The sequence below is a fragment of the Notamacropus eugenii genome, chromosome 5 (genome assembly GCF_028372415.1).
Source record: "Notamacropus eugenii isolate mMacEug1 chromosome 5, mMacEug1.pri_v2, whole genome shotgun sequence".
NCBI lineage: Eukaryota > Metazoa > Chordata > Mammalia > Diprotodontia > Macropodidae > Notamacropus > Notamacropus eugenii.
The window spans coordinates 130,463,724-130,607,902 of NC_092876.1; the positions used below are offsets into that span (position 1 = coordinate 130,463,724).

General features: G+C 41.7%; 1 protein-coding gene and 1 pseudogene across 4 annotated transcripts; both read left to right on the forward strand.

Moving 5' to 3' along the window:
• The first annotated feature begins 7,721 nt into the window (after positions 1-7,721).
• Positions 7,722-89,759, forward strand: CHRDL2 (chordin like 2). 4 transcript variants are annotated; one of them, XM_072610847.1, is made up of 12 exons: positions 7,726-8,656; positions 24,439-24,551; positions 35,206-35,299; positions 37,536-37,678; positions 52,663-52,756; positions 62,791-62,846; positions 69,995-70,163; positions 71,746-71,940; positions 77,749-77,919; positions 86,475-86,567; positions 88,140-88,255; positions 89,079-89,542. In XM_072610847.1, exons 1-12 carry the CDS (start codon positions 8,575-8,577, stop codon positions 89,130-89,132), a joined length of 1,380 nt encoding a protein of 459 aa, XP_072466948.1. In that variant the 5' UTR covers positions 7,726-8,574; the 3' UTR covers positions 89,133-89,542. The 4 variants fall into 4 exon arrangements, with proteins under 4 accessions (XP_072466952.1, XP_072466948.1, XP_072466949.1 ...); XM_072610848.1 differs by lacking the exon at positions 89,079-89,542 and adding an exon at positions 89,605-89,759 and having other exon boundaries at positions 7,729-8,656; XM_072610850.1 differs by lacking the exons at positions 88,140-88,255; positions 89,079-89,542 and adding an exon at positions 89,605-89,759 and having other exon boundaries at positions 7,733-8,656.
• LOC140505166 (ATP synthase F(0) complex subunit C2, mitochondrial pseudogene) lies at positions 41,352-41,928 on the forward strand (annotated as a pseudogene).
• Positions 89,760-144,179: the final 54,420 nt, after the last annotated feature.

A 144,179-nucleotide genomic window follows, 5' to 3' on the forward strand; every position in this document is an offset into this window, starting at 1 on the left:
TGGGACACCAGCCAAAAGAAAAGCCAGGGGCCTGAGTGGGATAGAGTGAGAGGAGGTAGTGGTGGTGACAGCTTTATAACTCTGTCCTGGATCACTGTTTCTAGGTCCCACAGTGGGCTGGTTCTCTTACAATGAGATTTTGAACTGGGGAAAACCCCTCAGAGATCATCTGGTCCAAGTCCTTCATGATAAAGATGAGAAAACTGAAGACATGAGAGTCTGTGACTTGTCTAAAGTTACACAAAAGTGGCAGAGTCAAGATTTAAACCTGGGTCCCTGGACTCCAAAGGTTATGTTACTCTTTGTCAGACATATAGCTTCTAGACCTCCCACAACTCTATCAGGAAATATGTAGCATATCTCTGTCTGGTCCTAAGATATTGTGTTTGGTGAAAACTGTGAAGTAGAAATTCAACTCATTTTAACAAGATTATACAAGATTTGTATAAATCTTATATGCTCTAGATTACATCTCCCAAAAGACTGTACCCGTGGTGTGAGTGAGTCAACAGGTGAAGGGTCTGTTTAGTGAGAAGCATTGTAGAAGATGGGAAGTTTAAAAAGTCACATACAAGGTAGCTGAAAAACTTTTAATGACAGAAAACTGAACTAAGATTTTTGGGACACTGTGTGTGTTATCAATATTATAGGAATCTTTGAATCTAGTTTATATTGGAGTTCATCTAATCTAGAGGTGTCAAACTCCCAGCCAGTGGGCTGCATGCCTCCCTCCTCCCAACACTCCAGAGTGTGGCCTGAACCTGATTAAAATGTAATTGGGAAATGTTTCACAAAATAAATAAAAATACAGTAAAACCCAGATAATGTTAATTTGTGGTTTTCTAAATCAACAAGCCACAGCAGGCATCTATTTCTATTTGAGGTTGCTACCACTAGGTGGCCTAGTCCACCTAGTTCAGGAATTTCCTCTTCAAGTGCCTATCCAGCTTTTATTTAAACTCTTCCAGGGACAAGAGAGCCCACTCCCTCCTAGGGTATTTGCACTTATGGTATCTGGAGAAATAGGTAATATCTAAGTCTCTGAAGTCAGGAATTTTAAGTTATTCCTTCCTCCTTCATAGGGTTAGGTTATAAGCATAGTGAAACCCTACCTGTAGTGAGGTCCCATATGTGACATGTAGCACAGGGATGTCATTGTGTGGCTCATAGGGAGGCAGAATTGACATCTCTAGCCTCTCCTCCAAGAGAGACTTTAACTCCTGATAGAAAGGAAAGCAGGAGGTTGAAGTTGGATGCCACTCTGCTTTCCTCAGAGAGAGGGGATACTGAACTAGGATTATATCTATATGCTCCCTTAAATATTATTAGTCTAAGGGATATGATCAGATTCAATCTGACTTCTGATTGCTGAATCATTATTGGGAGGAAGCAGGACCCCTAGCTTTATATCCAAAGCTTACCTTTCCTACCAAATACCAGTTCCACTTAGCCAAGAGAACTCATTTATCCAAATCATAGCAAGACAGAAATCAGAGAAGGTATATGTAGGAGAATATATTCCAGACAATAGAGAGTGAAGAAACTCTCCCATTAGGATAGAGGTAACTCATCTCTACCAAGAGAATCCTTGATCTCATCCAAGAGGAAATTCCCCAAAGCCTCTCCTGTAGCAAGCCAGGGAGAGGGACATGAAGGAGACTGCCGCTCCTTACATGTGTTCTTGCAGTCTTCTCCTTCAGCAACCTGAAGCATGGCTGGTCTCTTCCATCTTCCCTCTTGAAGATAGAAGCCAGAAGTGCCCAAAGTGATTCAAAGTTTGAAGAGTCCTGAAGCCCAGAGTGGAGTGATGAAGGCTGAAGTTCTCATCAGTTCTGCCCTGCTCCTTACACAGGGCAGGGAATTCATCTCCACCATGAAGGGGAAAGTCTCACATCAATTGGCTTTGGGACAGAGATATAAGAATGTGATGAAAAAAGTACTTTGTTCACTGCAATGCATTACGTAGCTATAAAGGGATTATTATTTTTCTTTGCATCCCCTACAGTGTTTAATTCAGGATGAGCAAGCACATAGCAGATACTCATTACAGAGCTGAGGATTCCAGGTCTCCTTATTCTCCATTCAATGATCTTTATTTTTTTCTTTCTTCTAAAAATATTACTATCACTTCCCAATGATTATCCTCCAACCTTTAAAAGAACTCTCTTTTATAACAAAGAAATATAGTCAAGCAAAACAAATTAACCCATTGACCTTGTCTGAAAATGGATGCCTCATTCTCAATCCATAGTTCACCCTTTCTCTGCCAAGAGAATAGAATCCTCCTTCACTATTAGCCCTCTGACATCATGATTGGTTGTTGCTTTCATTAGACTTTGAAGTCTTTCAATACTGTTTTCCTTTATATTATTGTGGTCATTGAGTAAATGGTTTTGCTGGTTCTACTTTCTCTATATCAGTTCAAACAACTCTTTCTCAATATCAGTTCAAACAACTCTTTTGAAGTTTCTCTTAATTCCTCATTTCCATCCTTTCCTACAGTGATGATTCCACATCATGGTTGTTCAGTAATACCAAAGTCCCAGCACACCCACAACTTCCAGTTCTATGCAACCACAAAAGTGTTACTATAACTCTTTTGTATATATGGCCTCTTGCCTTGACCTCTATGGTGCCTAGTAGTAATATCTCCAGGTCAAAGGGGCATGTATAATTTAGTGACTTTTCAAGAGTCAATTCAAATTGTTTTGCAGAAAGGTTGAATCAATTCATGGCTCTGTTAACAATATATTAATGTGCCTATCAATAGCCCCTCAAACATTTAACCACGGGATCTTTCCACTAGTCCAAAGGGTCACAGATTGCCAGTTTATATCCATTTCCAAGGTAGGATTCTATCTCCCAACATGAACTAGGAAAGGGGAAATGTTTGGAGTAGAGGAAGCCATTGGATTGCCTTTCAACTCTAGCCCTGGGCAAAGTGCCTTTATTATTTGGTTGTAAGTATCATAAATCCTCAGACATCAGACATGCTCAAGTTGGAACAGAAATACTAAAACACATTTCAATGCCAAGCAGAAAATTGTGTATTACTTAATTCAAAACAACTCCATTCAAGGAACATTTTTCTGAACAGCATATTTGGAGCCAGAGGATCTAAGTTTGAATATTGGTTCTCCAAGACCCTCCTTGGTCAAGATATATAACCTTCCTGGATCTCAATTTCCTTACTGGTAAAATGAGGAAATTGGACTAGTGTGTTTTCCTGGGCATCGATAAATTGTGCTTGGTTCTGGGGAAAATATAAAATTTAGAAAAAATACAGTTCTTGCTCTCATTCAACTGATAGTTTTATAAGGGATGATGACAAATAATATGAAATAATACATTTTTAGTGATTTGAGAGATGTCACCAAAGTGCTATGTGTGGACTGAAGGAGAAGATTTTTGAGATTTTTCACTGGGGGAATTGAAAAAGGCTTCCTGCAAGAGATGGTTTTTAAGATGGGCTTTAAAGAATTGATTGAGTATTAAGTACATGCTATGTTCAAGGCACTGTATTAGGTGCTGGAGTGGGGGGAGGCATAAATCTATTAATCATATCTTTAAGGAGGGAAAGACATCCAGCTATGGGCACAAAGGAAGACCTCTAGGAGAAGGGGACATTAGATCCAAGTCTTGAAAACCTTTGGAATGTTGACATATGCAAATGAAAGGCAAGACATTCCAGGCAAAGGAAATAGAATGAACAAAGAACCCTGAGGCTGGAAGGTGTGAGGCATGCTAGGGAAACAGTTAATAATATTGGGGGTGATACAAAGATGAAAAATGATACTGCACTCTCAGGCAACTTTTGATCTAATAATAAATGGGATAAGATATGGACACAAATAAATAAAATGCAAATTGCAATATTAAAAGCAATCATTAAGGATATGTATAACCAAAAAAGATGGTGGACCTATCATGAAAGTAAAGGATCACAGATATGGAGACCAAATACTACTCTAGCATCTGTAAAATATGAAAAGATCTGGGGTTGCCGCACCTTAAAGGGCTATACTACAGTGGATTTATGGGACACAGGAATGAGAGGGTATGGGTGGGTTTGCATATGTGGAAGAATATAAAGAATACAATAGTCTCTGATGAACTAAAAATGAGAATTACACCAAGGGCAACAGAGAGAAACATAGAATATTAGCCAGAATGCAACACATACCAATGAGAAACTCCAAAGAAGAACAGGAGCAAAAGATGTTATCAGAACAATGTATGATAGAAAACAGAAGATAGAAAAGGGACTGGTCATATGGGAAGGACAAAGCATGACAGACAGACAATCCAATAGTGTGGTGTCCTCACAATTTCAAGAAAAACTGAGAATAGCCTCCAGCACTTTGGGTAGACCAGATCAAGAACAAAATTCACACAGAATGGGTCCCAATCAACATCGTTAGAGGGGATATCCAATTTGATGAGAGGATTCATTCATTTGAGTATTTGAAAATGAAATATATTCAGATAGGCAGCCCCCTGGGTTAGTCTATTGGTATAAACACACACACACACACACACACACACACACACACACACGCACACACACACACACACCCCTTGGGCCAGAATTACAGAATGAACTTGACTCAAAATTGAACAAGAGAAAGGAAATGAGTTGTATCAGATTTGATAAACAGCTTTTTCAATGCTGTTCCTGACTATAAAAAGCCATCTTTCTAATACCAATATATTTCCAATGATGCCATATGACTTTGGGCAATGGGATTCTATACAGTATGTACTGGTGAATGTATTTTGGGGGTGGGTCACTGAACACACCTCAAGGGCATTGAATATTTATTGACTATTGGCTGACTGAAGACATTGGATGCCTGGAGTTGGGTGATGAGAGGGAAGTAACACAGAAAAAGGAATGAAGTATGTCAGAGACAGATTTTGCCAACTTCACTTTTACCCAGGACCAACTTGTTCATCTGTATCGCATACCTAATAAGAAGCAGTGTGGAATTGTGGGTAGAATACTGAACTTGGAATCATGAAGACTTGAGTTCAAATTTTAGCTCAGGTACATATGAGCTGCATGCAAGTCAATTAACCACTTTGATCCCCAGTTTTTTTATGTGTAAAAAGATGTTAGATCTGATGACCTCTAAGGTCTCCTCCAGCTCTAAATCTATCATCTATGAAAGACTGCCAAAAGAAGGAGACTGGTCATGTAAGGGGAAACATGGAAGGGATGAGAGGAAGCCCATTGGGTAGATTCTCCGTATATGAGTATATGTATATGTAAAGATACAAATAAATAATCCCAAATTTACAATCTAACACTTATAGAGTACTGTTAGGTTTGCAAAAGACTTTCCATACCTTAGCTCTGTGGGGCTTTGAAACTTCCAGAGAGTAAATTCTCCTATGCTCTGAATTTTATATTCTTACAGACTCTATCTGTTGCCTGGGACACTAAGAGAATAAACGATTTTTCCAGGGACATATAGCCAGTATGTGTCATATGTGCGACTTAAATCCAGGACTTTCTGACTCTGTGACTGTGCCATATTGGCACTCTACAGAAATTATTTTCTCCATTTTATAGATAGGAAAACGGAGGCTCCAAGTTAAATCTGAGCCTGTGGTCACATAGTTAGTGCCAGAGCCAAGATAAGAACCAGGTTTTCCATCTAAGTTCTCAATCCAAGCCCAGCACTCTATCCATTACACTACACTGCCTCTCAGTTCACACTTTGCTTATAAATAGAAAATGTCCCAAGCTGGATTTGAATCCAGTTCTCCAAACTCCAAATCTGGCCCTCTTTCACCAGGTGCCTCTCTTTGGTAGGTTTTTAATAAATATTTGTTGAATAAAATTGAATGGAATGATTTGCATTTTCACTGGAATAAAGGAAATAGTCCCTCTAAATGTATGACTTCAGAGAGTTAGGAAGGTTGGTATTGAGAAAAGTAGTTGGTAGCAGCAACAACCTTTCTGTGTCCTTGGGATAGGTCCTTTTTTGAGTAAGACAGGCCCTTATGATGAGATTCCTTCAGCATAGGTCTTCGCTATATGTTCTCTAATTTCCCAGGCTCAACAAGACCATAGAAACAGAACTCAGAATGTTAGAGCTGGAAGGGGTCTTAGAATAAAGAAAAGAAATTGTCAATATAAAGAGAGACCTTAGAGACCACACAGTCCACTCCTTTATTCTACCAAGACAATTTGTTTGTTTTGTTTTTTAAAGAGTTTTGGTCTTAGAGTTGGGACACTTGGATTTCTATCCCTGGCCCCAAGACTTAAGAATTTCCTATTATCGCAGACAATCCATTTAGTTGCCATGTGACTCAGTTTCCTCATCTGTAAACTAGGAATAACAATACTCACACTACTTGCCTCATATGAGTGAAAGCAAATCTTATGAGGAAAGCAAATCTTAAAATACCATAGAAATGTGAGGTAGATTAGAGCACTGGATGTAGACTAAAAGGACCTGGTGCTTAGTATGGGTATGACTTTCCACAAGTTACTTCAACTCTGGGCCTTAGTTTTCCCATCTGTCAAATAAGGGTGTTAAGTAAGATTGCTCCTAAGATCCCTTTTAGTTCTCCATCTATGACACTGTTTTTACAGAGAAGAAACTTAGACCCAGAGAGTGACTAGCCTATTGTTCTCATTTTCTCTCCTTAGCTTCCTATTCACCCAAAGCTTAAAAAAAAGAATAACTCACTTATGTAGACTACCCCTTTCCTCCTAGTTAGAGATAGACTGGAGACAACTGATGAATATCAGGTCACTGGACCCAGATGGTTCAGCAAAAAACAGTGAGTTTGGTGACCTTCCACAGCCCTCCTTCGCTCAAATCAAAGTCGACTGCAAGTCATGTCGTCATCTTGATGTCATGGTCCTCTTCCAGAACGAAGGACAAACACAACAGTTAGAACAGCCAGCTTTGTCCTGTAGCCAGAAATCTCTCCTCCTCTTGCCTCAAGTGGATTCCCCAGTCCTAGATACCTCTCCTCCTTTTCTTCTGCACAGCTAGTGATTCTGTGTAATAATGATTTCAAGAGAGACATGAGTAGAAAAGCTCATTATCCTGCGTATTTTCTGGTATTGTCTAATCTGTAGAATTAATATACATACACCCATTTTATATATATACATATACAGTGAGAGAGAAAAATTAGAAAAAGAGGAAACGAGATAAGGAGGAAAAGAAAGGCAAGAAAAAGAGAAGGGAAGAGATGAAAAAAAGGAAGGAAAAAGAAAGGAAAGAAAAGGGGTGATAGAAAGAAAAATATAATCGAGAGAAAGGAAGCAAAGAAAGAGGGAATGGGAAAAAGAGAGGGAAAGAAAGAGAAAAGAAAAAGAAAATGAGTGAGAAAGGAAGGAAGGGGAAAAGAAAAGGGGAGAGATAAAGGGAGAAGGAGAAGAAAGATAGAAAGAAAGACCTTCATTTCAGTCAAACTAACCAACCCATCAACCGTGGCCCGAAGACATCTCCCCTACTGGGAAGTTCTACTCGCTGTCTAACTGGGGGTCACTTCCCTCGAGGTCCTTCCTTACTCCACTCTCATCCGAGTGTGGGTAGGAAAGGGTTAGCCTCGGTGGGGCTGGGGCGCCCCGCTGTCACCACACACACACACACACACACACACACACACACACTCGCGCACACACACTCACTCACTCGCACGCCCAGGGGGCCGGGTTTGTGGGCGACCAGTCCCCAGACTTTCTTCGCTTTCCCTGAAGGAGGCGCCTGAGCTGAGATCGCGCCAGGCGGCCGGGAGGGAGCTCCCCGCGGCAAGGTACAAATGAGGCCGAGCCCCGCGCCGGCCGCCCTTGGCAGGCGGACTCCGTGCGCGCTCCGAGCTCCCGCTGCAGCCGCCGCCGCCGCCGCCGCTCTGCCCGGCTCGCGAAGAGCTCCCCTGCCTGGGACAGTCTCCTCCTCCTCCTCTCTCCTCTGCCTCTGTGCCCCTTCTCCCTCTCTTTTGCTCGCTCTCCTCTCCGCCTTCTTCTCTCTTCCCTCCTCTCCCCATCTCTCCTTCCTCCATCTCTCCCCTTATCCTTCCATCTCTTCCCCCAAGAGCTCCCCCGTGCCCCCTCCCCCCGTCTCCCCTGTCACTCTCTCTCCCTGGCTCCAAGCTAAAAGAGACCTCAGAGACCATCTAAGTCTCACTCTTAAGAGCTAGAACGGACCTGAGAGATCGACTTAGTCTCTCTCCTTTCTTTCTCACTCCCTCTCGTGTCCCTTTTTTTCTTTCTCCTCTTTTCACCGTCTCTCCTTCCCTGAATATCTCTTGCTTTTTCTTTTATCTGTCCCCCTTTAGTCCTCTCCCACGCTTCTTAGATCTCCCCTGTCTTGCTCTCCCGTCTCCCTCCTTTCTGTATCACAGAACTTAAGAACTACAAGGGTCCTCAGAGATCCTCTAAGTCTCTCTCTCTCTCTCTCTCTCTCTCTCTCTCTCTCTCTCTCTCTCTCTCTCTCTCTCTCTCTCTCTCTCTCTCTCCCCCCCCCCCCCCTCACCTCCTCGTGTTCCTGGCCAGCTCTTGCTCTTTCCTCCTTTTTTCAACTCTGCCTAAGGTCTAGAGGTGGAAGAATGGTTCCTGAAGTCAGAGTCCTCTCCTCCTTGCTGGGATTTGTCCTTCTCTGGTTTCCCTCGGACACTCATCCCCGGACCCGTGAGTAGGGTTGGGGGGGGGGGGGGGGCGCATAGCACGAAGAGAAGAGGTTTGGAGACTGGGAGAGTAGACTGGGCTGGGGGCAACTCCATCAAGCCAGATACTTTCAAGGACAAGGGATGGAAAGACACCAGAATTCACTGTCTGATCTCTATTCTGTCATCTGGGCTTGGGAGGACAAGGGGGATGTAATTGTTGACAGGAGTGCGTGTGTGTGTGTGTGTGTGTGTGTGTGAGAGAGAGAGAGAGAGAGAGAGAGAGAGAGAGAGAGAGAGAGAGAGAGAGAGAGAGAGAGAGAGACAGAGACAGAGACAGAGACAGAGAGAGAGAGAGAAATACAGGGGGAGGAGAGACCATTCACTGAGAGAGAGGACCACTCCATAGCTCAGAAGCAGGGGGATAGCCTGAAAGTCCTGGACAGGAATAAGGGAAGTACTCTAGGAATTTTGTAAAAAGAAAGTCCACCATAGGCTTAGTTGATCAAGAAAGGCTTCCTGGAAGATAGACAGACACAAGTTAGATGTAGTAACGGTAATAGTTCCTATTTATTTAGCGTGTATGTTTCCAAAACACTTTTCTCAAAACAGCATATGAGATAGATAATAATAGCCATTATTAGCCACATTTTACAGATGAGGAGAAAAGACAGTGACTTGTCCAATGTCACACAGGTAGGTCGTAGCAGAGCTGACACTTACTTCAAGTCCTCTGTCTGCACATGCAGACGTCTTTCCTCTCCACAGCCCTGGCCCCTTCCTTGAGAGCAGGTACCATTCCTGGTGCAGAGAGTACAAAAGAGGGGCATTCTGCACATACAAAAGTAAGACTGAGAAATTAGTTTGGAGGTACTGGGGACATTAGTAGAGAGGAGAGTTTGTGTTGGAGAAGAGAAAAAGAGACATACCACTGTCTCTAGTAAGAGCAAAGGCACGAAATGTTGAGTCATAGGATCTGTGTTCAAGGATTGGCTCTGCTATTTACCATTTCTGTGATTGTGGGCAAGCTTTTGCCTCCCTGTGCCTCAGTTTCCACACCTGTAAGGTGAAGAAGACTTAGATAACATGATCTCTAAGGCCCTTTCCAATGCTCTAAATGTTAGGATCCTAGGGAAATTAAACTGGATCGGGTAGAGGCGCTGCTTGCTCTGGATCTCAGGTTCCCCAAATCCATCCAAGGCAGACAGTTAACCCCCTGGGTCAAAAAGGAAAAAAAAAAAAGTCCATACCTCAATGAGATGTATGAGAAAAAAGGATCTACGCTAGACCTAAAGAAAGACTTCCTGACTTTCTGAGGCAGGGCAAAGAGGCCAGTCCTGGAAAAGTTGAGGAAGAAGGCTGAAGACTCTGGTTGGGACTTCAGAAACCCCAAACCACCTATCTTAGATAAGCGCTCCCCCTTTTTCTAAACTTCTTTTTAGCCCTTCTAGTCAACAAGACTTAGATAGTGATTTACATGTATTGGTCAACCAACATTTATTCTACTCCTATTGTGTGCCAGGAACAGTGCTTGGCACTGGAGATGCAAAGACAAAAATGAAAGTCTTCGCCAACACCCCCAATCCCACTGGGAGCTTATTGATATTTATAGGAACAAAGTTTAGGCTCTTCCACTAGATTGTCAGCTCCCTGAGGACAGAGGACAGAACTTATCTTTGTACTTATGCTCCATATGGCACTTAAGGTTAGCTCTGTAACTGACTCACTTGGGCAACTTCTCTAGACTTCAGTCTGTAAAAGGAGAGGGTTTCTCCTAGGTCCCTTCCCACCTTAAGCTTCCAGCTGCTAATGCCTACCTGGGTAATATGACCTGTGTGACCTCAGACATGCTGGAAAGCCAGTGTGGCTTTGTGAGTAGTGCTTTGGACTTGAAGTTAGGAGGGATTGGGTTGGACTCCTGCCCAGCATACTTACTTAGCACTATGACTTTGGGCAAGTCTTTAGATATCTCTGAGCCTTACTTCATCTGTAAAAAACAGGGAAAACTTTGACTTGGTAGAGTTCTAAAAACTCAATGAGCGAGATTAAAACATAAAGCTTTTTAGCTACATAATTGGCAGTTATTCAGTCATATCACCTCTCTAAGTCTCTTACCTGAAAAAAATGAAGGAACTGGAGACTGAGAGACACTTTCATTGGAAAATGAAGGAACTGTACAGTGGAAAAGAGAGGATTTGCAGAGGGCTTGGGTTCAAATCCATTATCTAATATTTACATATCTGTATGACTTTGGGCAAGTCAGTTAATCTCCTAAGGGCTCAGTTTCCTCATCTTTAAAACGTGGGGTTGGACCTTAGACGTCTCTTCCAGATCCAAATCTATGATTCTATGATTTTTATGGTGATTGGCCTAGAAGCAGGGGGATGGTCCAGGTAACTTTTCCAAACCCTGTGGCCTTTCTCTTGCTTTGTGTTCTTTGTTCTTTAAAAGAGTCTTGTCAGAGAGAGAGAGAGAGAGAGAGAGAGAGAGAGAGAGAGAGAGAGAGAGAGAGAGAGAGAGAGAGAGAGAGAGAGAGAGAGATAATGATGACTGAGAGAGACACAGAGACAGAGAAAATGAAAGACAGAGACTGAGACAGATACAGAGAGACCGAGAGACCAAGAGAGAAAGATGAAAAAAGAGACTGAGAGACACAGAGACACAGAGACAGAGACAGAGACAGAGAGAGATCTTTGTTGTGGGCTGGTTATAGTGGCCCATCTTTCTTTCATAAAGGCATTTTTCAAGACAGTTTTGCCACAAGTCTTGTGACAAGCTGGGTACTAGCCCTGAGATGTGCCCTGGCTTGGCCTTACAGGGTGTATATACATCCCTCAGGAAGTTCCCATCATGAGATACCCCCCTCCTCTCGGCCTACCCAAGGGTGACAGAGCTGGTGCTTAGAATGTTTGAACTGAAAAGGATCTTTGGGATCAGTCCTCTTATTTTGCATCTGGAGAATGAGAGAGTGATTTGCCTAAATTTATTAGTCAGATTAATGACAGGATCTGACCAAAAAACAAGATTTGAGTCACGCTGCACCAGGCTTCCTTCCCTTCAAAGCTCAGCTCAAGTCTTACCTCTTCTATGACGCCTTCCCTGGCTACCTTTCTATACTATAATTTAGGACCTCCTCTTTCTTGTCACCTCAATTCAGAGAACTGTAGCATTCACTTACAATTTCATTATCTATATCTGGCAATGTGGCAGTGGAGAGAGCCTTGAACTAGGAATCAGGGGACCTGAGTTTTAATCCTGGCTCTTATACAGACTGTCTGTGTGATCTTGGGCAAGTCACCTTCTCTCTTTGGATTTTGGATCACCCAACTGTTTAATGAGAGGTCCCGTCTAGCTCTTGCCTTAATTATTCTAACATTCATATTGTACAGTCTCTTGTTGTTTTAACACTGTACTACAAGAGTCCTCTCAGTTCTTACATTCTATATTCTAAAATTCCCCCTAGCTCTGACGTTCATTCTATCTTCTAAGGTCCTCCAAGACCTGTAAGTCTAATAAAATTCAAATAAGTGAAACCTTAATGGGAAATTTCAGACATTGTTTGATAGGCGGTTGTGGAAATAATTTTAGGCGGGAAGGCTTTTCCTTTTCCCTTTAAGATCCCATGACTTTGGCTGCCAACTACTTTACATTAGCATATTGGTCTTTGTCTGATTGTACAAAGTGCATTGTCCCAGGATGCCAATGGTACAAGAGGCTGAGAACAACTCCCTTCATAGAGAAACTGAGTCTCAGAGAGGCTTTGGCCCGAGTCCCACAGCAGAGCTCTGGGACTAAAACTGGGACTAAAATCCATGCTTCTTAGTCTTAGGTTCACTTGAGTGAGGAGGATTGAATCACCTTGAGAGAATCAGTCTTTCCATTTGTGACATGGGTACAAGGAATGGAGTGAGGTTGCAAGATAGATCACAGATGGAATTCAACTCCAGTTCAATTCAATTTCACATAAATCTATGAAGTGCCCATTGTGTTCAGAACCCAGGAGAGGCATGAAGTATAGGTAAGATAAAGTCTCTGTTCTCATGGAAAGACAATCTGGCAGTACAGGGGAGAACCTCTTTAGAAGTCAAAGAATTATTTTTATTCATTGGTCTTGGTTAAAAACCCTCAACACTCTTAACACATGGTTCTTACCAAATAGTAATGGAAAGAATTTTTGACTTGGAATGAGCCCAGGCTCTGAAACCAACTTGTAAGTGTTCGTGGGCTAGTCCTTTTCCTCAGTTTTCTTATCTGTAAAATGAAAATTGTGAGCATGATGTTCTCCAAGGGTCCCTCTAGCTCTCATGGAAAACCACTTACTAACACTTCATGTATAGGTCCCCCTAACCTTCAAATATTATAGCAATGTATGGTCAGGAATGTTGTGCTGTGGGGTGTGATACTTCCAGCAGGTAGGGTGTAGGTTAGATTTTTCTTGAGTTCTCTTTCAGCCCCTGATTAGGTTGGTGGTGAGTATAGCACCTGTCTCTGCCATTTCACAGACAAACCCTTACCCCAATCCCAGCCCAAGCACTGATGCTGGACCTACATGAAACACTGACTCCCTGCCTCCTCCCCTCCCCACCCCAGGATCCCCTTTCCTCCAAGACTGAGGCCAATGCCCTAATCACACCAGGGGTCCTACCAACATGTACACTTGGTCACATTAGGGAACCAGACAGAAGGAGATTATTAATGTTTTTTTCCTCATTTGAATATGCGCTTCTTGAGGACAGGGACCTTTCTCCCTTTGCCTTTCTTTGTATCTCCAACATTGAACATAGTGCCTGGTATATGGTAAGTACGCTTGTTGATTAACTGAATAGGTTGATGCAGTCCTTCCATGCTGCTGGAGAGACTGTTTAGAGCATGAGTATTACTGAGGAGGGAGGTGGGAGTCATCTTTCCGTATCGTTTTTTATTAGAATTCTCTTTCCCTTGAGCATAGGGAAGGAAGCTTTACCCTGTGGAGGGAGACATAGCTGGAGAGGAGACCTCAGTTGCTCCATTTAGGAATGGGTCCCTCCTTTCAAAATGTGTAAAAGATTCACTGATTCTTGGGTGGCTCATCTTGGTGGCTGTTCCTTGAAGGAAGAGGAAATGTTTAACCTGGAGAATGAAACGTTTAGGAGATTGCCTCAGGAGGGCTTTAAGTGGTCTTTGTCACACATGCTATAGATGCCTTCTCATTTAGATATGGATTGGACCAGATGACTGCTGAGGCCCCTTCCAGTTCTGAGATTCTATCTATGATTATCAGGCAGAGGGTGGACATTATGACTTCCTAAAGGCTCTGTGAGAAGAGGGCAAACTCAAGTGATAGTAAGCTTTCCTAGCATCTAGCCTAAAGTCCCCACCCCCAGTCATGTGTCTCTCACTCATTTCCCCACCTTAGCAAGGACGTTGTGCCTTTGCTCTCTATCCTGGTGTCTTTTCTCCCCACCCCCCACTTCCACAAGGAACCCAGTGTTTCTTGCCTAGAGATCCCATGTCCCTTTTGGACACTGTGGTATGAATGTCATTCACTGGTTTCCCTCTCTAGGGAGCTCAGATATTTAAATCCTAACTCTCACTGTGAAATAAAAGCTTTTGTCTTTTTAACCAATAGTGAGGTACTTGGGGAAATGTATTTGTGGGCTGAATTGGAGTGGGGCACCAAATCAAGGATAGGTAGCTGCAGTGGCAGGACCCAAATTTCAGAGTCTAGAGACCTAAATTCCAGCTTGTTGCTCTGCCACTAACCAGATGTGAGACCTGAGATGCCTCTTCCCTTCTCTGGGCCTCAGTTTCCTTCTTTTGTAAATCAAGTGATCCCATTTTTTTTTAGCATCAGCATTTTTCTGGATATGTCACTAGGCTTCAAGTCATAGAATATACCAAGGGGATTCCCAAAGGACAGTGGAGAGTTCCAAAATAACTGAGCAGGGAATTAAACAGAAATTGAACCTTTGCTCAATTGTCAGAGAAATGTGTGACTGGCAAAACATGATAGATAGTAATGAAGGACAATGGATGGACAGTCCATATGTCCCAGTGATACACCTGAGAATGTGAGGAAGACCTCAGCATCTTGAGTATATCCTATGGTAAACTTACAGGAGGCAATAGCCAAGAGTCTCACAGAACAGATGATAGTGATCTGTACTGGTAGAGGAAGTACTCACATTGATGAGATGACAGATCCATAGCAATACTGGATAGGATTGGTGGCAGGCAGGTTGGGGGAGGGGGGGAGGGGGTTGGGAGTTGGGAGAGGAAGACCAGGCTGCCAGCTAGTGGGCTGAATCTCATAGAGGGAAAGAACAGACAGAGGTTGGGATACAAACCTGAGGATGGGAAGCAAGAGAGCAGGAGAAGCCTCTGTGTAGAGAAGGAGGCAGAGAAGCCGATTCCTGTCCTGTTGGCCCTCTCCCCCAGACCTTCTGAGGCTAGTATTAGTGGCTGACCCACCTCAGTTCCCAGATGTATTCGTGAAGCCATTCGTGAAGCAGGGTAGTGCTAACTGAGTCTTAGAAATCTTTTCACTCTAAGCCTGACTTCCCCAGATGTCCTTCCCAGGCCCAGCATCGGCCTCTCTTTCTCTGGCCAGTAGAGGTCTCCGTTACACACTCTCCAAAATGTGCAGAGCAGGCGCCAGCTGTTCCAGCTGTTGCACCTGTTCCCAGCTGCCTAGGCTCTCAAGTTCCCCTAGCCAGCCGCACTGGCGCCCGCCTGGGCTAGCTGGAGAAGGACTGCCGCTTTGAGGGGGGTGGGGTGCAGCTCGGGAAGAGGCGGGGGGAGGGGGCTGCCACCCAGAGGGCAGAGGACTTGAGATCAGAGATCACCTCACCAGGAAAACCCCACCCAAATCAGTCGCCACAACTGAAAAAGTGCCCCATATCCAAAACTTCCCACAAAGAGGTACTCTATGGACTTTCCTTTTCCATGTGCTAGTAAGGTAATGTTCCCCTCAGATTTACCTGAATCTTTAAACTGATTTCATGCCCTCCTGTCCTCAGAGAATGAGAGGAGAGGCTTCCAGCTAAGAGGCCCCCGCAGACTTAAAGGCTAGCATTAGAGCTCAGCCCTGTGTTCGTGGGAAGTTATGCATTTGGGTAGATCTAAGACCTAGGGCAAGTTTCTTTCGGTCTCCCGGTCTCAGTTTACATAATAAAATAAGAGAGTTGGCCAAATGGTCTCTAAGATTCCTTTTCAGTTCTGAAATTCTGTGTTCTATTAAAAGTCCTCTTTCCAGCCCTGACATTTAATGTTCTCAGGTCCCTGAGTGGAATTCTACTGTGAGTTTCTAGGAAGACATTTGTGTGTGTCTGCTTTTGCATCTTTGTTAGGGAAAGGTAGAAAAAAAGAGAGAGAGAGAAGGAGGAGCAGTGAGGAGAGGGGCGAGATCATCCTCCGGGGGGCTGAACTACTACTAGGAGAATTCTTGCTCAGGTGTAAGTGGAACTAGGTGATCTCTAACTATAAGGTTCTATGAAGTGGAGTGAAGGGAGGGAGAAAAGGAATGGGGAAATAAATAGAGGAAAAGAGAAGAGAGAAATGGGAAGAGAAGTAAGGAAAGAGAAGAAAGGAATAGGAGAGGGGGATTAGAATGAGGGTTGGGAAGGGAAGAGAGAAATGGAGGAGTGAAAATGAGAGTGAGAGAAGGAATGAGGATAGAAAAGAAGAAAGAAGTGAAGACAGAGAAGTGGGAAGGAGACAAGGGAGAGAAGTAGGGGACAGAAGGGGAAGAAAGAAAGATGAAAGGAAATAAGGAGTAGGGAGAGAAGGGAAGAGAATTGGGAAAAGGGAAATGGGTAAAAGGATAAGAGCACTGGGGAGAAGAAGGGTAAGAAGGAGGAATAAGAATGGGGAGAAAAGATGAGGGGAACAGAAAGTGAGCAGAGATTCAGGAAAAGGGATAGAGGAGATGCTGGAGAAGTGAAGAAAAGAGGAGGCCAAGAGAGGATACTGGGTGACAATGGAAGACAAATGGAAGAAATGGCATAGAGAGAAATAACAGGGGAATGGGATCGTGGGAGTTTGGGGGGACCCTAGAAGACAGAAGGTACACAGTCTTTCCTATGTAATCTGGTTCTGCTTAGGACCTTGGCTGAGTGGGAATGAGTTTCCTTCATAAACTGAATCTTTCTACCCCATTTCTGTCCTTAGCCTGGACTTCTGTCAGTGAAACCAGTTTCCCTACTAACTGCAGGCTATGGGGCAGCCAGGAAAAGGAGGAGAGTGTGCCTTTGCCTTCAGAGAGCTTCCTCCCAGTCTGGCTGGGGAGGCAGGAGAGTATAGTGCATGAGACTGGGTTAATTACACAGGAAAAACTCAAGAGCCTCAGAAAAGGGAAGGACTGGCAGCTGGGTTTTCAGGGTGAGTTTCTACAGTAGGTAAGCTAAGACTGAAGCTTGAAGGTATGGGTATGAGGACATGGGCACGAAGAATACTAGCTTTTGAGCCAGATGACCAGGCTAGTTATATTACCCTGTTTGAAGGTGAGTCACTTCACCTTTCTAGGATTCCATGTTCTCACCTGTAAAATGAATGTTGATCCATCACATTAGATGGCCTCTAAGGCCCTTTCAGCTTTAAATTGTTTGATCCAGTTGTGAAGGACTTTGGGGAAGAATCACCAAACCATACTGGTTGGACTCTCAGTGGAGACAGTAGGACTATGTGGAAGGTTACAACTTTGGTCAGCAGAGAGTGGGGGAGTGAAACTTTTGGGTGAGGTCATCATAAATAAGTAACTTGTTGGATGTAAAAATATGAATACCATTTTCACTACCCTCACAGGACTTTTTTGAGGAAAGTGCTTCATACAGGTACAAGTGCTTTAGAAATGGGGAATGTTATCACTATTAAATTGATTCACCCAAAATCCTCCTTGGCTTAGGAGAAGAAGAGGAGGAGGAAGAGGGAGATAAGGTGAGGATAAAGGAAGTGGAAGGAGGTGAAAAAAGAGGCGAGGGAGCTAGAGAAGGAAGAAGAGAAAATGGAGAAAACAAAGGAAGAAAAGATGGAGGAGGAAAGGGAGATGATAGAATAGGAGATGAAGGAAAAAGAGAATGCGTAGGGGAGATAGAGGAACAAAAAGAAGGAAGAAGAGTGGAGGGGCAGAAAAGAAAGAGGAGGCAAAAGAGGAGAATGAGTCTTGTGTGCTCTGGAAAAAGGAGAGAAATAGTTTTCAGGTTAGGTTTGGGGATGGAGAAAAGGTTCTGAGTATCTATCTTGTAATACTTTGTTGTTCAGTTGTTTTGATTGTGTCCAATTCTTCATGACTCTATTTGGGGTTTTCTTGGCAAAGGTACTGGAGTATTTGCCATTTTCTTCTGCAGCTCATTTTACAGATGAAGAAACTGAGGCAAAGAGGGTTAAGTCACTTGTCCAGGGCCACACAGCTAGTAACTGTCTGAGGCCAGATTTGACTTCAGGCCTGGCAGAATCTTTTCTCCCTCTACCCTAGTGTCTTTTATAGATGAACATGACCCAATCCTTGTCCTCAGGATAAGGCAACCATCTATTAGGGACACACTCATAACTGAACCCCTCCCTACAATCTATTAATCTATTCTATAAATTCTAAGCAAACTAGACTGTTCCTACTTCCATTTCTTTGCTAGTTCTGTTCCCTATGCCTGAACCTGCCTCATTCTCACCCTTTGATTGGTTAATTATTATCCTGCAATGAAAGTCTTATTCAAATGCTAGGTCTTCTAGAAAACCTTTCCTGATCCTCTAATGGTGACTACAGTCTTCACACACACACACACACACACACACACACACACACCCCAGGAACTCATTTAGCTCACACTTCTCTAATGTACTTATTACGATCATGTGATTATTGTGTTTTATACATATGTGTTCTGTGATAAACCCATAAGAGAAGTTCCAGTGTGTTAATCTCAATACCAGGGGAACTTCGAAGATGTCATGCCCACTCAGTTAACTTTCCTCTCCCCCTCCCAGCCCTGGCACTAACTTGGGTCACTGGCCTCTTTGAGAAGAGAGGTAGCCCTGGATAAATCTTCCCTCCCCCACCTCCTCCCTTCCCCCTCCCCCCCAGCCCCACCTCCACCTCAGTGCTTTCCGGATTAGATAGCTTGGGGAGGGGAGGGGAGGGAAACAAAGATTGTGGCAGTGTAGAGGCATCCCAGGGGCTAGATTCCGCCCCCCCCCCCCCCAGTCCCACCCCCTTCCTCTGTTTCTACTAGTTCCTTCCCTTCTCCCCACCCTGGGGGTGGGGGTGGACTGGCTTGGGCTTTGACTGAGGCACTCCCTCTGTCTTCACTTTTATGAAGAAGAAGTTGGGGGAGGGGGGTCCGGTCAAGAGGGCCATGCCAGTTGGCACCAGGGGCAGAAGCCTTGGGCCGAATAGGGGCCGTCCCAGACGAAGGTGGGACTGTGTTCTTTCAGGCCCAGGCTGAGTCCTCTGCTGTGTTGCAACAGCTCCCTTCTCCACCCCCCGCCCAAAGGGGGGAAGGCACAGAGAAATAAAGACATTATTCACTCCTTAGAGAGTTAGTCTGGCTTTAAACATGTGAACCTCAGGCCCAGCAGGCGGCCCCTTCCCTGCCAGCAGCCGGGCAGAGATAAACACAGCAAATTTGATACAGCCTCACTGGAAACAGGATCCACTGCCTCTGCCTGGGCCTCCTCCCATGGGCCAAAGGGGTGAACCTGCAAGTCCCTTCAGTTGCCCAGAAGAAAACAGAATCAAGGGTGGGCAAATTACAATGTCTCCACATCTGCAAGTGGTCTTCCTGGGGCAACCATGGGCTAGTCAGTGGAAAGAACACTGGACTTAGAATTAGCAGGAGTTTGAGTCCTAGCTCCTCAGCTTCCAAGAATGTGTGACCTTGGGCAAGTCATGTCATTTTCCTATTCAATTTAATAACTATATATTAAGGGCCCAATAAGTACAAGGTGCTAGGAATACAAAGATGAAAAAGCCCTCAAGGGCTCTACTGAAGAGGGAACAGATGATACGTACAGAAATAAGTATAATACAAGGTAAGGAATATTGGAGGCAAAGGAGAGACTCAGACAAAATGATTTAGAAAAATTTAAGGAACAAAGGGAAACGTCACTTTCCTAGTTTATAGATAATATTTGTAAAGTGCTTAGCATAGTTCTTGATGCATAGTAGACACTGAATATTTGTTTGTTACCTGGCCCCAAACACAAATGAGGGATCATGGATTTAGAGGTGGATAGCTCCATACATATTGTCTAGTGTAACCCACTCACTTTAGAGATGAGAAAATGGACCTCTGAAGAGGGTAAGGGATTTGCCCAGTGAGGCATAAGGGGCAGAATCAAGATGTGAACCCAGGCCTTCTATCTCCAAATCCAGCATTCTTTCTGTGGAAACATGTCTGCTAGTTGAGAGGAAGGATGGGGAAGATGAGATGAGTTCCTAGGACCCTGCTCATTTGAGTCTTCTGTGGTTCAGAGTTGGGAATCAGGAAACCACAAATTTCCTATGCTATATGGCCTTGAACAAATCACTTTCCCTCCTTTTAGGCTTCATTTTTCCTATCTATAAAATAAGGGGATTGGATTAGATGACCTCTAAAATCTCTCCCCTTATTGACATTCTGTAATGTAGTTTATGATGCAGTTCTAGGGCAGAACTGGGACCCATTAAAAGGGAATATTAAAAAGAATCCAATGTGAACTCTGTATAAGGAAGTTCTCCATTGATATCTGTGCAATGTCAAGAGGTCTGGAGGAATGCCCACCCACCCCAACGCCACTGGAATTTTTATAGGAGGATCCAGATTAGACTCATATAGAATGAGGGCACATGGACGGGCTATAATCAGTATCACTTGAGGGAACTGATAAAAGAAGGGGAGCACAGATCCCTTAAGGTGTCTAAATATAAGGAAGGACTTCCTAGCTATGAGAGAGACAGACTGACAGACACACAGAGACAGAAAGACAGAAGGAGTTATCTCACAGAATAATGTTCTGTTTAAAGAGGGAATGAGATCCCCATTACTTGGGATGTTCAAGTGAAGGCCATCCTCTCTTCCAGAATACTATAGCTATGATGTCTGTATCAGAAGGGAAAGCTGGATTCTTTCTCCTAGTCAAGTGGTATTTGTCTATACCTGGGTTGGAGAGTGGAAAGCTCATTGGATTAGGAGTTAGTAAACCTATGCTCAGCCATCTGCTGGTAAATGTTTAACAACTGGCACTCCACCCCCCTAAAAAAGTACATGCTATATTCTTTAATTTTAATCTGCATTACGCACATTTTCTCCATCCACTTTCCTAAGTCTAGACAACTAACAAACCAATAAAGCAGCCCAGACTCACAGTGAGGTGTAGCTATTCACACTAAAAATTTAACAATCAGATCTCGAGAGCCTGCTGGAGCCAGCTCCTGCATGCCCTTGTTCATCTCACTTGTGAAGAATGACTGTTTTAAATGAGGATCAAGAGAAGCTCAGAGAATCTCCAAGTTGAAGGAACCTTGGGAGATCATCTTTTCCAACTCGTATCTAAACAGAAATCTTCTCTCCAATTCCCCAACAAGCTGCCAGAGCTCCCCACTTCCAAGGCAGTTCAGTCCACTTTGGAGTCACTTTAATTGTTGAGATCAGATCTCCTTCCTTATTTCTGGCTGAAATCTGCCTCTCTGTGCCTTCCACTAAATTCTCCTCATTCTGCCAGAGCGGGGCAGGTAGAATATGTTAAATCCCTTTTCCACAAGATAGCCTTTGGAATCCATGGTCTCCTCTCTTTCCCTTCTGAGGCTGACACTTTAAGCCAGACCTCCCCAGAGTCTTCCATCCTAAGGTATGGTCTCCAGTCCCATTACCATTCTGATCTCTCTCCTATGAGCAATAATGATAGCTAATATTTATATATAAAGTTCTTACTATGTGCCAGACATTGCGCTAAGCTAGAATATAGAATGTCAAAACTGGAAAGGATAAAAGAATATAATAATCCTTAGATAAATATTAGTTGATTTACTGACCTTAGTATACACAATGTCAGAGCTAGAAGGGAACTTAGAATTCAATTCAGCAAACTTTTATTAAGTACTTGCTGTGTACAAGGTACCAGATTCAGGGGATACAAAGATACAAAGATATGACAGTTGCCCTGCTCTCAAGGAATTTACCTTCTTATGATAAAAGAACAAGTACACAATTAACTATGAAAAAAGGGAGAACAATGAACTTTAAAAGGAGATACCCAAAGAACTCCTCATTTTTGCTTCTTCAAATCCTTGGCTTCCATCAGGGTGCTCAGGGACTAACTCCTTCTTGAAGCTTTTCCTGATCTCCTCTATGTAAGTTTCTTATGTCTCTGTGTCTATCTTTCCCTCTCCTCAAGTTACCTAGAATTGATAAAAGAGCATTTAAAATGTAAATCTTTTTTCTTTTAAAAATATTTTTCATCTGTTTACATTCATTGTCATGTCCCCTCCCACAGGAGACCATGAGATCCTTGTCATTTTGACTTTGTATCCTTAAAACCCTGTAAGGGATTGGTTGTGTGACCCTGAACAAGTTACTTAATCTCTCAGTGTTCTAGGCAACTCACTAAGACTCTTAAATTGTAAAGAACATGTCAATCTGCATCGATGGAGGCATTTTCCTTTCCCTGAAGTTCCCTATACCAATGAAATTATAGGTCCAGTTCCTTTTCCTCTTTCCAGAGTCTAGCACAGTGTCTGGCATATAGATGGAAACTCAGATATTTTTTTTTGTTTAATGGAATCAGGAAGATCAGATAAAAGGCTGTTATAATCAAAGAATCTACTGATCTGAATCAGAATTCCATCTGTAACATGCCTTACATGTCATCATCCAATATGAGCAGATATGAAGGCCCCAGTGGTGATGGTTACAAAAACACTGATGGATTTAGAGTCAGAAAACCTGGGTTTGAATTCCAATTCTGCTACTTACTATGTGATCTTGGGAATATCACTTAACCCCTCTGAGCCTCAGTTTCCTTGTCTGTAAAATGAAGGGATTTGACTAAATTGACCCAAAGGTCTCCTCCAGTTCTGAATTTATGATCCCATGAACTTCCCTAAATTCACCAAATATCTAAATGCTTTCAATCTACATTAAAAGCAGACAGTTCCCAATAAGAACAAGGAGACAGGTCATCTCCTTACATGTGGAATGATAAGTGATTGCACCAGGAGATACATGATCTATATTTGAAAGACCAAGCAAGCTCCAGGAACAGACAGAAAGGGCTGTGGGAGTTCCAAGTATGAGAGAGCTCTGGCCTTGGAGCCTGGAGACTTGGATTTGAGTCAGGACTCAGCGAATGACTTCAGCTGAGGGGCTTTGAGAAAGTCATTTCCCCTCTCACCCGGATCCATCTCAGAAACAGATGGATCTTCACATAAAGTAGGAGCAGCTTTCTTCTGCTTTGTCCCAGAGAGCAGAACTCAGAGCCAAAGCCAGAAGCTTTAGAGAGGTATTTTTAGGCTTAGTTTAAAGGGAAAATCTTCTAGCAGAGATATCCACCAGTGAAAAAGACTACCCTGAGAGACAGTGAACTACCTGTCTCTGGGAGGTCTTCTGTTGGACACCAAATGACTAATTGTCCAAGAGATTTAGAGTAAGAAAGGGCTCCAACGAGAACGCAGAATGTTAGACCTGGAAAAAGCTTTAGAGAGGATCTATTCCAACCCTCTTCTATTGCCAGTGAGTAAAGTCAGTCTCAAAAACAACTTGCCTGTGTCCTCTCGCCTCTAATTCAGAGCTTCCTCTCCTTTGAAATGACTTTGTATTTACTTTTCATATTCTTTTATGGGTACACATTGTCTCTCCTGATAGAGGGAAGATACTGTTTTATTTTCATCTCTGTAGCCCTGGAATAGTGACAAGCACATAATAGGTGAAGGGAAGGGGAAAGAAGCAAACATTTATTAAGTGCCTACTATGTGCCAGGCACTGGGCTAAGCACTTGACAAATCTAATCTTATTTGATTATGGAAACTATGCCCATTTTACAATTGTGGAAACTAAGGCATTTAATAAGTGCTTCTTAGTTAAAATCACACGCTATTAGAGAATTTTATTCAAGTATTTTTATTCAAGTACCAGAATTAGCTGATCTCTGAGGTCCTTTCCAACTCTGGGATTCTAGGATTTTATTATTTCTAAGGGTCCCTGCAATGAAATGCAGGGTGGTGAAGTGGATAAAGAATGGACCTTGAAGCCAGGAAGGCTTGGATCTGAGTCCTACCCTATTGGCTAAGTGACCCTGGGCAAGTCACTTAACCATTCACTACTCTAAAACAACTCTCTAAGATTATAGGCTGCAGAAGAGGTGCTTACTTGCATTAAAAAAGAGTCTTCCCTGAGCAGTTCCTTATGCCAATGAAATTAAGGATCTCTAGCTCCTATCCCTAAATGCCCTTCCAGGAGCACCTAAGTTTTGTGATAAAGATCACTATAGACTGTACCAATCAGGAAGGGCTCCCCAGAAGAGATGAGTCTCAAGCTGGGGACCTCAGGCATCAACAAGCATTTATTAAGTGCCTACTTAAGTGCTAGGCCCTAGGTATACAAAGTCACAAATAAACCAATCCCTGCCTTCATGCAGTTTACATTCTAACTAGGGAGACATGTACAAAGAAATAAATGTGAAACATACAATATATAGAGATGCAAAGTGCTTTTTTTCCTTGGGAGGGAGAGAATCAGGAAAGGCTTCATATAGAAGACTGAATTTTAACGGAGTTTTGAAGTAAATTAAGAATTCCAAGAGGAAGGGTGAAGACACCATCCTGAGGACTACTAACGTTTGCCTGGTTGGTCTTTCCAGGCCCTGATATGTTCTGTCTTTTCCACGGGAAGCGATATGCCCTGGGGGAGAGCTGGCATCCCTACCTGGAGCCACAGGGGCTGATGTACTGTCTTCGCTGCACGTGTTCTGAGGTAGGTTGGTCCATCCTCCTTCACTAGGCCTGGAAACATGACCATGGAGACCTACCTAAAGATCCCCACAAAGCAGGGACCTCTAGAGAGCCTGAGGTCCTGTGCACTCCCCAGCTATGCCCATCCTCACAGTAGACGCTCTTGTTCTTCTTACCCTTGGAAGTTTGCAAAGTGGTTTCTTCCAGTGGGCCACAGGAGGTTGCTAGCTGAAATGAATATAATTTACAAAGTGCTTCATTTATATGACTTTGATGATAGGCAGTGTGCTATAGTGGAAAGAGTCCTGTCCTTTGTCACTTAGTATTTGGGTGCCCTTGAAAGTCATTTCCCCCACTCTGGGACTGAATTTCCTCATCTGCATGATAAGGGGCCTGCAGCTCTAAATCAGGACAGCTCCATGGTATAATGGTAGAACACAGAGCTGGGAGTCTGAAGATCTGAGTTCAAATCTAACCTCAGATACTTACCAGTTGTGTGATCATGGGCAAGTCCCTTAACCCTGTTTGCCCCAGTTTCCTCATCTGTAAAATGAAATGGCAAACGACTCTAATATCTTTGTGAAGAAAACCCCGAATGGGCTCATGAAGAGTCAGACTGAACACCAACAAACAGCGTATAAGTGCTGGAGTTAGCTCTAGAATCCAGGATTTTTCACTTCAAATGTTGTTTGTTATTGTTGCGGTGTCATTGTTGCTACTGATACCAGACCTAAAACTTCATCAGTCTAGGGAGCTTCCAATAAGGAAATTTCTTCTCTCAATGCAGGCTGGAACCTTCTCTGCAACTGGTACTCTTAGAGTTTGGCCTGCGGTACAGAGAGATTAAGAGACTTGCCCAGGCAATATGTGTCACACTGCCAATACATGTTAAAGGCAGGACTCTAACCCAAGACTTTCTGACTCTAAGGCCAGGTCCCTGGTCATAACATACTATCTTCCTTCAAGTATTATTATCACCATTTTGCAGATTCATTCAATTTAGTGTGACACAGTATAAAATGTGTTAAAGATGGTCACATCCCACTTCCAACATTATCAACTGGAGCGATGTGCTTTGTAAACCTTAGGGTGTTATATGAATGTTAGACATTACTACTACATTCATTCAAAATATTTTAAATGTTAAAATTTCATATTTTATTTTTTAAATTACATTGTAAAAAATAATTTTTTTAACATTTGCTTTTTCAAATTTTGAGTTCCAAATTCTTTTCTTCCCTCCCTCTCTCCTGATAGTTTGGAAATATAATCAAGGGCTTGGGTAAAACTGGAGATTTCTCTTCTGTGACTGAAGTGAAAGGAGAGAGTGGAAGTAGTGAGGTGACAGATGTTGAGAATATTTGAGGAATGGAGGAGGGGAAGTAATCTAGCTCAAGTTAGATGGTGGTGACGTAGCAGTCTAACATTAACAATAATAAAAACTGACATGCACATAGCACTTTAAATTTTGCAAAGTTGTTTGTATACATTATCCCATTTGATGTTTACATACATCATCCCATCATCTCATCCCCCTAACCCCCCCAGGGAGGAAGTACAGGTATTACCCTCTTTTTGTAGATAGAGAAACTGAGTGTTGGGGATGTTAAATGACTTGCTTGTGGTCACAGCTAATAAGTATTTACGATGAGTGGGTGAGGGAAGAAAGGATAGGGATGAGTAAAGAGATTGGTAAAGAAAGGAAAAAAGAAAAAATTTGAAACAGCCACTATGGGGAATGCGATGAGCCAGATATCCAGGATAGGGATAGGAAAATTTTTGTGCATTATTTAGAACCAGCTGAAATTATGAAGCAAAAATTTACAGTGGGCAAAATCAGCTTGATTTCATTATTTTTTGCAGGGACACTCAATGGATCCTAGAGCAAAAACTAGGTAAATCAGATAGTGAGAGTTATCCAAGGATGACAATTGACCATTGGAGATTGGTTGACTGTCAGGGGAGCAGGAAATTTGAGACTTATAACTAGGAAAACACTAAATCAACCTATTGTGGGGAACAAGGCTGGTTATGGAAGCAGGTGAAGCCAAAGTGGGGAAGATGGATTGGGAGAATAGGAATGCTGGGTCTGGAAGATGAAGGCTATGATAAAAGCCCAAATAGTTCTTTTTGTGAATGAATGAGAGAATGGGAGAGTGAAAGAGTGGGAAGTTGTGGATGGAGATGGACATTTCAAAGGGTGTAATTTTAAGAGATGGTGAGGTGACAGGTGTGACAGTGTTGGTGTGTGGCTATAATGGGAGGTGGAGAAGGAGGTTGAGAGATCTGAGGAATTGTGGATATGAATATCGAAGTCTCTGGTTATATTGTAAAGTATGATCATGAGTCAGGTATGGAAGTTGAGAGAACTAGGAGAATAACCTGAAAACCAGGATATGACAGCAACAAGGATGGAGAGCATATTACAAAGAGATTATATGAATTTCAAAAGAGGAAAGGTTATTGAAAGCTGAAAGTAGAGGAATGATCCCAAAGGGGAGTACCAGCAGGGAACAAGGCACATGAGAAATGCCCAGAGAGTTATAAGTGCCTTGGTTAAAAATATTCACCTGGCAAGTCTCAGAGCCAAGACATGATCCATGTCTCCTGCTGTCAGGTTCAGCACTCTTTCTATTCTGCCAGGTGCTTCCAATGCCTACATGTCACACCTGATGGTGATAATGCTGTTTAGATAGCCAGGTGGCACAGTGGGGAAAGTCTTGGACTTGGAATTAGGAAGAATTGAGTTCAAATCCAGCCTCAGACACTACTCAGGGCTAGTCACTTACCCACTCTTAAGTTTTCCCACTTTTAAAATAGAGATAATAGTATCTACTTCTCAGGGTTGTTCTAAGGGTAAAATGAGCTAATATTTGTAAAGTGCTTTGCATACTTTAAAGTGTGATATAAATACTAGTTGTTATGATGACAGTGGTGATGATAATTAATACTGGTTATTCTCTGTTCTACTTGTGTAGTAACTTGGTACTTTCAAGAGTATTTATTCATTCGTTGAGTTCCACAGTAACCCTGTGAGGGAGGCAGGACAGGGATTATTCATCTCATTTTTATAAATAAATCTCATAATCTGAGGTTGTTGAGCCTGGATTCCCATTGAGAGGCAGCATGGTACAATGGAAAGATCACTTACTCACAGGACCTGGGTTCAAATCCTTTGCTTACTACTGGATCTGCCTGACCTTAAGCAAATCAATGCTCTGATCACTACTATTGTACCTTTATGACCTTGGACAGAGGTTCCTTCTAGCTTTTTTCAGGATCCTATGAGTTAACCGAGAGATTAAGTGAGTTGCCTGAGGACACATGGTCAATCAATAAGCATTTATTAAGACTTTACTATGTGCCAGGTCCAGCTTTAAACACGGAGGATACACAAACACAGTTCCTGACCTTTAGGAGCTCACACAGCTCATTAGTGACAGAGCCCCTAGCTTCAGATGTAGGCGTTCTCTTGTTAAAGAATTTTGTAGAAAGTCAAATCAAATCAAATCACACCATACTTTAACCTTTAACTGGATCTTTTAAGCTCATCAATGTGGACACCCCCTCCAAATGTACAAATCACAACTCTTCCACACCTACTCATCTGGCACCACTCTTGTCCATTTGTTCTTACTCAGTCATGTCCAACTCCAAATCTTTGTGACCCCATTTGGGGTTTTCTTGGCACAGATATTAGAGTGGTTTGCCATTTTCTTCTCCAGCTCATTTTATACATGAGGAAACTGAGGCAAACAGGGTTAAGTGACTTGCCCCAGGGTCACATAGCTAGTAAGCATCTGAGTTCAGATTTGAGCTCGAGTACTTCTGACTCCAGGTCTGGTGTTCTATCCACTGCACCACCTGGCTGCCCACTTTTGTCCATATCTTACCCCAAGTCCACCAGAGGGGGTCCATCCAGTGTGCTGGGGTCGGAGTGGAAAGTAGCGTTCTTCTTTTAGTTCATAGTTCATAGATTTTAGAGCTGGGAGGGATCTCAGAGGCCACTGAATCCAATTCCCCTATTTTACAAATGAGGAAACTGAGGTCCAGGGAAGTTAAGAGTTTTGTCCAAGGTCACACACAAGTATCAGAGGCCAGATTAATTTGAACTCAGATCCTTGACTCTAGAACCAATATTCTTGGTTGGTAATCATGTACGAGGATTGTCTAACAGTTATTCATTTGCCTCATGAAATGGCCAGTTCGCTTCTTTTGCTGATTACATCTTTATATTTTTCTCTCTTCCTTTCTAATTATAGCTCATCTTTATATAGCCTTTTAAGGTTTGCAAAGCATTTCACATGTGTTATCTCATTTGATCCTCACAACAACCCTGTAAAGTAGGTATAATTATTATATCCATTTTATAGACAAGGAAACTGAAACTAAGAATCAAGTGAGCTAGCAAGAAGAGTCTGGGGCAGGATTTGAAATCAGGGCTTCCTGACTCCCAGATACAGTACTCTAGTACATGTAGTTACCTTGTATCATAGACACAACATGGTCTGGACAGTAAACATTTGTCCACTTTTTTTTTATGGATAGTCAAGCCAATCCAGGCCAATCCAGCAAGCATTAAGCTCCTACTTCATGCTAGGCACTGGGGAGAATTCTGGGGAGTGGTTAACTATTTCAATTTGGAGACTGTGATCTTTTGAAACATCAGAACGATGTTCAAATGAGAATGTCTGAAAGCTTTCCTTCCTTTTTCTTTTGGACTCCATGTTACCTACATGAACCACTTTTGGCTCCCATGTGTCTCCCTATGATATTTCTTCCTTGATATTAATAGGGAATTATCAAACAAAACTGTCTCCTTTTTTACTGTTTCAAAGAATTTGGGGGGAATAAATGGGGGACTTCAGATTTCAAAGGTATAGGAAAATCCCAGGGAGGAAATGTCCTCTACTACTAATGCAGATCTACAATTCCTGTACAGCTTATAGTCTTAGAGAGTTGCCTAGGGCACTAAGTTAAGGGATTTGTCCAAGGTCACTCAGTCACTACATGTCAAAGGTGGGATTTGACTCCAGGCCTTCCTGATTAGAAGACTGACTCTCCATCCATTATGTCAAGCTGTCTCTCTCTCTCTCTCTCTCTCTCTCTCTCTCTCTCTCTCTCTCTCTCTCTCAAGGATTATTTCTGATCTCATAAACACGTCCATCCTTCACAGATGGAAAAGAGTTTTTAAGGTTATATCTTGCTCTCCTGATCAAATGTTTGGCTTTTTTTTTTTTTTATAGTCCCCAAACAATAAGCACAGTGGGACCTTGCATTCTCAGTGCCTCCTTGTCAGGAGCATATGACAGTAATGATACAGTTGCTCTAGAGGATCAACAAGCATTAATTAAGGACTTCAAATGTTCAAGGCAAATAATAGCTGACATTTATATAATGCATTGAAATTGGCCAAGTACATCATCTCGTTTCATCCTCCCAACAACCCCATGAGGACATTACTTAGATGTTATCCTCGTTTTCTCATTTTAAAGATGAAGACCCTTTAGGTTGGAGAGGCTCAGTGAACTTAACCCATGGTCACCCAGCTTCTAAGTGTCAGAAGCAAGGTCTGCAGCCTGGTACAGGCTATCTCTACTCTGCCTTGAAGCCACGATGGCAGGGTTCAGGGGAGATGACAATGAAAATAACAAGGTCCCTGCATCCAAGGAACCTGGGACATCTTGCATGCTGTGGCAGCACAAAATCTTAGGAATTAGACCTAGATAGCCTTATCAGTTATCGTGTCTACCCCCTCATTTGACTTGATTTTTTCATATTTCTACTTTCACTTTTTATGGATGGGTTTTGTTTTTGCATTACAAACATTTACAGATTACACTAGCTTCACACAGGATCTCTTGAACTAAGTAAAACAGTTAAGTAAAATTAAAAATATAGTGACCTCATCTGAAAGTTCATGTAGCATTTCACATCTGTAGTACCCTCTTGCTCTCTATTTAAAAAAAAAAACCAGAAATCTGCTTTCTGTCCTTCCCATCCCCTACCTTAGATGATCAAGGATGGAATGTACTATCATTCATTATGTAGAGGAATGTATTTAGAGTGTGTGAGAGGTGTGTCCGTGTGTGTGTGTGTGTGTGACACTCACTGGCTAGAGCACTAGGCCTGGAGACAGGAACACCTGAGTTCAAATTCTGTCTCTGACACTGACAAGCTATGTGAGCACAGGCAAGTCACTTAACCCTGTTTGCCTCAGTTTCCTCATCTGTAAAATGGGTTGGAGAAGGAAATGGCAAACCACCCCGGTATCTTTGCCAAGAAAACCCCAAATGGAGTCACAAAGAACAACATCTATGTGCAGCCATTGAGAAAATTTGTTTTGATTGACATCCCCTCATTTTACAGAAGAGGAAACTTACTATAACAAACATTTAGAATTGGAAGATGGGAGTTCAAATTCTGGCCTTGCTATTTACTGCCTGTGGGATTATGGGCAAATCTCTTCCCCTTATCTTGTCCTCAGTTTTTTGTTTATCAAATGAGGGGACTGGACCAGAGGTCCATCCTCTTAGGTGCCAGATCTGATGGCCACTTCTCAGTCCTCATCGTTCTCAACCTCTCTTTAGCCTCTGACAATTTCAATCATCCTCTTCTCCTGGATACTCTCTCCTGTTTCTCCTCCCACCTAATGATGGTCTCAGAGGTCCCTTCCAGCTCTAAATCTATGATTCTGTGAAATGCCCTGATCTTGCCACAGTGATGACTTGCTGAGAGAGAGCAGGGATGGATGTGATGACCTAACGAGACTGCCCCCCCACCTTGCAGCCAGAGTTCTTTGGCCCCCTGCAAGAGGGCTGCTGCACCAAAGCTTGAAATGTCTCTTGGCCGTAAGCCAAACCCATTTGTGACATAATTCCTGATGGTGTAATAGGCCCTGCTGTCTCTGTTCTCAGGGAGGAGGGAGTGGGTGGATGGATGGGTGGGTGAGTGGAGGGTGGGGGGTGCTTACGTCATCTCTTGAGACAAACAGCAGGTGTTCCTTAGCTTCAGACATCTGGGGCTGTGTCTCAGCTGGAGCTGGTCCCCTGAGGCACACCCCCCTCTTCCTCTTGGTGCAGCTTTCTCTTTAATTTGCATAAGAGACAGAATCTGGGAGATTCCCACTTATCTCCCACTCTATTTTTGTCAGGCCAAGAAGTAAAATATTCCAGAAACACCGTCACCACCTCCCCCTTTTCCTTAGTCTAGTTGGGGAAATGGTAAGGTCTGGAAGTCACCCTGCCCAAACTTGCTCAGGATGAATCCTCCCCATCATCTTGAGCCAGTCAGTTGGTCAATAAGCATTTATTAAATGCTTAGTATGTGCCAGGCATAGTGGGAAGTGCTGAGGATATAAAGAAATACAAAAATAGAGTTGCTGCCCTCAAGGAGTTCATATTCTAATGAGAGAGCTCATGCAAGGTCAACTATGTAGATACTATATCTAAACAAGATGGAGGGATGGAAGGTAATCTCAGAACATAGGCATGGGGGTAGGGGTGCGGGAGAACTGGTGAAGGACTCAAGCTAAAAGTAGAGTTTGAGGTGATTCTTGAGGGAGGCCAGGGGAGCTATAAGGCAGCAGTGAGGAGAGAGAGCTTTCTAAGTATAGGAGACAGTGGCCAGTGAAGAAGCACTGAGTCAGGAGCTGGAGTGTCCTACTCTGTGAGTTACATACTGCAAGACCAGTGCCATTGAAAATGGGGGAGGGGAGTAAAGGGTAAGGAGAAGGGAAAGGAAGAAGAGGCCAGTTGGAAAAGGGCTTTAGATGTCAAATAGGAAACTCTATATTTGAAACTAGAGATGATAGGGAGGAGTTTATTGAATAAGGAGGTGATATGATCTGACCTATACTTCTAGAAGATCACTTTGGCAGCTGAGTGGATGATGGATTGGAGGGAGGAGAGATATGAGGCAGGGAAACAAATTAGAAAGCACTGAAACCGCCCAGGTGTGCATCAGAGACATGGCTCTGTGAGTGGAGATGAGAGGACATATATAAGAGATATTGTAAAATAGAAATAAGACTTGGCAAAAAATTGACTATGTGGAATGAATGGAAGAGAGGAGCTGAGGATGATTCCAAGGATGTATACCTGGAGAATTGGAAAGATGGTGGCAATAATAGGGGAATTTGGAAAAGGAGAGGGTTTTGGAGAAGTTTTGAGTTCTGTTTTGGACATGTTGAATTTGAGATGCTCATAGGACACACAATTTGAGATGCCCAAGAAATAGTTGGAGATGCATGACTATAACTGAGAAGAGAGATACGAGCTAGAAACATAGATGTGGAAATCATCTATATAGACCTAGATGGTACAGTGGATAGCTAGGTGGCACAGTGGATAGAGTACCAGGCTTGAAGTCAGGAAGAGTCACCTTCCTGAGTTCAAATCTCAGACACTTACTACCTTGGTGACCCTGGGCAAATCACTTAACCCTGTGTGCCTCAATTCTTCATTTGTAAAATGAACTGGAGAAGGAAATGGCATTCCAGTATCTTTGCCAAGAAAGCCCCAAATGGGGTCTTGGAGAGTCAGACATGACTGAGATGACTAAACAATAAACAACAACAAAAGAGGTGATAATTGAGCCTATGGAAACTGGTGAGATTACCAGGTGAGGCAGCATAGAGAAAGAAGAGACAGACCCGTGAGGGTCATTGACAGCTAGTTGGCATGACTTGGATGAAGCAACAGCCAAAGAGACTAAGAAGGAGTGGTCAGTCAGACTGGGAGAGAACCAGGAGAAAGCAATGTCACAAAAACCAAGAGAGAAGAGAGTGATTGACAGTGTAGAGGAGTCAAGAAGGATAAAGACTGAGAAAAGGCCATCAGATTTGGCAACTTAAAGATCTCTGGTGACTTTGGAGAAATTATTGGGAAGTAGGCTTAAGTGTCTTGTGTCTCGCTTCTCCTAGGTTTTTCCAGTGCTTTGGACATAGTTCCCAGCCCCCTCTACCTCCCCACCAAACAGGGCAGGTAGATCAGAGAATTAACCTAAAAATGCTTTCTGAGAAAGGGCAAATTTTAAGATGAAACTGAAGGCCCAAGTGGGGTCCAGCTGTGGGATCTACGCCTTCATCAGGGGAGTTGATGAAAATATTGAGCAACATATAGCTTCTCTCATTGTTTCTAATTCTTCTTTACATGTTACATGCCATCTTGTGGTGGGGGGGAAGGGAGAGATGGCGAGAAAAATTTGAACTCATAATCTTATAGAAGTGAATGTTTATTTTAATCAGGAGTTTATTTTTATTTTTTATTAGTTAATTTATTTATTTTTAGTTTTCAACATTCACTTCAATAAGTTTTAAATTTTCTCTCCTTCCCTCTCCCTTCCCTCCCCAAGATGGTATGCAATCTGATATGGACTATAGAAATGAATGTTGAAAACAACAAAATAATAAAATAATAAATTTTTTAAAAAAGAAAATATTGAGCAGCAGCATAGTGCTGAGATCAGAGCCCTGTGGCATTCTGCTAAAGAGGATTTGGATAAATTAATGGATCAATGTCTTTGAATCTAATCATTTTGAATCAATTCAGAATTTGCTTCAAGTGTCCTGTCATCTAACTCTGTTCTTGCATCTTATCTACCAGCATATCATAAGACATTTTCTAAAACAATCTGTCTTTAGTCTGTTGTTATTGAGTCATTTCCATCATGTCTGACTCTTTGGGATCCCATTTTGGGGGTTTTCTTGGCAAAGATACTAGATTGGTTTGCCATTTCCTTCTCTAGCTCATTTGATGAGGAAACTGAGGCAAACAGGGTTAAATGACTTACCCAGGGTCACACAGCTAGTAAGTGTCTGAGGTCACATTCGAACTCCAGTCTTCTTGACTCCAGGTTCAGTGCTCTATCCACTGAGCTGCCTCTTTCTAGGGAATCAATTAGGAAAGAATGAAAGGACAGCAGTGCTATTGTGAGGGCCTAGTTGAAACTGAATGACATTGTGAATGAATTTGCACTTCTATTCATGTGAATGAACAGGGATCCCAGAAGCCTTAGAACGTAGAGTACCAGAGTGTCAGTTGAAATTCTACACAGAATGTAGAAAAAAAAGTCTGCGTCCCAAGATTTCCTCTCACTTCTGACATTCTGTGTTCTAAGGTTCCCTCCCAGCTCTGACATTTGGTGTTCTAAGGGTTCTCCCAGCTCTGACATTCTATGTTCTAAGGTCCTTTCTAGTACTTATATCCTATGTTCTATGTTTCAATGTCCCTCTCAGCTCTGACACCATCTCTTCTATCTGTTCCAAACCTCACATTTATAAGACTTGAAATTCTAAGCTTTCTCTCAGTTGAGGTCTCTTCTAGCTCCAACACATTACATTCTACATGGTTCTGAGGTCTTTTCCCACTCTCACACTCTGTATTCTCTGGTCCAAGGCTGCTTCCAGCTCTGACATTGTACATCCCGTGGTCATTCTCAATGCTGACATTCCGTGTACCAAGGTCCCTCCTAGCTCTGATCTTCTAACGCTCTGATTCCTTGAGTCTTCTTAACCTTAAGGTTTTCTGCCACCATTTTTAACACAGTTTCCAGGTCCTCTTTTGGTCCCAGGCCAATCCTTCCCAACCCAAACTGAGACAGATACATCTCTCTCCTGCCCTTTCCAGGGCTCTGTGAGGTACCAACCTCCTGAGCCTGCTCTCTCCCCTCCATAGAGTGCCCACGTGAACTGTTATCGCCTCCACTGCCCACCGGTGCACTGTCCTCAGCCTGTGACGGAGCCTCAGCAATGCTGCCCCCGGTGTGTGGGTAAGTAACACCACGTTTTCCCTTCCCTGCTGGCTCTAGGCTTTCCCTCTCCCAGATCCACCTGCCTCCTTTCCCTCTCTTTGTCTCCCCTGGCTCTCACTCATCTCCTTTCCCTCTAATCCCATGCTTTTTACCCTAGTCTGTGCCTTTCCCTTTCTCTATTATAATTCCCTTTCTCCTCAACTCCATAGTCTCCTCTTCCAAATTCCTACAATCTCACCTTTCTCCTAACTTCACTTCTCCACTCCCTCTCTCTTCTATGTCTCTTTCCTCCTAATTCCCCAACTCCTTTCTCTTTCTCTAATGAACTTCTCCCCATGTGACCCCAGAGGGCAGAACTAAGCACAGCCGGGCTGGGAGCAGTTTCAGGGAGGGCAATTTCAGTCTACCATAAGGTAAAATATCCTGACAATCACCTGTCCAACAATGGAATGGTCTCCTTCAACAAGGAGGGAGATCCCTGTCATCAAAAATATTAAAACTCAGACTGGATGCCTCTCTGCTTGGAGGGCTAAAGAGGGGATCCCTATGTTAGGGGAATATGTATATTTATTTTCTCAAGGTCCTTCTGGACATAGATTTCTAATAGAGATGGTGGGGGGGAATCAGAGAGGGGGAGAGACCAAAATCCAGCTTGTAGATTCACTTAATTCCCTGTCCTAGTATTGGATAGTTGGGGTTGTAATTGAAGAGCAATTCCTATGAAAAAGATATGGAATGATATAGTGGACAACAAGCCCAATGTGAGTCAATAACATGATGTGGCAGCCCCCTCCCCCCACTCCAAATTGACATGCCCTTTGGCTCCATCAATTAAGTGTCATAGCGTTTAGAACAGAGAGTGGTCTTGCTATGCTGTGCCATGGTCAGACCACATTGAGAGTTCATTTCTAGACCCATTTTAGGAATGATATAAGTAATATGAAGCATACTGAAAGCAGGTCACATAAGATGAAATGGAGACTGGAGACTAGGTCATATGAGGCTTCATTGGGGAACTGGGAAAGTTTAGCCACTAGAAAAAAAGATTGATCATATGAGAGATATTTTCAAGTATTTTAAGGGCATGGGGAAGAATGAAAAGAAATTTGTGCGTGGTCTCAGACATCAGCCACCTCAGGGTGGCTACTTTTTGTAGCAGTTGTGTGTTAGTTTTCATAGAAAGGGTGATGGACTTGGACCCTGGACAAACCTGGGTCCAAATCATGGCTCTGGCATAGACAAGTCATATGCCTCCCTCGCATACACCTCAGTTTCCTTATCTGTAAAATGGGGGGGTGATAATATATACAATACCTCCCTCTCAAGATTGTGTTGAGAAAAGTATTTTGTAAATGTTAAAGTTATATAGAATTGTGAGCCACTGATACAGTGGAAAGGTAGCTGGGTTTGGAAAGGTCAGGGGAGCTGAGTTCAAATCCTGGCCTGTGGGATACTGGAAAAGTCATTTGACCTATCTGTGACTTAGTCTATCATCTATAAAATAAGGGTAGAACCTGGTAATCACTAAGGTCTCCCACGGCTCTAAATCTGTGACCTCTGTCAGGCCTAAACACAGGAGTAAAATAAACACTGATTTCCTTTTAAAGACCAGGAGGCAGGACTAGAGCCTCCCTCGGGCGGGGTTTCTGCAGGCTGCCTAGGTGGAAGAATAAGAAAGTATAGATTTGAGGTCTCCCTTTCCCATCACTGTTACCAGAAAGCTTTAGGAAGGATCTAATTGAGCTCCCACTCCCTGAAAGACAGGACCTTGGAACATGGAACATCCCATCTTCCCTCAGATCAGTGCTCTAATTATTCAAACTTATTTTATTCAACAAACATTTATTAAGTGCTTCCTGTATGCAGAACACTTTGCTTGGTCCTAAAGGCAATAGAAGGTTTCAGTAAAACACTGTTCCCATCCTCATGGAGCTTTCTGTCTAGTTCTGAAAAATAAGATATATACGCACATATCAGCATCATGGGGGAAACATTCTTTTCTGGGAGGAAGAAAGTACAGCCAGATTGGCTCTGAAGGAAAGCAAGGTGGGACAGGGAAAGGCCAATCCTGGTAAATCTAGGCCTCCTGGAAGATGTGGGACTGTAGAAGCTTACTTAGAAGAACATTGGGAAGGAAGGAGATTCTAGCTAGCAAAAGCTGTGGGCTCTCTTGGATGACTCTGGCTAATGTCTCAAATTGGAAGGAATCTTCATTTTTCTTTTCTTTCCCTTCTTTTCTGTAATCTTTCTGAAGAACCTCACACACCATCGGGGCTCCGGGCCCCCCTGAAGTCATGCCAATACAATGGGACCACCTACCAGCAAGGGGATACATTCACCACCCAAGAGCTCTTTCCCTCCCGTCAGACCAACCAGTGTGTCTTTTGCAGCTGCTCAGTAAGTTTTGACTTGATCCTTTCCAATCAATCAGTGAACATTTATAAAGTACCTACTATGTGTCAAGTACTGTGCTTGGCACTGGTGATGCAGAAAGAGGCAAAAGACAGTCCCTGTCCTCAGGTAGCTTATAATATAATGGGGTGAGACAGCAATCTTCCAGCATGGGCAAGTGGGGGGTGGGATGAAGGGGATAGGATTGGCCAGGGGTGATGTAGAAGGAAGAGGATGCTGAGGCCAGAGAAGAGGGGCAACTAGGCAATAGCACCCCTAAGCTTCAATCTGGCCCTAATTTCTCTCAGCCTCAGTTTCCTCATTTGTAAAATGGGACTGATAATAGCACCTTTCTCCCAGGATTGTTGTGAGGAGCAAATGAGAAAGCCAATTTACAGAACTTTAAAGACCTAAAGCACTATGTAAGTGCTAGTTATTATTATTCATTGGGAAAGCAGAATGGTATATATTTTTTCATTTTTCCCCACTTAATAGTATTTTATTTTTTTCCAATTACATGTAAAGATAGTTTTCAGCATTCATTTTCTATAACATTTTGAGTTCCAAATTTTTCTCCCTTGCTCCCTTCCCTTAACCCTCCCCAAGACAAGTGGAAGCAAACAATCTGTTATGGACCGAATATATTTCCACATTAATGTTGTGAAAAAGGAATCAGAACAAAAGGAAAAACCATGAGAAAGAAAAAAACAAAAAAAGTGAAAATAGTAAGCTTTAATCTGCATTCAGGCTCCATAGTTCTTTCAATGGCTATGGATAGTATTTTCCATCATGAGTCTTTAGGAATTGTCTTGGATCATTGTATTGCTGAGAAGAGCTAAGTCTGTCATAGCTGATCATCGCACAGTGCTGCTGTTACTGTGTACAATGTTCTCCCGGTTCTGCTCACTTCACTCAGCATCAGTTCATGTAAGTCCTGCCAGGTTTTTCTGAAATCTTCCTGCTCATCATTTCTTATAGCACAATAGTACTCCATTACATTCATATACCACAAATCGTTCAGCCATTCCCCAACTGAAGAGCATCCCTTTAATTTCTAATTCTTTGCCACCACAAAAAGAGCTGCTATAAATATTTTTGTACATATGGTCCTTTCCTCTTTTTTATGATCTCTTTGGAATATAGACCTACTAGTGGTATTACTGGATCAAAGGGTATGCACAATTTTATAGCCCTTTGGGCACAGTTCCAAACTCTCTGGAATGGCTGGGTCAGTTCACAACTCCACCAGCAGTGCCTTAGTGTTCCAGTTTTCCCACATCTTTTCCAACATTTATCTATTTCTTTTTCTATCATATTAGTTAATCTGATAGGTGTGATGTGTTTTAATTTGCATTTCTCTAATCAATAGTGATTTAGAGCATTTTTATATGACTATAGATAACTTTAATTTTTTCATCTAAAAACTTCCTGTTCATATCCTTTTATCATTTATCAATTGGGAAATGACTTGAATTCTTATAAATTAGACTCAGTTCTCTATATATTTGATAAAGGAGACTATTACCAGAAATACTGGCTATAAAAATTGTTTCCCAGCTTTCTACTTTCCTTCTAATCTTGGTTGCATTGGTTTTGTTTGTGCAAAAATGTTTTAACTTAATGTAATCAAAATTATCCATTTTGCGTTTCATAATGTTCTCTGTCTCTTGTTTGTCATAAATTCTTCCCTTCTTCATAGATCTGACAGGTAAACTATTCCTTGCTCTTCTAATTTACTTATGTTATCACCCTTTATGTCTAAATCATGTACCCATTTTGACCTTGTCTTGGCATATGGTGTGAGATGTTGGTCTATGCCTAGTTTCTGCCATACTATGCCATACTATTTTCCACTTTTCCCAGCAGGTTTTGTCAAATAGTGAGTTCTTATCCCAGAAACTGGAGTCTTTGCGTTTCTCAGATTACTATAATCATATACTACTGTGTTTTATGTACCTAATGTATTCCATTGATCCACCACTCTGCTTCTTAGCCAATACAAAATAGTTTTGATGATTGTCACTTTATAATTTTATAGTTTTAGATTTGGTACAACTAGCCACCTTCCTCTGCATTTTTAGAATTAATTTCCTTGATATTCTTGATCTTTTGTTTTTCCAGATGAATTCTGTTATCATTTTTTCTAGCTCTAAATGTTTTTTGGTTTTGATTAGCATGGCACCGAGTAAGTAACTTAATTTAGGTAGGATTATCATTTTTATTATATTAGCTCAGACTACCCATGAGCTATTGATAATTTTCCTATTGTTTAGCTTTGATTTTATTTGTGTGAAAAACGTTTTGTAATTGGGTTCATATAGCTCCTGAGTTTGTCTTGGCAGGTAGACTGCCAAATATTTTATGTTGTCTACAATTATTTTAAATGGAATTTCTCTTTCTATCTCTTGCTGCCAGGCTTTGTTGGTAATATATAGAAATGATGATGATTTATGTGGATTTATTTTATGTCCTGCAACTTTGTTAAAGTTGTTCAAGTAGTTTTTAGTTGATTCTCTAGGATTCTTTAAGTATAACATGGTATCATCTGCAAAGAGTGATAGTTTTTTTTCTCATTGCTTGTTCTAATTACTTCAATTTCTTTTTCTTCTCTTATTGCTATAGCTAACATTGCTAGTACTGTATTGAATAGCAGTGGTGAAACAGACATTCTTGTTTCACCTCCTCCCCCAATCTTAATGAAAATGCTTTTAACTTATCCTCATTACATATAATGCTTGCTGATGGTTTTAGATAGATACTACTTATCATTTTAAGGAAAACTCCGTTTATTCCTATGCTCTCTAGTGTTTTTAATAGGAATGGGTATTGTATTTTGTCAAAAGCTTTTTCTACGTCTATTGAGATAATCATAATTTCTGTTAGTTTTGTTATTGATGTGGTCAATTGTGCTGATAGTTTTCCTAATATTGAACCAGCCTTGCATTTCCTGGTATTAATTCTGCCTGGTCATAGTGTATTATCCTTATGACAAATTGCTGTAATCTCTTTGCTAAAACTTTATTTAAATTTTTTGCATCATTATTCCCTAGGGAAATTGGTCTATAATTTTCTTTATTTTGACTCTTCCTGGTTTAAGTGTCAGCACCATATTTGTGTCATAAAAGGAATTTGGTAGGACTCCTTCTTTGCCTATTTTCCCAAATAGTTTATATAGTATTGGAATTAATTGTTCTTTAAATGTTTGGTAGAATTCACTTATAAATCCATCAGACCCTGAAGGTTTTTTCTTAGGTAGTTCATTGATAGCTTGTTCAATTTCTTTTTCTCAAATGGGGTTATTTAAGTATTTTATTTCCTCTTCTGCTAATCTGGGCAGTTTATATTTTGTAAATATTCATCCATTTCATTTAGATTGTCAGATTTATTGACATAGTTGGGCAAAATAGCTCCTAATTATTGCTTTAATTTCTTCTCATTGGTACTGAAGTCTTCCTTTTAATTTTTGATACTGGTAATTTGATTTTCTTCTTTCTTTTTTTAAAATCAAATTAACCATAAGTTTTGTCTCTTATTTTTTTCATAAAACCAGCTCTTAGTTTTATTTATTAGTTCAATAATTTTCTTTTTTTTGATATTACTAATCTCTCTTTTGATTTTCAGAATTTCTAATTTGGCATTTAATTAGGAATTTTTAATTTGTTCTTTTTCTAGTTTTTTTAGTTGCATGCCCAACTCATTGATCTCCTCTTTCTATATTTTATTCGTGTATGAATTTAGAGATATAAAATTTCCCCTAAGAGTCCCTCTCTGTCTCCTCTGCTCTGCTGGCAGCTCTTCAGCTTTGCCCCTTAGCCCTTGAGAATGTATGCCTGCACCAAGTTCATCTCTACCCCTGCCCTTGTGAGGAGCAGCTCTCAACTGCTGAGTAGACCATTATCTGCAGTGGTGCTAAAATGGCCAGAGGTTCTAGACAGATAAGTACCTCAGCATTTTGGCAGCATCAGGTCCTTTGACCTCACTTGTCCCCAGATGTAGATTCCAAACTAGCACTATCTCAAGGGACATTGACACAGCAGCCAAGTTCATTGGGGCTGGGGCTGCTACTATGGGGGTGGCTGACTCTGGAGCTGGTATTAGGACTGTGTTTTTAAAGTCTCATTATTGGTTATGCCAGGAACCCTTCCTTGAAGCAGCTGCTCTTTTCCTATGCCATCCTGGGCTTTGCCCTGTCTGAGGCCATGGGGCCCTTTTGCCTAATGGTGGCCTTCTTCATACTCTTCACCATGTGATGGAGCCATTCTATCCCCCCTTGTTTCTGAATGTTCCTCCTTGTCCTCTTGATCCTTCCATGTCTCTTGCAGCCTGTGCATACCTCCCCCTCCATTTTACCAGGTGGCCCTGGGGAAAGCCATAGATTCAGGGTTTGATAAAGGGAAGACAAGTAAATACTGTATTAATAAGCTGAAAAAAATTTCCCCTAAGAACTTCTTTGGCTGAATCCTTTAAATGTTGGTACATTGTCTCATTATTGTCATTCTCTTTGATGAAATTATAACTTGTTTTTATGATTTTTTGTTTGACCCACTCATTCTTTAGAATTAAATTATTTAGTTTCCAATTAATTTTTAGTCTATTTTTCCATGGCCCTTTATCACATGTGATTTTTATTGCATCATGATCTGAAAAGGATGCATTTAATATTTTTGCCTTTTTGCATTGTATTGTGAAGTTTTTATGCCCTAATGCATGGCCAACTTTTGTGTAGGTACAATGTACTCTGAGAAAAAGGTATATTCCTTCCTATTGTAATTCAATTTTTTTGCAGAAGTCTATCACATCTAAAGTTTCTAAAATTCTATTCACCTCCTTAACTTCTTTCTTATCTATTTTGTGCTTAGATTTATCCAGTTCTCAGAGGGGGAGGTTGAGGTCTGCTACTAGTATTGTTTTCTTACGTATTTCTTCCTGTAATTCACTTAACTTCTCCAAGAATTTGGATGCTATACCACTTTTCAGTGGTACCTTTTAGCAAGATGTAGTTTCCTTCCTTATCTCTTTTAATTAAATCTCTTTTTGGTTTTGCTTTGTCTAAGATCAGGATTGCTACACCTACTTTTTTTTTTTACTTCAGCTAAAGCATAATATATTCTGCTCCAGCTTTTTACCTTTACTCCATGTGTATCTTTCTGCTTCAAATGTGTTTCTTGTAAACAACATGTTGTAGGACTCTGGTACTTAATCCACTTTGCTACCTACTTCTGTTTTATGGGAGAATTCATTCCATTCACATTCATTGTTATGATTAATAGCTGTGTATTTCCCTCCACCCTATTTTTCCCTGTTTATGCTTTTCTCTCTCCTTTCACCCTGTCCCTTCTCACCAGTGTTTTGCTTCTGACCACTACCTCACTCAGTCTACCCTTATTTCTATCAGGCTCCCCCTTCCCTTTTGTTTCCCCTTTTCTTTTTCTACTTCCCTGTAGGGTAAGCTAAGTTTCTATACCCAACTGAGTGTATATGCTATTCCCTCTTTGAGCCAAATCTGATGAGAGTAAGATTCAAACAATGTTCACTCCCGCCCTTCTCTCCCTCTACTGCAGGAGATCTTTTATTCTTCTTCATGTGATGTAATTTATCCTATTCTGCCTCCCCCTTTCCTCTTCTCCCAGTACAATCCTTTATTTCACCCCTTTTTTTTTATATTAACACATCAAAGTCAACTTTTACCCAAATCCTCTATGTATACTCCTTCTAACTGCCCATGTAGGGATGGAAACAGTTTAACTTTATTGAATAATGTGGTTTTTTCTTTCCTGTTTACCTGTTTATGCTTCTCTTGAGTCTTGTATTTGATGATCAAATTTTCTGTTCAGCTTTTGTCTTTTCACCAGGAAAATTTGAAAGTCCTCTATTTCATTGAATGTCATCCTTTCCCTGAAAGATTATGCTCAATTTTGCTAGGTAGTTGATTCTTGGTTGTAATCCAAGCTCCTTTGCCTTCCAGAATATCATATTCCAAGTCCTCTGATTCTTTCATGTAGAGCTGCTAAGCCCTGTGTAATCCTGACTGTGGCTCCTTGATATTTGAATTGTTTCTTTATGGTTGCTTACAGTACTTTCTCCTTGACCTGATAATGCTGGGACTTGGCTACAATATTCCTTGGAGTTTTCATTTTGGAATCTTTTTCAGGAGGTGATTAGTGAATTCAATAACTGTTTTACCCTCTGGTTCTAGAATATCAGGGCAGTTTTCCTTGATAATTTCTTGAAAGATGCCATCCAGGCTCTTTTTCTATCATAGCTTTCAAGTAGTCCAATAATTCTTAAATTATCTCTTCTGGATCTATTTTCCAGGTGGGTTGTTTTTCCAATGAGGTATTTTACATTTTCTTCTATTTTTCATTCTTTTGTTTGACTGCTTCTTAACATCTCATAGAATCATCAGCTTCTACTTGCCTAATTCTAGTTTTTAAAAAATTATTTTCTTCCAGTTAGCTTTTGTGCCTCCTTTTCTATTTGGCCAGTTCTACTTTTTAAGGAGTTGCTTTCTTCAGTGGGTTTTTTTTTTCCCATCTGGCCCATTGTATTTTTTAAGAAATTGTTTTCTTCAGTCAGTTTTCATCCTTCCTTTTCCAAGCTGCTGTCTCTTCTATAATTCTCTTTTTTTTTTCACAATTTTTCTTCTACTTCTCTTATTTGATTTTTAAAATACATTTTAAACTCTTCCAAGAGGGCTTTTTGGGCTTGAGACCAATTCATATTTGCCTTTGAGGCTTTACCTGTAGGCATTTTGACATTGTTGTCCTCTTCTGAGTTTGTGTTTTGATCTTTCTTGTTACCATAGTAACTTTTTATGGGCAAGGCACAGACAGCACTGTCCCAAGCTTCTCGTGCTAGGGTTAGGGGCCTGGTCACTGGTTTTCTGTGCTGGGGTCTCAAGTGCTAACAGTTTGCCCACTGTACTGGGGTGGCTTGGCCTAGTAATGTCCATTGTGTATTATGTTCCAGGGCTGGCAGTTTGCCTTCTTCAATGGAGCTAGAGGCCATACAGCTGATCTACTGAGCACGGATTATGGGGCCTCAGTCACTGATCTATGCTGTGGTTAAGAGCCTCCTGCTAGCTTGCCTGGACATGGTCTGTGCTGGGCTGATCTCCTTTTTTAACCCAAGTGAGACAGACCTTTCCTGAAATCCTTTTAAGTTATCTTAAGCTAGAAAATTGTTTGACTGCATCTTATTGTAAGTTCTGTTGCTCTAGAATCCATTTAGAGGCTTGATTTAACTTTGCTTCTGAGTAAAACTGGGGAGTGCTCAAGCAACTTCCTGGCTTCTCTCCACCATCTTAGCTCTGTCCCCATCAGCATGGCATTAAAGAGAACACTAGACCTAGGTTTGACATTTGTAAGCTGTGTGACCCTAGGCAAATCACTTAATCTCTCTGGGCCTTGGTTTCCTCCTTTACAGAAAGGAAATAATGACCCTGATACCACCTAGTCCACAGAAATGATAAAAGAAGATAATTTTGTATTGTAAAGTGCTCTAGAAGGAGGAGTGCTTATTCTTGTCTTGCCCCACCCATTCTCACCAAATGAACTCTGGACTGGAAGGTAGACAGAAGGGAGAGAATTATACAGCACAGACTCTTCCCTCCCACGGGCTGTGCAGCCCTAGTATCAAGGACCATGCAAAGAGAGGACCAGAAACAGGCATTGATGAAAATTAAGGCAACAAGGTGGCTCAGTGGATAGATCATTAGGCCTGCCCTCAGGAAGCCCTAAATTCAAATCCAGTCTTACTCTCTTGCTTCAGTTTCTTTCACTTGTGTCCAGCTCTTCATGACCTTATTTGAAGTTTTCTCAGCAAAGACATTGGAGTGGTTTGTCATTTCCTTCTCCAGATTCATTTTACACATAAGGAAACTTAGGCAAATAGGGTTAAATGACTTGCCCAGGGACACACAGTTGAGGCAGAACTTGAACTCAAGTCTTTCTGACTCCAGACCCTGCACTCTATCCACTGTGCCACCTAACTACCCCAATCATTTGTGACCATGGGCAAGTCACTAAGTGTTATATTCCTCAACTGCAAAATGTAGATAATCATAGCACCTAAGTACAAGAGCTGTTGTGAGAATAAAGTGGAATAATATTTGTAAAGCACTTAGCACAGTGCCTGGCACACAGTAGGTGCTTCATAAATTATTAATATTCAACATTAATTATTCATGAATTATTGGCTACACAGTCATCAGGGTTGTTGTGGCCAGGCTAGAGCCTCAGAGTAGGAGCCCTGGAGCTTGAGCTTGAATCCTATCTTTGCCTCCCACTGCTTTGATGACTTTGAACCCATCACTTAACTGCTGTGAGCCTCCATTTCCTCTTCTGGGGAAATGAAGAGGCTGCTCCCACTTCTGGCATATTTATGTTCCAGCACTGAATCCCAACTATGCTGCTTGCCTGACTGTATGACCCTAAGCAAGTCACGTCCCCCCTCTGACCCACAGTTCCTTCATCAGTAAAACAGGAGTGATAATGCTGACGCCACCCACCTCAGAAGGGCTGTTGTGAGGATCAAAAAGGGATGAGGGATGAAAAGTACTTGGTGAACATGAAAGCGCTGTAGAAATGTCAGCTATGATCATCATCATCATTATTAGTCTCCATTGTTTAGTTGGCCCCAGCAAGCCCTTCGTCCTCTGCTGCCCACCCACCCCCTCTTCCCTTGCCAGCCAAGCCCTTTGGATCCTGCCTTCCCTACATGCATCAATGCTCAACATTTTCTTCCAGTCCTTGTAGCATACACAGAAATAGCCATTCACAGGCATCCTCAGCTGAGAGCCCAGAGCCAAGGGATGGATGAGAACCTTTCAGGCCAGAGCCCAACCCAGCATGCTTCTCTGCAGTCTGGATTCTGGCTCTCATTCTTCCGAGGGCATGTAGGCATTTAGGATCTTTCTCAGCTGAACAGAAGTGAACACCCAAAATGTCAGCCAAGCAATCAGTCACTGGGGACTGAGCACAAGTAGTTACAGAGACACAGCTCTTCTCTTCAGAGATCCCCCAGTTTGAAGTGGAGATGTGGTCTCTGCCCTTAAGGAGCACCTTTTCTGAGCAAAGAATAGTCCCTGCCCCTCCTATCTTTCTACTCTTACACTGTTGTTCAGTTGTTTTTCAATCACATCTAACTCTTTGTGATCCCATTTGGGGTTTTCTTGGCAAAAATACTGGAGTGGTTTGCCATTTCCTTCTCCAGCTCATTTTATACATGAGGAAACTGAGGCAAACAGGGTTAAGTGATTTGCCTAGATCATACAGCAAGTAAGTATCTGAGGTTGAATTTGAACTTAGGTCTTCATGACTCCAGGCCCCACACTCTACTGCATCACCTAGCTGCCCCTCTTTCCTCTCTAATCTCATTCATATCCTCTTCTAATCCAGTTCCCCTGGTCTTCTGGCTGTTCTTTAAACACAATACTCCATGTACCCATTGCAACACTTAGCACCCACTCAGCCCCAGGCCTGGAAAGCTCTCCCTCCCCACCTGTACTTACTGACATCCCGAGCTTCACCTCAGGTCTTAGGAGGGCTTTCCCAATTCCCCCATCTCCACCCCCATATTCTAAAATTGCCTTCCATTTATTCTGTATGTATATTATATGCAGTTATTTTTTGCATGTTGTCTCTTCCATTAAAATATAAGCTCCTTGAGGGAAGAGACCATGTTTACCCTTTCTTTGTATCCCTACTGCTTAGGCTAGGGCCAAGGCACATGATGAGTGCTTCAAAGTATGCTGACTAGCAGAGAGACCCACCTCCTCTCAGCGAGCCCCAGATGACTGTAGGGAAGACAGGGGTCTTTTCTTACCCAAATAACCCTTCCTCTTGAAGACAGAACAGAAATTTATAGACCATGGATTGGCTGTGGATTTTCCTCAGACATCCCTCTAACTATAATTTAGTTCCAAACCAATGGGATCCCCCACCCATCCCCAGCTCTGCCCCATTCTTAACAAAAGCGTCTAGGGAAGATGATGCCACAATACACCTTGTTCATTCATTCTAATCACATGCTCCAATCACATGTATTTACTAAGTACCATTTATATGCCAGGCCCCATGCTCGGTCCTGGAGATTCAAAGACAAAAATGAAACAATTCCTTTCCACAAGATGCTTCTAGTCTCAAGAGCAGGGGTTCTGAACCTAGGATCCATGAAGAGATATTTAAGGGAGATCATTTTAAATTGCACTCACCTCTAACTGAAATTCAGCATTTCCTTCAGTTATTTGAAATATGATTCTAAGGAGGAGTCATTAGGCTTTCTTAGACTACTAAAGATGGCCAGGACACCCAAAATTAAGTACTGTTAAATGAAGAGGTTAGGAAGTTCTGTTTTCTATCTATCCACGGTACCTTATGGTATAATTTAAAGCATGTCTCAGGAGACTGAGAACAGTGGTCAGTCAGAATGTCAGAAAGACTCGCACCATCCCTGAATACCAGAGATCAGCCTCTCCTCCTTCCACTTTTCTCTTCTTCAGATAAAGGACCTCGACTTTCATCTATTCTAATTTATCTTTATATATCCTATATATCTTTTATACATATACATATACATATATATATAAAATTTATCTTCAAAATAACCATAAGTGGTAGGTAGTGCAGATATTAATATCTGAGATTTACCAATGAGGGAAACTGAGGTACTAAGTTCAGTGACTTATCCATGGCCCTATATGTCTAATAACTGTTGGAACTGGTTGTCAGATCTGGGATTTTCTACTCTTAGTTCATCATTTTCTCCACAAAAATTCTTAACTTTTGTGTATGTGTGTGTGCATCATGTCCCTCTGTCAGTCTGGAGAAGACTATGGATCCCTTCTCAGAAGAATATTTTTAAATGCCTAAAATAAACTACCTGGGATGACAAAGGAAACCAATTACATTGAAATGCAGTTATTAAACTATTTTTTTAAAAAACAAATTCACAGACTCCAGGTTAGGAACCCCTATATCAGCCCATGGAGTGCATGTGTGTACTTGCACGCGCACACACACACACACACACACACACACACACACACACACACACACATATACATACACAGTTGTGCCCAAATGTGAGGCTGAAGCCCACATCCTTGAGGTTGACTTTCACACTGCACTGAATGAGGTAGTGAAGCCACAGTGGAGCCTTAGAGAGGTAAGGTCTCCTGCCCACAGTAACTCAATTAAGTATCTGAGGCAGCACTCAAACCCAGTGCTTCTGACATGCTAGCACCCAGCACAGAGCCTTACATACACACAGTAGGTGATTTCTGAATGTTTAATTCAAAGGATCATGGATTTGAAGCTGAAAGGGACCTTTGAGCCTATCTAGTCCAACCCAGTCATTTTTCAGTTGAGGAACTGTGGCCCACCAAGGTTAAGGGACTTGCTCGGTCACCTCAATAGTAAGTAGCCTTCCACATACTTAACAATAGCTGTCATCTCCACTTGGCCTCCCCTTAGGTACAGTTGGGTAGAACAGTGAATAGAGCCACTGAGCCTGGAACCAGGAAGACCTGAATTCAGATCCAGTTACTTGTGACAACAAGTCACTCAACTGCTATCTGCCTCAGTTTTCTCAACTGAAAATAGAGATGATAATAATTAACCTATCTCCCAGTGGTATAGGGAGGATTAACTGAGGTATGATTTGTAAAGTATTTAGCCCAGTACCTAGCACATGGTAGGCACTTAATAAATATTCCCTTCCTTCCTTCTTGCCTTCCTTACTGCCTCCCTCTTTCCCTCCTTCTGTCCCTTCCTTCCTTCCTGCCTTCCTTCCTTCCTATCCCCTAGTAAGTATTCCTCTCAAAAGGAAGGGCACACAAAAAGTCAGTGATGAAGTAGACAATAAGCCGCCCCGCCCCCCCCTCCCCCCCCCCCCCCACCCAGGTGTCAGAACTCATAGACTAAGGCTTTTTCTGCTTCAGGACTTTGGTCCTTCTCTTTGGCTTAGCTGTTTCCTCGGGTTGGTTGGAGTGGGGAGAGGAGGCAGGCAGGCCCTGGGATTCCAACCCAGCTCTTCTGACTCCCAATCCAGCGATCCACTGTACCCCTCTATCTCTTCTCTCAAGATGTCCCAAAGTTCCCACTGAGCTGGGAACAGGGGCACTCTGGGGGCACTCTAGGAGTGACCTACTTTCAGACCCCTTGACTCCACCAGAGCCCAAGGGCCGAGCCGTGCCACAGTTCTGCCCTTCCAGAATGGGCAGCTGACTGGCATACACACAGCTTACCGTTGTGCTGAGTCTCCCCAGATCTGGAGGGTCTGTGGGTGCCAGGAAGGCGGCCGGTTGAGGAGACTGTGGTGGCTTTGCTTAGAGAACTATTCCAGAGTCTTGGGAAAGGAGAGAGGTGAAAACTGCTGAGTATGGCCTCTCCTGGCCTCGGAAACTTTACCAATCTAAATATTCCCTGGTTCTGCCCTCTCAGCACGTCCCAGGCTGGTGAAATAGATCACTCTGTATACACACAGCTCATGCCTGCACACCCCATGATTTCACACCTGTAAGCTGCCCCTTGGATGGAGAAGAAACCACAGATTTGGATAGGGGCACTTGGTGGTTTTTTTACTTAGACCATAGAATATCAGAACTGAAAGGAACCTTCAAATGTAGAACATAAAATGTCTGCTTGAAGGAACCTTAGAATAGAAAATAGCAGAGTTAGAAAGATCCTTAGAACATAGAACACAGGATGTCAGAGCTGGGAGGGACCTTAGAACACAGAATGTCAGAGCTGAGAGGAACCTCAGAACACAGAATGTCAGAGCTGGAAGAGACCTTAGAACATAAAATGTTAGAGCTGGGAAGGGCCTTAGAACACAGGATGTCAGAGCTGGAAGAGGCCTTAGAACACAGAATGTCAGAGCTGGGAAGGACCTTAGAACAAGGAATATCAAACCTAGGAGGGATCTTAGAATTAGAACACAGAATGTCAGAGCTGAGGAGAACCTCAGAACACAGAATGTCAGAGCTGGAAAAGGCCTTAGAACACAGAATGTCAGAGCTGAGAGGAACCTTAGAACACAGAATGTCAGAGCTGGGAAGGACCTTTAACTTCATCTAGCCCTTTATTTTCCCTCAAGTAAAGGCAGAAGGGTGGTGGAAGGACCAGGAGCAAGTATCTAATATACGAGTGGAGTTCTAGTGTAATGTAAGTCATTTATGCAATGTGAGATGGGAATGAGGAGCTAGCAGCCTTGGAAGGCAGCCCATTGTAAGACAAAGAAGAGACCAAGAAGACGAGGAAGAGACTGGCTTTGAGCCGCGGATCTGAGTTTTATAAAATGAGTTCATAAAACAGGAATCAAAATCCACACCCTGTTATCTTTTATAAGAATCAAAACAATAATGCATAACTAGACTATACCATATAAATGAAAGTTACTTTTATTTTCCAGTGAAATGGAGCTTATTCTTGAGATAACATAGTGCAGTGAAAAGCAGGTCGGGCATGCAGTCACAAGACGTGGGTTCGAATCCTGCCTCTGACATTTACTAGCTCTGTGACCATGAGCAGACCACGTAACTTCTCTGAACCTCAGCTTTCTCATCTGAAAATAATCAGACTTTCTACCCCACAGGGCCACTGGGAAGTCAGAGCTTTCCAAGCCTTAAAGTACTGTGGAAATAGGAGTTACCATTCTTACTCCTAAGGGCAGGGCCAAAATTTCTTAATAACTTTGACAGAAATATCAAGTCACTGAAGCTTTTAGGCACCATGGAGGTCATTAAGTCCAATCCCCTCCTTTTACAGAGCAGGAGTCTAAGGTCCCTAGAAGGGAAATGGCTTGTCTAATTCATAAAACAAATTGGTGGAAAAAAACAATATGAGAACCTAAGTCTCAGATTCCTGATGTGATGATGTCCTTCCCACCCGATTCAATGAGATGCCTCTCTCTAAAGGGCAGTCAACGCATCCTTGACTTTTTACATGGAGGTCACTGAATCCAAACAGGGCTGAAATTTTTCTGTAAATCTCAAACTCGGTCTTCCTAATAACTGACCCATGTAGTCCTTTGTACCCATGATCCTCATTGGATAGCTGATGGATGATAAGGATATATGAGGCAGCTAGATGGCGATGTGGATAGAATGTTGGACTTAGAATCAGGAAGCCTTGAATTTGAATCCTGAGTCAGTCAATGGACTAATAAAAACTAATAATAATCAGCTAATAAATTAAGCACCTACTATGTGCCAGGCACCATGCTAAACCCTGAGCATACAGAAAGAGGCAAAAGGCAGTCCCTGACTTCAAGGAGCTTACAATCCAATGGGGAAGATGGCAAGCAAACAAATATGTACAAACAAGCTGAAGACAAGACAGAGGACTGAGACACTTACTACGTGGGTGATTCTGAGCAACTCACTTCACTGTGCCCAGGTTAAGACAAATCAATAATCATTAATTAAGCACTGACTCTGTGCCAGCTACTTGGCTAAGTGCTGGGGATAGAAATAAAGGCACTTTTCTCATCTGTTAAATGGGGACGATAATGACACTTTCCTCCCAGGGCTGTTGTGAATTGTATTAACATATATATGTTTCAGACCTCAAAATACTATATAAATGCTACCTATTATTAATTTGAGTTTCACAAATCCCTGTAAGGTAGGAAGGTGTCCATCCTCACATTTTACAGACAAGGAAACTAAGCCTCAGGCTGTGACTTGCTTGACCAAACAGTGAAAAATGTCAGAGTAGAACCTGACCTTGGATTTTTCCGACCTTCAGTTTAGCCCTCTGGCCACTTACACCTTCTGTACCTCCCACTAGCTTCCTCAACATTCTAGAGGATCTTATGGGCCCTTTCCTAAGCTGATATTTTGTATTCTCTGTGCTAAGATCCTTTCCAGCATGGTAGAACATTCTGTGTTCTACAATCTCAAATCCATTCCAGCTTTGATATTCTATGTCTAGTCTCCAAGAGCAACAGGCCCATTCACTGAACTTGTTTGCTGTTCTCTTTCCCAGGAAGGCCAAATCTACTGTGGCCTCATGACATGTCCTGAAACCAGCTGCCCTACACCTGTCCCAGTGCCTGACTCCTGCTGTCACACCTGTAAAGGTAAGTCAAAGCTTGCCAATGTGATTGACCTAGATCATCTGTGCTAGAAGGGACCTCAGAACATGGAATGAAAGTGCTGGAGGGAGCTTAGAACATAGAATGTCAGAGATGAAAGGAGCCTTAGAATACAGAATGTTAGAACTTGGAGAGACTATAGGTCAGAGAATGTCAGAACTGGAAGGGATCTAGCTAGAGCTAGAAAGGATTTTAGAACATAGGATGTTCGAGTAGGAAGGAACTTTAAAACATAAAATGCCAGAGTTAGAAGGGATCTTAGAATATAAAATGTTGCAGAATCGCAGAGTTAGAAATAGTCTCAGAGAACATCTATTCCAACCTTTTCTTAAACACAAATTCCTTCTCTAACATACCCAAAAGGTATATCTGCCCTTTCCCTGAAGCTCTCTAGTGAGAGCCAGTCCACTAACCCACACGGCTACTTCTGGACAGAGTTAACTTCAGGAAGTTTTTTTTTTTCTCATGTCAAACCTAAATTTTCCCTTTTTCTAACTTCTGCCCTTTGGTCTTAATTCTGTCTTCTGGGTTCAAGCTGAACAGGTCCAATTCCTCTTCTAAGTGGTGGTTCTTTAAATACAAGTAGACAGCTATCGTGTCTCCTCTAAAGCTTTTCTTCAAGCAAAACATCCCCAGGTTCTTGAACCAGTCTTCATATGGTAAGATCTCAAGGCCTCACATCATCCTGTTTAACGGATACTCTCCAGCTCATCAACCTCCTTCTTTAAATATGGAACACAGAACTGAACATTCTCCAGCATTCTCCAGCTGTGGTCTGATGAGGACAGAACACAGCGTCACTCTTACCTTCCTAGTCCCAGACACTAGGTCTCTCTAAATAGAGCAAGAAATACTTCTGCTGCCTTTCCTTTCTTGGCTCTTGTAGTATTCTGTCAATACATCCAGATTTTGCAGTTTACTAAGAACCTAAGACTTTTAAAAATTTGTCATTGATACCTTCTATTTTTATACTAAAGTACTTCCCTGATATACTCCTTCCATTAATCTACCCCATCCCCCATAACAAAGAATAAGTTGGACAAAGCCAACTGACAAATCTACCACATCTGGCAGCCTATCCAGCATTCTGTCCCCATACCTATCCATCTCTCTAATAAGAACAAGTTTTCTAGGATGGAGATTCAGTCATCACAGATCGTAGGGTTTGGCCACTCTTTAGTGTTGTTTTCACTTTTGCTTCTTTACCTCCTTGCTCAGTAGTGAGATCACTGGGTCAAAGGGTATGAACAATTTAAGCAGGTAGGTGATACAGTGCGTTAAGTGTTGACTTGGAGTTAGGAAGACCTTGAAATCTTACTTGAGATATTTACTTAGTTATGTGACATCAAGCAAGTCACTTAATCTTTTTTCCAGCCTGGGGTAAAATGGGGATAATAAAAACATTCACAGAGTTATTATGAAGATCAAAAGAGGTAAGCCATGTAAAGCACTTTGCAAACCATCAAGTAACACATACATGCTTGCTATTATTAACATAGTGCCTTCTTGCTCCCTAGATCTCTTTCAAATGAACTGATATTTATCTATGCCTCTTCCATCTTATACTTGAGAAGTTGGGTTTTTTGAGCCCAACTGTACAACTTTGCCTTTATTGCCATTCTATTTTATCTTCACCCTGTTAAGTTCAGCCTGATGTTCCAGCCCATCTAAGTGTGTTTGGACGCTTACCCTTGATATCCAATGTGTCATCTCTACCCCTCATTTTGGTATCATTTGCAGTTTTGATAAGCAAGCCTCCTAATATTTTATCCAGGTCATTGATAAAATTGTTAAACAGGACAGGGCCAGCCATAGATCCATAGCAGACACTTTACTAGCAATCTTTTTTTTCTCCAAATTTATTAATTTATTTGTTTTCAGTTTTCAACAATCACTTCCATAAGTTCCAAATTTTCTCCTCCTCCCTCTCTCCTCCCTCCCCAAGATGGCATGCAATCTTACATAAGTTCTACAAATACATTCCTATTAAACACATTTTCACATTAGTCATGTTCACTAGCAACTGTCTTCCAAGCTGACATTTGACCCTCAGTGACCTCTCTTTGGGTCTGTCCATTCAACCAATTGCAAGCCCAATATTTGTACTATCATCTGGTCCATGCCTCTCCATCTTTTCTACAAAAATACAAGAGACTTTTTCAATTGCATTGATAAAATCTAAGGTAACCTATGTCTACAGCTGACCCCTGATCTATCAGCCAGTTGAGTTGTCCAGTCAAGAAAAGAAAGGAGGTTAGTCTGGCATGATCTGTTCTAGGTTAAGCCATACTGGCTCATGCTACTCATCATCCCATTCATCCATGTTGCCAAGAATTAAAGTCAAGCTCACAGGTCTATTAATTGTAGAATTCCAATCGATCCTCAAGTGACATCATGTCCAGTCTCCTTCCTATCCTGATCCCCCTCCTCTGGATGTGCTCTGGTTTTAGAGTCATTCCTAAAGCATGGCTCTAGAACTGGACACAGAACTCCAGATATGTGTTTGGATCAGAGCATCTGAAGGCTTGATTCTCTTCCCCTTTTTGGGGGGGACAGGGAAGAATATAGAAAAACCAGAGATGGAAGACCCCTTAGACGTCACCTAGTCCAAATTCCTCATTTTATAGAAGCATTTTATAGAGGCTTATGTTGTAGTGGAAACTGGGATTTCATTGAATTTGGAGCCAGTGTACCTAAGAATGGGTCTACAACTCTGTGACCTTGAGCAAGTAATTTATCTTCGCTGACCCTCAGTTTCCACATCTATAAAATAATCATACTAATATATACCTCAGAGTTTACCAAGTGTAAAGGACTATAGAAGTAGAAATGATCAATTTAATAACCAAAATTCAATTAATCAGTGGCAGAACCAAGATTAGAACCCAGGTCCCCTGTTGTCCCCATGCTCCCCAGCCTAGGGATGTTTCTACTATACCATACACTTACTTACCCTTACTCTATTGCCTTTGGTGGCCTTTGATCATCAACTTGAAACACATAGAGAGTTAGTGCTCTGTCATTAAGATCAGGATACAACAACCTAGAAGGGTAACTAGTATACATATCATCCCCATTTTACAGATGAGGAAGTGGAGGCCTAATGATGTGAATGGACTTGCCAGAGTCCCTATTTCCCAGTCTAGCCTCAGAGACCAGACTTATCATGCTACACCGAAGCAATTCACTCTTTCTTGCATCCACTCTTACTCTTACACACACACACACGCGCACACACACACACACACACAGTTTTTTCTCATATAATCTCTCTGACTCTTTCACACATATAGATCCTGACATCCTGAATAGTTAGAGAATAATTAACTGAACTGTTTGACCTAGACCAGGGTTAAGTAGAGATGGTCAGAGAAGACTTCTTGGAGGAGGTGACTCATGAGCAAGGCCTCAGTGGATGCTTTTATTTAAGCTATGTACGGCTTAGGTTTAGGGTCACATTAGCCATGGAATAAGAAGCTTCCTCACATCCTTCACAACTATGGATTCAAGAAATGGCCTGGGAGGGAGGGTCTGAAGTAGGAGTTTGTAGTACATGGGGCTACCACTAGAGGATGGTGTGGAGCTGTTATCTAACACGTGCTCAAGAGAGACTTTTTCACCATTTTTGCCCTTGAGACTTTGTTTGTCATTGGGATTATTAGGGTAGGACCTTAGAATGTGCGAGGGGGGTAGGACGGTGCAGAACCTTAAAATATAGAACGTCAAGACTGGCAAGGACCTTAAAATATAGGCTTTTAAAGCTAAAAGGAGCCCCAGAACATAAAAGGTCAGAGCTGGGAGGCACAGTGTGACAAGCTAACTTTGCCTCTGATTTGGTAATATAAACTTGCCCCTGGCCCTGATTCTAATGGCATGGCCAGCTTGAGACGGTAGACACAACTTTTAAGCATTTTGCTGTACTCCTCACACTCTGCTGAGTGAGAGTCACAAACCCTCAGAGTCAGACGAGCAGGCCACCAATCCACTGTACCCAAGCAGGGATCCCCTCTGCACTATGCCCACAGGTAGCTGTGGATTCCCTGGGTCTAACCCTCCAGGGAAGGGGCACTTACACTGTTAGACAGGCCTAATTGTTACAGAGCTTTGTCAAATACTGAGCCAAAATCGGTGCCCTGCACAGAAGACTCGGTCTTCTTCCACTGCATGAAGACAGCTACCATGGCTCTTTCAGCTGATCCTCATATAACAGTCTCTGTTCCTGTCCCCATTCTGATCTTCTTCCCCTGAATGTGCTTTAACTTATCAAACTCATCCCTAAAACATGGTCCCAGAACACAGTGATCTAAATGTGTGTTCTGATGAGAAGAGATGATAAGTTCCCTCTAGTCAATATTCAGTTAGCATACGTTGATATCACCAAGCTTGGGGTCAGCTAAGACCTTCATATGAACTTGTGTTTTCTAATCAACCCTATAAATACGTGCATTTCATTCAGCCCATTTTTCAAGCTTTCTAAGGTATTTTAGGTCATAATTCTGTCATCCAGTTTAGCTAACCTTCTCAGCTTCCTGTTCAATAAGATAAAGTAAATGCTTATTCTCTCTCCCTTCTCTTTCTCTTCCCCTATCATACTCAAATTTGGCAAGTATATTATTTGGCCTTTAAGCAAGTTACTGATAAAAAATGTCAGTTAGAACAAAGACAAGGACAGAACCTTTGGGATCTGATCAGGAGAGACCTCCCTCCATGGTCTCTCATGATCCATGATCCATGGATCAACGTTGATCCATAAACCTATTGATCTGGTCATTCATTCAATCACTTTTCAATGTACCCAACCTTGCCCACATTTCTGTATCATACTCACAGTAGGAGAGAGTTTATCAAATGTCTTGATGAAATCTAGATAGACCATGATTATTCCCTATTGCACTTTTACATAAATTGTCCCCCATGTTTGAATGTTCTCTCCTCACTTTCACTTGCAGGATTTTTTGTTCTGTTCCAAACTTGGCATAGGTGCCAACTTCTACCATGAGGCCTTTCCTCATCCCCCAAAACTATCACTATTCTCCCCCTCTTAAAAATACTCCATACTCACATTGTATTTATTTACTTGCATGCTTGTATCATGGGGCACCATCACCCCTCTCCTATCCCCAGCAGAATGGAAGCTCCTAAGTCTTTGCATCCTCAGTACCAAGGACAGGCACTTAAATGCATATAGAATTGAATTGGTTAGCATTCCCCTCATCTACCAATCTAGTAGCTAAAATGTGATAAGTCTGGTAGGATTTTTTAAAAAAATAAACTCATGCTGGATCATAGGGATCACCACTTCCTTTTCCAAATGCTCACAGACCTTCCTTTTAATAATACATTATGAAATTCTGTCAAGAATGATAGTCAAATTTACTGGCCCACACATGAAGGAATCTACCTTCTTCCTATTTGTGAAACCTCCATGCTCATGTGTGACGAATCTAGTCTTCTCACATTCTTCATGATTTTTCAGAGATTATCAAAAGCAGCTCCTGAGGGCTTGATCAGTTTGATATTCTCTTAGCATCTACTGGCTTACCCTGGGTTTCAGCTCCCCAGTAACCACTTTCATTTTATCTTTCCAAGTCTGTGGACACAAAGTCTGTGTCTAAAAATTTATGTTTCATTTTGCCACTTCAATGCCTCACTTCTCTGTCAGAGAATCAGCAATTTGTTGTATCATCAGTCCTCTGGAATCATGGTTGTCCATTACAGTGATCAAATTTCTTAAGTTTTTCAAAGTTATTTGGCTTTTTTAAAGCCCTTTTCGTTGTCCTTAGTATTTCTTACAAACCTTGGTTCATTCTGAGCTTTCACACTATAGGGACTATTCTCACAGGTTTGTGCTAATCTTTTGTATGGATCATCTGTTACTGCCTTATTTTGTGGATCCATCCCCAGGACATACCTCTCTGGGTCTGTAATCTCTTCAATGTGGGTACTTCCTCAAAAAAAAACCAGATCACTACTTATCCATGTCTATCCATCCTGTGTGATTCATGTTAATATTCCCCCATAGATTCTACAAAAGAAGTTCACCCAACAGGCTGGTGGCTTTTCTTTAGGTATCTTGATGTTATCTGGACATTAACAGAACACATAGGCCATCTATGAGTCATCCTTTACTCTTTGTACATGACAAGTTATTGGGGGCAGGGGGGTGTCTTAGATCTCTCTGAAGACATCCTTTATAATATATTGAAGCAGACTCACACATACCATGTGCCTCACAATTGCCTTTTGGATGACACTTGACTTTAATTTTTCAGAGACTGGTATCCTCTGATTCACAGTCATTTACAGTCATCTGAAGAATTCTATTGTTTAAAAGATGGGCCTTTGTTTCAAGGGAAAGCTTTTTCACAAAAGAAATCCAACCCACTCTTCTTTAACTCGGGGTTGAGCTCATTGTCATTTGCCATGTCTGCCTAATATATACTGAAGAATGAATCATCTCTCTGGGTCATCCTTCCAACTGCTTATTCTGATCTGGATGATAGATATTGTTCATTCACTTGGTTTTTCCTGTGTGAACAGTCAGACAAAACTTTTATGAGTGATTTTGATCTTAATGTGCTACATTATGGGGCACAGCGCTGCATCACCCACAAACAAGAAATTCTTGGAGATTTCACCATTTTAGGAAATCCTTCTTTCCTTTGTATCCCACACTGGACATCCTTCATGATAGTGGCAAGAAATAATAACCAACATTTATATAGTCTCCATTACGTGCCAGGCACTATGCTAAGCTCTGTACAAATGTAGCTCATTTGATCCTCACAATAATCTTAGGAAGTAAGTGCTATCATTATTTCCCTCATTTTACAGTTGAGGAAAATCAGAGGTCACATTAGAACTCGTCTTCCCTACTCCAAGCCCAATGTTCTATTTTCTGCACCACCTAGTTACCTCTGGTATGTCTGGAAGTCATCCATCTCCCTATTTTGTGCCTTGCTCAAAAGTAATAACCAGAGGATCATGGAGCAAAGTTCTCCCTCTTGTTACATCTTTCAAGGAATTTTGTATGATTTTGCCATATTCGTGGGAGTTACCTTGTGGGAGGAGATCCTTTATGTGGTTTGTCTACTGGATCAAATGCTTTATTCAATCAAACAAGCTTTAAGTACAGTAATATCTTGTATACTCTTCACTTTTCAATGTATTCTAACTGTAAAAATTTGGTCCATTATAGAATATAGTTAGCAAAAACCTGACTGTTCCCATCTCAAACCTTTATGAAAGATGTCCTTGATATTTGGATAGATTAGTCTCATAAAAATCTACTAGAGATGGAAAAGTGAGCATCTGGGTCATTATTTGTTTATGATTTCTCATTGGAATTTTTTATAATACTAATAATAATGTCTAAAATTTTTTCTCAAGCTTTTGGTATCATTTCTTTTTCATTTATATTAAGAATCAGTTACTCCAAACCTTTAAAATTATGTTGCCTTCAGCATGAACGTCCTTTTATATACATTTGATCCATTCTAACTGTTCTTCCCATATTTGTTTTCTTCTGTGCTGTTTCTACTTCCCTGTGTTTCATATCTAGGATGGTAATGTTAAGAGTCTAAACTAGTGATGATTCCACTGTTACTGATGGTGAAGAGTGTTGTAAAAATCTTTACAAATTTTCTCCATTTTTCTTCTCATTGTTTTGCTTGGTCCAGCTTTATCCTTCAGTGTCCTCAGAATAACTTTGCTTGGTTAGGTTTCTTACCAGATTTCATTTAAATTTGTTTTTTTTTTCCTCTGCGTGTTCTTACCATTTTATACTTCTCACAATCTTCCACCACCTTCCTCCATAAGAGTTTACAATGAGTTTATATTCCAAATCAGTGATGCCCTTGGCTGCCATATCTCTCTGCTTAGAAGGAAGCATAAGTGTTGTCTTGATGGAGGAAGTTTAACAGTCCTTTTGGTCTCATTATGAGTAGTGATCTATTCAGGTTAACTTTCTTTAGGAAATAGTAAGAATCAGTGTTGAAGCTTGTTCTTTCATCCATTTCCCATTTTGAGGCATCAATACTTTTTAAAAATAGGTCAGACAGAAGTTGCCTCAATTTTTATTTCTCTAGTTTGATACTAAATTTGACATTTGCTCTAATAAGTCAAATAGCTGATTTGGAAATAATTCCCACATCAGCAATCATTTTTTTCTTGTTTGTTAAATGATAATTTCATTTTTGTGATATTCAGTACTCACTATATTTTGGATCTCTTTTTCTAAGAGAAGGCATTTGTGGTACAAAGGCATGAAGCTTCTGTGTAGTCTACAAGCTTCTAGGTTATCACATTTCTTACTCCTGAACCATATTTTCCAACTCATTTTTTCTTTCCATATTCCCTAATGCCCATCTTTTTGTTGAAGTTATTATACTATATGACACTATAAGCTGATTTAATTTGAAGGAGATTATCAAGTTCTTCATAGAATTTCTCTGATTCCTCATCCTCTAAAACAGGTGTTGGTACATACGAGCTGAGCTAAAGTTATATTTTCATATTGGTCTTTTTGCAAACCTGTTATAAGCACTTCAATGAAAGTCAACCAGATGGCCCATAAAATGGTGGTTCTTATTGCCTTTGGATACATGATAAAATAAATTCCACCAACTCCTTTTATCTTCCAGTTTAAGAGAAGTGACATGTCTTCTAAATCTTAAACTGATAATCTGTGCACCCACGTGGTCTCATTAAACAACTCCTGCTTATTCCTCCTTATTGGAATCATTGTGTTTTCATCCTCAGAATTTCGGGATTGAGAACTACACATCCTTTCTGGGACCTTGTAGTATTTTAGGCCATGGGATCCTGCCTCTATGCCTTCAGAACTCTTTGGAATGTATTTTCCCCAAATCTAGGCCAGTCTCTTTCTTACTTACTCTTTCTTATATACCAAAGACTCTAAGATAGGGTGATCACTTCCTAGGAATCTTCTCAGCTTCTTTTCAGCAACCAGTTCTCTTCAACATTTCCTCTTCTTCTGCAAGTTTGCACCTCATCATGATGTTTTATTTCTTTCAAATCATCAGTTTGCCCACAGTACAGATACAGCCTCTTTTGGGAGGCAAGGGGAAGAGACAGATATACACACAGAAGATATAGAAACATGTTTAAACTTGGTTCTCAAGTGCTAAAGGAGGAAAGCTGAATAGTTTTAATCCTGGAAAGACTTCATGGGACTCTAATTTCTCTAGCAAAAAAACTGGAAACTAAAGTTAGTCCCATTAATTGGGGATTGACTAAATAAATTATGTACATATTGTAATACTACTGTGCTATTAGCAGATATGTATGAACAGTTGCAAAATGAAGGGAGGAGAACCAGGAAAACACTGTAAGGAACATCTACATTGGGAAGGCAAACAACTCTGAAAAACTTCCCAATTGTGATCAATGCAAAGAACCGTCATGATTCCAGAGCAGGGTGTCACACTTAAATAGAAACAGATCCTGGAGGGCTGCATATTGACTTCGAAAACCACAGTTGACGTTATCTATGTTGTATTAATTTTTATTTATTTTGTTAAACATTCCCCAATTATATTTTAATCTCATTGGGGGCAGTGCTTGGGGAGTTTTGCTGATGGGCATGAGTTTGACACCTCTTTCCAGAGGACTGTCAAGGAAGCCACATCCTGACAGAAATGTGATGGACTCAGGCTGCAGACTGAGATATACATTTTCATGTGGTTAATGTGGGAATTTATTTTGCTTGACTATGTATATTTCTTTAAAAGGTTTTGTTTTCTTTTTCTTTTTTTCTTCAATGGGAGGATGGAAAGGAGAGATAATGAATGCTTAGATGCTTGGTTTTTTAATTTTATTTTTAGTTTCAAATTCTCTCCTTTCCTCCATCCCCTCCATTACCCATTGAGAAGGCAAGACAATTAATTTTTTTAAAAGAAAATTTTTTTTTAAAAAGACTTAAGCCCAAAGAAAATACCAGGAGCAATCCAGTTTGTATGCCTGTGACCAGTGAATCTGTTTCCCCCTTGGTTTTCTAGATGGGTCATATGAGAAATCAGCTGAAGAGGAGACCCTGCAGTTGTACCGAGGAGTGGTGAGTGACTGATCTTCCCTGTACTCACCCTGAATGCAGTTTGCCTGGGGAAGAGAAAGAGGGATTCAGATTCCTGGCACATTCTGGCTCCTCATCCTCTTTTAAAACCCTCTTCTCTCTCACCTGCCTCCCCGACACCAAGAACTGTCTCTGCCTCTTCCTTTTCCCTCATTTTCCCTGTCCAACACAGTCACAAAGTTACAAAGTCCTGTCCATTTGGCTTCAAGCCAGTTCGATTCAACAAGCATTGATTAAACAGAAATACCATGACTTAGCAAATAAAGAGCTGACATTATTAGGAAGAGCTGACATTTACTGATTGTGTGATCCTAGGCAAGTCATTTAACTTTTCAGTTTCCCAGGTGACTATCATTTGAAGACCACATTGGTGGAGACAGCTTCCTCACTGGGAGTGCCTTACACCAATGAAATTGAAAGTCTGGACAAAAAAAGTAAGCGGCCAGATATGTGTTTGACTCTAGGGACATTAAGGTCTCTTCTGTAAAGAGAGCTTCAAGTCAAATGGGGTGGAAACAGCATATACACAATAAAGACAATACAGGGGCACTGAGCATAGAGTGCTGAGCCTGGAGTAAGGAAGACCTGAGTTCAAATTCTGCTTGGATACTTCTTAGCTGTGTGATCGTGGGCAAGTCAGTTTAACCACTGTCTACCCCAGTTTCCTCCTCTGTAAAATGAAGTTAACAATAGAAACTACTTCCCACGGTTGTTATAAGGATTAAATAATTATTGTAACGTGCTTAGCAATGCCTGGCACATAGTAAGTACAACATATATGTTGGCTCTTATTAATTATTATTATTACCACCTATGTGTCATTGGTGTTGTTTAGCCATTTCAGTCGTTTCTGACTCTTTGGGGATTTTCTGGGCAAAGATACTGGAGTGATTTGCCATTTCCTTCTCCAGCTCCAGCTCATTTTCCAGATGAAGAAACTGAGGCAAACAGGATTGAGTGACTTGCCTAGGATCTCAGAGCTAGGAAGTATCTGAGGCTGGATTTGAACTCAGGTCTTCCTGACTCCAGGCCCAGAACTGTATGCACTGCCCCACCTCACTGCCCCACTTATATGACCTTGGGCAAATCACTTATTCTCTCTGTACCTCAGTTTCCTCATCTGTAAAATGAAAGAGTTGGACTAGAGTTGGTGGCACAATGGATAGTTCTGGGCATGGCGTCAGGAAGACCAGATGCTTCCTAGCTGTGTGACCCTGGGCAAAGTCACTTAACCCTGTTGGCCTCTGTTTTACCAGCTGTAAAATGGGGATAATCATAGCCCCCTCCCTCCCAGGCTTGTTGTAAGGATCAAGTGAGACATTTGCAAAGTACTTAGCATTGTGCCTTGCACAGAGTAGGTGCTCTATCAATACTAGCTGTTGGTGGTGGTGTTGCTGCTATTATCAGATGGTCTCCAATGTTTTTTCTACCTCTGAATTCATAATCCTATGATTTCCATGGGAAGAGAGGAGGAAGGAGTGTGCTCCATGTGGTGCAGGCTAAATGAATGTCAGGAAGCAGGAGAGGGCGGCACATAGTCAAAGTATAGCTGATGGTTTAGTTTGAATGGAATATAGAATTCATGAACTATTGGAAGATAAGACTAGACAGATGGGCTAGAGATAAACTGTGCAGGGCCTTGAATGTCTGAATCAGGAGTTTCTATGTTAGCCTGGGAGCAATGGGGAAGCCACAGATACTTTCTTTAAGTAGATAAATGACACAGTCAGATCTCCAGAGGGTCTTCTTACCTTCTCATCTTTCTACTCTTCTCCACTTACTTTGTAATCCTTCATACTACTATGCCATAAGGAAGGAGTAATATAAGGAAATCAAAGAAACATGGGAAAACTTGTCTATAGTGATGCAAAGCAAGAAGAGAAAAACTGAGAAATAACCAGTTTTGAATCTTGCCTCACTATCTTTATAATCTTAAACATGCAGCTAGGTGGTGCAGTGGATAGAGTGCCTGGCCTGGAGTCAGGAAGATCCATCTTTCTGAGTTCAAATCTGGCCTCAGACACTTCCTAGCTGTATGACCTCGGGCAAGTCACTTACTGATCTAGTCTGGGTCTTTATCACCTCCTGCCTAGATTGTGCGATGGTGTCTCTGCCCTTCTTCCTCCCTGTGGTCTTTTCTCTCTCTAATCCATCCTTGATGCAGCTTTCAAAATAACTTTCACAAAGGCTAATTCTTACCATTTCCTACTGGAACGGGAGCTGTTCCTTATAAGTAGGACTATTTTATTCCTTGTACTTGTATCCCCAGCACCTACTGCAGTGCCTGACTTGTAGCTGGTACTTAATAAATGTTTATTAATTGATTAACTGTTTGATACCACTCTGCTCCCACTATAAATTATCCAAGAGGATTTGCTCTAGCAATAGTAATTAGTAAATAGTAATTTAGCAATTAGTAATACCTCAGCTCATCATCTGAAATGATCCTAAGAATCTTTAGCCCTTTGACCAATCAGTTCCATCTGGAGGCCTTGACACCAATGGCCTTCTTTGCCTTTATGTCTGCTGGGTCCTTTGGTTCTGATCTATTGAACCAAATCCCTAACCACCCTTGCTTTATTCCCACCATGTCCACAGTTGTGGCCCCAAAGACCAGAATGGTGTCTCCTGTTCTAGGACACTGCTGCACCAATCTAAGATCTACCCACCTCAGGGCTCTGGTCCATTCTACCAATCTGACTCCTGGTTCCTTTTTTAGAGCATAGCAACTTCCTAATACAACCAACAAACTGAACCCTTGTTCAGGAAAGGAAACAAGGAAAAATCAGTAAGTGAAACTTATCAACAAAGCAATCAAGTGTGATGGGATTTGGGACTCCATCTGTGGTTCTACTAAACGGGGGCTAACTAGGGCATCAGGGGGAAAAAGATGGGGACAGAAAGTCTCATCCTGCTAAAGTGTTTCCCATCCCACTTTAGCAAAGAGCCCAGGTTACCCCCAAAGTCCACAAATGATAATAATAGTCATAGATCCCGTTTCAATCAGTTAAGTATTGATTAATCACCTACTATGCACTGGATGCTAGAGATGCAAACACAAAGAATGAAATAACCCCTGACCTTGAGGAGCTTAATTTCCCATGAGAAACATATGAGCAAGAACACAGATAACAAATACTTATGTAAATAGATATAAGTGTAAAATAGATAAATACAAACATATTCAAAGTAATTAAAAGCAAGGAAGTCCAGGAGGGAAGACACTAGTGGTTGTTGGGATCAGGAAAGACTTCATGCAGAAGAAGGTACTTGGACTGTGTCTGAAAGTAAGAGAAGGACTTTATGAGGTGGAGAAAGGGGGTTATTCCAGGTGTATGGTATGGGTGATGCAAAGACGCAGAGATGGAGTGTCATGTGAGACAAACAGCGAGAAGGCCATAGACTGTGAGACGAAAAGTCATGTCCATTGAGACTGGATATACGTTAGGTCATGTTGTGAAGGGCCTTAAAAGCTAAACAGAAAGCTGGCCAAGTGTGTTGAGGAATGGCCAATAATCCCGGCCATGGGAAGGCTGAGGTTGGTGGATCACTTGAGCTCAGGTTGTCCTATAATATAATATACTGTAATTATTAACTAATTATTAAATTGTTAGTAGTGATATATTATTATTCTATATTACCTAGAAAAATAATTATTAAATTATTACAAATAATTACATATGATATAATAGGGCTAAAGCTGTTTGGGTATCCACACTCAACCTGACCCCAATTTGGGGAGCCCCTGGGATCAGAAGGCCACTAAGGGGCTCACGGAGGGGCAAACCAGCAGAGGTGGTTTAAGCTTCTGTGCTGATGAGAATTGGGATTGCAGTGGTGTGCTTCTAGTCTAGGTGAGCTAAGCTGACCTAGGCTCATCAAAAAAAAAAAGAAAAGGAGTTTTATTTGTCTTATATTCCATAGCATCATAGATCTAGAGTTAGAGAGGACCTCAGAGGCCATCTACTCCACTCCCCTCATTTTGCAGATAAAGAAACTGAGGCCCAGGTGGGTGGAATAATTTGCTTGAGATTGTTGTTTAGCAGCGGTGTCTGATGTTTCATGACCCCATTTGGGGTTTTCTTGGCAAAAATACTGGAGTTCTTTGCCATTTCCTTCTCCAGCTCATTGTACAGATGAGGAAACTGAGGCAAAGAGGGATAAGTAACTTGCCCAAGGTCACATAGCTAGGAAGCATCTGAGGCCAGATTTGAACTCAGAAAGATGGATCTTCCTAACTCTAGGCCAGGCACTCTATCCGCTGCACCACCTAGCTGCATGCTTAAAATTACAAAGATAGTGAGGCAAGATGCAAAACCAGATATTTCTTGATTCTTCTTTTCTTGCTTTGTATCACTATAGACAGATTTTCCCGTGTCTCTTTGATTTCCTTATATTGGTAGCTGCTTATGTCATAGTAGTATGAAAGTTTACAAAGTCACTTCCTCACAACAATCGTATGGGATTGAGGAGTGCAAATTTGATGATTCCAATTTGACAGGGGAGGAAACAGAGGTTCAGAGAGGTCGGGTGTTTTGTCCAAGGTCACACAGTGAATCGGTGTCAGGAGAGAGGTTCAAAATCTCACATTCCCAACTTCCCATCTAATGCTCTCTCCATCACATTATTCCTTTAGCCACATATACTCTTCTTGGCAGATTGAGTTCAAACTCCTTTTCTATCTAATATTCAAACCCTCTTTCCTCCCCTTCTGAGCACCGGCCTCACATCCCCAATCAAGACCACATCTAGACAAACAAGGATCAGTAAGTGTTAAGAAAGAGAAAGTATGTGGACAGGATCCTAGATTCAGGGGTGGGCTGGAGACAGCTCAGACCAGCTCAGGAGAACCAACTGCTGTATTTTTGTAAGCATTACACCTCAGAAATCAGTAAATGCTACAAATAAGAGCTTAATTTATTATGATGTTGATTGTCTAAGCTTAAAAAAGCAATGGAGAAAATGTTCATATTGCAGACTACACTTAAAAGTATGTCCTGCATTTTCAGAAGTTGGTTATTAAACATTTACCAGCACACCCCAGTTTTGATCAGTAAGTCAGGGGTCATGGGTTTCAGTCCTGTATGCACCATTCATTTGCTTTACAATCTGGAGCAAGTCATTGTTTCTCTCTATTTCTTGATCTCCTTGGTAAATGAAGGAGCTGGACCATAGCATCGCACCCTTCCAACTCTGCCATTTTATAATCATAGAATGATAGAATGACTTCAGAGTTGAAAGGGAAGCTGACAGTCAACCAGTCTAACACATTCCCATAACAACATAGTCTATCACTGGTCACTCATTCTATGTTTAAGGACCTCCAATGAGGTCCTCCCATTGCCCCTCAAGGAAGCTTATTCTACTTTGGAATGTCCCTGTCAGGAAGTCTTTCCTGACATCCAGCCCAAATTTGTTCCTCTGCAAAGTACCCCCATTTCTCCTAGTCTTGCCAACTTTGGGGCTAAAATGTAGTCCAACAAATCTATTCCCCTTCCCTATGAAGGCCTTTCATATACTTGAAGACCCCTATTATATCTCCCTTTAATCTTCTCTTTACCAGAGTAAACATGCCCACTTCCTTCAATAGATCTTCATATGGCATAGACTCTTCCTCATTCTGGTTGCCTTCTCTCAGATGATCTCTAGAAGATCAATGTCCTTCTTAAATTATTAAATTTAATTTCTATTTTTATTATTATTAATTCTGTAATATGTAATTAATAATTTATATTACTAATTAATCATTAATAAATTAATAATTATTAAATGGTGGCTCCCAGAACTGAATGCAGTTCTCCAAATGTGGACTGCCAGGGCAATATAAAGAGGGAAAAGCTATGTCCCTCTTCATGCAGCCCATGATTACATTCATTTTTTTTGTTTGCTGTGTCATATTGCTGACTCATTAAACCACTAAAAATCCTGAGATCTTTTTTGAGATGTTCATGGGTGTGCTGGCAAATGTTTAACAACTGGCTCTCCAGAAAGCAAGATATACTTTTAAGCTTAATCAGTAATATTATTTCCTCCATCACTTTCTTATGCCTAGACAATCAGCAAAAGAATAAATCAAGCTCTGATTTCTGAGGTATAAAAGTTTACTGAAACCTTGACAATCAGCTCCCATGAACCAGTTGGAGCTGGCCAGCGCCACACTCCTGGACAACTTCCCTCTAAACATGTCTTCCCCATCTTATGCCTGTGAAGTCTTTTTTTGTGAATCTATGACTAAGAGTTTACATTCAACCTTATTAAATAACAGCTTATTGGAGTCAGCCCAATTTTCTAGCCTCCCAAACTTACTTGGGTTACTGACTCCATCCTCCATTCTGTTAGCTGCCCCTCTTAGCTTCATGTCATCTGTGAATCTGAAAAGGATACTGTCTTTGTGACATCTTCTATGTCTTAAGGTCCACTCCAGCTCTGCCAGTCAAAGATTCTGATTCTATAGCTAACTCTTTTTTAGAACACAGAATGTCAGAGCTGGGAGGGACCTTAGAACACAGAATATCAGAGATGAGAGAGCCTTTAGAACATAGAATGTCAGAGATGGGAGAGCCTTTAGAACACAGAATGTCGGAGATGAGAGAGCCTTTAGAATACAGAATGTCGGAAATGGGAAAGCCTTTAGAACACAGAATGTCAGAGATGGGAGGGATCTTAGAACATAGCATGCTGTGGGGGAACAATACTTGAGATGAAGGAAAGAAGAGACTTCAACAGACAAGGGGTGGGGATGGGAGTCAAATCTCTTCCTGGTAGGAGAGGGCATTGTGAGCTATGTTCAGAGAAGACAGAATGAGATCGGGGGCGGGGAGAAATCCCAGATCTTGAACAAAGAATATGTGAAAGGGAGTCATGGGAAACGAAGAACTTTGCAGTGCTATAGAAATACATTGCTTTACCTGGTTACTCCTGACGGGCTAGGAGATGCCCCAACTCTCCACACCCACCTCATCCCTCCAGCTGCCCCAAGGATTTGTGGCAGAGGATCTCTCCAGAAGCCATTGTCTTCCCAGCATGGGGAAGCCTGTCTTGGATCTCACCTTAGCTGCCTTTCTGAGGTCCTGCATCTGACTCCAGGCTCTCACCCTCCTTTGAATCAGCCTGGTATTTTTTGTTTGCAGAGGCATTCCCAGGATCCATGCGTTAGCCAGAGTGGGAACAGGCGGGCACCAGGAACCACAGCTCCCACAGGCCTCAGCTCCTCCCTGGGCTTTATCCCCAGACACTTTGGACAGAAGGGGAGCGGCAGCACCACAGTCAAGATAGTCCTCAAAGAGAAACATAAGAAAGGTAAGGCCTGAGGTGGATATGGGAGTAAGTACACAGATCAAGGAATTAGAGTCATAGGCTTTTAGAATGGAAGGAGCCTTAGAATCTAGAATGTCAGAACCACAAAGAGCCTTAGAATATCGCATGTCAGAGCTAGAAGGAACTTCAGAACGGAGAATGTCAGAGCTGAGAAGAACTTTAGAACATAGCACGTCAGAGGTAGAAGGGGCTTTAGAACACAGAATGTTAGAATTGGGAGGGGTCTCAGAACACAGAATGTTAGTGCTAGGGCAGGACCTTAGAACACAGAATGTCAGAGCTGGAGGAAACACTAAAAATTATCCAGTTCAACAAACTCATTTATCAGATGTGGAAGAGGATGTAGACAGAGGAAGAGAGAGGATGTGCCAAAGTTAGCTAGTTTGTACTTATAGGGCACTTTAATTTTGATCCCCAATAAGAACCCAGCACTCCTGACTTCTCTGGGACTTTCCCCATGATACCATCCTGCCGTGACCCATGCAGAAGGGCATTCTCTGTTCCTCCAGAAGGCTGGCCACAGGGACAGGGTGTATCCACTTGCCTGGAGGGAGGGTTAATATCACACTCCCACACTCTGCACCCCCTTCATGAATTATTTAAGATTCTGAAGTTCTGAGATTCTGATATTCCACAAGTCTGAGATTCTGACTGTCTGTGATTATAATAGTGCTATTTTGATGTTTTATTAATCTAAGAGTCTATGATTCTCAGTTTCTGGGATTCTATGGTGCTGTCACCTAAGGGCCCAACAGCCTCTCAGCCTGCCATAGTCATGCTGAAACATGGACAGTATGTGATTAGGTTAAAAAAAGAGGAATATTTCTTAGACTGTTGGTTTCCAATCTGAGAGAGGGAAGGGACTTCTCAGGGGTTTAGAAACTAAGAATGTGTCTCTAGAGCAGCTGGGAAAATCATCCTTAAGGTCCACGACAAATCAGGGAAGACCCAAAGGAAGTCAGAAAAAGAATCACAGACTCTCAGAGCTAGGAGACTCCTCAGAGGTCATCGCCTCTCTCCCAGTGCCAGAATGCCTAATAGAACTTCATCCAGTCTCTGGTTGGACATCACCAGTGACAGGAAGCTCACTCTCTCCCAAGGAAGCTTGTTCCATTGTGGTACAATTATGATCTTCGGAAGCTTTTCCTTTTCCTGAGTCCAAATCTACACGAGACTGCATTAGAAACTGAGCAGCATGCCACAAAAAAGTCATGGGGTGGGCCAAAGACACTCAGACTTAGAAGACAGGTTCTGAACTTGGGGTCCCTGAATTTATATTTAAAAACATATGTTTTGATAACTATTTCAATATGATTCATTTTTTTTGTAATCCTATGTGTTTTATTTTATGCATTTAAAAAATGATTCTGAGAAGCAGTATATATAAGTTTTAGTAGACTGATAAAGGGGACCGTGACACAAAAAGAAATGAGGGACCCCTGACTTGAAGATGTACGTCCCCATTCAGACTGAGGTCTCCCCAGGGACAGGACCAGGCCTCCCTTCCTCTTTCTGCCCAGCCTGGAAGAACCCAGTTCTGACTTGAGGCCTCTCTCCCTTCCAGCCTGTACGTACAATGGAAAGACGTATTCTCATGGGGAGGTGTGGCACCCAGCCTTCCGCTCCTTCGGACCCCTGCCCTGCATCCTTTGCACCTGTCAAGATGGCCGTCAGGACTGTCAGCGAGTGACCTGCCCCAGGGACTATGGCTGCCTCTACCCAGAGAAGGTAGAAGGGAAGTGCTGCAAGATCTGCCCAGGTACTGGTGGGTGAGAAGGTGGGAGGTGGGAAGCATGGGGGCACCCAGACACCAGCGAAGGTTCCCAGAGTCTCAGGACTGTAAAATCCATAGACACTAAAAAAGAGCACTGGACCTACCTGGAGACAGAAGAGAGCTAGGTTCACAACTTGCCTCATGCACTTACTGACCTAGGTGACCATGGGAAAGTACGTCCCCCGTCTCTGAGCTGTAGTTTCCTCCTTACCTAGGGCTAGGATTTTTGGAGGGGGGAGGCAATTGGGGTTAAGTGACTTGCCAGGGTCACATAGCTAGTAAGAGTCTGAGGCCAGATTTGAACTCAGATCCTCCCCTCTCCAGAGCCAGTGCTTTGTCCACTGCACCACCTAGCTGCCCCCCTCATAGGGCTCTTATGAAGATCAAATGAGATAATAAATATCAGCTGATCAAAGAAAGTAATAAATCTTTTGCAAACCTTGCCATGCCATTAAAATGTCATAAGAGTACTAGAACCATAGACTTAGTATTTTAGGACTACAGAACCTCTGAATCTTGGAATGCAAGTCAACAAGCATTCGTTAAGGACCTACTTTGTGCCAGGCACTGGGTTAAGCCCTGGAGATGCAAAGAGAGGCAGAGATAGTCCCTGCCTTCAAAGGTTCCCATACATACATACATACCTATATAAATATGTATAGGTACATGCATGTATACATGTGTACATATGGAATGACAGATCAAGGAACTTTAGAACAATACAATTAGGAACTCTTAGAACAGATCTAGAATCCTAGAGCTGGAAGCAGCATTCAAGATTATCCCCCAGGGAGAGACAAATGATTTGTCCAAGGTCACACTACTACTAGTTAGTAGTTAGTTACTACTAGTTAGTAACATCACAAGGAACACAACCCAAGTCTTCTGACTCTTACCGAGGTTCCAGGGACCTTCCTCTGATACCCCCAGTGCTTTGTTCCGAACAACAGCGGGGCTGGGTATAGTCCATTTCTTCTAAGGGCAGGAGGAACATGGACTGGGAACGTCAGCATATCAGATGTAAGAAAGAACTGCCTAGTAGGATGTGGTCCCAGGGGAAGGTGAGGGCATGAGGAGTAAGGCTCCCAAAATGAGATAGGTGGCACTCTGGGGCAGCTAGGTGGAGCAGTGCATAGAGCACCAGCCCTGGAATCAGGAGGAACTGAATTCAAATCCAGCCTTAGACACTTATTAGCTGTGTGACCCTGAGCAAGTCACCTAACTCCGACATATTCCAAAAACAAATAAATAAAAGTAAAGATCACCCCTATTATACAGAAAGAGAAACTGAAAATTAAAGAAGAAAATTGATCCAACTGAGCTAGGACAAGAACCAATTTCTCTTTCCTTTCAGGCCAGCATATTTTCCCTGTCAATTTTCAGCCTTGTACTTAGAGGAGACAGATTTTGACTCAAGATAAGGAAAAATTTCCTAGCAGTTAAGAGCTGTCCAAAAGAAGTGAGTTCCCTCTCCTTGGACTTGTTTAGTGGAGGCTGGATGATCACTTTTTGTGGATTTCCAATTGGAGCAAAGTCTGTTTCTGAACTTCAGGTTCTCACAGAATCACAGAATTTCTGAGATGCAAATGGCCTCCACAACCACCTCATCTAATCTCTCTAGCTGAAACAAAATCCCCATTGCAACGTAAGTGGCGGTTCCATTTAGCCACTGCCCAAAGACCTTCAGTCAAAAGGAATCCACTGCATCCCATTTCACTTTTGGGTGCTTCTAATTGTTTGGAAGTTTTTCCTGATATCAAACCCAATTCTGTCTCTCTGCAACTTTCATGCCCTGCTCCCAGTTCTCCCTTCTGAAGCCAAAAAAGAACAAATCTCATCCAGGTAATATCCTTGAAGCCATCAGTAACGTCCCTTCCAAGTCTTCTCTTTTCCAGTTCCTCCTGCTGACAGGTACCTAGCATGGACTCAAGGGCTCTTCCAATCATGGCTGCCCTTCTTGGGACACTCTCCAGCTTATCAGTATTCTTGGTAAACTGTGTCACGCAGAACTAAACAAAATACTCCAGGTACAGAATACAGAGGGACCATCAACTCCTTATTCCTAAAAGTCAGACTTCTTTTAACCCAGCCCAAAATTGCATTAATTTTTTTGGTTGCCACATCACACAGTTGACTCATATTGAGCATGCAGCCCACTAACCTTTCAGATCTTTTTCTGGGCAAACTGATGTCTGCCTGTCTCTCCCCCATCTTTATTTGTGAAGTAATTTTTTTTACCCCAAGGGTAAGGCTTTTGATTCAGTCCAGTTTTCTAATTTTTCAAGATCCTTTTGGATCCTGACTCTCATCCATTCAGTGCATTAGCTAACATTCCATTTTGTCTCATCTGCACATTCTATGAGCATACTATCCATGCCTTTATCTAAGTCCAATTCAGTCCCTGGGGCACTCCACTGAAGACTTCCTATCACTTTGTCATAAATAGCTACTTGTTGAGGCTGACCCTTGATCCCATTACAAATCCACTTGATCTGTATTGTCATTTAGTCCACATCTTTCCCTTTTCTCCTCCAATAAATCAATCAGGTAATAAGATTTATTAAGTACCTACAATGTGCTATACACTTTTCCACAAGAACAGCACAAAATAATGGAGTTGGACTCATTGGCTTCTTCATCTCTAGATTTATGGTCCTATGATTATCTACCCATGGCTTCCATCTTCTGTGTATATTCTTTTAAAAGCTAAGTTGGATGGTTCGTGCATCTACATTAGTTTCTTCTGACAACTTCTATTTTTCATTTCCATTTGTGTCATCAAAATTTCTGCCCTCCTCAACTGACTTCTTCCTTGGGGAAAATCCATGGCATCTCATTTTACTTATACTTCATCTGAATCCTTTGAAATCTGCTCTACATCCAGCTTTATTTTCTTCTTTTATCACAAACTCTAAGAGGAGGTGGTCATTTCCCCCCCGTTAAGGTTCCTTTCATCTTCATCTTAGCAACCAGTTACTGTTGGTGAGAATCCAGATCCAGAATAAAATTCCACTTTGTCAGCTCCCCCATCTTATGAAAGACAAAATTATCACTAAGACTGATCACAAGGTTATTAGGTGCTCTGTTCTTAGAGAAAACGCCAGCAAACAGCTGGATAATTGAAGTACCCCAACACTACAGTATCATATATTGGTGGTAGATGAGACCATCCAGTGGGAAAAATCTTTCACCATGAATAAATTGTCTGGTATATTCTAGTCTGACTAATGTCTCTGCTTGGACAAATAGATTTTGCTCATTATTCACTATTTGTGATGGTTTTTTGGGTAACTAACATTTTGTGGGACCTGTTTCCCAAATTTCTCATCTATTGCCTCTTTCTGTCCAGACAGTCTATAGTATACTCTACTGATAGTATCATTTTTGTTTTTTCCCACTTTGATCATCATCTAAATGTTTTCCACCACGCTACCCTCCTCTGCTTCATTTACTCACATGATTCCGCCTTAATATCTCACCTCACACCTATCCTGTTTATTTTGGATAAGATACTCTCATCCAGAGACATTCCAGTTACATGTTTCATCCCACCAAGTTTCAGTGGTACCTGTTTGTTTTCTTGTCTTAGGACATCTCTTCTTTTTTGCCTAAATTTTGTCCTTTTATGTACAACTAATAGAGAATGTAGATTTTACCATTGGGCCCTTCCTCAGATTTTTATCCACCTATAAACTTCTGAATGTCTCAGCTGTCAGTCTTCTTCCTTCTCTGAAGGATACGTTATAGAGAAAATTATAGCTCAAGAGTGATTTAGACTCCAACAGAGCTTATTAACCTGGGGTTCATGAACTTCTTTTTTTAAAAAATATTTTAATAACTGTATTTTAATATACTTGGTTTCCTTGACAATCTTAGGAGAGAAAAGACCTTCTTCTAAATTTTTGCTCCAAGAGAGGACATATGTGGTTCTAGATTTTTTTCTGAGGAGAAAAAGGAAAGAAACTTTGGAAAGAAGGCATGTAGGGGAAAGCTAGATTCTCAACATCTGTCAAGCTTGCCTCTCTTCTCTTGGAGCACAGAGGAAAAAGAATCTCTCTTTTCTCCAAAGGTTCTAGGTCCTCATACAAGCTTGTAATGTCAAGTCATAATTGTCTCCACCAATGAGGAAAGTCTTATGCAAATCCTCCATGTTTGGGCCCAACTTACAAAATAGTTGAAGACCACTGTTATGTCCCTTCTTTCCCCCATGTCTTCTCTTTCCTTTCTTTCAACCATTCCTCATATGGATGAACTCAATGTTTCCTCAATTTCCCTCCCCTGATGTTTGCCAGCTTATCAATGTCCTTCTCAAGTTGGATGACCAGAACTTAACACAATACTCCATGTGCAGTTTGACTAGAGCTGAGTACAGGGAGTCATTCCTGAATGCTACACCTCTAAATTTACCCCCTCAATTACATTAGCTTGTCTGACCATCATATTTTACACAAACCAGATTAAAATGTAATTGAGAATATTTAATGAAATAAATAAAATGCAATAAAGTATGGATAATGTTAATTGGTAGCTTTCTAAGTCAATATGCACCTGCAGGAATCCATTTCTATTCAAATTTGTCACCACTGTCCTAATCTGTCAACAACTTTTTGGATCTTTTTGTCCTTCAACCTTTTCAGCTTAGTGGAACCTGCTAGAACTTACACTCTATTAGCATTGCCTTGGAGATCCCAGGATCACCTCCATGTCATAGTGAGGCATTCGGGAGGGCTTTAGTGCAAGTATCATTATTTTTCATTATGTTCTCACTAAAAATTCTCATTTCTCACTAGATATCTTTATTTCTCACAAATAATCATAAATGATAATTTGCCATTATTATTAGTACAAGTATCATGATTTACATATTAGGTTTTCTTGCCTACAATTTAAGGAAAAATTACAATATGGAGGGTGAAGGGGCAATTTTTTTTTCTTTTTTTTTCTTTTTTTTTTAAATTAAATTTATTTATTTAACTTTTAACATTCATTTTCACAAAATTTTGGGTTACAAATTTTCTCCCCTTTTATCCCCTCCCCCCCCAAACACCAAGCATTCTAATTGCCCCTAAGACCAATCTGCTCTCTCTTCTATCATCCCTCTCTGCCGTTGTCTCTGTCTTCTCTTTTGTCCTGTAGGGCCAGATAGCTTTCTATACCCCTTTACCTGTATTTCTTATTTCCTAGTGGTAGGAACATTACTCGACAGTTGATCCTAACACTTTGAGTTCCAACTTCTTTACCTCCCTCCCTCTCCACCCCTTCCCTTTGGAAGGCAAGCAATTCAATATAGGCCAAATCTGTGTAGTTTTGCAAATGACTTCCATAATAGTTGTGTTGTATAGGACTAACTATATTTCCCTCCATCCTATCCTGTCCCCCATTACTTCTATTCTCTTTTGATCCTATCCCTCCCCATGAGTGTCGACCTCGAATTGCACTCTCCTCCCCATGCCCTCCCTTCTATCATCCCCCCCACCCTGCTTGTCCCCTTATCCCCCACTTTCCTGTATTGTGAGATAGGTTTTCCTACCAAAATGAGTGTGCATTTTATTCTTTCCTTTAGTGGAATGTGATGAGAGTAGACTTCATGTTTTTCTCTCACCTCCCTGAAGGGGCAATTTTAAAACAAGGAAGAGTGCCTGGCTAGTCTCACAGAATATTTCCATGCTTTGGAGTAGCTATTTGTCATCACGCCTCCAAGGAAGTCACCTCTTCCCATTATGTCTAGGGTCAACCTTAAAGCTGAAGCATGGTAGAGAGCAGGAGAATTAATGAATCCTTCCTTTCTTCCAGAGGACAGGACCAACCCCAGTGATGAGGTCAGTACCACCAGATGCCCAGCAGGGCCCAGTCAGGTACTTGTCCATACCCTTGTCTCTCCAAGTCCTGAAAGCCTTCGTCGAATTGCCCTGGAGCAGGAAGCCTCTGATTATGTGGAGATTTACATATGGAAGCTGGTAAAAGGTGAGTAACCACTGGTCAGGTTGGCCTGGAGTGGTCCCAGTCCTGCTCTCATGAAATAATGGAACCTTAGAATCGTAGATTCATTTTAGAATCATAGACTTAAAAAATCTGAAGGGACAGTGTTCTCCTGCCTCACTAAGAGATTCCTCTCTCCTGGATCCAGTGGCATCATACTGTCAGGGTACTTACAATATTTATCTGTGATGATTATTATGACCCAAATAACATCAGTGACTCTGCCTTGTGAATTTTACATTATAATCATTCCTCCAACTTAAATTGTATCTCTCTTATCAAGGATGATGTATAGGGGATTGCTATTCAGCTATTGTTTAGAATAGACCCCCAAGGTCCCTTCCAACTCTTTGAGCCTTTGGTTTTGTGGCTTTACATTTATTCCTGATATATTTTACGACAGATTCAGCCTAGACAGTTCTAGACCATCAAGATCCTTTGGACCTTCAATATGGCTTTGTATCCTCTGCAAATAGGAGAAGCGTAACAGTTATGCCATTTATCTAAGTCATCAACAAAAATGGCAAGCATTGGATCCTCTCCCCAAGCTGACATTGAACTATTAATGACTACTTTTGGGCCCATCCATTCAACTAATTCTGAATCCACATAGCTGCACTACCAATTAGTTAACATTTCTCCACTTTGTCCACAAGGAGAGCAGGAGGAACTCTGATTCTTTGATGAAATCCTGTAACTCTGACCTACTCATTTGCATACCCTGTCAAAAACAGAAGTGAAATTAGTCTGCCACAGCCTGCCATGATGATGTCATATTGCCTCCTTGTGATCACCACTTCTCTTTCTAAATGCTTACAAATGATCTCTTATAAAATGCATTCTAGAATTTCTCAAGAAATTGAGTGAAATCCAACTCACAAGCCCATAACTTGAAGATTCCACTGTTTCTTTTTTTTTTTTGAAACTTGAGACATTTGACTATATTCAGTCTTGTAGCATGTTTCCCAATTTTCTCTATTATTGGTAGTAAATTTTATTTTTTTACATTTTATATCTCTCCTTCTTACTGCCTTCTCCTCCCAATTAAACAGTAAAAAAAAATTCCTAATGATAAATGTGCATAATCCAGCAAAACAAATTCTCACGTTGGCCAAGTCCCAAAATTTACCCTTCATTTTGCATTGTAAATCCATTATCTCTCTGGCAGGCATCTCTCCCATTCTCTGAGATCTTTCCAAGATCACTAGCAGTCACTCAGCAATTGCACCCACCAATTTCTTTAAGTAACCTGGGCAAGTGAATTGAATTCATTGTGGGCAACTAGGTGCTCAAGAACTAGCTTTCTTCCTATCTCAATGGGAACAGGAACATAAAGAAAGACACAGATTCTGTCCTCAAAGATGTTAACAAATCATTCACCCAGCTAGTGAATTATTAGGAAGGTAAGATATTAGCAAACATTTGTTCAGCAACCATCTGACATTAGGCACCAAGAGGGAAAATTCATGTAAATATAAATGCCCAGAGACAAATGATGAGTACAGAAAGTAGATGCCATAGGGGCTTAGTGGAGGGAGAAATCGGTGCCAGTTGAGGTAGTCAAAGAAGGATTCATGGAGGAAAGGAGGTTTGAGTTGGGCTTAGAATTGATGTAGACTTACTTGTTCAGCTTGACCCCAGAAGGCAGAACCAGGAATAAATGGGCAGAGGATGAGGATATAGGAACTGCAGAAAGGTAGATTTCAATTTAGCTAAGACAAAAATTCCCAACAATTAGGGATGTAAAAAGGTGGAATAAGCTCCGTAGGGAGTATTGAGTTCCCTTAGGGAGACAGAGGTAGAGCAGAGGCTGGAAAAATCAATCAATCAGTCAACGACCATTTGTTAAGTACTTACACATGCCAAGCTTTGAGCTAAGCACTTGGGAGACAAAGAAAAGCAAAACCAACTCCAGTGCTCCAGGACCTTCCATTCCATTCTAACGAGGGAGAAAAGAAGATAAAAGATACCTACAGAATAGATCCAAGGGAAGTCTCTGGCAGCTGGTGGGAATTGGAAGGGTCTCCTACAAAAGGGTGGCATTTGAGTTGAATGTTAAAGATAGTCAAGGAAACTGAGAGGGGAAGACCAGGAGTGAGAGTATTTCAGGCATGCTGGACAGTCAGTACAAAGGCACAAAGACCAGAGATAGAGTGTCGTAGGCAAAGAACAGTATGGAGACCAATATGACTGGATTGTAGTGTGTGTGTGGACTGGAGAGGTAGGATGGGACCAGGCTGTGAAGAGCTTTAAATACCAAAGGATTTTACATTGAATCCTGGAGTTGAGAGGAAGTCACTGAACTTTACTGAGGAGGGAGTGACATGGTCAGACCTGCTTTAGGGAAAGTCACATTGGCAGTTGTGTGGAGAACAGACTGGAGGGGGAAGAGAGCTGAGGGAGGGAGACCAATGAGATAGTTCCATGGGGGTGATGAATTAGGGGTGGTGGTTGTATGAATGGAGAGAAGGGGACTGGGAAAAAAACTATTATAAAGGTAGAATCCTCTATGTGACAACAGATCAGGGGAAAGTGAGGAGACAGTGATGACACTGAGGCTGCAAACATGAGTGACTGGAAGGATGATGGTGCCCTCAACAATAACAGGGAAGTTCAGAAGTCAAGGGGGTTTTAGGGAAAAAATAATGTGTTCTGTCTGGGACATGTTAAGTTTGAGATGCTAACAGGATATCAAGTTCAAAATGACTGGATGTATAATCTGGGGTTTTTTGTAGAGAGGTGATCATTGAACTCCTAGGAGATGATATCACCAAAGGAAACAGTGCAAAGAGGAAAGAAAAGACCCAGTTCAGAGGCCTGGGGTACAACCTTAGTTAAGGGGTATGGCATGGATGGACGTCTAACTGAGCAGCCTGAAGAGAAGTCGGATAGGCAGGATGAGAACCAGGAGTGAGCAGTGTCATGGAAGCCCAGGTGGAGAGAGAATCCAAGAGAAGAGGGTGGCGATTTGTGAGGCATGTACAAGAGGGAATTCCTATTCAGGTATATGTTGGATTAGGTGCCCGCTGAGGTGCCTCCCAACTCTGAGATTATGTGGTTGTTTTGAAGAGGCAGAGAAGAGGGAGGATATTCTAACTGGGAGAAAAGATGTGAGGAAATGTAGTCATGAGTCTGGTTTGTTCAGGACTCATGGAAGCTGGCCTGACAGGAGGTTTGCATGAGCAAGTTGTAAGAAATACAGCTAAAGGGAGAAACTGGAGAAGGTCGTTGAATGTCAGGCTAAGGAGCTCATACTGCATCCTATAGAAAATGTGAACTAGGAAAAGATGCAAAACTTTGTCTTAAAGGATGGTTCAAGGAACTTGGAAAAAGAAATTTTGGTGGGGAATGGGAGGCATAATATCTGTCTTCAAATATCTGGAGGGTTATCATAAGTTAGAAGCATTCAGGAGCCCTTGGAAGCAAAAGGATCATGTGTGTGGAGCAGTACTTTTAGGAGGCAATTTGGGAAGATGGGATCAGGCTGGTGCATACATAGGGAGTAGGAAGGAATGAATCCTAGAGATTGACATATCACTTTTATATTGGTATGATGTAAGAGGTTAGATCCCCTTTTGTCCTGTGTGGCCTTGAAGGTAGAACCAAAATCAGCTGTGGAGGATTGGGGGTGGGGGAAGGGAAAGCAGAGGAAGTCTCAGAGAGGTAGCTTCAGGCTGCATGAAAGGAAGAACTTTTTAGCCATCATAGCTATCCTACAACTGAATGAACTACCACAAGAAGGAGTATATCACCAAGGCAATATTCACAGTACCAATGGCAACTATGAATATTCCGACATAGTTCTGAATTGCAAAATATAACAGACTCTCCATATGGAAGACAGAACCAAAACATTTATTCAAACACCAGAAAACCAAATCTCAACACCAGAAAACCAAATCCATCATAGCAACAAAGAAATCCATCATAGTAACCAAGAAGTCTATACATATTATCTGGCCTTCCCACAAACAGGCTCCCCTAAGCAAAATGCCCTTCTCTCACTCACAGCCAGCTGCCTGCTTCCTCTGTCCTTCCCAGCTCTGACTAGTCTGACTTACTTCCTGCTCCACTCCTTCTTCTTCCACCTGTTCAGTAAACTCTTCCCACCACAGGCTCCATGTGATTCAAACTTCCATGTAACCCAGGCAGGTCGCATGGGCCTATTAATGGATGGGAAAGATCTTCTCATTTAAATTACCATTACAAGGAGTGAGGTCACAGTCACTGAAAATCCCTTATCCATAACATAGAGTAGAATCCTGCTCTGTGTGGGACATATACCTTTTGAGAGTCTATGGGGCAGAAATTCTCTGAGGGACTAGATACACATGTGGCCTCAAGGCCACAGTTTCCCCACCCCTGGACTAGAAATATAGTCTAAGCCATAGGTACCCTTTAGCTAAAGCTGAGGAGGTGGGAAGAGAGACAAAAAAAAAAAAAAAGGAGACAGAGATAAGCTAATACAGCATTTTAAGACCGACAAAGTGGTTTATAGCCATTATTTGCTTTGATCCTAACCATGACTCTGCAAGGTAGGTAGTATTAACACTATTATCCCCATTTTAGAGATGACAAAAATAAGGCTCAGATAGCTGATGTAACTAGCCCAGTGTCTCACAGCTAAAAAGTGGAAGACATAAGACTAGAACCCAGGAGTCCCCCACTGAATTCCAGGGCTCACTCCTCTACCCCAGCTGCTGTTCTAAATCCCTTCCTCTACATCCATCCCTTGTAATGTCCTTGAATCTAGGCCCAAGGTTGTGAATATCCCTTAATCTGACTGAAGTCCCACCAACCTCCTGGGTAGCACCTGGCCCTGGCCCCAGATCCTGATGCCTGTAGGCTGCATTTTTGGCTTACAGGATGCAAAGAGAGTTTCAAAAGCAGTGTTATAAGAACTGAGTATTGGGGGAGGGCAATGATGATGCTGACTATATCAAGGAAGGAAGGGGAAACTGAGTCAGAAGGAAGGGAAAATGAAGAGGTCACAGACAGATAAAGTACTTTGTACCAGTACGAAGAGGTACTGAGTCCAAAGGAAGGGGTAAGGGGTGGGTGAAGTGGAGAAGGAGTCAGTTCACATTAGGGGCTTCACCTGTATTAGGCATCTGTCAGTCACTTTGCTTAATCTTCTCATCTGTAAAATGGGGGAAATAATCCTTGCTTTCATTTCTTAGTCAGGCCATTATGAGGAAAATACTTTGTATATCTTAAAAAGGACAAAGGAATTGTTATCATTATTTTTTAAGTGCTGTGAAATGGTTCATAGGAGATATATAAAAGTTGTGGGTCTGGGGTAGGACCCAGGTCTTTCTTGGCATCGGTACCTTCAGGCTGTCCTCCTGAAGAGTGGGAATGGGGGAGGAGGGAGGCAGGTAATCCCAAGGTTCATCCATTTATTCAGCAACCATTTACTACTAAGGATCTGCTGTGTGTTCAGTAATGAAAAAAATCAGGAATGAGGCTGACTTATGTAGGAGGATATCTGTCTCAATCAAGGCAATTCATAGGTAAGACCTTAGCTGGAGTATCATGTCTATTTCTGAATATATGGGGATGGACATTGACAGATAGAAATATAGCCACAGAGAGTAGTCAGGATAGTGAAGGATTCACCACCATGATATATAAAGATTCATTGAAAATAACAGGCATAGTAAGTGTTAAGAAGAACTAGCCTGGATTCAAATATTGCTTTGACCACTTACAACCTGTGTTACCATAAACAAGTCACTGCCCCTCTCTGAATCTGTTTCCTGATCTGTAAGTTAAAGGGGGTGTCCTAATTGATCTCCTGACTCAACTCACTCCCATCTCCCACACAATTTCCAAAGTGAATTTCCTAAAGCACATATCATTCCCCTTCTTGACCAACTCTAATGGTTCTCTATGACTTCTAGAGTCAAATATAAATTCTTCTGTTTGTTTGGTATTTAAAAGCTCTTCAGGAGAGCTGATATGAGCTTTTCATTGTTCAGTTGTTTTTCCATCGTGTCCAACTCTTTGTGATCCCATTTAGGGTTTTCTTGGCAAAGATACTGGAGTGGTTTGTTATTTACTTCACCAGCTCATTTTATAGATGAGGAAATTGAGGCAAACAGGATTAAGTGACTTGCCAAGGGTCGCACAGCTGGTAAATGTCTGAGGTCACATTTGAACTCAGGTCTTCCTAACTTCAGGCCTGATCACCTAGCTGCCCAATGTGAGCTTATTCCAGTATAACGTGGAGTATCTTTAGCTCCCTTGACGCTGAATGGAATGAAACATCTGGACTTCCCACTGGTGATCCCTCTCTCTCAATCCATAGCTGGCCCACTTTCTTTTCCAGTTCCACATTCTCTCTAATGACATCCTTTATGCTCAGGGTTATACTGGAATTAGCTCATACCAGTTTGCAAAACTCATTATTAAATTTTCAGGAATTTTGTGAGCCAGTTCTTAAACACAGTCAATGCACAACTCGATCAGCTCCTGCCCCAATAATGTCCTATGGTACTTTAAAAGAATTGATGTCAGCCACAACAAAATATATTTCAAAACTTTTTTTCTACTTTAAATGATTGTGACTTTAATAACATATTTGAAAGTGACTTTAATTGCATTTTGTTCTGATGATGTTAAGACAATGTGGAGAAAAAATCTGGAATAATTACAAATTTGTTAGAAAATCATCATAGGGTTGTTTAAATCATCTCTTGATTCAATAACTGAGATAAAACAAATTAATCATCTTAAAATATTTTTGGCTAATATTTATTCTATTTATTACCAACCTAACAAGCTAGAAACTATAGCTAAGGAACTGGAAAATGAAATTATTAAAATTGGTCAAGTACTGGGACTAAGATGGACTTTCCATAGTTTACATGCTGCTGCTGCTGTTGTAAAGGTCACCTAACCTGCATCATATATGCATCTTCTTCTCCTCCTCCTTCTCCTCCTTCTTTCTCCTTCTTCTTCTTCTTCTCCTTCTCATTCTTCTTCTTCTTCTTTGGAGAATTAGGTAATAATTTCTTGCAAGACTTATCTTGAAGAATTTTCATCAATTCCTATTTCACTGAAGTCAGGATCAACTAACATTCAGAAGGCATAAAAATTAAACATGCGATGAGAGCTTTGGAAAATTTAAAGATTGGTACCAGGAAGCATGAATCTCATGTTGAAGATTTGATTCAGTCAGATAAGTTTAAAGACATTCAATTTAATAAAAATAGTTAATTAAATGTTATCTTACTACTAAGTATAACTCAAAACATGAACTTATGTCTTTTATAGAACAGAAACAATGATGAAAGAATTTTTAATTATTTTAACTTATTAGTACCATCTACCTTACCTCATGAAGAATTAATTTCAACATGGATAGCTGGTGAAAAAAAAAATTTAATTTAAGTGAAGTTTTAAAACATGAAATTGGTTTGAATGATCTTTTGATGGTATAGAAGCAAATAATATTCTACGTGCTGCAACTATTCAAAAAAGCTAAAAAGATAGCACCACTGTAATCAGTAGTATGGAAGCTTAGAATTATAGCTTTAATGAATGTAATTTATACAAGGATGAGAAGTAGTTTAACATTAGATCACAGATCAGACATAATGACAATAAACTTTTGGAAAAACAGTGGGTTAGGATCATAAGTGGACCACAAAGTTCAGCAGAAATCAGTAAAAACATTTGTGAGGATCAATGGAAATTTGCGAAAACAATTATATATTTTATTATTATTTGTGAATTGGGTACTATAAGTCCTTTATATCAGTAAAATTTATAATAAACTTAAGTGTCTATGTACATATATATAATACACATATATATGTATACTTTTTTTCTGGAGAGATGGCTACTGAATATTTAACAATAAACTATGTTTATGCCTCTTGTGCAATATTTTGCTAACTACTCACAGACACTGTGCTTCTCTTCATTAACCTTGGGATTAATAGCCATTTTAATTCCTCAGGTTGTGGTATTCCATGACTTTTAGCCATACAACTGCATGGAAATACTATTGATTTAAAAGAAAAAATAGGCCTTTGTTTTAGGGAGGAACTTGTGTTCAGCCTGAGTTTGGCCTAATCCTAGGTCAAAGCACAAAGTCAGTGGGTGAAAAATGCTTATAATCCTGTGCAGATAGATTGGACAACCCACAGAGCTGGTCCATGAGCACAAATATCTTAGACAAACTGCAGAAAGACAATGAACAGGGCCCAGAACTGAAGAGGAGGAAGAGGGCAGGCTAGATTGCCTTTGGGAAATTATGCAATGCTATTAAAATCCCCAGGCTTTTGAAACTCTTAATGCACTTATCACTGAATATATCTTAATCATTTTATGTGTCATCCCTTCATGAGGTCAGGAATCACATCTTACCTAAACTGTGTATCTCTCCTGGGGCTTTATTCAGTGCTCTGCATATAGTAGGGATTAATCTTTGTTGAATGGATGGGTGGATGACTGGAAAGAGGAGACTGGGTTGAATGACTTGGGAAGTCTCCCTGGGGGACAGCAGCTCATGCTAGCATCTCTGTCCCTAGGGATTTTTCACCTGATTCAGATCAAGAAAGTTCGGAAGCAGGAATTCAAAGAAGAAGCACAAAACTTCCGGCTCATCACTCGGACAAATGAAGGTGAGCAAGCGGCTGATCTTAGGACCTTTCCAGTCTGGGGGAATTCATAACAGAATTTCTAACTCCTCAAGAAGCCCCTAGGGAATCCTTGGCTGGAGGAGGGGGGCAAATGTGGCCCCTTCCATTAGGGAGCCCTTGGTCTGATGAGGGAGATAAGGCCACTAACTTCAGAGAATTCCCAATCTAAGACAGGAGATATAGCCCCTGCCCTCAGGGAACCACAGGTCCTAGCCTTAGGTGCTAGGAGGAGGTTTTGTAATTTTCATTTCCCAATCCAAATGTACCAGCACGTTTTTGTTTGTTGCTCAGTTGTTTCAGTCATGTCTGACTCTTCATGACCTCATTTGGGGTTTTCTTGGCAAATATATGGAAGTGGTTTGCCATTTCCTTCTCCAGCTCATTTTACAAATAAGAAAACTGAGGCAAACAGAGTTAAGTGACTTGCCTTGGGTTACACAGACAATAAGTGTGTGAGGCTAGATTTGAACTCAGGAAGATGAGTCTTCCTGGCTCCAGACCCAGAACTCTATCCACTGTTCCATCTAGCTGCCATAGCACCAATCCATATAAGATCACAAAATGCAAACTGAATTTAGAGAACCAAAGGAAAAGATCTCAGGCAGGTGGGATAAATCAAAGGAGTCTTCCTGGAGGAAGCTGAGCTCTGGAATGCTCTTGGCCAAGGAAGGGAGTGGAGCTGTCCAGGTTGTGGGAAATGAGCCTGAGAGAATAAGCAGGACTGAGGGGGGAGACTAGGCCTTCCCTTTGGAGAAGGCCCAGGTTGCTGGTGAAGAGGCTGGAGGGATGGGCTATCCACTGGCCCTGACGTCAGTTCCCAGCACAGAGATCCAGTAGAAGCCCTCAGCCAGGGATTTCTCAATGAGAGAGTGGGCAGAACACATTTTTTCTGTGACAGAAAGGTTTTAACCCTGGGGCTTAGCCAGGGGTACAGAGGAGGCCTGGATGGTAAAGGAAAAAGCAATAGATTTGAAATCAAAAGAACAGGTTCTAAACCAAGCTTTGATACTCCCTGTATGACCTTGGGCAACTCACTTCCTTTCTTTGGGTCTCAGTTTCCTCTTCTGTAAAATGAGGGAATTAGACTAGATGACCTCTAAGGTCTTTACCAACTGCAAATCCTATAAGAAGAGTGTCAAGTCAGTCAAAAAATGCTAGGGGACTATTAGTCAATAGTGTATAAACATTTATTAAGCACCTACTCTGTGCCAGGTACTAAGTGCTAAGCACTGCCTTCAAGGAGCTTCCAATCTAATGATGGGAAGAAAATACTCAAAGGAAAACAAAAAAACTGGGGAGGAGGGGGACAGTACAGGAGGATGGTGAAGTCAAAGAAATCTAAAATGAGTACAGATTGGTGGGAAAGGAGATGTCTAATAATAGCTAGCACTTATATAGCACTTTATAAATTTTATTTCATTTGATCCTTACAACAACTCTGGAAAGTAGGTGTTACTGTTTGCTGAGGCAAACAGAGGTTAAGTGACTTGCCCAGGGTCACACAGCTAATAAATGCCTGAGGCTAGATTTGAACTCAGGTTTTCCTGACTCCAGGCCCAGCACTTTACCCACTGCACCATCTGCTGCTAGAACAGGAAGGTGGAACTGATGAAGTAGAGGAGTCGTGCCAAGGGGTGAGGGAAGGAAATAGCCAGCAAAGGAAAAAGAACGTAAGTAATGATAATAACTCCAGTTTAAATAGCCCTGCAAGATTTACCAATTCTTACCCCACAGCAGCCCTGTGAAGACAGGGGCACAGAGACTATTACTCTCATTTAATAGATGGGGAAACTGAGACTTAGAGCAGTGAAGCTGATTTGCCTAAGATTATATAGCTAATGTGAGAGGCAGTAAGACAGAGAGGAGAGAGGGCTAGCCTTGGAGTCAGAAAGCCCTGGGTTCAAGTCCTACCTGTCTCTGATGTATCCTGACTGTGTGATCCTGGGCAAGTCACTATCAGTGACCCAGGCATCTGTAAGACTATAAGTTACAAATGAATTGCCAATATATGTTAGTAGGGGAGTTTCTACACGCAGGGGATTCCTATATCAATAAAACCATAGGGACAGACCTCCTCCCCAAATAAATATGTGTATGTAGATAACATACATATATAATATACATACATACCTATATATATAGATTATATAGGCATCCAGCTAATAAGTGGCAATTAGGACATAAATCTATGTCTCCTGACCCCTGGGTCTACCCTTACGTGCCTTCTCACCCTCTTTCTGGAATATCTCCAGAAATCTTTGGACGGGGTAGGAGAGAAGTCCCCAAATCATACCAATGGAAGCCATTCATCTAACCTTTCAATGGTTAAAGAGAAACATGCTAGGGTTGGTGCAAGGCTGGAGGGATAAGCTGGAGATGTCTTAAATAGAGGGGAAGTATCTGGAGCACCAACATACATTTCCTCATCTGATCCTCACAACTATCCTGAGGGACTCATGTGATGCAAAGAATGATGAGCTCCATTTTACACAGGAGGAAACAGAGGCCCAGGGAAATCCAGGGACTTTCCCAAGGTCACACTTATAGTAAATAACAGAGGTAAGCTTTGAAATTAGGTGCTCTGACTATCAAATCCAATATTCTTTTTACAACATCGTTCTGCTTTAGAGAGAAATAACTTTTCCAAGGTCAGTTAGTCCAAGGTCAGTTAGTAAATAATCTAGAGTTGCAACCCAGATCTAAAACCAAATTCATTCCTTTCCCCATTATACTAGAATCCAGATAATGCCTTTAGAGAGGTGGGGTTTGAACCCTTAACCACGGAAGACAATACCTGAATCCAGAAATCTTAAGGTACTTCAGATTCCCAAATTTTATCCCACCAATCCTTCACTCTTTTCCATTCTTCTCTACTGGACTATGAGCTTCTTGAAGTCAGAGGTCATTTCTGATATGAGCAGAATCTTTCTCCCAAGGTCAAGCACAGGACTCTCTGGGTCCACAGTAAGTAGGTAATCAATGTCAATTAAATTAAAGTTATTCAATTTCTTCCTTCTAGGTCACTGGAATGTCTTCCGAGCCCAGGCTGCAGAGCTGAAGGTGACAGCCAGCCCAGACAAAGAAACCAAGACCTTATAATAGAGCCTTAGATATTTGCATATATGAAATCTATATAATTATTATATATTAATAAAGAAGTTGCATTATCATAGAGACTGGCCCTGAGAAGAGTTGGTTTTTGTTCAAAAACCTTGATGTGGTCTTTCTTAGCCCAGTACAGGCCCCAAATATGACTTCTCCATCCCAAGACAATGGGAGGGAGCAGCCCTTGTTTTAATGCAATATGAAAGAACTGTAGGTTATCAAAACTGGAAGGGATTCTAGAACATGGAGCATGGCATGTCAGAACTTGGAAGATCCTTAGAAAATAGAATGTCAGAGTTGGGAGAGACCTTAGAACATGGCATAGAAAACGTTGGAACTGGAAGGCATCCAAGAACATGGCATATGCATTGTCAGAATTGGGAAGGTTGTTAGAAACTGGATTGCAGGACATGAGGACTGGAGGGATCTTAAAACATGGGAATATGGGATTTTAAAAATAGAAAACAATCTAGAATATAAGTTTATAGAATGTCGTAGTTGGCAGGGACCTTAGAACATGGAACATAGGACTTTGAGAGCTAGAAGAGACCCTGTGGAATGTCAGTGCTGGGGAGATACTTAGAATATGGAATATCAGAGATGGAAGGAATCTTAGAACATGAAACATAGGATATTAAAGCTAGAAGAAACCTTAGAACATAGAGTATAGGATGTCAGGGCTGGAAGAGATCTTAAAGATCATTCAGTAACAGTCACAAGCTGAGTTGGAATGAGCCTCAAGAGGCCAAATAATCCCTAAAGAGGAATTCCCCCTAACCAGTTGTCATCTGGAAGACTCTCAAACCTACTACTTCCCAAGGTGGCTCATTTTCACATTTGGACAGCTGGGATCGTTAGGAAAATTTTCCTTCTTTCAGAGCCAAAATCGCTACAACCTCTAGCCTCTGGGGCCAAGAAGAAGTCTAATCCCTCTTTCAGAGTTTAGTTCATTAAATTCTAGGAGACAGCTATCACATTCCCCTTTCTTCCCAGAGGAGGAAGTCACGGCCCAACAAAAGAAGTGTCAGAGTTGGAATCTAAATCTAGATCTCCTAAATCTCTGGTATTCTAACGACTGGGTCATACTGTCTTCATCAGTTATTCCCCAATGTGGATAATGCTCTTCCAGCTCCTTTCACTATCTACTTCTGAGGACCAGAAATTCAAGTTAAAAATTTTTAGGCCCTGGCTTCCTAGGGTGGCAGTGATGGAATTCATGGAAACTCAGAACTGGAAAGCAGGCTCAGAAATCATCTAGTCTGATCAGAATCATCTAGTCAGTATAGAAGGAAAGATAGGGGAGGCTACAAACTCCAGGCCAGTGACATTTTCTTTGATTCCTGGCAAAATTCTAGAATGTAATTTTTTAAATGATAGATAAGGAGTCAGTGACCACAAACAGGCATGCCTTCATCAAGAACAGGTCAGGGTAAGACAGGATCAATCTGGGGAATCCTTAATCAACCCTCTCCCCTTATTCCAGATTAACTTCATTTCCTTTTTTTGATAGGATTACTAGACTGGTAGATTAAGGAAATACTATAGATATATTCTGCATAGATTTTAACAAAGCAGATGAAAAAAAATTTTTTATTCTTGTGGACAAGATGTAGAGATATGGGTTAGAAAGTAGTGTGCTTTGGTAGACAGATTCAAAATTCATTGAATGTATGGACCCAAAGAGTAGTCATTAATAACGATAGGTCAGCTTGGAAAGAGGTCTTTGGTGGAGTATTCTAAGGATTGTGCCCGGCCTATGCACTTTAACATTCTTACAACTTGGATGAAGGCAAAAATTGTGTTTATCAAATTGGCAGATGACACAAAGCTGTGAGAGATAGCTTGTATGCTAGATGGCAGAATGTGAATCCAAAAAGATCTTAACAGGCGAAAACTTGGTGGCACAGTACATAGAGTGCCAGATCTATAATCAGGTAGACTCATCTTCCTGAATTCAAATCTCGTCTCAGACACTTACTAGCTGTGCGACCCTAGGCAAGTCACTTAAACCTGTTTGCCTCAATTTTCTCATCTGTAAACTTGACAAGAAATTAGCAAACCACTCCAATATCTTTGCCATGAAAATCCCAAATAGGGTCATGAAGAGTCAGACATAACTGAACACAAAAACAAAGAATCTAAGAATGTGAAATTTAACAGAAACAGTGAAAAAAAGAAGCCATCCCCTAGCCCCATCTTCATCCCCCAATACTGCTTTACTTGATCACAGTTTGCAGTGATTTTACCTTGGGTGAAAAACTCCTAGTTATGGCTTTACCTGCCATGACCTGTTCTTGACGAAACCCTGCTGGCTTTTAGTGATCACTACTTCCTTTTCTATATGCTCACAAACCATTCCTTTAATAATATCATAGAATCTCAGAGCTGAAAGGAACTTCAAAGGTCAGCCAAAGTATGACTCTCATCTCCAACATCTCCAACACATAATCATCCATCCACCATTTGAAGACCTCTGGTAACAGGGGACTCATACTGAACTAGACTTTGAGGAATTACCTCACCTAAACATTCTGTAAGAATCCAATACTATACACATTTCTAATCAGTCTATATTTATCAAGCATCTACTATCCTTCCACTCCTTCAGGAGATATAAAACTCATTTTTTGTTCCCAAGAAACTTAAAATCTAGTCGATCAGTCGGTCAATAAACATTTATTAAGTGACTAAGTATCAAGCGTTGCACTCAGTGCTGGAGATACAAATAAAAGCAAACAACAGTCCCTGTCCTCAAGGAGCTTACAATCTAATGGGGAGACAAGTAAACAACTATAAACAAACAAGTTATATACAGGATAAATTAGAAACAATCAACAGAGGGAAGGCACTAGAATTAAGAGGGATTAGGAAAGGCTTCCTGTAGAAGGTGGGATTTTCACTGGGGCTTGAAGGAAGTTGGGGAGGCCAGGAGGCCAAGATGAGGAGGGAGAGCATTCCAGGCATGAGAAGGCTGAGGTGTGATCTATATATGCTGGACTTAGAGTCAGTAGAGGTGGGTTTGAATTCTGGCTCAACTGCCAACTAGTGATATGATACTGGGCACCCTGTCTTGTTGCTCTGAATTTTAACTTCCTTGTCTCCAAAATGAAGACAATGCTATTTATGTCTTTCTCAAGAGGATGTTACAAGTGCCCTGCACACCTTAAAGAAATGCAAGGGATTATTTTTATCAAGTATATACACAGACCCTTCTTCCAAAGCACTTTTCTCATTCTAACCCCTAAGACTGGTAGGGCAAATTTTATTCAACCCTTTCTACACAGGAAGCCAGAGCTCAGAAAAGGCTAAGGAAGAGGTAATAACAATCCTGAGTTTTTTCATGTGAATGGTGTTCCCAATGACTTATGGGAAAATCAGAACAAGGGGAAAGTTTAGGATAAAAAAAAACATAAGGTATGTTTTGGTCATCTTGAGGTCAGACATGCAAGTGGATATGTCCTATAGGAAGTTAGAGATGTGGGTCCCAAACTTAGAAGAGAGGTCAGGAGTGGAGACAATAGTTATATATATTATGCGCAGGAGATAGGTAGTTAAAGCTGTAGGAATGAATGAGATTGCCAGAGGACAGGAGAGGAGAGGATGGCTGTGAAGCATATGCTTTAAGAGGGGAGAGGAGGAGATGAGGAGTTAGCAATGGGGATGAATATAATATTCTTTCTGGGTCAAAGCTTTCTTCCCCCTTTGGAGAACGCTCCTTTGTCTATGCTCTTGGGGACTTGGAGTTTTCACTCATCTTTTCCTAGCCAAGATGTTGAGACTGTGGAGGGATTGCTCAATCCTATGGAAAGTTTAGGAGAGATGGAGATATCTGGGATGGGGCAGGGACCAGGGTAGTGCAGGAGAGCTGAGAGTGTGCTGACATTTAGGACTGTGAACCAAGCGTTGAGTAATTGGGCTGAGTAATTGTTCTCCAATCTTGTTGCCTTGGCTAGGAAGCTGAACGACAACTCTAGGTCTTAGAGAGCTTAGCTAAGAGTCAGGTCATTTTTTTCTCACCTGGAGAAAGGGGACCTCTCCTAAAGGGCATATCATGCAAAGAAACAGCAGGTGTGAGAAGAACCAGGATAGGATGGTGCCTCCAAATTTGAGAGAGGAGAATATCCAGGATTGGATGGAGATGGTCAAAAGTAAGAAATGTTGCAGAGAGCTCCAGGAGGATCAGAACTGGGGGGAAAGTCTATTGTTTGGATTGAGTGAATAAGATCTGGTATCCAAGTAACTTCAAGCAGTTTTGGGAGAGTGAAGTAGACTAAGTTTCCCTGGAGCCTCGTTTGACTGTCCAAATTCTCTCTTGGGTCCTGAGTGTCTGCTTCCTTCTAGACCCCAGAGAAGAATGTTACCCTTCCTTCAGACAAGCCTAGAGACTCATTTTAAGATGTGCTCACCTGGGTTCCCTTTGTCAATATCATTGATCCTCTCTTCCAATTCCAGACCCACTCTCAGCCAACAAGGAAAACTTCAGGCAGTCTAAGAGGCTTATGATCATAGTATTAAGTAAGCCCCAAGCTAAGCCTAATTGCACTTGCTCCTGCCCAGGGCAGGAGACAATAAACTGATCAAGAGAACAGTTTTCCTCCCTCAAGACCAGAGTAGTCAGAAAGTGAAACTGGAGTGAGGGAGAGAAAGCCCAACTCCTAAATTCTTTTTGTTGTTGTTGTTGTTCTGTGTTATTTTTATTGAAGATAGGTTAAGATAATATTGAAAAATCAATTGAAATCCAAGATAATTCAGGAGATGGTGAGAGAACGCTGTATCTGAAACTCAATGAATTCAAGCCATCTGCCCCAGATGAGATGCATCACAGGGTCCTGGAAGAAACAGCAGATGTTGCTGCCAAGTAAGCTATTATCAATGACTTTTTAAAGATAAAAGAAAATGGGAGAGTTAGCACAGGACTGAAAAATGGCAAATGCTGTCCTGATTTTCAAAAGAAGGAAGGGGGGAGAGTAGAATCCATAAACTGGGAATTTGATTTCAATTCCTGGCAAAGTTCTAGGATATAATAGTCAAGGGGTAGTTTGTGAGCACTTTAGAAAGAAAACTATCCACTACTTTACCCACTTTATCCACTAAGGTAACTACTTTAGAAAGAAAAGAATCCGCTGCTGATTCTCCAGACTTCTCCACCTTGACCCTCAATCTTTTCAGCTCCATTTTATGTATTATATTCCACCACTGAAATGTAAACTTCTTGAGAGTACGGACTCTCTTTTTGCTTGTATTGGTATCCCTAGCATTTAGCACACTGCCTGGCATATAACAAACATTTAATATATACTTCATCTGTCTATTTGCTAAGATCCAGAACAGTTTCATGAAGAATACTTTACGTCCTCTTTCAATGGGAGTACTAGAATGATAAAACAAGGAAACGCTATAGACATCTGCTGAATTTCGGCAGATCCCTTGAAGAAGTCTCTCATATAATCCACAAGAATAAGATGGAAAGACGTGGACTAGATAATAAAAGAATAGGATATGGAATTGGCTAATGGCCAGATTGAAAGATTGACAATGGATGGACTGATGTCAAATTCAAGGCAGGTTTCTAGTAGAATGTCCCAGAGATCTGTCTCTGGCTATGTGCCAATCCACATTTCAATAAATTACTCAGATAGATGCGGAAATGGCATGCCATTCAGATTTGCAGATGGCAAGAACCTGGGAATGAGAGCTAACCTTTTGGAGGGCGTGATCATGTCCGAAAAGAGTTCATCAAGCTAGAATGATAGGACTAAATCTAAGAAGATGAAATTTAATAAAGGTTACTATCAAGTCCTACACATGGGTTCAAAAAATCAGCTTCAAAAGCACAGCATAGGAGAGGCATAGCTAGAGAACAATTTATCTGAAAAGTATCTGGGAGTTTTAGTGCATCAAAAATACAACATAGAGTGACATGACAGACCTCAAAGCTGATGTGATTCACCTTCAGTTGTATTAAAACAGGTTTCAGAGGCAGGTCTCCTCACTCTTCATCATCCTCTTCACTGTATCATGGTGTTGTCTCTCTATAAAATGATATGAAATACTGCTAAAACGTTAAGCATCTGGATGAGTGCATTGAGAACCATAGTTTCCAACTCAAAAAGGGATAGTTCCATTGTACTCTGCTTATACCCCATCATAGATCAATGGCTGGAAGGGACATCAGGGATCATCTAGTCCAATCTACCTCACCTTACAATTAGGAAACTAAGACCAAGAGATGTGAAGTGACTTGTCCAAGGTCATCCACGTAGTAAAGAGCAGAGGTGGGATTTGAATTCAGATTCTGTGATTCCAAGTTCAGTGATATTTCCACTGCACCTTGATGAGTCACCCAAACGTCAATAGTGATCCACAGAGGTGCATCCAGAGGAAGATAGCTGGAATGGTAATGGATCTCAAGATTATGTCATATGAAAATTAGTTTGAGGGAATTAGCTATGCTTAACCTGGAGAAGGGAAGACTTAAGGAGAAATAAGATCACTATATTCAAAGATTTCAAGGGTTGCCAAGAGGAAAAGAGATTAAAATTACTTTTGACTTAAGAGGCAGTGTGTTATAGTGGATAGAAAGTTGACCTTGAAGTCAGGAAAAACATGGGTGCAGATTCAATTCAATTCAATAAACATTTATTAATTGTCTACTATGTGCCAAGCACTGTGCTAAATACTAGGATACAAAAAAGAGACTCCCCTCAAGGAGCTTATAGTCTAGTGGAGGAGACAACATACAAACAAATGTATAGAAAGCAAGCTCTATCCAGGATAAATAATTAACAGAGAGAATTAAGAGGGGATGGGGAAGGCTTCCTATAGGAGATGGGATTTTAATTGGGTCCCTAGTAGAGATCTCACCTCTGATACATACTGGCTGTGTGACCTTGAGCAAAGGGCTTAATCTTTCTGCTCCAGATACAGAGTTTAAATAACATGAATTACCAATTAGCATTGGTAAAGGAAATTTCCTCACCCATGAGTTTCCTATAACAATGAATTCACACTCCGGTCTCTAAGTCTATCCTATCTTGGCTAAAGAAGGCAGAACTAAGAGTACTGGGTAGACAGATGTTACATGGAAGGTCAGGTTTGGGTTCAATGTAAAGAAAAACCTCTTAGTATTGAGAGCTGTCCAAAGGGCAGTGGGCTACCTGAGTCCCATGGCAAGCACTCCCTCAGGGAAGTATTTAAGAAAAAACTGAATGATGATCTGTTGTTGGCGTTATTGAAACTCTTAGATGCAATACCCTTTGAGTTCTCTTCCACATCTGAAATTCTATGATTTCCACAAACAGAGAAATTCACGCCTGATACTCAGATCATCCCCTATGTTCACATCATTCACTCCTGCCTTTATGATCCCTCTCCAGGAAGGCCCTGAATTACCCCAGCGCCAACCACTAAAACAGGATCCTGAGGCCAAATCAATGGCTTCTGGCCATAGCTTGGGGATGTCCCTTTTATCCTTCGGCTCCTCTAAAATGGCCTCCCTGTCCTGGTCCCCCACATCCCTGGGGGTAGAAGGGATACAAAGAACAGCATTTCCAAGAAGCCCAGGCCTGGGCTGTGGTTTGTGGCCAGTCTGGGGTGAGGGAAATGCCCAGGGCCCAGTCCAAACACAATAGCAGCTCTTCATAGACTCATAACATCATAGGATTTAAAGCTAAAAAGGACTGTAGGTATAATTTCACCCAAATCTCTCATTTACAGATGAGGAAACTGAGGACAGCTTAAAGCAATAACTTGCTCAAGATCACAGAGGTTCTCTGTGCTGAGTCAGGATTTAAACCAAAGTCTCTTGACTTCAGATTCAGCATGCTGTCCAGTCCCCCAAAGAGTGTCAGATCTGAGAACCTAGAATGTATGAACTGAAAAGGACCTTATAACTTAGTATGTGAGCCCTACAATGAATCTCAAAATATAGGATGTTGGCATTAAAAGGAATTTAAAAAACCGTTTGGGGCAATTGCCCCATTTTTACACATGAAGAGCTGAAACGGGGGAGAGGAGGGCATGAGGGGGAAGAAACAGACACACAGAGAGACAGAGACAGAGGATGAGAGAGAGAGAGAGAAAGAGAGAGAGAGAGAGAGAGAGAGAGAGAGTTTATTAAGTACTTATTAGATATAAGGTACTGTGCAAAGTACCAGGAATACAAATTCCACTAAGCAAGACTGTTCTGCCCTTTGGGGAATTTACATTCTTTTAAAAAATATATTTTATTTATTTATTTATTTTCAGTTTTCAACAATCACTTCCATAAGTTTTCAATTTTCTCCCCTCTCTCCTCTTTCCCTCCCCAAGAAGACATATAAAACAATATGGGCTCTACACATACATTCCTAGTAAACACATTTTCATATTAGTCATGTTGCTAGAAGAATTAAAATGAATGAGTGAAAGTATGAGCAAAACTAAACAAAACCAAACATAACAAAAAAGAAAATAGTCTGCTTCACTCTACATTCTGACTCCATAGTTCTGTCTTTGGATGTGGGTGGTATTTTCCATCATTAGTCCTTTGGAAAAGTTTTAGGTCTTTGCATTGCTGAGAAGGGTTAAGTCTATCAAAATCAGTCCTCGAACACTGTAGCTATTACTGTGTATAATGTTCTTCTGGTTCTGCTAACTTCACTCAGCATCAGTTCATATAAGTCTTTCCAGGTTTTCCCAAAGTCCTCCTACTTCCTTACATTTTAATGGGGGAAGACACCATATTAAAGGGGAACAGTAAGGAGTATGTTGCTTGTCCTACATTTTCAAAGACAACTAACATCATCACAGTTGATGTCTTGACTTGCACATGAATTGGATTAAATGAGGCAGAGTTGTGCGAAGTCATCAGCCTCACTATCTCCCAGTCATAGAAGTCCAATGGCAAGGCCAAGACCAAAATCAAGATGGTTGTCAATGGCCCAGGATGCAGTGAATGACCTTGGTGTCTTCAATATCTAACTAAGAGCTACTTGCTCCATAGTACCAGCCACCTTTATGGCCATTGGAACAAACTGTTTTCATCCACCTATTCCACTGTGGGAAGTCTTCACATGCATGGCATAGACATCCCCCTAAGTCACTGACAGATTTGACGACTGTCAATTAACTTCAACCTGGTTTAGCCCATTTGCAGAGTCTTTACCAGAGTATGACAGCTGCACATGCTACAGTTTCTTGGAGTCACAGGTAACAGTCGAGATATTCTTAGACACAAGTCCCTGATACTGAGCCCATGTGAGTTCTGACATACTATGAACTCTGTTCTAAGATCCCTTCCAACCAACCCTAACCGTTTGTGCTTTAAAGTTCTTTCCAGTTCTAATATTCTGTGTTCTACAATCCCATCTAACACTGACATTCTATGTTTCTGGGAGATTTCCATAGAGTTTTTAATGTTGTAAAAGGGCTAGAGACCAGTAATGTATTACAACATTGGTTACAAATGTACATAGAACATTGAAACTGGAAAGGACTGTTAGAGTATTGAAAGACCGAACTAAAAAGGACCTTAGAGTCCAGAACACAAAATTCAAAAATCCCTCCCAGGTCTAGATCCTATGTTAGAGCCTGAACAAGTTTAGAGATTCTCTGGTTCAAAACCTTTATAGTCCAGATGTGGAAATTATTTGTCCAGGGCCACACAGAACTATGACTAGAACCCAGGTTTCTTCTTCACTTCCAGAGCCTCCCTCCACATCATGTTATCCATTAATAGCTTAGACCAACCCTCAAGAGCAGAAATATTGGATCTGAGAAAGTCTAAGGGACAGAATCCAATTAAATCCATTGCCAGGAGCTCACATTTTCATAAATAATATTTCCTATACTAAGACTCAGTTTACAAAGCCCTTTAATTACAATGCCTCTATGATGCAGAAAGCATAATTATTACTATGTCCATTATGAAGGAAGAAATAGGAGTTTGGTGAAGTGATCATAAAATAGTCAGGAGTTGAACCCAGGTCTGCTGACTCATAGCCTAGTGATCTTTTTTTTTTTTTTAAATCTTTAGTCGTTATTTTCATTGCAAACCATGTTTTCAGGGGAACTAGGTGGTGCAGTGAATAGAGCATGGGGCATGGAGTCAAGAGAACCTGAGTTCAAATCCAGCCTCAGATTCGTGATACTCAGTAGCTGTGTGACCTTGGGCAAGTCACTTAACCCCAGTTGTCTTGCCTTATCCCCTCAAAAACAAAAAACAAACTATGTTTTCAGCTCAGTTCAAAAGGCTGTCAGTGAAAGTATTTGTCTATATTTCAAGAAATTTTATTTATGCAGAGATGCTATTAACATTGACACTAAAGAAACAAGTTCACCAAAATGTCATAACTTGTGTACACAAAAAGGAAAAACAATTTTAAACTGTCAGGGCATCTTAAAAAAAGAGAATTTTCAGTAAAAAAAACAAAGTAGTTGAAAATAACATTTATTAAATTGAAAAGAAGTCTTATATATTCCAATTGATAAATATATTTATTAAAAGAAAAATAACCAGTGCTAAATGGAGAGAAAAAAGGAATAGATGATTCTTTAATAGTGGAAAAGCATCATAAAGTCAGGAAGTGGTTGGCCCTGGGTCCAGTGGAGAGAGGATTGACTTTTTCACCTTTCTTTTGTTCATGACTTAATTTCATTTGCATGTCAATTACATAGGGTATTGGGAGCTAGGTTCCCCACAGTTTCCCAGACTCTATATAACTACTAAAGTTTTGGTTGATTTTATTTATATTTTTGTTCATTTTTTTAAAATAGAGTCCTCAAAATAGCTTTCAGGGAGACAAGAGTCCACTTAGGGTTAAAAAAAGGATTCTAGCACTTTCTAGTGCGATTAGCCTAGTGATCTTTACCTGCTAACTCTTGGGTCTGATATAGGGCCAGCAGCTTACATTCTGCCAGCTTTTTTTCCAACCCTCCTAGGAAAAGCCCACAGGACTTGGGAGCTTAGAGACTGAAAAACTGGGACGGGGAGGAAGAGAGGAGGTGGGCTGGCTACAGTATTATTATTCCCAGCTTCTGATCTGGCTAGTTCTGGGTGATCCCTGCACCCAAGCCCCAGGGCAAATTGATTCTGCCCCCTCAAGCCAAGGGCAGTGATGTCAGGCTGGCACTGGGGGATCAAAGCAACACCTGCTATCCCAGAGATGATACCCAAGGGAACAAAAGCCAGCTGAGGTCAGCTGAGGAAGGCAGAAGGGAAGAGGGAAGATAGAAGAGGGGCAGTCCCAAACAAGGTTGAGAGGTACACTTATACCCTAGAAAGCAGCATGAAGTACTGGATAGTACATTGAACTGGGAGTCAGGAAAATCTGGATTCAAATTCCACCTCTGATACTTACCAGTTGTGTGACACTAGATAATCATTTAACCTCTCTGGACCAGGATTTCTTCATCTTTAAAATGAAGGAGTTGAACTTGATGACCTTCCAGCTCTAAATCTGTGACCATTGACAGATGAATGAATTAGTCCAACCATTCTGGAAAACAAGTTGAAATTATGTAAGAAAAGTCAATAAGCTATTTGGAGTCAGACAACTGCATCTGCTCCTTACAACATGTATAACATTGTGCAAGTTGTTTTATGCCTCTTGGCCAGTTTCCTCAATGGCAAAATGAGGAAAGTGAACTAGATGATCTCTCAAAGGTCCCTTCCATCTTTAAATCTTTGACCCAGCTATATCATTACTGTACACATACTCCAAGTATGTCAAAGACAGAAAAAAAGGTTCCACGCACACCAAAATATTCATAGCAATGCTTTTATGATAGCAAAACCAAAACCAAACAATGGATAGTCATCAAACGGGGAAGGATGAATAAAGTGTGGAATGTAAATGTAATAGAATATTATACCATTAGAAATAAAGAATTTAAATAATGCAGAGAAAAGTGGGAAGATTTGCAGGAACTGATGCAGTGAACTGAGAACCAGCAGGATGTTATCTATAATAACTTCAATAAAAAACATTTTTAAATGATATTTGTAACTCATGAAAACTTTCTCAATATTAGGATAGGCGGAAGGAATATATATGTATATATATGCATATATATACATACACATATACATGTGTGTATGTGTATGTATATGTATGAGAGAGAGAGGGAGAAAGAGGGCACAGGGTGAGCTGAATATGAAGGGATGATACCTAAAAAAGAAAACTAAGTGTTGAGAAGAATGTACTAGAACAAAGAGAAAGGGAGAGGTAGAATGTAACAAATCATCTCACATAAAAGAAGCAAGAAAAAGTTTTCACAATAGAAAGGAAGAAGGGGAATGTGAGAGGGAATAAATGAGCCTTCCTTTCATCAGATTTGGCTTCAGGAGGGAATAATATACACACTCAATTGGGTATGGAAGTTTATCTTACCCTACAGGAAAGCAAGGGGGAAGGGAATAAGAGGCGGGGATAATAGAAGGGATGGCAGATTGGGGGAAGGGGTAATTGAAAGCAAACACTTTGGTAGAGGGACAGATCAAAGAAGAGAATAGAATAAATGGAGGGTGGGACAGGATAGAGGGAAATATAATTAGTCTTTCACAACATGACTGTTATGGAAGTGTATTGCATGACTACACATTTATAATCTATATCCAATTGCTTGCCTTTTCAGGGAGGGTGAGTGAGGAGGGGGAAGGGCTCAAAGCTTTGAAAATGAATGTTAAAAATTGTTTTTACATGCAACTAGGAAATAAAATATATAGGCAATGGAGTATTGAAATCTATCTTGCCCTACAGGAAAACAGAAGGGAAGGGGAGAAGGAAGGGAGTTGAAGGGAGGGCAAATTGAAGAAAAGGGTAATCAAAATATACATTGTCCTAGGGTGGGGGAGGAGGAGATGGGAAAAAATTTGAAATTCAAAACTTTGTGGAAGTGAATGTTGAAAACTAAAATAAATTTTTAAACGCATTTTTAATCAATAAATCATGCATTTCCCTAATTGTGCAAATGAGAAAACAAAACACCAAATGACACAAAGTCACACAACTAGTAAATTATCAGAGATAGAATTTGACACCAACTTTCCTGAATCCAAGTCTAGCCTAGGCAGCTAGGATCGATAAAAGACTGGACCTGGCATCAGGAAGATTTGATTTCAAATCCAGCCTGAGACACTTCTTATCTGTGACCTGGGAATTACTAGTTGTGCCCCTTAAACTCTATCTGCCTCAGTTTCTTCATCTATAAAATGGACATAATAATAGAACCTACCTCCCAGGGTTATTGTAAGAATAAAATGGGATATTTGTAAAGCATTTAGAAGACCTCAAGTGCTATATAAATGCTCACTATTATTATTATTATTAAAGTGAGGAATGGCTGAATAAATTGTGGAATGTGAATGGGATAAAACATTATTACACTATAAGGAATGCTGGATGTGAACAATGAAGAGGAACGTGGGAAGACTTTTGTGAACTGATACAGAGTGAATTAAGAACCAGAAGGATGATATCCACAAGATCTTCAATGATGTAAACAAAAAAAATACTGAAAGACAGCAAAATAGATTAATTTCAATGCCCAATCTTGGTTCCAGAGAAGAGATGATGAAACATACTTTACCCCTTCTTGGTAGAGGGATGAGGGGAGTCTATAGAGAGGGAGGGAGGGAGAGAGAATAAGCATTTATTAAGCACCTACTTTGTTCCAGGCACTGTGCTAAGTTCTTTACAAATATTTTATCATTTGGGAGTAGAGATGAGAGGACCAGTGAGGAGGGAATGAGGCTCAGTCAAAGGATGAGAGTGTACTAAAGAGATAAGGGGCTCAGTGAGAGAATAGGGGTAGAGGTTCAGTGAAAGGGATGTGGGTACCATGAGTGGATGAGGAATCACAAAACTTCAGAGTTGGAAGGGATGTCAGCAGCTATGTGCTCCAACATAAATCAGAAAACTTTCTCTACAACATGCCAGACAAATGGTCATTAAACCTTTGCCTGAAAACTTCTAATGAGGGGTAATCTGCTACTGCTAGAAGTGGTTCATTCCCCTGTTGGACAGCAAAAAGCATTAGAAAATTTTTCCTTACTTAAAATACTCAAACCCACCTATGATCTTATCAATGTAAATGTTCCTTCCAATGATCCAAGTCACAATCCATCCATGCTGATCCTAAACACTGATGAAGTTCAAGATTTTTCCCACGTCTTGGGCATTTATCCCTTTGTGATCTCAGAACTGTATTTTCTATAGTTTTCACCAGCTCTATCTGAACCTGGTCTAATCCAACTAATTTAATAGGAATCAATGTAAAAGTCTCACACTTGGGGTTCAAAAAGTCAATTTCACAAATACAAGTGGGGAGGGCAAATTTAGACATCAGTTTCTCTGAAAAAGATATTAGGGCTTTCAGTAGTTTGCAAACTCAATATAAATCAACCAAGAAAGTTAATGTCATTTTGGGCTGTATTAAGAGAGGAATAAATTCCAGGAATAAAGAGGTAATCTAGCAATATGACCAACTTGTGTCAGGAATATTAGATCCTGCTTGGGGGGCAGAGTCCCACTTGAATGGTGTCAGTCTTTTACTATGGGCCTCCCCCATCACACCACCATGTAGACTAGGCAGACCAACAGGTGAAATTTGAGAGGGAGATTGGGACAGCCTTAAAGGCTTTCCAGGTAAATTCAGCTGTCCATGCAAATATGCACTCCAAGGATGGTGGGAGAAGGGGTTGAAAAGACCAGAAAGAGTTGTGAGTGTGGCTTTTGAAACATGGGATTGACAAGACAAGTGATCATCAGATTGTTGTGCTGTTAATAACACTAAATTAGGTTGTCCAGGATTGAGGCAGTAAGGGACCTTTGCTACTCCTAAATTTAGAATATCCCTGAAAGATCCCATCCCACTTGGTTACTGTAACCCACTTAAGGGTATGTAACTAGGACCTGAGGATTCTTGAAATGAGTGACTCTAGGGTAAAGTCCAAGTTTCCCCTGGGGCTCCAGTCAGTCTACCTATGAGACCATGATGGCCTTATGCTCAAATCATTCTAATTTGGCACAGGTGTGCTATCAAATACAAAAATTGAATATCCATTAAAATATAAATTCACTGAGGATAAGGATCATTTCATTCTTTGCATATACCTGTATACCCAACATTTAGGACATGGTAAACTGTCACATGGTAAACACTTTAAAAATACATGTTAATTGATTGACTGACTGATATTATACTTGGGGGCTTTCAATGGATCCAAAAGGTCACCTTATTTTCCATTTGGAATTTGAAGAGGCAGACCACCAAGGAAAGGGAATTCTTTCTTAGGTAAAGGTGGACAGAAGACTCCCATATGGTTATAATAAATTCAGTTGTGGACATGTTGAGTTTAAGATGTCTACAGGATACAATATATCTCCATAATCATATATTAGACAGGTGGATAGATAGATGGATGGATATGATTACTCTGTCTTCTCTAGGTTTTCATGACACAGGTGTCTCCTGATTCTCCTCCAATCTGTAATCTTCTTGGTTTGCTTTGCTACATCTTCTTCCAGGTCTCCCTTACTAATGATGGGCATCTTCCAAGACTGATCTAGGCCATATTCTTTTTCCCTCTTTATTCTCTTATTTGGTTTTCTCATCAGTTTACATTATCATTCTATGCAGATAATATCCAGATTTATATATCCAGTACCTAATCTTAAATATCTCATCACCAACTGCCTTTTGGAGTTGGTCCAAATGAGCTGTCCTATAGGTATTTCAAACTCAACACGTCCAAACAGAATTTATCATCTTTTCCTGAAAACCAGCTTCCCTATTACTGTTGAGGATACTATGATCCTCTCAGTCACCCAGGCTTGTAACCTTGGTATCATCCTCACCTTCTCACTACACTCACTGCACATATCCAATTTGTTGTCAAATCTTGTCATTTCCACCTGCACAACATTGCTCGAATACATCTCTTCCTGTCCACTCACCCTGCTACCACCCTGATGCAGGCCCTCATAACCTTGTGCCTAGATAGCCTTCAGGTTGGTCTCCCTGCCTAGTCTCTCTCCCCTCCAATCCACATTCTACTCAGCTGCCATTTTCCTAAAACACGTGTTTGACCAAATCACTCCCCTACTCAATAAACTCCAGTGGTTCCCTACTATCTCTACCATTAAATATAAATTCCTCTACTAGGCTTTCAAAGTTATTCCCAAAATGATAAATGTTGGAGAACATGTGGGAGAGTTGGAACACTAATTCATTGTTGGTGGAGCTGTGAGCTCATCCAACCATTCCGGAGAGCCATTTGGAACTATGCCCAAAGGGCTACAAAAATGTGCATACCCTTTGACCCAGCAATATCGCTACTAGGACTGTATCCCCAAGAGATCATAAAAATGGGAAAGGGTCCCACATGTACAAAAATATTTATAGCAGCACTCTTTGTAGTTGCCAAAAACTGGAAGTCAAGGGGATGTCCATCAACTGGGGAATGGCTGAATAAATTATGGTATATGAATGCAATGCAGCACTATTGCACCATAAGAAATGATGAACAAGAAGACTTCAGAGAGGCCTGAAAGGACTTATATGATCTGATGCTGAGTGAAAGGAGCAGAACCAGGAGAACTTTGTGCACAGCAACGACCACAGTGTGCGAGAGTTTTTTCTGGTAGACTTGGAACTTTGTAATAATGCAAGAACTTAAAAAAAAAAAATTCCCAATGGTTTTCCAAGGCAAAATGCCTTCCACACTCAGAGAAAGAACTATGGAATTCATTCACAGAATGTAGCAGATCATGTTTGTGTGTGTGTGTGTGTGTGTGTGTGTGTGTGTGTGTGTTATGTTTTGATTTGTTATATGATTTCTTCCATTTATTTTAGTTCATCTATACAGCATGACTATAGCGAAAATGTATTCAATAGAATATTGAAGAATATGTAGATCCTGTATAGAATTGTATGCCATCTTGGGGAGGGAGGGGGTGGGGGAGGGTAGGTGGTAGGGGTAAAAATCTAAGTTTTGTAGTAGTGATTGTAGAACATTAAAAATAAATAAATAAAATAATTTTAAAAAAAAATAAAAGATCTTCCCCAGAACTCTTAGGAAACAATCCAGAAATTGGGAGGGAGGGGAGTCTGATTCACTTATTTTACACGTTGAGACTTTCATGATATTGAATCCACTCTATACGAATCTTTAACCAGAATTCCAATGGATGAGGCCTGCTAGGCCATAGAACACATTAGAAAAATCAAAGTAAAATGAAAAGAAATGAAGAGGACGTTAAAATAGATACATTTGATTTCAGAAATCTTGGCATAAATTTTGTCCTATGTTGAAAAGCATGTGACTTAGTAATTCAACAAGGCTTGTTGAGGAGGTAAATGTTAATGTTGTTTATAATCTTGTTTTAAGCATTGGCATCATCTTTGAATAGAATATGTACTTTTAAAGAAGGAGGGAGAATGGATTTATGGAAAGAATAAAAGTCCAATGTTTCAAAAAAAAATTTTCTTTTCCCAATCTTGTCCCTTCCTACCTTTGCTGTCTCTTTTTTTTTCAACACTTTACTCTTTTCCACAAATGTTATGGTACAACTATACTAATATACTTTCCATTTCCCTGGCTCTCCTGCCTGCCTGGAATGCTCTCCCTCCTCACCTTTGCCTCTTGGTTTCAAGACTCAGCTCAAATCCCATCTTCTTCAGGAGATCTTTCCCAGCTCTCTCCCTGCCCCCTCCCTAATGACTTCTCTGTCTAAGATGATCTTCCGTTTACCCTGTATATGTTCTATTTCTACATACATCTTTGTATATCTTCTCTGCACTTAGGCTATGAGCCCCTTGAGAACAGATTGTTATTGCCTTTCTTTGTGTCCCATTGCTATGCACAATGCCTGGCTCACAGCAAGTACTTAATGAATATTTGCTGACTGATTAACTGAATGTCCCTTAGTTTTTCTGAACTTTCTTTTCTTCTGTTTTTGTTATTTTTATAAATATAAGGGATAGTTCTCTGAGAGGGGGAGAAGAAAGGGATAGTGAGAAATGCAGGAGATGTAAAAACAAGCTATCAATCACTATTTATTAAAGAAGTTATTTTGTATTGCTTTGAATACATTTTGATTCCATCCCTCTTTCCTCCTCTTCTTTCCCCTCCCCCTCCAGAATATAATCTCCTTGATGGCTAAAACTGTTTTGTTTTTGTCTTTGTTTCTCTGGCATCTAACACAGTGCCTTGCAATTGCATAATAATTATGGGTTGAATTGAATTACTTATAAAAATTTACAGATTGGGGGCGGAGCCAAGATGGCAGAGTAGAAAGACGCATATACTCTTGTACTTTCCCCACAGCCCATAAAATATCGTAAAAAATGACTCTCAACAAATTCTAGAGCAGCAGAAGCCACAGAACAACAGAGTTAAAGAGGTTTCCAGCCAAAGGTAACCTGGAAGGCCAACAGGAAAGGTCTATCTGGCTGTGTGGCACTGGGAGGAACAGGACCTGAACAGGCCTCCAGGGCAGAATCCCCAGCAGGGAGGGTCCCAGATACCTCAAACCACAAGCGACAAAGAAAGCTCCAAAGGTCAGTGTGGGAGGGCTTTCCCAGCTGGGAGAGAGGGGAATGGGGTTCCCCTAGCACTGGCCCCAGGCAGCAGTGGAAGCGGGGAGTGGGTGGCTACTTGGAAACAGCCTGGGTCCATTTTCCAGGCAGCTCAGCTTAAAGCCTCTGGCAGAACTGAGCAGCTGATCTGAACCTCAGCCCTCAGTGGCAGCCCCACCCCCTGGGGAAGTTGAGCAGCTGATCTGAATCTCAGCTTTGAGCATAGTACTGGGGAGAGGAGGAGTTACTAGGACCCTCCTCTTGACAAAGGATTCAGAAGTCAAGTAACTGGTTGGGAAAATGCCCAAAAAAGGGGAAAAAAAATAAGACCATGGTGAACAGGTGTCTCCTTCCATCCTTTAAGATGAGGAAGAACAAGGCATACTGTCAGAGGAAGTCAAGGCCTCTGCCTCCAGTACCTCCAAAATGAATATGAAATGGGCTCAGGCCATAGAAGAGCTTGAAAAGTGTGTCAGCATCCTGTCAGAGGAGAAGAAAAAAAAGCTGAAGAAAATAGCACCTTTAAAAAGAGGCCAAAATTGGAATTCAATTGGAATTCAATTGGAAAAAGAGGTCCAAAAAGCCAATGAGGAGAAGGTGGCTTTAAAAAGCAGAATTAGCCAAATGGAAAAGAAGGTTCAAAAGTTCACTGAACAAAATAGTTCTTTAAAAGAGAGAATCGAATTCAGGGAAGCTAATGACTATGAGATAAACCACAAAGTTAGAAAACAAAACCAAAAGCTTGAAAAAATAGAAGATAATGTGAAACATCTCATTGGAAAAACAACTGACCTGAAAAATAGATCCAGGAAAGAAAATGTTACAATTCTGGGACTACCTGAAGCCATGGTCAAAAAAGAGCCTAGACATTACATTCCATGAAATTTTCAAGGAAAACTGCTCTGATATTATAGAACCAGAGGGCAAAATAAATATTGAAAGAATCCACTGATCACCTCCTTAAAGAGACCTCCTAGGAAACTCCTAGGAATATTGTGGCCAAATTTCAGAGTTCCCAGGTCAAGGAGAAAATATTGCAAGCAGCTAGAAAGAAACAATTAGAGTATTGTGGAAATGCAATCAGGGTAATGCAGGATCTGGCAGCTTCTACATTAAGGTATTGAAGAGCTTGGAATAGGATATTCCAGAAGTCAAAGGAACTGGGATTAAAACCAAGAATCACCTACACAGAAAAACTGAGTATAATACTTCAAAGTCATTCAATGATATAGAGGACTTTCAAGCATTCATGATGAAAAGACCAGAACTGAATAGAAAATTTGACTTTCAAACACAAGAATCAAGAGAAGCATGAAAAGGTAAAAAGGAAAGAAAAATCATAAAAGATTCTCTAAAGCTGAACTGTTTCCATTCCTACATGGAAAGATAATATTTGTAACTCTTGAGATTTTTCTCAGTATTTGGGTAGGTGGAGGGATTACACACACACACACACACACACACACACACACACACACACACACACATTCACACACATATAGACAGAGAGTACAGGTTCAGTTGAATTAGAAGAGATGATGTCCTTAAAAAAAATAAAATAAAAATTAAGGGGTGAGGGAGGAAAATACTGGGAGGAGAAAGGGAGAAATGGAATGGGGCAGGCTGTAACTCATAAAAGAGATAAGAAAAATCTTGTTCAATGGAGTGAAAAGGGAGAAGGTGAGAGAGGAAAGGTGAAGCTTACCCTCTTTACATATGACTTAAGGAGGGAATAACATGCTCACTAAATTTGGTATGAAAATTTATCTTATACTACAGGAAAGTAGGGGAGGAGGGGACAAGTGGGGTGAGGGGGATAATAAAAGGGAGGGCAAATGGGAGAAGGGAGTAACTAGAAGTAAACACTTTTGGGAAGCGACAAGGTCAAATGAGAGAATAAAAAAGGGGGAACAGGGTAGGATAGAGGGCAATACAGTTAGTCTTACACAACATGATTATTATGGAAGTCTTTTGCAAAATGACACATATATAGCCTATATTGAATTGCTTGCCTTCTCAGTGGGGATGAGTAGGGAGGGAGTGAGGGAGAGAAGTTGGAATTCAAAATATTAGAAACAAATGTACAGATTTATTATTGTATATAACTGGGAAATAAGAAACACAAGTAATGAGGTATAGAAATTTATCTTGCCCTACAAGAAAAGAGAGAAGATGGGGATAAGGGAAGGGTGGGGTGTGATAGAAGGGAGGGTACATTGAGGGAAGGGGTAATCAGAATGCAAGGTACTAGGGGGTGGGGGGAGGGGAGAGATGGGGAGAAAAATTGGAACTCAAAATTTTGTGGAAACAAATGTTGAAATCTAAAAATAAATAAATAAATATAATGAAAAAATAAAAATAAAAATTTACAGATGTCTAAAATTTGTGGTGTCACAAAACTAAGAGCAATAGCTAATATGCTGAATGATCTAGTCAGAACCCAAAAAGATCTTGGTAGACTAGAACATTGATTAAGATAACATTTAATGAGGATCACAATTTGAAATTATGCAAATGAAGTGACTAAGATGCCCCTTTGAACAGAAACTCCATTACTGGAGTATATCCCTAGTATACTTCCTTATACCCCAAGGAAGCTGTCAATGAGGAGAAAGTTCCCATATATACTAAATTATTTAGAGCAGCCTTTTTTTGTGACAGCAAAGAATTAGATGCCCATTGACTGGTGAATGGCTAAACAAATTGTGGTACATGAATGTAATGGAATATTACTGTGCTCTGAGAAGCAATGTATATGATGAATATAAACAATCATGGAAAGATCTACATGAATTGATGAAAAGTGAAGCAAGCAGAATCAAGAAAGGAATATAACTCTAACAACAATGGAAATGGAAAAAATAATCACACCACTAAAAAACCAAAAGTGAATTTAACAGAATTATAAAGATCAAGCTGGAATCATATGAAGAGAGATGAGAGAACATCCCCAACTCACCCCTGCATGGAGGATGGAGGTTCAAGGGGTTATGCATCACACATGTTTTCAGACTTTTTCAATGTATTGATTTAGTTAGGCTGACCTTTTCCTATGATGACATAAGAAACAAGACATCAATAAAAAAAATAAGATAAAGAGGGAGCTAAGTGGCGCAGTAAATAGAGTACTGCCCTGGAGTCAGGATGGACCTGAGTTCAAATCCAACCTCAAACACCTGACCCTTACTAGCTGTGTGGCCTTGGGCAAGTCATTTAACCCCAATTGCATTGCCTTCCCTCCTCCAAGAAAAAAAAATTTATTGGGGATCCATGTAAAGTTTTACAATAGGGTTCTAAAAATAAAATTCAGAAATACAAGTTGGAAGGGACATGACTACATTACAATGTGTTTGAAAAATATCTGAGGTTTTAGTGGACTGCAAGGTCAACATGAGTCAAAAGTGTCATATGGGGGGCCAAGACAGTGAGTGTGATCTTTGGCTGTGTCTTAAGGTATTAGCAGATGGCACTAGGAAATCCTACTGTACTCTAATCGGATCACCTCAAGCATCATGTTCAGGTCTGAATGGCAAATTGTAGGAAAGACGTTGACAACCTGGAGTGTGTCCAGAAGGGGCAAGCAGGATGACAAAAGGTCACATGAGGACAGATGGGGGAGGTTGTGATGACTCATTAGGAGTATTTGAAAGATACCAAAGGGATTCAATCTGTGCTTCTTGGTCCCAGAATTCAGAAGAAGGAACGATGGCCGGAAGTTTCAAGGAGACAGATTTGGACTACAGAAAGCAAAATTTTCTGACAATTAGAAATATGCAGAAAGGGAATGGCCTTCCTCAGGACGTGGTAGGTTTTCACTCAGTAAGATCTTTAAGAAAAGGTTGACTGACCACTTGTGGGGCATGTCATAGAGGGGAGAACTAAGTGCCCTCCGGAGTCCCTCTCATCTCTGTGATTCTGTAAGGGACAATGGGGACCCAATGAGGGGGGTGGGGATTGGAGTTACGGTAAGAGGATGGGGACTCTTTCTCAGTCCCAGAGTGGAATGATGGGTGAGGAGAGCAAGGCAGGAAGCTGAGATCGAGACAGAGAGAAACATGCCTGTCAAGGCAAGAACAGGCGATTATGGAGATTGGGTTTCATTTTTATGTCCCTCACCACAAACTCCATCCCTCCCCCTCTCCCAAGCCCTATACTGGGCGCCTGCCAGATTTCTGTTCCCTGGACTCCTGGGTTCCCTGGATGGTATAAGGAGACCTACCTACCCAGACTATCCAAGGGCTTAAGCCCCTGGTTCTCCCTCCTGACAAAGACCAAGGGTTTGTGGAGGGCAGGGGTACTGTCTTGCCATCCAAGTAGAGTTTACCTGTAGGGGAAGAAGGCTTGCCCTCCCTCAGCCTCATCACTGTTCCCCACACCCCAAACCTGAAGTGGGCACAAAGACAGGGAAATGGAGACTCCTTGGGGGCTGTAGGGGGACTGGTCTTTCATAGAGATGAGATGAAAGGATATATAGCACCTATGAGATATAGGGAAGAAAAGGGAAGGAACTGGGAGAAATGTTGGGGGGATCGTGGGAATGTGTGGAGAAGGGATTGGTATGGGGGGATATGAGAAAATGCAGGGGTGTGGAGAGTAGGAAGGAGGGTGAGGAACTATGGGGTGTGGAAAGAAGTCATGGTTGAGGGATATTAGTGGGTACACCAGTTTCCCTAGAGTTCAGGTCAGGGATGGAGGGGTTTTGTGAAGGGTGGGTTTGGTGGATTAAAGGGGGGAAGTCTAAGGGATTACAGGGTGGGAACTTTGGGGAGAAAGATAAAAGAGATGGGGGAATATGTGGGAGCCATGCGGTGAGGAGAAAAGTGAGGAACTGAGAGATGGGGGGCCCTGGGAGGCTCTTGCTCCCTGCCCCCTGGAAGAAGGGGGGCTTTGATTCGCTTGGGGCTCTCCCGCCCTGTGGATTCCACATCTGCCCAGTCTGTAACCAGACGCTAATTAAAATCGCATGGGCCTCGGGGACTTGGGGGGGAGCTGAGGCCAGGGACAAAGCTGGCTTTGACAGCAGCTCTGGGAACCGATGGCCCGGGCCCAGACGCCCCAGCCTCTCCACCCCCTCCTCCGCCACTACCACCAGCCAGCCAGCCAGGCCGGGCCTGCAACTGGATCTGTGGGCGCTGACGGGGGGCAGCGGGTTGTGAGGGGGGAGAACAGGGCCAGCTTGTTGGACCTGTTTATTTTTACTCAAAAAGCAAAAGCTGAGTGTGGGGGGCAGGGTGAGAGGGCTGGCAAGGGCCTGAGGCCACTGGCCGAGCTTCCATTCCCCTCCCCACCCCACCCCCAGCCCCTAGGGTGTTAGGTCCAATTCTGGAGCCACATTTTAGGAAGCATGGAAACAAGCATTTATTAAGCACCTACTATGTGCCAGGCCCTGAGATAAGCCTTTACAAATATTCTCTCATCTGATCTTCACAAAAACGCTGGGAAATAGGTGCTTTTATTCTCTCCATTTTACAACTGAGGAAACTGAGACAAACAAAGGTAAGTGACTTGCCTAGGGTCAGACAGATAGTAAGCATCTGAGGTCAAATTTGAACTCAGGTCTTCCTGACTCCAGGGCCAATGCTCTATCCACTGCAGCACTCTGAAGATTGATGTTGGGAACTTTGGGCTTCGAGTCTGGAGGCCTGAGTTTAGTGTCATTGATCTGAGCGAATCATGTCAGCTCTCCTTTCCTTTTTCTGCAAAATGTGAGAATTGGACCAGAAAACCTTCCAGGTCCTTTCAGGTTCTGATAGCCCGCAGCTCTATGATGAGCTGGAACATGCCCGGGGGCGGGGGGGGGGGGGATCAATCAGATGACCTAGAAACAAGCCTTTCAAGAATCTTCGAGGGAAACCGAGGAAAAGAAGAGGCAGGAGTAAGGCAAATGGCAAGCAAAGGAGAATGGTCATCATGTTAATCAATCATAGGACCGAGAACCAGAAGAGACCTTAAAGATCCTTTAGTTTAACTGTACAAATAAGGAAACTAAGATCTCAAGGAGAGGAATACCAGCTGTCTTCAAATATTTTGAAAGTGTGGGGAAAGATCTTGTCCTGATTGGCCCAGAGGGAAGAATCAGGACCAATGGGGAATGAGAGATATTACAAAGGAGGGATTTCCTAACAATCAGAACTGTGAAATTGGCTTCGGTCACAAGGTAATGACACCCCACCCACCCCCCACCTCCCCCACCTCCCTCACCTCCCGTCACCAGAAGTGTCCAACCAAAGACTGGAAAACCTCCTGTTGGGGCTGCGGTGGAGGAGATTCCGGCAGTGGGAAGGAAGGTTCCTTTCAGCTGGGAAATTCTAGAATTCTCACCTCCAGAGGATTTTAGGTGGGAGTGGTCATCTCTGATATAGTGATGCCCCTAGGGTGGAATGGGAGGAGGAGGGTTCCATATTCCCTAATGGATACCCCAGAAGGCATCACAGATATAGTATCTGCTTGGCTCTCAAGCCCTGCTTTGGAAGGTGCACTGAGGTGTCTGCCCTTGGCTACAGAAGTCCTCTCTGGGCAAGTAACTACCAGGAAACATAGTGGAGTCCAGGGTTCAGATCTGATCCTAGGTTACTGTGTGCTCTTAGGAAAATGGCTCAACTTCTATGGACCCCAATTTTTCTGTTAAAAAAATACAATGCTACTTTTTCTTATACTTCAGGATCTTCTAAATTAAGATGCCATCCTTTATAGGAGTCCATGATACTAATAATAATAGCTAACATTTATATGTTAGACAGGGTCAAGTCCTTCCTGTGGGCCAGGGTCAGGGTTGGGGTTCATTCTGATCCTTTCTGTGTATATCCTGTCTCTCCCGGCAGGCAGGCAGCCCCTGGAAGAGGGGGAACTATGTCTCCTCCTTGTATTCTTTCACACACACACATAAAGATTAAGGTTCTGACCTCAAGGCCTCTCAGTTCAGGATGGAGAACAGGGCTTATTTTTGCCACCTGTGCTGAAGAGAAAGGGCTCAGAAACTAGCTCAGAAACTAACTCTCTCTCTCTCTCTCTCTCTCTCTCTCTCTCTCTCTCTCTCTCTCTCTCTCTCTCTCTCTTTCTCTCTGCCTCTGGGAGCCAAGCCCAGGGACAGAGGCACTATTAATACGAAACCTGCAAACACAACTTCTAAAAATAGGCCTGGCTGGAGGTGCCCAGGCTCCATATACCCACCTGGCACAAATAGCACCTTCTAACCCGACCGCCCTCCTCCCCCACTGTGCTCCATCTGTCAGCCTGTCAGCCTCCCTCATTCCCTCCACTCCCGCCTCGTCATGAGCATCCCTGGGGGAAGCCAAACCCCATGCATGGCCCCGTGGGGGGAGACAATGTGGCCCCTGTCCCCAGAGAGTCTAAGTGAAGGAGAGAAAGGCTCTGAGGATCTTAGTTCTAGAACTGAAAGGGGCCTTATCTACTCTAGTCTCCTCATTTTACAGATAAGGAACTAGGAGATTAGACTAGATTTAGATTAAATTAGATTAAATCAGATTATTAGATTAGATAAAACATTTATTAAGCACTTACTGCATACCAAGTACAGGGAATGCAAATATAAACAAAAAGAGGGGGTCCTACCCTCCAGAAATCACATTCTGATGGGAGAAAACAACACATTCCAAGGAACTGGAAGTTGATTGGAGGGTGGAGAAAGATACCCAAATGGGGGCAAAGTAGAAACGTAGTTTGGAAGAGAGTCGGGGGCTGAGCTGGGTTTGAGGATCCCTGGGTTCACTTAGCCTCTTCCTGAAGACCTCCTGGGATGGGGACTTCACTCACAGACATCATCTGGAGAAGCAGCTCCCATGGAGAGGGGGCCAGTCATCTTCACCAATTGTCAGCCAGTTGCTACCCACAGGGCAGCCAAATCAGCCTGGCTGAATCTGTAAGTCACCCCAAGGGAGAGGCAGAAAGCAACATCCACCTTGAGGTGCTGATAGGGATAGTCTAGGACTCTAAACCCAAGAGGCTGCAAAACAGCACTGCTTCCAGTTCAGCCATCCCTGTGGAGAGGCAGCCTGGCAACTGCCCCTGCAGATGCATCAGCCCCAGCTACTAAAGACCCAGAAAGCAAAGTTCTTGCCACCAGAGTCCTTGGTATTGTCAGATGGTTTAACATCTATTCCTATTCAATTCTGGTCCCAAAATTGTCCATCTGCAGTGACTGTCTGAGGTAGAAATACTGATGGACGAGCTCTACAGGCCATCTATTCAACCATGCATTATTATCTGGACCATTTTTTTATCTCCTTGGTTTTTTCCTGTGTGGATAGTTAAGCAAACTCTCTTTTTTTGAGTGGTAGAAATCTCATTTAAGAGGCTCTGCAAAGTCTTAGGGCTTGATGTAATCAACCCCATTTCTTCCTAAAGGGATGTATTTGGAGGACTTCATTGAGTTCCCTTCAGTAAGAGTTTCTTGGTGATTATGGCATTTAAGATAAATCCAAGTCCTAAAGTTATTCGGACAGTGAGAAAGCTCCCAGAAGGAAGACCACCTTAGCTGTTCTCTGTTAGTTCAGAGCCCTCCACCTATTAACAGTTTATTTATGGAATAGACATGAATGACTTGAAAACTGGGACTCACAGAGGACTGACTTAGATCAAGAGATGGAGAGGCCACTTCTGTATCTCAAGCCTAGAAAGCTGCTTTTGCCTGGCTCATCCCTGAAATGACTTGTGAGACTTGCTCTCCGAACCTAACCCTTAGACTCGCTATTCCCGGGTTGCCCTGATTTACCGTCTTTCCCCTTAGGATCCTGCTCTGGCTCCAGTAGGAATGGGGAAAATGATAGAATCAGAAGATTTAGAGATGGGAGGATCCTTCCTGTATAACTACAAAGGGATAACCCCTCCCCCCATTTTGCAGATGGAGAAGCTGAGGAAGCCCAGGAAGGAGAAAGAGATTTGCTCGGGATTGCTCAGCTAGTGACTATGAGAGCTAGGATTCTACCTCTGGTTTCCTGATGCCAAATCCAGACCATGGAGGGCCGGTTCTGTTTTATTTTGTCAGTATTCACTAGCAAAGCCTGGGAGCGTCAGCATGGGTTGGAAGAATAAATGCAGGAAACTGTAGGGAATTCCTCTTGGATTCTCTGTTAGCTATCTTCCATGACAGTAACAAACACCTTTGGCATATGCCTCACTGTTTTATGTATCATTTGACATTAAGAATTGACAATACAACCAACATTGACTAAGCATTTGTCATGCTATGTACAGTGCTTGTAAATCTCAAAACACTATCTAATATAAAACACTGTAAGAATATATAAAAAAACACCATTATTATTAATTAAATGAGCCTTCATAGTGCCCTTTAGAGAGTCCCTAGTATGTACGTTCAAGGCCTAGGAGAGACAATTGCCTTCATAGACATCCCAGGCTAGTAGGAAAAAACAGTGGAAACTTGAGGTGTGGGCTGTGGCTTCTTTATTTACAGTGTTAATTTCAGTGATCACATGGAGACTACTGAGGTTATAGACTCTGGTCATAATAACAACAAATCCCATTTCTAGAAAACTTTAGATTCTTCTTTCCTCAAGATGGTGATATGAGGTAGTTTGTGAAAGGATTATTCTTCCCACACTATGTAGATGAGGAAGCTGACATTCAGAGACATTAAGTGACTTGCACATGGTCACACAGCTAGTAAATATCATTGCCAGAGTTTTATCAGGCTCCTTACACTACATCTAGTGTTCTTCCCTCTATACTAAGCCACTTCTTAAAAGTCAATGAAGAAGCCTCTTCCTCTCTCTGGACCTGTTTCCTTATTTGCAGAATGGCCAATGAGACTGTCTCTGAAAGCCCATCCATCTCTAAGTCCTACAATTCTATTACTTTATCCAGGGAGTATGACAGGAAAGGAACCATTTCTTTCTTTTTTCCTTCTTTCCTTCCTTCCTTCTTTCCTTCCTTCCTTCCTTCCAGAGGCAATTAGGGTTAAGTGATTTGTTGAGGCTCACATAGCTAATAAGTGTCTGAGATCAGGTTTGATTTATTCAAATTCATTTGTTCCTCACTGGGTTTTCTTTGTTCTCCTTCTCTCTGCCAGATTACTCCTTTTCTACCTCTTTGGTTGGATCATTCATATGACACCCCCATCCCACCCCAACCATGGACTGTTCCCAAGGCTCTGTCCAAGGTTCCTTTCTTTTCTCCTTCTTGGTGACTTCCTTAGTTCCCATGGGGTCAAGTGACATGTCTATGCAAATGACTCACAGATCTATATATTTGGACTGGTGTCTCCTCTGACCATCAGTTAGATATTGTCAACTGCCTACTGGACATTTCACATTGTATGTTCCAGAGACAACTCCAAGTCAACGTATCTAACTCATTCTTTCCTTCCAGACTTATCCCCTTTCTAAACTTCTCTGTCATGTCAAAGTCACCACCAGTCTTGCAATCACTCAGGTTCATAAGCTGGCTACCATCCTTGACTTCTCACTCTCACTCACTCCTTGCTCACTCAGTTGCCTACTACACAACACTGTCCACATCTGACCACTTCTCTCTACCCACATAGTCAACATATTAGTTGAGGTCCTTATATCCTCTGTCCTGGACTATTGCAACAGCCTCCTATCTTGTCTCTCCTCAGCTAGGTAGAACAGTAGATTGAACACCAGACCTGGAGTAGGAAGACCTGAGTTCAAATCTAGCCTCAGACACTAATTGTGTGACCCTGGACAAGTCATTTAACCTCTGCCTCAGTTTCCTCATCTGTAAAACGAGGGTAATAATAACACCTCCTTCCCAGGCTTGTTATAAGGATCAAATGTGTCCCTGACATATAGTAAGTGCTTAATAAATGCTTGTTTCCTGCCTTTACTTCATCCTCCATATAGATGTCAAAGTGATTTTCCTACATGTCACTCCCCTGCTTATCAAAATCCGGTGACTCCTCAGATCAAATATCAGCTCCTCTGTCTGGAATTCAAAGCTTTTCACCACCTGGCCCCTACCTACTTTGCCAGTCTTAGTACACACGAGTAAGCCCTGCGTTGCTGTCTTGCCAAGCTGGCATGCATATTGTTTCTCACACAGCACACCGTCTGCCATCCCTAGACCCATGCACTGACTGCATCAATAAGCACCCTCACACACCCAGGGGGGCCTGCTAGCACAGGTTCTTAGATATGCTTTTCAAAGGAAAGGAGTCAACAATCTTCTTTAATTACATATTCCAAAAGAGAAAATACAAGCAGAGAAATAAAGACCAACAGACAGGCCTTCTAACTGTCTGACCATAAGCAAAAAATACATCATAAAACAACAGACAGATCCAACTGTCTGACCATTACATATATACATAGTTACCAGAGAAAGAAACATCAACATCTGTATTTTCAAAGGGGAGGGGCCTCAAAGTCTCCAATGATATTCCAATGAATAAGCCCCAAAACAAAACCTCACCTCAGAGTATTTATACACTTTTCAGAACCAGAGGGCATCAGGATCCTCATGACCCAGTGCCTCATTAGAAATTAACAAAAGGTGCGGGCCTTCCTACAAAACAAGCCTCCCCTAATCAAGCTTCCCTTAATGGGCAGGCCCATTATTGAATGGGGAAGATCTTTGATTCTCATGAACATAATTAACATTACACTGACTGTCCACTATGTCTGGAATATACTCCCTCCTCCTCTGCCCCTTGGACTTTCTAGTTTCCTTCAAAGTTCAGCTCAAGTATCACCTTCTGCAGGAAAGAATTTTCCAATTCATTCTAGTGCCTCCTCTCACTCCCAGTCCACCCCCAATCAAGTTAATAGGTCCATGATGTCTCTCCTACCTAGATTATGAACTCCTTGTGGGCAGAGATTGCTTGTATTTCTTCCCACTTAGTATAGTGCCTGGACCATCCTAAGTATTTAACAAATGTTTATTGAATGACTGATTTAAGGCCACAAAATAGGGAGGAGGGGCACCCAGCTAAAGATCCCAGGCTGAAGGGTAAACAGCCATGGGGCATGCTGGAGCACAGAGATTTTTGTTGGGGAATTAGGGGATGGGGTGCTGCTGAACTGAGCTGCTATGAGCCAAAGACAAGTTATAATCAGAAAGAGACAAAATATGTTTTGGGTGCCTATTGTAGCCAAATCTTTCCAAATTTGTTTTTCCAAATCATAAATCCAATCACTTTCTGTCCATTCCATTTATGCTATTTTACTAAGACCATCACCTCCCCACAGGTAAAGAACTCTAGACTTTTCTGATAGGTCAGTTTTGGTCTTATCTTGCAAGGGTTCTGGCCTCCAGCCTACTTCTTATCCATGACAAATAGACTTCCTTCTTTCCAGTTTCCCTTTACTTGTTATCATCCACAAAAAGAAGAGAAATGCCCTAAAGGCAGGAACTATCTTGCTTGTTCATATTTGTATGTTCAAAGCTCAGTATGATGCTCAGCATATAGCTTGTGCTCAATAAATGCACTATCTCTAGCTCTATCATCTCTATCCATCTATCCTAACATTCCTTATTTCCAGTATCCTTACACTGACTCCTCCCACCCTGTTCTGAGTTTGTCCTGTGCTACCCCTTTCTCTTATAGACTCATAGAATTGCAGTTCTGGAAGGATCGACAAGATCATCAAATCTAGTCTTTTTATTTGATAGATGAGTAAATAAAGAGAGGGCAAGTGATTTGTCTAGGATCACACTGCTAGTGAGTTCAGAGTTGGGACTCTCTCCCATGTCTCCTGATTGAAGATTGGGGATCTTCTGATCAACTATTTCTTGAGCCTGTCCCTAAGACTTCAGACATTACAGCCTGCCCTCTAGGGTCACCAGTCAGTCTCAGCCCCTGCCAGCTGCTGCCAGCCATGCCCCTGGGGTGCTGTGTGCCATAACTGACAGCTTGCCCTGCCCGGAGCTGAGCCAGCATGAGCTCATGGGCCTACTCTTTTCCCCTTATGGCTCTGCTCCACTGGGCTCAGGGAGTGAAGATCTTGGGGGGGTGGGGGTGGAGACCTGGCTGCAGAGGTCTGTGACTCATGCACTGAGCTCACAGACATGAAGGGTACAGTGCTCTCTTCTGTGAGGAAAAGAGGGGCAGGGAGGGAGGGAGAGAGACTGAGACCAGGAGAGAGATGAAGATGGGGAGAGAGATGGAGAAGGGGAGGGGGAGAGGGGGAATGACAGGGGGGGAGATACAGAAAGAGTAAGAGAAAGAGAGTCAGGGAGAGATGGATGGACTAAAGAGATATGGAGTGGGGGAAAGAAGGGGGATGACTGGGAAAACACAGGGATCAATGCTGAAAGAGAAAAGAACATGTGATGAAAGAGATGGGAAGAAAAAGAGCTGGGGCTAGAGATAGAGAGATAGAGGAAATATGGGGAGCAAAATAGGAAGACATAGAAAGGTGTAGTGAGAGAGATGGAAAAGTATAGAGAGGGGAGAGAGAAAGGGAAAAATTGGGGAGAGATATGGAGATGGGGAAAGAGATAGGCAGAGAATGGGAAAGAGACCTAAGTGAGAGATAAAGCAAAAGATAGAAAAAGAGGCAGAAAGAAATGAGGACAGAGAGATAATGATGGACCGAGAGACACAAGGAGAGAATGAGAGAAACTGAGGAGAGAGTTGGAAAAAAACAAGGAAAAGTAAGAGAGAGAGAAAGTGGGAGAATTAGAGGAAGATAAGGAGGAAAGAGAAAAAGATAAAGAGATGGAGGAGGAGGAGAAAGGGAGAAAGATAGAAGTTAAGGAGAGAAAAATCTAAGGAAGGGAGAGAGAAAGAGAGAGAGAAATAGTAGAAGGTTGTGGGGGAGGGCTGGAGAGATAAATAAAGAAGCAGAGACATCACAAAGAGCTGCTGAAGGTAAGGAACTGAGATACCAGATAGAGTATTTGAGAAATAGGGACAAGCAAGGACAGCCTCTCAAATAAGAAGACTTTCAGTAGTGGAGGTTTCAGTAGATTTGGGAGCTTCTCTCATCCTGGTCCCAATACTTCCTCCTCCAACCATGCACGACTTCCCTGCCTCCCCCTGAAGACCCTAAATAGCCACCCTCAGGCAGGCCTCCTGTTCCAGCAAGAAACACACTATGGTTTGGACTCCCAGCTTGTGCTCTTTCTGCTACGGGAGACTGTGTCCCTGTTCTTCACTTCCTCCTTGATATGAATCCATCACTGAAAGGAGGTATCATGGTACAGAGGAAAAGTCAGACGATCTGGGTTCAAATCCCATCTCTGATGCATCCTTGGACAAATCAGTTTCCCTAGGCCTCACCTTCCTCATCTGTAGAGTAAAGAGTATGGTCTCTCAGATACCTTCTGGGAGGTGGTGAAAGATTCTCTAGAATTAGAGAAACATTAGCACAAAGACAGCCAGCACTCAAAGGGCTCTTAGAGTACAGAACAACCAGAAATAGCCTTACAAAACATTGCCAGAACTAGAAATGGCCTTAAAACACAGAATTCCTGAGCAGGACCTTAGAGATAATCTTCATTTGAAAGAGGATGAAGATTGCTGAACGCATTTGACAGACTGAGTAAACTGCTGGGTTGGGCCTTGCCCAGGGCCACAAAGAAATGAGTGACACAACAAAAAACACAGCTCCAGACTCCAGACAGTCCTGTGTTTCTCATCATACTAAGTAACCTCCAATTAGGAACAAGAGGAAAAAAAGAGATAGAGATCGTCTAGTTAGTAACAACCTTCCTGCTCAGACCTCATGTGTTTTGTGACTCTCTCATTCTTTTAGTTAGAATAGCTAACATTGTATAATTAGGCAGGTTCCACCTTAAGTTAATATTACTTGATCCGAACTGGGCTCTCACTGCTCCAGAGCAGTCTTTTAATTCTTCCACGTTTGTCTGTTCCATCTGTTTAGGCATTTCAAACTTCCTCCTCTCTCCTAACCCTCGGCCTCCTCCCTTCATCCTCATCCCTCATCTCCCCTACTCTCCACCTCAAAACCCCTACACAGCCTCCCCTTTCCTCTCATCCTTTGTTTTAGTCTCTGAAGAAAAGGTGTTTTTTCTCCTTGTCAAAGCTGACCCCTCTCCTTATACCCTAGATCTCCTCTCCTCATTTCTTATCCTCCAATGGTATTTTGACTGGAGGGAGTAAGCTCCACCCCTCAGTTTGCCCCAGTGATCACTGATTCTCTCTCTCTCTCTCTGTCATCTTTATCAAGGTCCTTTCTGTTTGGCCCATCCCCTTACAAACATGTCTGGGTCCCCAATCCTTAAAAACAAAACAAAACAAACTTTAGTTGATCTGGACATCCCATCAAGCTATCATCATATCATCATACGTTTCTTCCCTTTTATAGTGAAGCTCCCAAAGAGTTATCTGCCCTCGTTTCATTTCCCAACACATTGCTGCCCTTCTTATAATCTTTTTGTAGATAGCATTTTACTTTTCTAATGCCATGTCAAGATAGCTTTCAACATTCTTTTTTTTAATAAGATTTTGAATTCCAAATATTTCTTCCTCCCTCTCTGCCCTCCCCACCTCCCCAAGACGGCAAGTAATCTGATATAGGTTATACATGTGCAATCATGTTCAACATAATCCCACATTAGTCATGTCGTGAAAGAAGAAACAGAACAAAAGGGAAAAAACCACAAAAAACAAAAACAAAAACAAAAAAGAGAGAAAATAGTATGTTTCAGTCTGCATTCAGACTCCATAGTTCTTTCTCCAGATGTTGATAGTATGTTCTATCATCTTACTTCTGACCCAACCCTTTGATTGAAAATGCTCTCTCCAAGGTTGCCAGTGATTTTTTCCATGCTCCTAATTCACCAGAGCTAGCTGACCCCAATCCATGCTTCATCTCTCATTTAGCCACCTACTAGGACACCAGTGCCTACTCATTGGCCTTGCCACCACTTGCGTTCTCTGCCCTACCCAACACTCCTCACCTTTAGTTCTTGCTTTGGAAAAAAAAAATTAAATCAATACTACCACTGTTACTGGAAAGAGCCCTCTGACTCCACTCCCAATCTTTGGGACTCCCTAGACCAGAACTATCTTCCCTGACTACCACTCATATATAAGTGCTACATCCTCCTTTATTAGACTAGAAGCAGCTTGAGGTCAGGAACTATCTTGAATTTTATTTATATCCCCTGTCCCTGGAATACAGCAGGAGCTTAGTAAATGTTTGTGGTTGATTGAATCCAATAGCCTTTTCCCAGACTTTTTCTCACTTGACCTTTCGGGAAATTTCAAGACTGTGGACCACCCCTTCCTGGGTAGTCTCTCCTCCCTTCTCTGTCATGACATTGATTTCTTCTGATTCTCCTAACCTACAGCACCTGTCCTTTTTTCTCCTTTATTGGTTTGTTGCTGTCTCTTGCCCACTGAACATGGGTATCCTCCAAGGCTCTGCCCTGGGCCCTTTTCTCTTCTTTCTCCACACTTTCTCCCTAGGTGATCTCATCAGGTCCTATGGTTTCAATTATCATGTCTACACTGATGAGTCCCAAGTCTAGACATCTGAATCTAACTTGTCTTTGAAACTCCAGTCTTGAATCACCAATTGCCTGCCAAACACCTCCACCTGGATGTTTCATCAGCATCTCAAACTCAATGTATATAAAAGGAAAGTCATCCTCTTTTCCCCTAAACTCACCCTTCTCCCTCCCTAACTGTCCTATTTCTTTCTAGGGTACTCGCTTCCCTCTCCCACACTCCAGTCACCTGATTCTTTACCTCTGAGTCATCCATGATCCTCTTCTCTCCCTCATTTACCACACTCAATTACATACTAAATCTTGTGGATTCTATCTCCATAGTATCTTTTGCATCTGTCACCTTCTCTCCACTTATATACAACCACCGTTATAGTTCCATTCAGCCAACATCAGCTTGTTTACCTGTTTGTTTACTCATTCATTCCTCTATCTATCTACCTATTTATGTTTACACATGCATCTGTTCATTATCTGCCTATTTGTTTATTCATTCATGTATCTGTCTATTTATTTATTTGTTTATCTATTCATTCATCTATCATCTGCTTATTTATTTGTTTACTCATCCATTTTGAGTCTCCTTAGTTGGAAGTCTGGGGGCAACTCATGGCCCAAACCACCCCAATGCTGAGGGGCATGGGAGCTTTGACCTTCTCTATTTCTGTCCTGGGACAGTTGTCCCCTCCTTAGGCAGTTTGGTGATTTTCCCACTCCCAGGGACTTATCATACTGGTGTCAGACTTAGTGTCGGCACACCTGATTGGCTTGAGGGCTATTATAGCTCAGAACTTCTGAGCTCAAGCCATCCAACAGCCTCAACCTCTCATTCAGCAGGGATTATAGGCATTCACTACCAGTGCTCACGGACCACCTTCAATTAAGCACTGATCCTGTGCCAAAAAAAAGAAAAAGAAAAAATGGGCTCAGCCTTAGAAAGCATAGCCCCTCATCACCTGTCCCAGGCAACTATAGGACAGGGACAGGGACGGCATCTGTTTTAGACTATTATAATTGCTTCCCAAATCACCTCTTTAGTAATTCAGCAAGCAAGCATTTAGTGTCTATTACATGTCACTCATTGTTCTAGGCACTGGGGATACACATCAAAATGAAACAATCCATTCCGCCAAGGAGTTTACATCCTATCGGCCACTAGGTGGTGCAACACAGTGCTGGACTTGGAGTCAGGAACATCTGAGTTCAAATTACCCCTTAGATATTAACTAACCGTGTGATCCTAAGCAAGTTATGTAACCTTGCTCAGCGTCAGTTTTCACATCAGGAAAACAGGGAAGATAGTAGTACCTACTGCACAGGGTAATCAAGATCAAATCAACATATGTAAAGCAAGCACTCTATGTGGGCTAGCAATCACCATCATCATCAAAGAAGACAAATATTATCTTATTTGACCTTCATGGTATCCCTGGGAGATAGCTAGTACAAATACTATTGTCCTTATTTTACAGGTGTGGGCATCCTTGCCCTTTTTAGACCACCTTCCACATAGCTACCAAAATAATCTACAAGAAGCATAGGTCTAACCATACCACTCCCTTGCTCAAGAAGCATCAGTGGCTCCCTATTCCTCCTAGGATAAAATATAAACTCCTCAGCTGGACATTTAAGGCTTCAGACCATGTGATTCCATCCCACCTTTGTAGCCTTATCACATACTACACTTCTTCAAGTACTCTATGTTCCAGCCAAACTGACTTATTAGACATTTCCTGAGCTCCACATTCCATCTCCAGCCTCCTGCCTGTGTCTGGCCAAAGTGTAAAGTGAAAATCACAGCAGCACCTACCTCACAGGGTTGTTATGAAGATCAGATGGGATAACATTTGTAAAATGCTCAGCACAGTGCCTGGCACATATCTGTTCTTGTTCAGTCATTTCAGCCATGTCTGACTCTTCATGACCCCATTTAGAATTATTGGCAAAGATACTGGAGTAGTTTGCCATTTCCTGCTCCAGCTCACTTTACAGATGAGGAAATTGAGGCAAACAGGGTGAAGTGACTTGTCCAGGGTCATATGGCTAGTTTTGCCATAGTAGGAGCTTAATAAATGCTCTCTTTCCTCCTCCTCCTCTTCCTTCTTAACCCCCATCCTTCATTCTCTTTTCTCAGAATCTTTATCTTCCATCAAGGCTTCCACTTCTTCCTGGAAGCCTTTCCTGATTTCCCTGGTTGTTAGTCCCGTTGCCTGTATCTGCTTATCTGGGAACATGTGGTACCCTCCCACCCTCCATAGAAGTGAAATTCCTTCCTTGAGATCAGATCCTGTTTCATTTTTATTGTTTTATTTCCAGCCCCTGGCACAGTGCCTTACCAGCAACAGGAGCTCATAAACATTTGTTGCAGTGAACTGGAGACTGAGTCTTATACAAGACCTCATCTTCAAGATTGCCAGTGAGTCAGTGGCAGAACCAATGCTAGAACTCAAATCTCCTAACTCTCCATCCCAGGCTCTTTAGACCACACTACAATGCCTCATCATCAGGTCATATGATGCCAAAGAACAAGTGAAAGCAGAAATTAGGAGGATGCCCTTTCTGTAGACTCAGCACACAACCAAAGAATTCTCAGAGAGGCTTGAAATGCTTACGAATCCCTCCTGACTAGAGTAGGCAATATAATAGCTAACATTTAGATAGCATTTTAAGGTTTGCAAAGCACTGCACAGATTTCACCTCATTTGACCCTCACAACAATCCTTGGAGGAAGTAGATGCTATTATTATCCCCATTTTACAGATGAGGAAACTGAGGCAGACAGTGGTCAACTGACATCCTCAAAGTAGTACAGCTAGTAAGTTCCTGATGCTGGATTTGAACTTAGTTCTTTCTGACTCCAGGCCCAGTGCTCTATTCATTGCACCACCTAGTTGTTTCTACTATCACACACAATGTAATGATGGGAGAGAGCATTTACTGACATGGAGCGTAACATGGTCCATAGGAATTTGAACCTTTTAGACTGAAGAACAGAAAGGTAAGTCCCTCCTCACCCATCCACAGTGAATGTCAGAGGTGTATACACAAGAATGAATCTGCTTTCAGATCAAGAGGGAACATGTGGACCTTATGGAGGAGACAGAGAGATGAAAAGCCAGGTGAAGGGGACATGGAGAGAGGCCTGGACATTCACGCAGCCCTACCACAAACCACACCACCAAGAAGCCAGCACCAGGAAAAGCCAATGAAGTTGTGGGAAAATGCTACAATAAGGAGAAGCAAACTCTTCTTCCCTCCTTGACCTGACTGGTATTTTAGGCATCCATGGAGCAGGGAATCACATGTACCAACAGACAATTTGGACTTCTTCCTTCTCTGGAACTGTGAATTATATAGACTGCATAGATCCGTTGGAAAAGGGGGGCCCACCAGAATGATTTGAGAGCCTCTTTCTTGTTCAGTCATTTCAGTCATGTCTGACACTTCATGATCCCATTTGGGGTTCTCTTGGTAAAGATATTGGAGTGGTTTGCCATTTTCTTCTCCAGCTCATTTTACAAATGAGGAAACTGAGGCAAACAGAGTTAAGTGAATTGCCCAGGGTCACACAGCTAGTTAAGTGTCTGAGGCCAGATTTGAACTCAGGAAGATGAGTCTTCCTGACTTCAGGACCAGGACTATCCTCTATGCCCTTAGTTGCCCTTGATATCCTCTAGGAAGAGGATTTTTTGAGGGGTTAGAATATGATCCCATATTGCATTTTCTATTGGGTTACATAAAACCTTTTCTATATTTGGGGTCTTGTTAGTCTTAGTACTCGCAGAGGAGTTGAGAATTTTTTAGGAAAGAGCAAAATGAGTCAGACGGTTCCCATGGGGAAAAGGGGGAACAAGCCAGAGAGATTTTGTGAGATTTCCCCCTCCCCCAAATTGTTTCTGTATCTTGTGGCAGAAGCAGAGTTTCAAAGATTAAAAATGAACAATCTTTCCCCACTGAGGACAGAACAAGATCAAACTTTAGTTACAGTGACTTTTCTTGGGCTGGCAGAAGAAGTCACAGAAGAGATTTGGTTTAGACATTGGGAGAGACTTGTCCAGCAGAAGATTTGTAAGCCCCCAGGGCATCACTCTTCGGGGAATTATTTGGATGTAGTTTTATGTAGAGTCAGGGAGATGGACTGGGCTGCATCCCAACCAACGTTCCATTATTCTCCCTCACACACACTCAATCTCTTCAATGGGTTATAGTTACAAGCTTTTAAAAAATTAAGTAACACAACAACCTGGGATTAGTTCCCCTTCACATCATCTGGCTCCCGGCAACCTGGCAATGTCTCTCTGACCTTCAGAATTCCTGGCCTGTTCATGTCATCCTCACAGGTGTGAAATCAGAGAGAAAACAAGCCTCTCTCTCTCCTCCCTCTCTCTCTCTGTGGCTCTCTTCCCTTCCCTCTCATACTCTTTCTCCCTCTTTTGTCCACCTTCCTTCACTCTCCTCCTCTCTCTCTCTGTCTCTCTGTCTCTGTCTCTGTCTCTTTCCCTCTCTTTCCTCTCCTCTTCCTCCTTCTCTCCTCTCCTCTTCTCTTTCCTCTCTCCCTCCTTCTCTCTTTCCCCCCTCTTTCTTCTCCTCTACTCTCTCCTCTTCCTCTCTTCTCTCTCCCCCCCTTCCCTCTCCACTTCTTTCTCCCTCTCTCTTCCTCCTCCTTTCACTCTCTCTGTGTATATCCCTGTCTCTGTACCTCTCTGTCTCTGTCTTGCTCCCCTTCCTTCTCTTCCTTCCTTTCCTCTCTACATGGAGTTCTTCTTTTCCCAGCCACACTTTACCTGGCATTATACTGATATATATACTGATATATGTATATATATAGACAGATAGATATAGATATATATATAGATGTGGTATATACTGCTTTCATCTTTGTATCCCCAGGACCAAACAGTTAAACATTTTGCAAAATTTTGCTGAATTCTGGGACAGGGAAACAGTATAAACACAGATAGAGAAGGAAGACTGGGTGGAGCAGTCGACAGACCACTGGACTTGGTGTTTTTGTTGTCAGAAAAAATGCAATTCAAATCCAGTGTCTGACATTGCCTAGCTGTGTGACCTTGGACAAGTCACTTGACCTCTGTCTGCCTCAATTTCCTCATCTATAAGATGGAAATAATCATAGCACCTACTTCCCAGGATTGATGGGATGATCAAATGAGATTGTGAAGTGCTTTACAAACTTTAAAGAACTGTATCAATGCCAGCTTTAAAAAAAAAAAAGATTATGTGAGACAATGAATCTAGTTTGGCCAGGGTTTTCATGGAGGGGAGGAAGAAAAGACACATGTAGAGAAGCAGACAGAGAACACAATGTACCAGGGATTGGATGACCTTTATTCTAAAAGTATCATTTTCTGGACAAAAAACAAAATAAAGCAAACAAGAAATCCACACCTGTCTGGGAGTCAGGAGACCTGGGCTCTAATCCTGGCTTGGCCCTGACTACTCATAATTGGACCATTCTTAATTTCCTCCTCTGCATAAGGAGAGGGCTAAACTACGTAACCTCTAGGGACCCATCCAGCTCTGACATTCTATGTTCTAGAGCAGAGGTGGGGAACCTGCAGCCTTGAGGCCACATGTGATTCCCCACCCCTGATCTAGATTATGACACATAGATGGTGCTAAATAACTATTGATTGATTGATTAACTGATTCTATGGCTAGATTCCAATTCTGACATTTTATCTTCCATCTTAAGGTATCTTCTAGCAGTAACATTCTCTGTTCTATATTTTTAAGTCTCTTTTAACACTAATATTAAATGCTCTGTGTTCTAGGTACCTCCTGGCTCTGACATTCTATATTCTCTTTTCTACAGTTTCCTCCAGAGCAAGCATTCTGGGTTCTAGGTTCTTAGATCTCTTCTAGTACTAACACTAAATGCTCCTATATTCAAGTACCTTCTAGCTCTGACATTCTATGTTCTGTCTTCTAACGTTTCTTCCAGCTATGGCCTGGTATGTCCTTCTAAAAACTAAGAAGAGTCTCTAAATTCCAGACTGGAGGGTGGTCAGGAGAAGGGCCTCTGTCCCATCCCTGCATTTCTGCCTAAGAAGAGTCAAGGTCCCAGATGATGACACTGCCCACCCAGGGGGATTAATGGGGCCGTGCAAAATCACAGCAACTGTGTGAGAAGGCCCAGGAATGACCACATGGGGCTACGTCATTTGGAAATCACGCTTCTAGCCTCAGCAAGAGCCCCAGAGGTGGGGAGGCCTAGGAAGGGGGGAGGGGTGGGAAAACTGTCAGGGTGGCAGCTGGTTCAGGCAAGTTGCCTGTTTCTGGTTGAGAAATCCTCCAGGAGCTGGCATGGAACTGGGTTCCTGCATGGCTACCATCTTATTATCTGCCACCCAGACAAGGTTCTTTACCTCTCTGCTGTCTGATAGTTGAAGGTAACCAGGTTCTATGGATCCTGGTAGAGGTCATCTCCCTCCACATGAGGGATTCTCATAAAAACAATTATTTGTGTACACTGTTCTAGAGTTTACAAAAGTACCTTTCACAGCCACTATGGGAGGAAGAGTAAATGTTAGAATCTCCATTGGAAAGGCCACATGGGCTTAACAAAGAACATACTAGACATAGAGTCAGGGGACTCAGACCCTTCCTGCCTCCAGACCTCAATATCCTCACCCATAAATGTGAGCTGGCCCAGATATTCTCTAAGGGCAGCTCAGTAACACAGTGGATAGAGTGCTGGAATCAGGAAGAACTGAATTTAAATCCAGCGTCAGACACTTCTTAGCTGGGTGACCCTGGGCAAATCACTTAACTTCTCTCTGCCTCCATTACCTGTAAAATCGGGATAATAATAGCACTAGCCCTCCCAGGGTTATTGTAAGATCAAGTCAAATAATATCAATAAAGCACTTTGCATAGGGCCTGGCACTTAATAAACATCTGTCTCCTTCCCCTTTTTCATCTGTCAATCCCATCATTCTTGTTGTTTAGTTGTTCTTTTTCACTCGTGTCCATCTTTTTATGACCCCATTTGGGGTTTTTGGCACGGATACTTGGCAAAGCTTCTTCTCCAGCTCTTTTTACAAATGAGAAACTGAGGCAAACAGGGTTAAGTGACTTGCCCAGGGTCACACAACTAGTATGTGTCTGAGGCCAGATTTGAACTCAGGAAGAGGAGTCGTCCTGACTCTAACTAAGCCCAGTATTCTATTCACTGCACCACCCAGCCACAGATCCTTTAAGGAAGGGATTCTTAACTTTTTTTGTTTTGTTCTAGATCCCTTTGGCAATCAGGGGGAGCCTAAGAACTTTGATTCAGAATAATGGTCTTAAATGCATAAAATAAAATGCATAGGAGACTGATTCAGTTTAAAAAGTTATCAAAATATTAAAAACAAATTCATAAGCCCCCTGAAATATGTCCACAGGTCCCTGCTTCAGTCCAAATTCTTCTTGTTTTCCATATACAAAATGAGGGGTGGGGGTCAGTGAAGATAATGGCCAAAGTCCCTTCTACTCTGTAGCCTCTCTCTTCCCTCTGCCAGTAAATGAAAATGAAAAGTGTGGAGGCTGACATGGACAAAGATGTAGGAGCAGAACAGGGACTTTGTCCAGCTCTACAAAGGGTTTTTTCATGAGAGCAGAGGAAGGTGACACTGGAGAGAAAGCCCAAGCTTGAGCATTAAACTTCTCAGATTCCAGCCCAGAGAGCACTGGTATTCTCATGTAGGCAATGGGGTCCCCAGACAGGATGTAATCAGGGCCATGCATGAGACAGATGATCCTGAGAGCACATAAAGGAGGGACTGGAGGAACAAATAACTGGAGTCTCAGCCTGGGCCCAGGAGGGAACAAATGTTCTAAGGCCCTTCCAGCTCTGACATTCTGTGTTCTAAAGTCCCTTCCAGCTCTGACATTCTGTTCTAAGATCCCTCTCAGTTCTGACATTCTGTGGTCTAAGATCTTCCCCAACTCTGACTTTCTGTGTTCTAAGGCCCTTCCCAGATCGGACATTCTATGTTCTAAGCCGCCTCTCAGCTCTGACATTCTGTGTTCTAAGATCACTCCCAGCTCTGACATTCTATGTTCTAAGATCCCTCCCAGCTCTGACATTCTATGTTCTAAGCCTCCTCCCAGCTCTGACATTCTGTGTTCTAAGTCCTCTCCCAGCTCTGACATTCTGTGTTCTAAGTCTTCTCCCAGTTCTGATGTTCTGTGCCCTACAATGTAGTAGCTGAGTGGGTGTAGGTGTATAATTTATTTGTTCACTCATCAAATATTAAGCATGTTCAAGGTAACCGGCAGCCTCTGCCCTCCAAGGAGCTTAAAGGGAACATGAGGATAAGACATCCACACAAATACTATGGGCACGACACATATGAGCGGAGCAAAGAAGAGATCCAGCCTAAGTCTCCAGGAATACTGGAGAAGGAAGCTTCATGAAAGATGGAGCACTGCAAGAGGAATGTTATCTTTGGGCAGCCCGGGCTCTGGCACCAGCTGTATGACCCTAAACAAGTCATTTAGCCTCTCCTGCCCTCAGTTTCCTCACCTGTTAAATGGCTTTGATGATCTCTAACTCTGGCTTATTTTGAGAGGGCTCAACTCTGCATCAGAGATGGCTGAGGGCAGAGACTAGAGGAAAGTTAATGGTTATTCTCAGAATGGAGGACAGGTCAGCAGAGGAAACAGGGAAGGGTGGTCAGATCAGAACAAGAGGCAGGCAGACAGAAGAGCACCATGTCCCTGGAGTTCAGGGAGAGAAACATGTTGAGGGCTGGAAAAAGGATTGGAAGGTGAGAGGAGAGGGTAAGGGGAAACAGCCTCCAAGGCAGCTAAAAACCTCCAGAGGATCTGAAGTGACACTGGCCAGGTGTGACCGTGGGGAGAGCTGATTCCACTGAGCAAAGGCCAAGCTTGGGAGGCAGATTGTAGGGGACCCAGAATAAGGAATTAAGCCCAAAAGGGAAGACTGGGCAACTCCCAAATCAGAAAACTGGTCCCCCTCCTACCCCCAGGGCTGGAAAGAACTGGCAGATCCCCTTCCTCTCATTCACCAGACCTCTGCAAGGGGGTCTGGCAGCACCAACTCAAAGCCAAAACGCATAAACAGGAGAAGGCACATGGATAGCTCTAACAAGGCCGGCCGCCTGGGGAACTGTATAAGTGAAGGTTTGGCAGGCCACATGCCCTATTTCTCGGAGGGAGGATGGTCTCTGCCTAACCTGGAGGTGACCCTTCTAAGTGTGAGATGGGAAACAAGGGAGGTAATGTGGCATAATGGAAAGAGCACTGGACAGGGAGTACCAACTCTGCCACGACCCTACTGTGTGACTCTGGGCAAGTTCCTTACCCTCTCTGAGTCTTGGGATTTAGAACTGGTAGGGACTTTGGAGATCATCTAACCCAACCCCTATATCTTCCAGATGAGGAATGAGATGCAGAACAAAAGGGAGAGACATGTCCAAAGTCACAAAGGTGGAGCTGAGATTTGAACCCACGCCCTCTGAGTCCATATTTGCTGCTCATCCTTAGTTTCCCTGCCTATAAAAAGGTTAGCTTACCAATTATCTCTAAGGTTCCATCCAAACCTAAAATTCAATTATTCTAAGAAACAGGAATAAGTTTTCTCCATCTTTCATCTAAAGAATACACAAGTGCACACAGCTAGCTGGGACCCCCGGAACTTTCTCCCCACAGCAGGACCTGTGAGAAGCCCAAACCACTGGGGCCTAGGGACAAGGCCTGAGGCCATGTGGACAACCTCAGCTTGCCCTGGCCCTGTCCCAACCCTGAGCAGAGCCAAGGCAGCCACCTCAGCCTGCCTGCTGTCCTGGGCTGGGGCCCTGAAACAGTCCCTGGTCAGTGTTTGCAGATTGAATTAGTGAGGACAGGCTTTCGGGATCAGCCAGTTGGCTCTGGTTCATTCTTTGCTCCTGAAATTTGGAAAAACTCAACCGTACACCTGGCAGTGTTTGCTACTGCTGCTGTTGGTGTGTGTGTGTGTGTGTGTGTGTGTGTGTGTGTGTGTGTGTGTGTGTGTGTGTGTGTGTGTGTGTGTGTGTGTGAGAGAGAGAGAGAGAGAGAGACAGACAGACAGACAGACAGACAGAAACAGAGGGACAGAGAAATAATGTTTCTTATTGTTCAGTCATTTCAGTTGAGTCTGACTCTTCATGACCCCATATGAGGGTTTTCTTGGCAAAGATACTGGAGTGATTTGCCATTTTCTCCTCCACCTCATTTTACAGATGAGGATACTGAGGCAAACAGGGTAAAGTGACTTGCCCAGGGTCATATAGCTAGTAAATGTCTGAGTCTGAATTTGAATTTAGGAAGATGAGTTTTCCTAACTCTAGGCCCAGTAATCTATCCACTGCACCAGGAAGCGACTCCTACATCTATAACAACTGAGTACAATAACTGACCACAGGGGAAAAAGTCCTGAATTTGGAGTCAAAGAACCTAAATTTGAATCCCAACTGTGTACTACTTACCACCAGGTTCACCTTGGGCAAACTTGACTTTTCTTGGTCTTCAGCAGTTCAATGAGGGATTGGGCTAGAACAGGTGTTCTTAACCATGTCTGTGCTGTGGACCCTTCAGCAGGCTGGTGAAATCTAGGGACCCCTTCTCAGAATCATGTCTTTAAATAATTGAAAGAAATAGTAAATTTCAGCTAGAAGTTAGTCAAAATAAAAGGTGACATTTTTTTTCTCAGAGACCCCCTGACATTCATTCCTGGACTCCGTAAAGTGGACAACAGGTAAAGACCACTTCCACCCCCGTCCCAGGCTGGGTTGTCTCTGCCTTCTCTGAGAGGGAGTATGGTGAAGTCCAAAGAACAGGAGACATAGTGTCAGGGAAAAAATGGATTCATGTCTTCATTGCTGTGTGACCCTACGCAAGTCATTTCCTTTTAGTTTCCTCTTCTGTAAAATACTTCCCAAGGGTTGTTGTGAGGCTCAAAAGAGATAATTAGTGTAAAATTCATTGCACAAACTTAAAGCGCCCATGTAGATGTCAGCAAATGTCTCTCTGATCCTTTCCAATTCCAAATTTTATTATTCAATGATCTTAAATAATGACCATTGTCAGAATAATCTTAAAAATAGTCATGATTCACAGTTCTAGAGGACTCATATCAGTCACAAAGTGATTTGGGATAGGAGGACTGAAAAGGACCTTTGAGATGATTATGTTTGGGGAAAACTGATGAGCAGTGAGTCAGCGTCAGAGCCAGAGATAAAATTCAGTCCTCTTTATTCATACCATGGATGTTCTCACCTCCTCACACTTCAAAAGATCATAGAAGATAGGGATTTTCTAAATTAATTAGTCTGGCCCTCTCCTTTTACAGATGAGGAAACAAGAGGCCCGGGATGATTAAGTGACCAAGATGACACAGCTGGTGTGTAGGAGGGTCTGTATTGGAATCTAACTCCAAATTCAGCCTGCTTTCCTCAAAATAGCCCTCTGACACAGGAAGTGTAAGATTTGTTCTTCCCATTTTACAGATAAAGAAACTGAGAGGGATAGAGCCAAGATGATGGAATAGAGAGATGGACCTGTTCTAACTCTCCCTCCAGCCCATAAAATACCTGTGAAAAATGACTCTAAACAAATTCTAGAACAACAGAAACCACAAAATGACAGAGTGAAAGAGATTTCTAGCCCAAGACAGCCTAGAAGGCCAACAGGAAAAGTCTATCATACCACGTTCAGAGTGGAGTGCAGCCCAGTCTTGGTGGACACGACTGGAACAGGTGTCAAGGCCCAAAATCATGGGTAGCAGCTGCAGTTCCCAGATTTCTCAACCCACAAATGCCAAAGACACCTTAAAAGATCAGTGAGAGAGCTCTTTCACCTGGGTGAGAGGAGAGCAAGGTCCACCCTAGCCCCAGGGCAGCAGCAGCCACTTTTGGAGCCCTCAGCCTAAACACCCTGGGGGAATCAAGCTGCTGATCTAGGTCTCAATTCTGAGTGGTGTTCCTGGGGTGAGGAAGAGCTCTGGTGTGGTGGAGCTGGTGGTGACTGTGGAGAGGAAATCCTACTCACAGATCCTGGGCAGATAAGAATACTTGTGATTGCTCACAGACCAGAGCTCAGGCCAGGAGAGGAGTAAACTCCCCTCCCTTGATTGTGCCACCTTGGAGGAATTGAGAACTTACAGGTTCCTAGAGTATACCCTCCACTTGACAAAAGACTCAAAAGTAAACTAACTGGCTGGGAAAATGTTCAAAAAAGGGGAAAAATAAATGGTTACTTTCCTGGTGAAAAGATATTTTCTTCCATTCTTTCAGATGAGGATGAACAAAGCATACCATCAGAGAAAGACATAAAAGTCAAGGTTTCTACATCCAAAACCTCCAAAAAAATATGCAAAGGTCTCAGACCATGGAAGAGTCAAAAAGGATTTTGAAAATCAAATAAGAGAGGTGGAGGAAAAATTGGGAAGAGAAATGAGAGTAATGCAAGAAAATCATGAAAAGGGAGTCAACAAGTTTAGTCAGCTTGCTAAAGGAGACCCAAAAATATGCTGAAGAAAATAACACTTTTAAAAATAGACTAACCTAAATGGCAAAAGAGATCCAAAAAGCCAATGAGGAGAAGAATGCTTTAAAAAGCAGAATTTGCCAAAGGGAAAAAGGAGGCTCAAAGTTCACTGAAAAAAATAGTTCTATAAAAATTAGAATGGAGCAGATGGAAGCTAATGACTTTATGAGAAACCAAGAAATTATAAAACAAAACCAAAAAAATAAAAAAATAGAAGACTGTGAAATATCTCATTGGAAAAACAACTGATCTGGAAAATAGATCCAGGAGAGATAATTTTAAAACTATTGGTCTACCTGAAAACCATGATCAAAAGAGAGCATAGACATCATCTTCCAAGAAATTATCAAGGAAAACTGCCCTGATATTCTAGAACCAGAGAGTAAAATAGAAATGGAAAGAATTCACCAATCATCTCTTGAAAGAGATCCCAAAAGGAAAACTCCTAGGAATATTGTAGCAAAATTCCAGAGTTCCCAGGTCAAGGAGAAAATATTATAAGCAGCCAGAAATAATTCAAGTATGGTAGAAATACAATCAGGATAACACAGAATTTAGCAGCTTCTTCACTAAGGGATTGAAGGGCTTGGAATATGATATTCCAGAGGTCAAAAGAGATAGGATTAAAACCAAGAATCACCTACCCAGCAATACTGAGTATAATACTTCAGGAAAAAAATAGAATTTCAATGAAATAGAAGACTTCCAAGCATTCTTGTTGAAAAGACCAGAGCTGAACAGAAAATTTGACTTTCAAATACAAGAATCAAGAGAAACATGAAAAGGTAAGCAGGAAAGAGAAGCCTTAAGTAACTCATTAAAGTTGAACTATTTACATTCCCACATGGAAAGATGTTATTTGTAACTCATGAGATCTTTTGCAGTATTACGGTAGTTAGAGAGAATATTATACACATATGTGTGTGTGTGTAGGTGTATATGGGTGTATATGTGTATATTATATATGTGTAGGTATGTATATGTACATGGGGGCATGTGTGTATGTATATGTATATATACATATAGATATATAGATATATACAGATAGAGGGCACAGAGTGAGTTGAATATGAACGGACAATACCTAAAAAAAATAAAATTTACTGTTGAATGGAATGTACTAGGAGCAAGAGAAAGGGAGAGGTAGAATGTAGCAAATCATCTCACATAAAAGAAGGAAGAAAGAACATTTACATTGGAGGGGAAGAGGGAGGAGATGAAAGGAAATAATTGAGTCTTATTCTCAAGGAATTTGGCCTAAGAAGGAAATAACACACACTCAATTGGTATGGGAATCTATTTTGTCCTGCAGGAAGGTAAGGGGGAAGGGGATAGGAGAGGGAAGATAATAGAAGGGACAGCAAATTGGGGAAATAGATAATCAACATCAGAAGAAACTGAGACTCAATAAAGTTAAATGAATCAGTGTATGTTATTAACTGGTAAGGCCAGCACTGGCCTTCTGGGTCATTCAGCTTGGGTCCAGGGTTATTTTTTCTGGGGTTTGGAGGAACAGCCAGAAGAAAAGGGGGCTTAGCCCTCACTCAACCTCTTGGTCTCCTCTCTGCATTCAGTCTTTCTTTGGTGATCCCATTCCACCAGGCATAGGGCTGATCATGCCATTTCTCTACTTGGTTCCCTAATGCTGTCTATAGGTTCAAAGGTACGCCACAACACAGCAAGGCCGCTAGGGGGCACAATGCAGAGAGCTCCAGGCCTGGAGTCAGGAAGACCTGAGTTGAAATCCAGCCTCAGACACTTAATAGCTATGTGAACTGGGCAAATCATTTCACCCAGTTTGCCTCAGTTTCCTCATCTGTAAAAATGAGCTGGAGAAGGAAATGGCAAACCACTCCAGTATCTTTGCCAAGAAAAGCCCAAATGGGATCATGAAGGGTCAGACACGACTGAACAACAATGCAGAGTCAACCTCCCTTTCCAGACTTATCTCATGTTACTGCCCTCCCCTTGTTCTGTGCTCCAGACAAACTGGACAACTGGACCTCCAGGAACACAGACCCTTCCCACCTCCCTCTGCACATTTGACCACTGTTCCTGACCCGGGAATGCTATTCTTTCCTCTTCTTCATCGGTTGAATTCCTGCTATTCTTGAAAGTCCAACTCAAATACGGGCTCCCATAGGAAGCCTTCCCTGCCATAGTCCTGGTGGCTACCCCCAAACTTTTTCTACCTTAGCCCTTCTAGTGCCTTCCTCTAGAGCCTTCCTTGTAGACCCCTCTTCTCACACTGCACAGGTGGGCCCCAATAAATGCACCACCTGGCATCGTTCCACACACGTGCTTCCTATCTCTCCAACCAGATTTGAAGGGATGTTGCCTTCATCTCTCACATCCATCATGATACCTACTCCAGTACTAAGTACACACTTGGGAGAGTTCACATGACTACAGCTCCAGGTTTATAGGCTTATAAAGCATTTGTGCATGGTATCCTGCTATCTTCAAGCTGTCATTGCTCCTGTACTCCAGCCTCAACCTCCACCCTTGGAGCCTGGATTTCTGATTACAGAGCCTTCTGGACTCTACCATACTATTTCCTGACCATCGTCAAAATGTCATGCTCTTGCTATGAAATTATGATGACCAAGCTTGGCCCCAAAGTAGAGATGAGAGAAGACACTTTACTTAGTTAGAGGTAGGGGATCGTGGGTATGGAATACTACATATAATGTCTGACTTTTCTGATATGTTGGTTAGTTATGAAAAAAATTCTTGCTTCCTCTTTTTCTTTTTCTTTATTCCCCTCTAAGAGAGGTGAGGGGTAGAATGCAGTGGAAAATAAAAGTGATATAAAAATAAAACACATCAATAATGCCCAAAGGTCAACCAAACTGTTCCATATCCTTTGATCCAGCAATACCACTACTAGGTCTGCATCCCAAAAAGATCATAAAAAACATTCAAAGCATTTTTTTTTTTTGCAGTGGCAAAGAATTGGAAATTGAGAGGACATCAATCAATTGAAGAATGACTGAACAAGTTGTGGTATATGAATGTAATGCATTATTATTGTGCTATGAGAAATGATGAGCAGGTGGACTTCAGAAAAACCTGGAAAAAAACTTACATGAACTGATGCTGAGTGAAGCGAGCAGAACCAGGAGAACATTGTACACAGTAACAACATTGTGTGATGACTGACTTTGTGAGACTTAGCCCTTCTGAACAATGCAATGATCTAAGACAATTCCAAAAGACTCCTGATGGAAAATGCTATCCATATCCAGAGAAAGAACTATGCACTCTGAATGCAGATCAAAGCATACTATTTTCATTTTGCTTTCTTGTTTTTTGTGACTTTTCCCTTATGTTCTATTTCTTCTTTCGCAACATGACTAATGTGGAATTATGTTTACACGATTGTACAAGTATAACCTATATCAGATTGCTTGCTGTCTTGAGGAAGGGGCATGAGAGGGAGGGAAGGAGAAAAAATTTGAAACTCAAAATCTTATAAAAATGAATGCTGAAAACTATCTTTACATGTAATTGGAAAAAATAAAGTACTATTTACCAAAAAATAAAAATAAAAGTTACAGAACCAAAAAAGAGTTAATAACAACTGTTATTGAAGTATCATTATCCAGTGCTCTAGCCTTCACCTCCCACCTTGGCACCCTAAGCGTCTGCCTGGTTCACCGTATCTTGGCCAAACTTAGCCAGGCATTTTCATGTGCCTGAATACGCCTCCCTTGTTTCTAATTATTACTCTGAGAACAGTAATCAAATCAACACTACCATTCCTGGAAAGGGCATTTCAATCAGTTGTCTTATAATTCCCATCACCTCCTTCTGACTCTCTGTCCAAAACACTCCTCCCTGGCCATCACTCCTCTGGATGTGTTTATAGGTAATATACTTAGTACAATGCCTGGAACATAGTAAGTGTTTAATAATTGCACACATCAAGGATTCATTCATTCACTTTCTTCATGGCAACTCTGTGAAGTAGGTAGTGCAAGTATTATTGTTCCCACTTTACAAATCAGGAAATTGAGGCTGAGAAAAGTTAAGCAATTTGCCCAAGGTCACACAGTAAGTGTGAGATTGTGAATCCGTTCTCCTTACTCTAAATCTAGCACATTTCCCACTGCACTAAGACATATCTTACAAGTCATAACGAGAGCCTTTTGAAACCAAGTGTCTTGCTCCTGGTCATATAGACAGAAAGCATAGGAACCAGGACCTTGTCTGCAAAGCCCAGGTCTGGAGCTCTTTCTTCTTTCCACTATATTGTCCATCCTGTCTTACATACAGGTGCCCACCCAGTAAGTATTCAGTGGGGAGCTTGAAGTCAGGAAGACCTGAGTTCAAATTATGATTCAGGAATGTACTCGGTGTCTGACCCTAAGTCAGGCACTCAACCTTTCTGGGCTTTACAGCTCATCTGTAAAATGAAGCACTATCTATTTCACAGGGTTGTTCTGGAGAAAGCTAATGAATGAATGAATGAATGAATGCAATTATTAAGTACTTACTATGTTCCAGGCATTGTACGAAGTGTACTACCAATAAGTAAGCTAGAATTCCCTAGCCTCAAGGAGTTTAAGATTCTAAGAGGTTTTTTTTTAGCTCCAAAATCTATGATCCTATAGATATTTTGTTAATTTACTGCAACTCATAGTGAACATTCATTCAACAGCACAATCCACCAATCGCTTCACTGTAGCACAGAATAATAATAATGATGATTTCTTAAAAAACTGTCATTTGTACAGAGTTTGAAAGTTGACCAGAACCTTCATACACATTATCTTATTGGAACCTTATAAACCTGTGAAGGAGGTATTACAGCATACATTTTATACATGAGGCAGCTGAACCAAGGACTGTAAAATGACATATGCAGGTTCACTCAGCTTATCAGCAGCAGTGCCAGGATTTAAACCCAGGTATTTCTGAATCCACGTATAACACTCTAATCATTGCACCCCACTTATAACAAATAAACATTTTGCTTACTAACAAATGAATCATTACATGTAGACTCATATCTGGCCATCCAGTCCAACCTATACCTGAGAAGGAATTCTCTGTAGAGTGTGCCTGATAAGTAGCCATCCAAACTTTCCTTGGTTTTCAGTGATAAGGAGCTCACTACCTTCCTAGTTGGGGCATTCTATTTTGGGGAAGTTTTAATTATTAAAACAATTTTCTTTTTATTGAGCTGAAATAGGCCTCTCTTCCATATAATATCCACTCATAAGATTTATAGTTGAAAGGGACTTTAGGGACTTCTCCACCCCCAAATTACCCCAGGATCTACAGAGGTTTAGTGAGGCTCAAATTGCTCCTAGAATATTCTATCTCCTCCCCTATGCCTCTTAGTTTCTCTGACTTCATTCAAGAGTTAGTTCAAATCCCACCTACTATAAGAGTCATTTTCTAATTTCCTCAACAGCTAATGTCTTCCCTCTCAAATTGCCTTTTATCTTTTATATGCCTAGTGATTTACATGTAAATAGATGATAGAAGAGATGGATAGAAAGAAAAAAGGATGGATGAATACATAGAAAGATGGATAAATGAGGAGAAAGATGAATGACAGAAAGAAAAGAAAGATGGATAAACAGGAATAAAGATGGACAAATGGGTAGATGAATGTAGAGGAAGAAAGAAAGAAGGAACAAGAGAGAAGAGAGAGAGAGAAAGGAAGACATGAGCAGATACAGAGAAGGATGGATAATAGAAAGAAAGGATAGATTGATGGGATAGATGGAGGATAGATAGCTTGATAGAAAAGATTGATAAGTGGGGATAAAGATGGATAGAAAGAAAAGAAGATGGACAAATAGGGGCAAAGAGAAACAAATGAGTAGGTGGATGGATAGATAGGATAGATGGATGGATGAGTAGGAAGAAAGAAAAAGAAAGAAAGAATCAAAGATGGAAAGATACATAGAAGTATGAATGATAGAAAGAAAGAAGGATAGAGTGATAGAAGGTTAGGTAGAGGATAGATAGACAGATAGATGAGTGGATAGATAGAAAGATGAATAAGTGGGGAGAAAGATGAATGGATGGAAAGATGGATAAATAGAAAGACTGATGGATGGATAGATGACTAGGACAGATGATAAATGATGGATAGAAAAAAGGAAGATAGATGGATAGATGGATTGACAGAAAAATGAGTGGATAAATGGAAAGGTGAATGAATAGAAAGAAAAAGAAAGAAAGAAAGATGGATAAATTGGGAGAAAGATAGATAAACAGAGCAAGTGAGTATTTATTAAGTGTTTATTATGCGCCAGCCACTATGCCAAGTACTAGACATACAAATACAAGCAAAAGGAAAAACAGTTTACCCATAAGGAGCTTCCATTCGAATGTGGGAAGACATAAATGGGAACTGAAAAGATGTGGGTCAGGGAGGTGCAGGAGAGCTGTGGTCTAGGTGAAGTAGAAAAGTCCAGAGTCAGAAGTGGAGCTGGTTTGGGACAGATTGTGGCTAGTCTGGGCACTTCCTATAACAGAGGTTCTGGGGAGGAACTCACAGATCAGAGGAAGTTGCAGTGGCATTGTATCTTCCAATGGAATGTGACTTCATTGAAGGCTGTTTTTTGCCTTTCTTTGTACCCCCAGGCTTAGCATGGTGGCTGACACACAGAAAGTGCTTGTTGACCAACTAAACTAACAGAGCAGCCCAGAATCTCACTGGTGTGGGTTCAAGTCCTCCACACCTCGCCAGCCTTTATAATTCTCATCTGTGCACTTCCATCAGTCCTCCACTGAGGATCTCCATATCTCACTGGTACTGGTGATACACTCAAGGGATGCATCCATGCTGTCTCTCATTCCTGTTACATCTGGCCTGTCTACTATGCTGTTTATACATATCATCAGTGGCATGTTTCAAACCAGTTTTTGTGGACACTGTTGATATGACTCCCCATGAATATGGAACTAGCATGAATCTTTCCACTGCCCCTTGAGTTTCCTGCAGTTTTATTT

Bases quoted from the DNA above. Each gene is read 5' to 3' on its own strand.
- CHRDL2 (XM_072610847.1), top strand. From the start codon at position 8,575: ATGGTTCCTGAAGTCAGAGTCCTCTCCTCCTTGCTGGGATTTGTCCTT. The intron at 62,847-69,994 runs GTGAGTGACTGA...TTTTGTTTGCAG, and splicing joins TGCAGTTGTACCGAGGAGTG to AGGCATTCCCAGGATCCATG. The intron at 71,941-77,748 runs GTACTGGTGGGT...CCTTTCTTCCAG, and splicing joins GTGCTGCAAGATCTGCCCAG to AGGACAGGACCAACCCCAGT.